This window comes from Carcharodon carcharias, chromosome 11, assembly GCF_017639515.1.
Source record: "Carcharodon carcharias isolate sCarCar2 chromosome 11, sCarCar2.pri, whole genome shotgun sequence".
NCBI classification, from domain to species: domain Eukaryota; kingdom Metazoa; phylum Chordata; class Chondrichthyes; order Lamniformes; family Lamnidae; genus Carcharodon; species Carcharodon carcharias.
Window position 1 is genome coordinate 22716127 of NC_054477.1, and position 129718 is coordinate 22845844.

At 43.3% G+C, this 129718-nt stretch overlaps 1 protein-coding gene and 1 non-coding gene across 3 annotated transcripts; both read right to left on the minus strand.

Moving 5' to 3' along the window:
* Positions 1-53496: 53496 nt before the first annotated feature.
* On the minus strand, positions 53497-113798 carry LOC121284428 (SH2 domain-containing protein 1A-like). 2 transcript variants are annotated; one of them, XM_041199886.1, is made up of 4 exons: positions 113511-113798; positions 107024-107084; positions 76611-76752; positions 53497-53763 (listed from the first exon to the last, which is right to left on the minus strand). In XM_041199886.1, the coding sequence occupies exons 1-4, from the start codon at positions 113642-113644 to the stop codon at positions 53720-53722; spliced, it is 381 nt and encodes a 126-aa protein (XP_041055820.1). In that variant the 5' UTR covers positions 113645-113798; the 3' UTR covers positions 53497-53719. The 2 variants fall into 2 exon arrangements, with proteins under 2 accessions (XP_041055820.1, XP_041055819.1); XM_041199885.1 differs by having other exon boundaries at positions 76602-76752.
* A 15201-nt stretch (positions 113799-128999) lies between these two features.
* On the minus strand, positions 129000-129112 carry LOC121284535. The gene has a single exon (XR_005944502.1). It is a non-coding gene; the product is annotated as a U5 spliceosomal RNA (small nuclear RNA).
* Between the last annotated feature and the right edge of the window lie 606 nt (positions 129113-129718).

Genomic DNA, 129718 nt, shown 5'->3' on the forward strand with positions numbered 1-129718 from the left:
GGTCCTTTAATGTACATCAGATCCCATTGCAATTTAGGTGTTTACACCTGCAATGCCAAGCCCCAACCTTTTGCACTGGATGCAATGTGGCCAACCCTTAGAGGGATCACCGGATCACTCACAAAAGACCGAGAAAGCAATTTATGGTGAATTCCTGGGATGGGGGCAGGAGGCTGAGGGGTTTCTTACCTATCTGGACAACCAGTTCCCAGGCACAAAGAAGAGGAGAAACAGGAGGAGGCACATGCCACCAATTTTCAACCCCCTTTACATGGGTCTGGAATTTCAGGGGTTTGATTTGAGGGCAGGGTGGGCAGCTACGAACAGATGCCAATGTCAAGCATGTTACTAAGGGTGGAGGTGGAATTCCTGGCTCTCCTGCCTTGTATTGCTCTCCAGTCACCTGACAGGAGCCCATATGAACACATAAATTAAGGGGATGGTAGCTTAGTGGGAATATTACTGGGCTATTAATTCAATGGCCTAAGCTAATGCTCCAGGGACACAAGTGAGTTCAAACCCCGCTAAGACAGCTGGGGAAATTTAAATTCAATTAATTAATGAAAATGGAATAAAATGTTAGTCTTATTAATAATGATCATAAAACCACTAGATTGCCACAAAAACCCATCTGATCTATGCAGGGGAGGAAATCTGCCATCTTTACCTGGTCTGGCCTACACATGACTCCAGATCCACACCAGACAACGTGATTGCCTCTTAACTGCTCCCTGAAATGGCCTAGTAAACCACTTACTTTCAAGGGCAATCAGGGACGGGCAATAAATGCTGGCCTTGCCAATGAGGCTCACATCCCAAGAAAGAATAAAAGAAGCCCTAAAAGAAATGAACTTCTGGCCCAGCCCTGCCCAGATCCTCCATTCTAACTGCGGCCTTGGCACCACTTGACAGCGTCCATTAGGTGGTAAGTTCCTTTTTTCATAAGGTTAATTGTGGTTTTTTTTGGACGACAGCTAGAACCTCCTGCCCCAGCAGACATGCTAACTTTACAGACCTCTCAGACCCCTAAGGCATGGGGTGGGCCTGTCCTGGGAGCATTATAATACCCTGAATATAGAGTACTTTATATATTAGGTCAAGATCCATTGTGCAATCAAAATTGGAAAGGATTGAAAGGAAGACAAATTAAATCAGGAAATAGTGATTGAAGAATGCCTGACTTTAGAAATTTGAGATTTGAAAAGATGGTAGAAGGAAGGAGAAACTGAATGGGGAAAGAGTACCCACCATTGTGAAACTCTGAAAAACAGCATTTCATTAGGAAACCACAATGGGTTACAGTTGTAAACACAAGTGCTATCTGAACATGGAAGATGAACCACTTGGAAGAACAAGGGGAGCTCTGATTATCTGCGAGTTAAATATGGAAATTAAGAACTCAGTGTCTGGGCTTTTGGCAATCAGTACTAGCTGTAAGCTTAAATCTTATTGAAATTAATAATTACTGAAATCATAGCAATTCTGTTAAATAAAAGATTCCCCTATAGGGATAGCTATATGGCAATCCAGTGATCAGATTTATCCACGGTCACTTGTCTGAAATATTAGACTAGTTGTAAGTTTAATGAATGCAGAAGCTTGCCCTTCAGACACTCGGAAGGGAACAACTCATCATGTCTGGGTTTTCAATTGATTCTATGGCAAGGAAGGCGATCCAAAGCTGACAACTACTCCCAAAATACTAATTAGCTGCGGCCTCATTCAAATTAAAGATCCGCTGCCTGCCCTCAAGTTATAGACATAGTTTTTTTTCCCAAAAAAAAAGCATTGATGAGTGGGTCACTGAACAGGTTGGACGGCAGACTGTATGTAATGTTCCTGATGGCACATTGGAACTATTTCTTAAAAAAAACTCTTTATTTCCCAAAAGGAAGCATGATTTGGAACTGGCGACAAGTCAATACTTAAATAGGCATTTGAAAGATAGGAACACGAGCAAAGCTGGGCCTCATTATGGACAAACTTTCTTTCCAGTCCCATTAGATGCATCACTATCATCAGTTGAGGATCTCAAGCCCAATAAGATGAAAGCTTGATGATTAAGTAATTACTTCCCCATTACTTTGTAGTACTAAGATGTGATTGCACCAGTAAAATCTTTTTTTTGCATCTTCAGAAAAAATTCTAAATAATTCCCTTTTTTGGTTGTTCCCTGCTCCAGTTTTCTCCCCTTATTCCCTGATGACACTGATCATAATATCATAGGAAACAGGAGCAGGAGGAAGCCTATCGGCCCATCGAGCTGCCCCACCGTTCAAAAAGATCAGTGCTGATCTGACTGTGGCCTTAGCTTCATTTTCCTGCCTGTCCCCCACAACCCTTAATTCCCTTGTCTGATAGGTACCATGGTGTACTTCCACAGGTGCCGATGCCCTCCTGTGAATGACCCAAATGGATATTCTCTATGTGTGAACCAAGACAATGAATATCAGCTGACTGTTTTGACCACAAAGGCCATTACAGTCCAATTAGTGCCTCACCTCACACCCACATGCACACATTTGCCAAAGATGGCTTCTCCCTAATGAGCGGGACCTGACAACCACTAATTTTTCCTCTCCTTGGTGCAGGCAGGCTGAAACCCTATTCTTGCCTGGACTGTTGTATCCCAGCCAAGGCCCAGTTGATAGTACTCTCACCTCTTATGCCTTAAAGTTCTGTGATCATGTCCCACTCCAGGGTTTGAGCATGAAAATCTAAGCCTGAGCCCCCAATGCAGTACTGTGAGAGTACGGGGCTGCTTATTCCATTACTTAATGGCTTTTACGAGAAAGGAACAAGAATCTTTGTACTGAGAAAGTACTGCGCTGTCAGAGCTGGTGTATTTTGGATGAGATGTTAAACTGAGGGCCCACCCACCGCAATGTGAGAGATCCAATGGTGCTATTTTGAAGAAGAGCCAGGGAATTATCCCTGGTGGCCCAGCCAATATTTAGCCCTCAGTCAACGTCACAAAAAGACAGATAACCTGGACATTATTACATTGCTGTTTTTGGGAGTTTGCAGTGCACAAAATTCACTGCCCCATTTCCTACATTACAATAGTGACTTCATTTCCAAAAGCACCTTGTCAAGAGCAATTAGGAAAGGGCAAAAAATGCTGACCTTGCCAGAGATGTCCACAGCCCATGATGGTCATGAAAAGCGCTACATAAATGAAAATTTTCTTTTTTCTTTTGGACTGAAATCCAACACAGGCCGAGAATCCTACCTCGGGCCTTCCTGGGTAGTAGCACTCTGCACAACAATGGCTAATGCATTGACTCATGAAGCCATTGTGTGCACAGACTAATGCGCATTCAAAAGAAAGCTTCTTTATTTATGCAACAATAACAAACTTGACAACCAAAGGCACACGCCAGTGCAGATCTAACAAAAGTGCAGGACAAAATGATGTGAATATTCCAGTGGCTAATACAACAACAACTTGCATTTATGTTGAACCCTCACATAGAACAGTGTCTCAGTGTGCATTATGAGAGAAGGTGTCCAACAGGGCATTTAGTCCATTACTTAGATAGGTCCTAAGTAGTTTTTACAAAAAGGAGCAAAAGACTTGCACTTATATAATGCCTTTTATGATCTCAGAAAGTCCCAAAGTGTTTTACAGTCAATGAGGTACCTCTGAAATGTAGACAAAATTATGATGTAGGAAATTAGGCAGCCAATCTGCACACAGCAAGCTCCCGCAAACAGGAAATGTGACAATGACTAGATAATCATCTTTTATGTGTTGGTTAAAGGAAAATATTGACCAGAACACATGGAATGACTCCCCTATTCTTCTTCAAAAACAGTTTTGTGGGATCTTTTACATCTGTCTGAGAAGGCCTGTATTTAACCAGGCATCCAAGGCTCCAAAAGTGCAGCACTCCCTCAGTACTGCACTGGGTTGCCAATGTGGATTACATGCTCTAGACGCTAGGTTGAAACTTGAACTCACACCTTCTGACTCAGAGGTGAGAGAGTTACCACTCAACTATGGCTGACACCTGAGAGCTTTTGTCTTTATTCATTCATAGGATGTGGGCATCGCTGGCTAGGCCAGGATTTATTGCTTATCCCTAACTGCTCTTGAGAAGGTGGTGGTGAGCTGCCTTCTTGAACCGCTGCAGTCCATGTGGTGTAGGTACCCCCACAGTGCTGTTAGGGAGGGAGTTCCAGCCTTTGACACAGAGACAGTGAAGGAACAGCGATATATTTCCAAGTCAGAATGGTAAGTGACTTGGCGGGGATCTTCCAGGTGGTGGTGTTCCCATGCATCTGCTGCCTTTGCCTTTGTAGATGGCAGCAGTTGTGAATTTGAAAGTTGCTTTCTAAGGAACCTTGGCGAGTTCCTACATTGCATCTTGTAAATGTTACACACTGCTACTACAATGTGTCAGTGGTGGAGGGAGTGAATACTTGTGGATAGGTTATCAATCAAGCAGGCTGCTTTGTCCTGGATGGCATTGAGCTTCTTGAGTGTTGTGGGAGCTGCACTCATCCAGGCAAGTGGAGAGTATTCCATCACACTCCTGACTTGTGCCTAGTAGATGGTGGACAGACTTTGGGGAGTTAGGACGTGGGTTACTCGCCGCAGGACTCCTAACCTCTGACCTGCTCTTGTAGCCACAGTACTTATATGGCTAGTCCAGTTCAGTTTCTGGTCAATGGTGCATAGTCAATGGCCAGTCAATGCTATAGAAAGCCAAAGTGGTTTGGGGAAATAGTATGAGAGCAGGAGCATTTCAGTCAACAGTTTGCCCTGTAACGGTGAAGTGAAAGATGTACAATAATTTGGAGCTGGACGACTGGAGGATGCTGGCTATGACATGCAGCTGAAGAAAAAACTCTAAGGTAAACAGTAACAAGATCACCGAGGCATTTGAAAACAAGAATAAAAACCATGCAATCAAAGCATCATGTCACAGTTTATTGTATTGAAAATTATACATAATGCAAGTTGTTGTTGATCCATTATGAGATGGGAAACTAGTGGAGGGATAATGGGTATGTGGAATTTTGTGTGACCGAGAATATAGGCTACATAGGATGTAATGAATTGTTGATTATGGAAAACACTACCAAATAGTGTGTCCTAGAATTCAATCATTTCAGTAATGGAAGTCAATGTCAAAAGTACGATTATGCAGATAATGGAAATTTCAGTTTCTCCTCCTCCAACAGCTAAAGAGGAACATGTACAAAGGGCAGCAAATAGCTCTGTACTGAATTACTAGGCATGATAAAGAACATCCCATTGGTTCCATGGCCTCAGGGGACTAACAGGCAAATGTAAAATTTTATATAGGTAACACCAAAATAAAGCAGGTGCCATTCAGATCCAGCAGGGCACCAATTTGTATCTGAATGGGGAATAGGCTACAGAGCAGTCGCACTACTGCAAGTCAAGAGCAGCTACAGGTAAATGGTGGATTAACAAGTGATGCAGCTTGTTGAAAGTGAATCCCTTATGAGCTCCCACTATAGATGAACATGGAACGGCTCCCTATGAGCCAGTGCACGGTGCAAAATTACATCTGGGCATGTGAGGTTTCAGTGCCAAAAAGAAAAGAATTATCTTAAAATTGCAAATGATGTAATCTGAGAACCTACACAATCCTCTTTGAACAAATGATTTTCTAGAGCATCTGGATTAAGACAGGTCCTCAAAGGCATGAGTGCTTAGTATTGCATGAGCAGGGTGCGTCAATGCACTTTTTTTAAAAGGCCAAATCTCAAGAGGGAATAACTGCTGGAAAAAGCAAGTGTTCTCAGAAAATCCATAAAGAGCACTGCATCCAAACAAAAGCATACAATGCATTTGATGTTAATGCTGAATATAGCAGGTTATCTATGCCAGACTATGGATCTGCCTCAGATAGTTCAAGGCACTTAGTCTGTACACGTGAAGGTGTTTTTAATTAGGCATTGTTTCAAATATTGGTGCAGTTTCTTTGAGGATTTTGCTGATCTTCCTGTAGTTATGACAAATTTTCCTGGAAGTTAAATGGTTTTGCAGCAAGTAGTTTTGTGGGCTGCTGCATGACTATACAATTCTAACAGTCCGTGAGAATGATGAGCCATCAACCTCACAATGTAAGTTTACACTCAAAGCCAGCAAAGGTTACTGAATCTGGCCAGTAGAGATTGCTGTTTCTTCAATGAATATAAGGTATAAACACATATCACAATATTAGATTTACTGTCTCACTGTTGTACTACTTTGAGTGTTTAATTAGAGATACTTCCCACAGATTTTAATTCTCAGATTAAAGCATTCACTAATAAAATGCTTGTGAATGTTTTTAAGACTTTGTCAAACAAATGTAAGTCCTATTATTTTCTTCCTTTGTCCTTCAGATTAGACCTGCACTTGTGGTTCGAGCCTAGATATCTTGAGAATCGACACAGAACCTCAGAAAGTTTGTGTTTGTTTGTGTCTAGGTTGGCTATGGAAAAAGACAAGGAACAACCTAGAGTACAAGTACTTAACTGGAGGAGGCCTAATTTCCGTGGGTTCAGAACAGACCTGTCCCAGGTAAATTGGAATGAATAATTGGCAGGCAAAACTTTAACTGAATGATGGGCTGCCTTTAAAGGGAAGGTTGTTGAGGTATAGTCAAGGTACATCCCCATTAGGGGGAAAGGGAGAGGAAAACAAAGCCAGAGTTCTCTGAATAACAAAAGAGATAGAGAGTAAGATGAAGCAGAAGAAAATGATGGGTATGACAGATGTTAGGTTGGTAATACAAGTGAGACCCAAATAGAATGTAGAAAATTCAGTGGGGCAGTGAAAAAGGAAATAAGAGAGGCAAAGGGAGAGTATGAGAGTATAATATAACGGGGAATCCAAAAGTCTTCTATAGGTATATAAATACTAAAAGGGTGGTAAAAGTATGAATTGGGCTGATTGTGAACCAGCATGGAGTCACTAGGACCAGATCAGAGGCATTCAAGATGCTGAGGGAAGTAAGGGTGCAAATTGCAGAGGCACTGGCCTAATCTTTCAGTCCTCCTTAGATACAGGCCTGGTGCCATGGCATAGGAGAATTGTAAATGTTAGATCTTTTTTCAAGAAAGGGGGTAAAAATAAACCCAGCAATGATCGGTCAGTCAGTTTGACCCTCGTTGGTGGGAAGTGATAACCTGCAACAAAATTAATAGTCTTTTGAACAAGGTTGGATTAATTAAGGAAAGCCAGCATGGATTTGTTAAAGGCAAACTGTGCATGTAACTTAGTTGAGTTTTTTGTTGAGGTACAGGGAAGGTTAATGAGGGTAACACAGTTGATGTGATGTCTGTGGACTTCCAAAAATGTTTGATAAAATGCCACATAAGAGGTTTGTCAACAAAGTTAATGCCATAGAATAAAAGGGATGGTAACAGTATTGTTACAAATGCATAATTTTAAGATTAATATACTATAGGATTATAATTTTTGGTTTATGTGATATTATTCTGATTCAGGAGACTATAGCTGGGTATTCCAGCCCCGCCCACCGCTGGGATCTTCCGGTCTCGCGGAAAGCCGATGAACTTTTGGATGGCCCACCCCATCCCCCGTGGCAGGTTCTGCCCTAGCAGGGCCAGAAAATCCTGACCTATGCTTTTAAATGTGGGATAAATGAAAGAAAGCTTAGTCTGAATGGCTTATCAGATAGGTCTGGAGTTCCGGATCAAGGGGAAAAGTTATCATTCTGCTGGCATGTTAGTAAGAGGTATTGACACCAAGGATTTATAGTGGCCTCTCTGAATATCTGTTCAGAAGACAGGCTGTCTGGAGAAGGTTTGAAGTTATGATAGAAAACAGGGGGCTTAAATTCTTCATGTAATTTCCATGGATCAAAGAAAGTTTTGAAGGCACCTGGTAAACAAAGGAAGGTTTTGAATTATCCATATACTTTTCAGATCAAAGCACAGGTTGAAAGTTAAAGATAATTAATTTGCATGTCTTTCTGGGAATAGGCCATGTGTGTCACACTGCCATTGAGATGGGCCAAGGGGGTGTTAAGGAAGTGTTTTTTTTTATTTTGCTACATCTCAGCTGTATTGGGCAGTCTTGGCCTGGACCAGCTTGGAAAATGCAGACTGAGGATCTGCTGGCAGTTAGAACAAGGAGCTGAGGTCCATCAGAATCACTACACAAGGATGCGTATAAGGCCTGTGGTAATTATGGTTTTATTTAGTGTGTAATAGTGTGTAGCTTTAAGAGTAATGCTTGTTAAGGAAGATCACATGATCTTTAGTACCCAATAGGAGAGTAGCGCAGGCTACCTCAGTAGTCAGTGGTTAGAGTAAGTTGTGTAGAGATAGAGTTGAGTAGAAAGCACACGTGTAGTTGTTGCTGACTACCTTTGTCAATAAACTTAAAGTTTCCACTTAAGAAGTGTCTACAGATCAACTCTACCAATAGCATCAACTCGGCCACCATTCACAACAAGGCCCATACTCGGGCTGCGGAAATCCAGCCACGCGCACACATCTCATACTGCCAGTCCTCGACTACAGCAGAGAAAATGCCCACAAAAGGCAAGAAGACTGCAGCCCCCAGGTTTAATGATGTAACACTGGAATGCCATTTGGAGGCCCGCCATGATGTCCTCAACCCCCGCTCTGGCCACATGATAGGCAAAGGCATTACCAATCCAGCATGGCAGGCAGTGGCAACAGTGGCCAATGCCAATGCTGCCCAGAAGAGGTTGGCAGATAGAGGTTGAATGATCTCATCCATGCAGCCAGGGTATGGCAACCATCTCATCATTCTAAACTCACACACTCAAACATTCACTGGCATCTCATTCACTGCCAGCTCAAGGGACATCACCACCCATTCTCACACATATACCCTCACATGTCCATCTGGCCTCATCTCCTCTGGAGACTGCCTCCTCAGCAGACACCATCTTGAAGCCACTTGCACAGATCAACATATGCCCCTGGGATACCTTCCTTCCCCAGTACAGCTCTTGTTCTGCAGCCTCTTCCCTTACCTGAGGCCACATCCCTCCTTTCCCCAAGTAAGCCCTAGCCCAGCAGTCATTGAAAAGCCAACCAAATATGGCTGACACTAGAGCCGTAAACCTCCCCAAAAGCCACCCAAATATGACTGATACTAGAGCCATGAGCCTCCCTAAAAGTGATGTGGTACTATCTGCGAAGCCTGGCGCTGATGACTGTGAGTAAGGTAGGAAGCAAGGTAGGAAACAAACCTTGAAGTCCCGAGCGAAGTGCAGCCCGCCAGGTGCACATCGCTTATGTGCTGTTGTGAAACATGTCAGCGTTCTTTCCCGCCAATGTGGGCGGACAATCCAGCGGGTGGCAGGGTTGGTGGGGGGGTGGTGGGGTGGTGGAAATAAGTCCAGCAGGCTGGCCTTATAATGATATGCTGATGTATTACAATGAGGTTCCCAACGTCCAATGGCGGGAAACGCGGCTTGCCATCGGTGGACTGAGCAGATGATCACTAGCTGGTTTCACGCCGTCGTGAAACCGATCACGCCATATTGTCCGCTCAAGCCCGACATCAGCGGGCGAGGAAAATCACGGCCATGATGTGTGCTTAAATCATTGCAGGTGGTAGGACAGGTGGAGAAAGTGGTTAAAAAGGCATATAGAATCCTAGGCAAAGAGCAAAGAAGTTATGATGAACCTTTAGAACACAGAACTTTGGCCTCAACTGCAGCATTGTGTTCACTTCTGGGCACCACGCTTTAGAATGGATGTGAGGGCTTTAGAGATGGTGCAGAAAAGATTTACGATAATACTTCCACAGATGAGGGACTTCAATTACAAGGATAGATTGGAGAAGCTGGGTTTGTTCTCCTTGGAGAAGATGTTGACAGGAAATTTGATGGAGGTGTTCAAAACCATGAGAGATCTAGACAGAGTAGATGGAGAGAAACCATTCTCTTTGGCGGAAGGATTGAGTGGACTCAGATTTAAGGTGATTGGCAAAAGAAGCAAAGGCGACATGAGAAAAACATGCAGCAAGTTGTTACGATCTGGAATGCACTGCCTGAGAGGGTGGTGGTGGCAGTTTCAATGTGGCTTTCAAAAGGGAACTGGATAAGCACCTGAAATAAAATAATGTTTAGGGTTACGGAGTAAAGGCAGGGTATGGGGCTGGCTGCATTACTCTTGCAGAGAGCTGGCCCAGACTTGACAAACCAAATGACCTCCTTCTATGATTCAAACTGTCATTTTGAGAGGGGACATTCCAATGGCATTTCATCTATTCCAATTAATTTGGGGGAGTGAAGGTCATATAGCTTCAGATGCAAACTACAACTATCCATGTAGCTATGTCTACAGGCAACTAACTAAAGGGTTCTAAAATTTGGTTGCAATTTTTTGTCAAGGCAATTTTCTTGAGATGAAAAAGAATGAGGTAATAGCAAATGCAAAATGCCAAATGAAAACTAACTTCACCGGCTTTGCTTCTCTAAGGAGGCAATGATGCCATGTCCTAGAATCTGAACGCTAGCTAAACTCTGCCACAGGCACAGCACTGCCTATGCTGATGAAGCTGGCCATTACCATAACTTATAATGCCTCATGCTCACTCCTTCTCTGAGGGACATGAACAAATTTAGTCAGCCTGCATCGATCAAGCTGATGATTGAAATTTTTATTCACCAGGGTCGAGTATTTCAGGTACAAGAACAGGTCAAATAGTTTTTAACATTGTATCCCTGCTACGTTCTCCAAAACAAACGTAGACTGCAGGATGCTTTGTGACATTGCCATCCAAGGAGGCAAATAGAGAGCGGGTAAAGAAGGATGGCACCACCTGCAGTCAAAACTAGAGCAAGACAAAGGTAAGGAACCTGAAGAGGTTCCTGCTAAATCAGCTTTACATTAATAAGATCTTCATTTAAGTGCCTTAACCATCTACCATATGTCCTTTCCATTGTGCACAATGTAGGAGCCAACATATCGGCACTAACTCAACTGCCACAGATTTCCTTATGTTTATTTGCTATCACCTCATTCTTTTTCATCTCAAGAATATTGCCTTGACAAAAAATTGCAACCAAATTTTAGAGCCTTTTAGTTAGTTGTGTATGCTTCCCCTGATGGCAGAGTGTGTTTTTGTGATTTACAACATAGCCAGTGCTTTTCTGTGCTTTTCTAGTAGTGCAGATAAGTTGTGTGCTGCTGTGTATTAGTGGGAGACTTTTGGGATTGAGGTGACCCTACATCATTGTGCTTATGAATTGGCCCTGCGATTGGTTGTGCTGCCTTGCCTGTTCCTGCTCACCTTGGGATGCGAGGAGATGGACATTTTTCAAAGCGATACAAAATCTTGCTTAGACCACACCTGGAGGAATGTGAGCAGTTCTGGCACCACACTTTAAGATGAATATATTGGCTTTGGAGGGAGTACAGTGCAGATTTTCTAGAGTGATACCTGGACTCCAAGGGTTACATTGCGAGGAGAGATTATGTAAAGCCCCTGGAATTTAGAAGGTTCAGAGGTCATTTGGCTTAATTTTTCAAAATATTAAGATGAATAGATAAACTAGATAGAGAGAAACTGTTTCCTTTGATTGGGGAGGCTAGGACCAGGGGACATAATCCTGGGTCAAAATCCTGGGTTAAAATCCTGGAACTCCCTCCCTAACAGCACTGCAAGTGTTCCTATACCATATGGGCTGCAGCAGTTCAAGAAGACAGCTCACCACTACCTTCTCAAAAGCAATTAGGGATGGTCACTAAGTGCTGGCCTAGCTAGCGATGCCCAGATCCTATAAATGATTTTAAAATTTTAAAAATTCAAGCCAGGCATTTCAGAAGTGAAATTAGGAAAGACTTCTACATGTAAAGGGAGTAAAATATTTGGAACTCTTTTCCACAAATAGTAATTGATATTAGATTAATTGTTAATTTTGAAACTGGGATTGATCATTTTTGTTAACCAAAGATATTAAGAGATATGGACAAAGGTGGGTATATGGAGTTAGGTGCAGATCATCCCAGGCATTGAATGGAGGAACAGGTTTGGGAGCTAAATAGCATCTCCTTGTGCCTATGTTGCTACCTTCCAGTATATTTTCTTTCATGACTGTCGGGTTGCTTGAAGGGACAATCCCACTGATGGTCATTGCCTCACAATGACCAATGATCTATATGGAAACAGATCACTGAGCAGCAATGAGGGCAATGAAGTCCTCCACAAAGACTTCCTCCATCCAAATCCCCAGCATGTTATAACGAAACAAGGCAGTCTCTTGGAGATTAGAAGTCCTCTATGGTAACAGCGCTGCCAATACGCTCAGAGGCATCACTGGAGACTTGGTTTTAGAGGACCCTTTAGGTGTCATATGCCCCTGATAACCAAATCCTGACAAGCATGGTGCTCATTTCTACTAAGAGGATGATGCCCTGGGAAACCAAAGGTCCCCACCCATCCTTTGTCATACTTCTTCTTAGAGCAGATCCCAACCCACATCCAATAGTAGAGCAGAGTTGCTTATTTCCTGCAACCATATCTCCTTCTCTGCCCAGCAATAATTAATGTTCTCCTTTCTGTTGAGCTGCAATCTTTTTGGAAATCAGCTTTGTATTATTTCCAGCCCCTGTTTATAAGCTCCTATAGGGAAACCCAATCCTGGCTTGAGGCTTGGTGTGCATACATAATCACACAAGATTGTTCCAGCGATATCTGAGCTAGGCCAAAGCTGGTCACTCCTTAACAAAGGCAGTTTCTCTTCCAAAATGATAATTTGCTTTCCACTCCGCACCCACCACCCGCTCCTTGAGTTCTTTCTGTAGTTTACAGCACTCACTCTTTCTATTCAGTTCAAGCATTATGGATGACTTATGCTATCACATCAGCAGAGCACATGTTATCTACAAAAGCAAAATACTACAGATGCTGGAGACCTGAAATACGAACAGAAAATGCAGGAAAAGCTCATTAAGTCAGGCAGTATCTGTGGAGAGGACATTTCAGATCAATGACCTTACATCAGAACTGGAGAAAGATAGAAACGTAAGAATTTTTAAGCCAGTGGAAATGGGGGAGGAGGCAGGAAGAACAATGGAGAAGCTCTGTGATAGGGTGGAGGCCAGAGAAGATTAAATAACAAGATATCATGATGCAACAGCCAAAGTGAGCGGTACTGGATATAGAAAAGAAGCAAAGGTTGTGTCCAAGTGAATTGCTACATAACAAACATCCAAATGCAATAGGAGGAGATAAAGAAGAAGACAAGACCAAGAATGACTCAGCAAAGACTCAGCAAAACCGAAACAAAGAAGAAAACACATAGAACAAGATGGAGGCTGAGGCTATAATCTCAAGTTGTTGAACTCAAGTCCAGAAGGCTGCAGAGTGCCAAGTCGAAAGATAAGGTGCTGTTGCTCGAGCTTACATTGAGCTTTACTGGCACTGAAGCAGGCCAAGGACCAGGAAGGTCAGCATGGCAGCAAGGTAGAAACTTAAAATGACAAGCTCAGGGTCATGCTTGTGGACTGAACAGAGGTGTTCCACAAAGCAGCCACCCAGTCTACGTTTGGTTTCTCCAATGTAGAGGAGACCACATCATGAGCAGCGAATGCTGTATACTAAATTGAATGATATAAAAGTAAGTCACTGTTTCATTTGGAAGGTGTGTTCAGGGCCTTTGAGAGTAAGAAGGAAGGAGGTGAAAGGACAGGTATTCCACCTCCTGGTACAAAAAAGGTGCCATAGGGAAGAGATGTTAGGGGTGACTGAAGAATGGACTAGGGTGTCACGGAGGTAAGGATCCCTACAGAATGCTGGAAGAGGGGGGCAGGGGAAGATATGTTTGGTGTTGCATCACGCTGGGGCTGGTAGAAATGGCGGAGGATGATCTGTTCAGTAAGGAGTCTGGTAGGTTGGGGAGTGAGGACAAGGGGAACCCAATCATGGTTCTGGAAGAGAGGGAAGGGGGGGAGAGCAGGAGTGCGTGGAATGGATTGGACACATTGGAGTGCCCTGTCAACCTCACTGCAAAAGGAATCATCAGTTAAGGAAAACAGAAGACATGTCAGAAGCAGTGTTGTGGAAGATTGTATCATCAGAACAATGGAGTTGCAGAAACTGGGAGAATGGAATGGAGTTCTTAGAGGAAGCAGAGTGTGAGGAAGTGTAGTTGAAGCAGCTGTGGGAGTCCACATTTGTAGTGTTTGTAGTGAGCATTATAGATAGCCTATCTCCAGAAACAGAAACAGAAGATTTGAGGAAGGGAGGTGAAGAGTCAAGAGATGGACCAGGTGAAGATGAGGGAAGAGTGGGAATTGGAAACAAAGTCAATAAAACTTTCCAGTTCATGGCGGGAGCAGGAGGCAGCACCAATACATTCATCAATGTACTCGAAAATGAGATGAGGGAGGGGGCCTGAGTAGGACTGGAATAATGAATGGTCCACATATCCCACAAAAAGGTAAACACAACTGGGACCCATGCGGGTACCCATAGCAACACCCTTTATTTGGAGGAAGTAAATGGAGTTGAAGCAGAAGTTGCTCAGAGTGAGAACAAGCTTAGCCAGGTGGAGGAGCTATCAGCAGTGTTTCTTAACAACAACAGGAGACAGATAACCTGCCATTTAAAGCATAGAAAGTGAACAAGTGAAATAATGTTTCAAGATGGTCCTAACTCTTAACAGATATAACCATTCTTCTTAAATTCTTAAGTTTGCTCTGTATTATTGTGCATTTAATTTGGCATGCACCTGACATGGAATTAAGGCTGGGCTGAGCAAGATTAGATGGGAGAGCTTGCATTTATGGATCGTTAAATTTATATTTTCCAAGGTGTAGGAACATAATGGTAGAAATCTGTCTAACTGTGCCTCTTTCTGAAAGTTGAAGCTGCCTAAGCATATTAGAAGAAAATAGCAAAACTGGAAAGAAATGCAGATTCATATCAACACAGATGTTAAGAGGGTGGAAGCTAAACACAGATGTCTCATGGTTGCTACTTGTGACAAGATTATGCTACTGCAGCAGGTGTTAAAAATGGCTGGTCACTTCACCCACTGAAGTTTGAAAAGTTCAAGCTGGGAGGATAGAGGCTGAGTGGCATGGTCAATCCAACTATTGCCCTTTCACCTTGGCAACATGGATAGAATCCAGCTCTTCTTAAGATAAAAGTCTCACATCTTTAATGGCTGTAAGACACTTTAATGAAATTAGTTGGGTCATCCCAGCAATGTTTTTGTGAGGCTGGATGCCCATAGTCAGCACTAATTTGCCTTAAATTGACCTGGATCTCTTCATCAAAGCCATAACATTACCTAGTTTGGAAAATTGAAGTAACGTTGAAGGGGGCTGTCTTCAGAGGCAAGTGGAGTTGTGAAGGTGGGTTCAGGCAGATGATCAGCCATGATGTTATTGAGCGACACAGCAGGCTCCAAGGGCCTACTCCTGCTGCTATTTCTTATGCCCTTATGAGGTGGTGGTTAAGGCACCTCATTGGGGTGCTAAAGAATATGCTTTATGCTGCTTCTAAATCTGACCTCGGAGTGCTTGATGTTGGCATTGTGTGCGAAAGATAGATACAGCATTCTAGTCCTCAGCACTGACATTCCTTACATTAATGAGCACAAAATGCCCTCCAGCAAAATGGAAAGAATCAAATGCTAAAGACACAAAGATGTGCTATTATAGACTTGTTGGCTTGCAATGGGCGTAGTTAATTTTATTCTAATCGATCACATCAATATTTTCAAACTATAGTAAATTTAATCATTTTGATTAGCCTCTGTTAAACATAATAGACCCATATTTTCTGCTTAAGATAACAGTGAGGCAATCAGTGCTCACTGTTATTAAACAGTAAATCGTACGGCAACTTCCAGCACATGTTCAGTTAAAAACAAAAATCAGAAAGCTGTTTCCCAAGTTGTTCTGCTTTCCGGAAGTGTCTTGCCAAGAGATATGAAACATTTGAAATGACATGAAGTTGCAGTCTTAATGTGATAGATAACCACTAAATTTGCAGAAATGTCTAAAGGCTTCTCCAATCCAGTGCAAGTACTTTTTTTCAATGACTTGATAAGTACTAATTATAGCCAAACAGCCTCTCTGGCCCTGATTTTAACTTTTGCAAGTGTGGAGTCACATTTCTTCAGCTTTTGACATATTGTTGGTGATTTTTGAATTAGATACTCTAACTTAGATTTCCTGATTCGGACTTTGAACGCCGTTTTAATAATTCTTCAATTTGATTGGTTAACAAGACGCTTGTCTCATTTCACAGGTCCAAGAACCCCTGTAGAGAGGGGCTGCACAAAAATGGCTTTCTAATTACAGCAAGTTCCAGTGCAAAATGTCGCAAAACATCAGCTGGCACTGTTTTTGCAGCCCTGACGACAAAATCAGGACCACTATGCGAACCAGGATTAATTGTGCTTAATCAACACTGAGAGTTGCATTCAGGTTTAGCAATCTTAATTCATGGGCAGAATTTTGCCCTTGGCGAGGATGCTCGGCGGGGACGGGGGAGGTCAGGAAGCTGACTGCCGCCGCAGAGGCATGTTTTTAATTCAAGTGTAAAATGTATATTTTATTTTTATTTGCTTTAGGAAACCCCATCCCGCCCATGGATGAAGTTTCCTGAAAAGTGCAAAGGCCACTTGGTGTTTTCGTCTGCCCGCCAGCTGTAAGGTTGGACGGGCAGCGTAAATTTGAATTTAATTACCTTTTTAGTAGGCCTTTTAATTGTCGGGCGGGCGTACTGCCAACTCTGGCGAACAAATGCCTACCGAACAAAATATTGCGGGACTGCGCGGTGATGTCAGGACGCTCACCTGATGTCATCGCGCATCATTTTATGTTCAGTCAGATCGGGCGTGCGCCCACCCGCCAAGCTCAGTATTCTGCCCCATGTTATATTCAATGTTAAGGAACATATACTGCAGTCACTTGTCCTTTTCAGTATAAAGTTGCACTGTTTAATAATCCTGTAAGAGAGGTTGAGTTGAATGAGTCTATACTCTCTGCAATTTAGAAGAATGAGAGGTGATCTCACTGAAACATATGAGGTTCTCAGAAGGCTTGATAGGGCAAATGGAGAGATTCTGTTTCCGCTGGCTAAAGAGTCTAGGGGATATAATCTTAGAATAAGGGGTCGATCATTTAGGACGGAGATGGGGAGGAATTTCTTCCCTCAGACGGTTATGAATCTTTGGAATTCTCTGCTCTCAATGTCATTGAACATATGCAAGACTGAGATAAATAGATTTTTGGACTCAGGGGAAATCAAGGGCAATGGGAATCGGGTGGGAAAGCGGGAAAGTGGAATTGAGGCTAAAGATCAGGCATGATCTCATTGAGTGGCGGAATAGACTGGAGGGCTGTATGGCCCAGTCCTGTTGCTATTTCTTATGTTCTTAAAAGATGAGACCAGGTCAGTTTAAACCAGGACTAAGATATTCCCGCAGCTAATCTATCACCGGCATAGAAATTGGACAGAATTTGCAGTAATCAGAAAATTATTTCCAGTGAATACACAAGAAAACAAGAATCAACCATTCTGAAAAGGTCTTCCCAACACTTGTGCAATTATCTATGCATTTACTTTCTGCTGTTTCTTTGTCTGATATCTTCTTATCTGCATCTTTGCATAGGAAGAATGTGCTGCACTTCTTTCTAATTCTCAGCAGCTCTACACTGGCTACTCCTAAAGCTATAACATAACATCGGACTGCATCAATTCTGAAAGTGGAATTATAACATCTAAAGCGGAGTCCTCATCGAGGCTTACAATATTTTGAAAGTTTTGGAGAGAGTAGATGGTGAAGGATTGTTTGCACTGACTGGTGAACGTGCAACAAGAGAACATTAACTCAGGATAATCGCCAAGAAGAACAAAGGAGGAAGTTGGCAGTATTTTCAACATTGCGACAGAATTAGTAAAAGGTGGGACACTTTGATCACAAATGGCTCATGAGGTGGATAGCACAACATCAGTCAAAGGACAACTGTATAAGTAGATGAAAAGGAAGAATCTGAAAGAATGCGGGATTAGAGTCAAAGGCCTAGAAATTGGATTGCAGCCTATTTAGGGTGTGATCAGGTGTCGCACAGGCTGCACAGGTCTGTTAAGGCAGGACGACAGTAAATTGGTTCATGGAGTACCTGTAAGCTGTGGGTACCAGAGGTAGCTGTGGGACAAGCTTCCAAGCCATTTTGAACTGAACCCCATTTTGAGAGCACACTTCAGATAAACTGCTTCCCCCACTCTGCTTGAAGTTACCCTTCTGGTGATTGACAAAGCACATTTCCTGAAAGTGTCAACCTTCCCATTCTGGTGACAGGCTAATGTTGAAGGTGGAACCTATCTTTCTCTCTCAGCTGCTGACCTCACTGCTGCTTTTTCCAATATTTCTCAGTTTAAATTTCCAATATCCATCATTTTTCCATTTCATTTCTCCTATATGTCAACCACACTGGCATTTAAAGGACCATTGCTACACATGTCTTAGGCGTTCTTGAGTTAAGGAACAACTTTAACAATGCTCCATCGCTGCTTCAATATCATACAACCATTCTTCTCATGAAAATATATAAATTATTCATACGCTTGATTTTTTTTTATGCAAATGTTAAGTAATTGCTTTCATGAACTAAAGACAACCAACCTGATGCCACAACAGGGGGTGGAGGGACAGTTACCTCAAAGGTCTGAATTATATTTAGAATGGACCAATTATTCTGAGGAAATTCCTTTTATGTTATCCTCAATTAAGTTTTCTCTGAAATTCTTCCTCTCTGCTACTTTAAATTGTGTAGTTGTCAGTAATGCGGATCAAAGAAAGGCTGCTGCAATCCGCAAATCATAGATAACAGGATTTTAAATAATAAATTGTCACAGTGAAGATAATCTGAGAGTCTGCAATCAAGATTTATCATCCGGCTTCAGTAACACTATAAAGTTATGTGTCAATGGGGAGAGGAAGATGAAATCTTATAATGCATATTTTAAGGAGTTTACTGGGGCTTTAAAAGCATGCAAAATAAATATGCAAATTAAAATGTTACACTAGGTAGGGTACGCAGTTTAACATCTCCCTCTAAAGTAGAGTTTCTCTCAAATTTTCAGTTGAGATATTGAGTACATTGCACCCAGCTGGCTTGAAATTGTGTGATGCAATATGGGCAAATTATTTTCAATGGACTTTGCCAAGATAAGAGAGTGTGAAATTTCACAGAAATACACATTGCACATTGATTCTGACTACCATATAGTGCGGTCTCAATCCTGAGAGACAGGAATAAATCAGAATGCATCATAACACTTCTACCCTGTATGATAGTTCAACTTCCAACATTATCCAAGAGGCCAAGTGACCACTTCTCACATGAACTGTTTTATTTCATGTGGGTGCATCTGAGAGAAATATTACAGTAGATGTCAGCACTGAGCCTCCGGAGTAACATGTCTTGGAAACAAAGAGGGAAATTTTACCGGATGTCTGGAGTTTAAAAGCGGAGGGAGAACAGATTTAGAGACACTGGGCTGATCTGCCAACATCACCTACCCACCTCCGTTGGTATTTTACCATTTGTCTGGCATCCCAACTGCCCTTTGGCCATTGAGGCACTTAAGCGGCCAGTTAATAGCCACTTAAGGGGCTCCTCCCACCGCTGCTGCTGTTTTGCCCTGGCCACCTGGCGGTGGGTGTGGGGGAGAGATCCTTCTTCTTCAGGCACCCAATACCACATGGAGCTACCCACCCCCCCCCCACCCCCCCACAACCCCCACCCAATAGAAAGGGCCATAGGGCCACCCCTGCTTGAACCCTCCCGCTCCCTGATCAGTGCTGACCTTCACTTCCCCTGCCACCGCAGCTCCACACCCCCCAGCCAACTGAATGCAGTCCCAGCAGTGGCCACCGCTCCCAGGATGGGACAGGACAGGAGAGTTGCTGGCCATCTGATTGACTAGCAGCTTAGTGTTTCTCACGTGTCAGTGCAGACTCGATGGGTCGAAGGGCCTCTTCTGCACTGTGTGATTCTGTGATTCCTGGAGCAGGCTTGTCCATCCTCATTTGTGTGAGGGGTCACATTTCCATTATTTTTTCACTCAGGGGGCCGATTAGCAAATTTAGGAAAGATAAGGTTTGGCATGACATTAAACGTGAATTACAATAAAATATTGAGGTATGAAGAGAAGAAACATTGCTCAGCAAAAATAAAGCAATGTCAGAGCAATAAATTGATCATTTTTAAAAATCAGTAATTAATAAAGATGACAATTAGAGTGTTATTGTGTCAGCTTGTGTGTGCCCAGCTCACTCCCAGTCTCAGGGTGCTCACTCGCTCACCCTCAACCACACCCACTATGTTGATTGTGGGGTGAGGGTGAGCGCAAACCCTGAGGCTGGGAGTGAGCCAGACACACACTCACTCTGTCTCATACAGACACACTCACACTCTGTCTCACACACACACCCATACTCTGTCTCACACTCTCACACACACACACACGCACTCTCACACTCACTCACACACACACACATACACTCTCACTGTCTCACTCACTCTCTCCCCCCACCAGCAATCAATTTCTCCTGCTCAGCAGCTACTCTCTTCCTGTTCAGCAGTCACTCTCTCTCCCCCGACCAGCAGTCACTTTCTCCCACTCCACATTCACTCTCTCCCTGCTCGGCCAACTCTCTCCCTACTCAGTAGTCACTGTCTCTCTCTCTTCGCCCCCCCCCCACCCCGGCTTAAAAACTCCCTCTCTCCCCAGTAGACTCACCACTGCCTGCTCGCCAGTGTACAGGTCTCAGGGTGAAGGAACTTGCTCCTTCAATTAGAGACTGTTTCTCTCTTACTTTTGCTGCTGATAGGCTCACTAGTGAGCCTGTCAACAACAAATTCAGGAGAGAAATGGCCTGTGATTGGAGGAGCAGCACCCCGCAGAATCTTCAACTTCGCTAACCACCATTTTGACCACCAGACTTGGTGGGCCAGATAGAGTGACATGGCAGGACAGATAGTGGCTAGAGGCCACGTGTTGGACAAGCCTGTCTCTTAGAGGCAGAAAATCCTGTCCCTGGGAGGCGGAAACCGTGATCTCAGGCAATTAACTGCCTGAGCCATGCAGAATAGCGTCGCGGCTTCCCAGGACAGTAGAGGTGGGCTCGCCCTTGACTTTCCAGCCAATGGGCAGGGCCACCACCATACATAAAATCCAGCCAGCTGTGTCAGCACTTCAGTGACTCAGAGGAGGTGGCTGCACAGCTGGAGGTTGGAACAATGTGGAAATTTTGAATTTCCTGGCCCATGGCCAAAGCTAGTGTCTTCCACTTATTGAGTCTTGCCATCACAAGAGGAACTTTAAGGGATTGCAATCAGTGCTGTTGATGACACAGTGCCAGCCAATCAGGCTGACTGCATCCCTCTGCCCCACCAAATCCCCTCCGCTCCATTCCCATCAGTGGCACTCTCCCTACCGACACAGTGAAGGCTGCTGGCCATCCATGCAACTGGGCAAGATAAATCGACTTCCCTCCTCCTCAGGCCATCCACCATCCCTAGCCAAATGGTGATCCCAGAGGCAGCTTCTTAATTGGCAACCTTGCAGAAGATTGAACCGGAAAGTACGCTGCTGCAGAGAATATGGTCCTATAAATGATACCGTGAGCCAAAAATGTTGCAAGTCTAGAAAATTCTGCACAAACATTCAGCCCTGTATTGAAAACATTGAGAACTTAAATGGTAAATTGAGAGGGTAATGGAAGGAAACACTGTTTAAAACAAAGTTACTGTAATTAAAAACTGCCAATTATGCATATTGTTGAAAATTGGTAAACTTGCAGCTATGAATTAGCATATCTAATTTAAATAAAGAAAGATAAAGTCCATAACACAGTTTGTCCTCCCATTTTCCACAGACTCATCATAAGGACAAGTTGGATATCTTGTTAAAATCCTGCTCTGTCTCCCCTAGATACTGAATTAAAAGCAGAAAATGCTGGGCACACCGGAAGAATAATGTTTACTGTAGGACCTGTGAGTAAGCCTATGTAAATCCTACATAAGAACAGTCGCTGCACTTCAAAGCAATTCAGACTGGAGTCAATGGGGTTCAGGGGGAAAGCGCTCCACTGGTTGGAGTCAGACCGAGAACAAAGGAAGATGATGGTGGTTGTTGGATGTCAATCATCCTCAGTTCCAGGACAACACTGCAGGAGTTCCTCAGGTTAGATTCCTAGGCCCACCATCTTCAGCTGCTTCATCAATGACCTTCGTTCCATCATAAGGTCAAAAGCGGGGGTGTTCACGGGTGATTGCACAAAGTTCAACACCATTCGTGACTCCTCAGATACTGAAGCAGTCCATGTCCAAGTGCAGCAAGACCTGGACAATATCCTGGCTTGGGCTGACAAGTGGCAAGTAGCATTTGTGCCACACAAGTGTGAGGCAATGACCATCTCCAACAAGAGAGAATCTAACCATCGCCCCTGGACATTCAATGGCATTACCATTGCTGAGTTCCCCATTATCAACATCCTGGGGGTACCATTGACCAGAAACTGAACTGGACTAGCCATATAAATACTGTGGCTACAGGAGCATGTCAGAAGCTAAGAATCCTGTGGCAAGTAACTCACCTGCTGACTCTCCAAAATGTGTACACCATCAACAAGGCAGAAGTCAGGAGTGTGTTGGCATACTCCTCACTTGCCTGAATGAGTGCAGCTCCTACATAACTCAAGGAGCTTGACACCATCCAGGACAAAGCAGGCCACTCGATTGGCACCACATCCACAAACATTCACTCCACCCACCACCAACACACAATGGCAACAGTGTATACTATCTACAAGATGCACTGCCGGAATTCACCAAAGCTGCTTAGACAGCAGCTTCCAAACCCACAACTGCTACCATCCAGAAGGACAAAAGCAGTAGATAGAAGGGAACACCACCACCTGGAAGATCACCTTCGAGCCACTCACCATCCTGACTTGGAAATATATCGACATTCCTTCACTGTCACTGGGTCAAAATCCTGGAACTCCCTCCCATACAGCACTGTGGGTGTACCTGCACCACATGGACTGCAACGGTTTAAGGAAGTAGCTCACCACCACCTTCTCAAGGACAACTAGGTATGGGCAATAAATGCTGGCCTAGCCAGAAATGCCCACATCCCGTAAGCAAATAAAAAAAAAACATAAAGTGCTTTCATGGACAGAAGGCTTTCTCCCACTCATCCTTCAGTGGAAAAGTAATGAAAGTTCCAGGAAAATGGTACAAACAGAATTTACACCATTTTTCAGCAGCTTCCATAGCTCTTCTGCCAAAGTTACAGAAGACTAATGGGAAAATGCTTGCAGGGATCACCCCCATGGCCTTAGGACTTGAGCTAAGCTGGTTAAAAGCAAATACTGAGAAAACATTCTTCACATAAAGGGTTGTGAAAATTTGAAACATACTGACCCGCCAAGATGCAAAGTCAATTGTTCTGTTGAAAAGAGAGATATTTACTTAGGTAGGAAGGGCATTAAGGGGAATGGTGGTAAGGAAGAGAATTTAGGTTTAAAACACAGAATTTCCATGAATTCTAAAAGACTCTTTGGGCCAACTTTTATCTGGTCTTCATATAATATCATTGAATCATAGAATATACAGAACAGAAGAAGGCCATTTGGTCCATCATGTGTGTGCCAGCATTTTTGAAGAGAAATCCAGTTAGTCCCACTTCCCCAGCTTCCTCCATGCCCTGCAATTGTTTCTCCTTCAAGTATTTATCAAATTCCTTTTTGAGGGTAACTGTATCCATTACCCTACTAAGCAGTGCTTCCCAAAATTAACCAGTTGTTCTTAAGTATAATGTTTTTTAATTCATTCATGGAATGTGGGCATCACTGTCTAGGCCAGCATTTATTGCCCATCCCTAATTGCTTGAGAAGGTGGTGGTGAACTGTCTTCTTGAACTGCTGCAATCCATGTGGTGTAGGTAAATCCACTGTGCTGCTAGGGAGGGAGTTCCAGGATTTTGACCTAGCGACAGTGAAGGAACAATGATATATTTCCAAGTCAGGATGGTGAGTGGCTTGGAGGGGGATTTCTAGGTGGTGATGTTCCCATGTATCTGCTGTCCTTGCCCTTCCAAATGGTAGCAGTATTGGGTTTGGAAGGTGCTGTCTAAGACTCTAGGTGAGTTCCTGCAGTGCACCTTGTAGATGGTACACACTGCTGCTACTGTGTATCGGTAGTGGAGGGAGTGAATGTTTGTGCATGGGGTGCCAATCAAGCAGATTGCTTTGTCCTGGATGGTGTCAAGCTTCTCGAGTGTTGTGGGAGCTGCACTCATGCAGGCAAGTGGGGAGTATTCCATCACACTCCTGACTTGAGACTTGTAGATGGTGGACAGGCTTTGGGGAGTGAGGAGATGAGTTACCTGCCACAGGATTACTAGCCTCTGACCTGCTCTTCTAACCACAGTATTTATATATTATTTATAACTGCTTTTAAAAGCATTTATCTTTATTTCAAAATACTAGTGGTCAAGAAGAAAATAGAAAATCTGTACGGACAAGGTCTGAACTTCTCCCTCCTTCCCTACAACCTCCTTCGCCCATCTCACTCCCAATACCTTTCTCTGCTTAGGCACCAGGGAGCAATGAAACCTATTTCAAATATAAATGCAATTTGACCAAAATTCAAAGTTTGAACCTAATGCTAAGTAACAGATGTGAATTTGTGGGTTATGGATTGGATTACAGGTTTTAAGAAACCCAAAATCCAGTCAAGGTCCCTCAATGATGTTTCTATTTGGCTGTAGAATATCCCATTGAATGGCTGACGTGAGAATGAAGTAAGTGAATCCTAGCTGTTAGCTTGCAGTGCATTTCCTCACATTGGCCCCAGAAACTATTTTATTGGCAAGGTAAGTTTACCTCAGAGCATATAACTCTTAACATGAGATGTTGTGAAGATGCTAGGGACACAACGTCCGAATACCAAGTCACGTTCACTATAAATAAACCAGCACAGAAAACTTAACAAGTTGCATTGGAAACTCCATCGGATAAGAATTGTTCTGGTAGCTGTGTGCAGTGACGCCATTAGTGTGCGACAATTTTGTCTGTTCATAATTTCTAAGTACATTGGAAAAGAAGAGCCTTTTTATATTTCTTAGAAGTACTAAATAACATCTTAAGCAAAGCATTTATGATCTGAGAGTAATGAAAGGAGCTCTTACCCAAGTGCAGCAGGCACTGTAAATACCTTGACTGGTGCTTCAAGGGTTAAGCTCCGCCAGCTCTCCTACTACTGCCTGAAGTGCCTTGTCCTTCCCCAGTGCCGCATGTGGTCTAATGGCATAAGTAAGTCTACAGGGACTATCCTGAGCCACTAATGAAGCCTTGGCTTCAAAATTATATTTAAAAGGGATATTATAATTGAGGGAAGAAGAAATTTTCACCCCATCAATCTGCTCAGACAATATTTTACTTTTGGACCATGGCTCTTGTAGCAATGGTCTCTGTAAACAAAATTGTGCGTGGGAAAAGACAAACAAATTAATATTTTTTATGGTGCACTTACAGAGTGATAGGGATTTGCCAATGAAGTGTTTTAGAGTGCTGTCCCTTTCCCTCTGGGAACTGAGTTCAAAATAAGTCTCCTTTTGCTCTGACAGCTGTTAGGGGCCCTAAGTGAAATGAATTGAGACAATCGCAAATCATTTCCCTGTGGACCTGAGTTCACAGTACAAAACTGCCCTCAAATTTGTTGCAATTGGCTTCTCTTCGGCATTCTCAGGACATAAGAGTAAACAGCCATACTGTGAAAACGTGAGAGGTGCCACAGGTGCAGCAGGAGCTGCTCTTCTGAGGCTAGGCACATTGTTCAGTGCAACTCAGGACTAGCTGAGTGTAGCAACTGAGATATGCTGAGAGCTCAGTTTAAAAAAGAATTGTTCCATCCATTAAGGGTGATACATCTCACTGCAGTGGTTGCAAAGGAGCCAAAAATCAGCTGTAAGCGGGGCAGTGGAGTGCCATGATAACATGCCAAGACTTGATCTTTATGCTGACTGCCCAGAGACCATTGTTCAGCAAAGATCTGGCGGAAGGAACCTTAGGGATGGATGACAGGGGTGGGAGGTGGGCAGATATACTTGCCATCGTGGGAGTGCAAGAGAGGTTCACCAAACTAATCCCTGGGAAGGCAGGATTGTCTTATGAGGAGAGATTAAGAAAACTGGAACAAAAACAGAAAATGCTGGAAAAACTCAGCAGATCTAATAGCATCTGTGGAGAGAAAAACAGAGTTAACATTCCGAGCCCGTATGACTCTTCTTTGGGCTAAAGAGAAGGAGTTAAAGGGCTAAAGAGAAGAGAAAACTGGGCCTGTGTTCTCTAGAGTTTCGAGCAATGAGAGGTGATATCACTGAAACTTACAAAATTCTTTCATGGTGTGACAAAGTGGATGTGAATAAGTTGTTTCCCCTGGCTGGTGAGTCTAGAACTAGGGGACACAGTCTCAGAATAAGGGGCCAAGTCGTTTAAAACTGAGATGAGGAGGAATTTCTTCACTCAGAGGTTAACCATAGAACCATAGAAAAGTTACAGCACAGAAGGAGGCCATTCAGCCCATCTTGTCCATTCCAGCCTGAGGACACCCAGGTGCCCTTTCTAATCCCACCTTCCTGCACCCAGCCCATAGCCCTGCAGCTTACAGCACTTTAGGTGCAGATCCAGGTACTTTTTAAAAGAGTTTAAAGTTTCTGCCTCTACCACCAACTTGGGCAGCAAATTCCGGCCCCCCATTACCCTCTGCATAAAAAAGTTCTTCCTCATGTCCCCACTACACCTTCTGCCACTTATCTTGAATCTATGTCCCCTGCTTCTAGAATTCTCCATCAAGGGAAACAATTTTATCCTGTCCACTCTATCTATTCCCCTCATAATTTTGTACACCTCAATCAAGTGAACCTTTGGAATTCTCTACCCCAGAGAGCTGCGGAAGCTCAATCACTGAGTATGTTCAAGACAGAAATTGATAGATTTCTGGATACTAATGATATCAAAGGATGTGGAGATAGTGCAGGAAATTGACATTGAGGTAAATGATCTAATTTAATGGTGGAGCAAGCTTGTCTGGCCCAATGGCCTATGCCTGTTCCTACGTAAATGGGGGTAGAGGCATTTCCAAGCTGGTTGTTTCTCTAAGCTCAACTGGTAGAAGAATAGTACTCCCAAATCAATGACGCATGTTAGTTGATGTCAGGCCAGGAGTTGGACCCCACCTGGTAGTCAGGCCCAAAGGGTCACTAAGAGGAGCAAAGGAGCATTAACTTTGAGAGAGAGGTTCACTGGCACCCTGGGGGCAACATTCAATCACCACTTCAGCTTCCCTGCTCAGTTGGGTACTCAAGATGCAGACATAATGGTGTAGGCACCTGCCATTGAACTGCCAAGTCCTGTGAGCTAAGTGGCAGAGGCTCCCAGTTGACACTTTCCTGGGCTTATGCCAGAATGTCAGATCTGTGAATTTTTGGCCCCTTAATTGGATTTATTTTTCATAGTCATTGATTCAGGGTGTCATTATGGCACAGAAGGTGACCATTTGACCCATTGAGTCCATGATGGCTCTCTGTAGAGCAATCCAGTCAGTCCTATTCCCCTGCTCTATCCCCATATCCTGCAAGTTCATTTCTCTCAAATGCCCATTCAAATTCCTTTTCCAAGTAATCAATTAAAAATAGGTATATACAAGTTTATTAATTCCATAAAATTTCTATTTTGTGTTAAAATGGATTGAAATTATACGTATAATATATGTAGAACAAATGCATTCTTTTATTCCCCTTTTTTAAGTAACGTTTTAAATTGGGTCTGTTTTTTGTGTTAATCAGTTTAATACTTCTGTTAAATGAATGAACAGATACAAATGCCTTTATATCATATTCATTACTAATCATCTAGTGCACAATTTGAACATATGAAGTTCTAAAGCCTCCATCTGTCTATTAATTGTGTGTTTGCAAATGTAAAAAGTAATGGCCCACACTCTGTTAAACACGCCACAATATCTTGTCAATAGTTTATTGAGATTAAAAGATTACAGTATGTACTAGCTCCCTATCAAAAACAGCTGATTTACGTTAAAGACTTACTGGGCTCAATGTTAACTATATGATACTTTAATGCTGGTCTTAACCCATTTACTTGAAGCAGGATGATACCTCCATTAAGATACTAGAAGGAGGAATGTAGCCTGAACATAGTCAGCCTTTGTCAGTTTGCTTCAGTGCATAATACTCTCACCTCTGAGGTGGATGATTATAGGCTAAAGCCCCATTCTAGGACTTGAGCAATTTAGTGTATTACTGAGGGGCTGCTATATTGCGAACCTGCAGACAGAGTATTAAAATTAAGCCCTGTCCACCTGGTCAAGTGAATGCAAAAGATCCTGCAGCATGATTGAAACAAGAGCTGGAGATTCTGCTGGTGCTCCAGTCAGCATTTATGCCTTTACCAGTTGCAACAAATATGGATTATCTGGTCATTTCTCTCATTGTTGTTTGTGTGTTCTTACTGTGTATACATTCAGTGCTACATTCATCTGCCTAAGAACACGATCACACTTCAAAAATAATTCTTCATCTGAATCACTTTGGGCATATCCTGAAGTTGTGAAAGGCACTATGTCAGTTCAAATTCCTTCCTGCCTTCCTTCCTCCTTTTAGTATCATCAACATTCTAATAACTTACAATCAACATGTAAGAGAAAAGGACACAATAAGGAGATTATGCATCAGGCGTTTCTACCATCTCCACCACGACTTGTTTTCAGTAGTTCGCTGATTTTTCAGGATTGCCCTAAGTCCCTACTTGCAGAGTCCTGCATGCCTAGGTGTTCCGTCTTTGCTTCCAGTCCTGCCACATGTCAATGTCAAGGTTCTTGTCCTTTTCACAACCCACAAGTGTCTTTCCTAATATTACATGAATTACTTTCTTCAATCTGTCCTCTGTCACTGGACTACTGCTCATCTGTGACCACCTAAGGCCGGTCCATTTAGCAGTCATTTGGAATTCTTTCTCAAAATCACTTAGGAACAGGGATAGACCATTTAGCCCCTCGCTACAATTTTAACCTAGCCATAACTGCCCCTTCCATGAATATTTAAAAATAAGAGGTCACCCATTTAAGACAGAGATGAGGAGAATTTTTTTTTTCTCTGAGAGGTTCGTGAGTCTTTGGAACTCTGTTCCTCAAAAGGCAGTGGGAGCAGAGCCTGTAAATATTTTTAAGGCAGAGGTGGCTAGATTCTTGATAAGCAAGGTGAAAGGTTATCGGGGATAGGCAGGAATGTGAAGGTGAGGTTACAATCAGATCAGCCATGATCTTATTGAATGGCAGAGCAGGTTCGAAGGGCCGATTGGCCTATTCCTGCTCTTAATTCGAATGTTTGTAAGTTCAACAGACCCTTCTACATTAACCTATTAAATATGCCTTCAGCCCCTGTTTCCTTTGATCTTTCCCAAGTCCAGCCAGAAATCCTCCTTTTCCCTCTCTAAAATATTCCAACACATGAGGAGTGGTTTATAAATGCAAGTTGTTATTTTTCTAGACAATTTTTTTTGAAATGATCCCTAACTTAAACATCTATTCTTCCACACATTGTCAAAATTGATGAAATCCAGTAATTATACTGCAGGAAGCACCCACTAAATCATTGAAGCCATAATCTTAGCAACTTTATACCTGCGAGAGAGTGTTTATCTAATGAGGAGGAAAACTTTGACACGGGATACAACCACTGGAAGATTCCACTATAACAGATGACATTAGTCACTTTGCAGTTATTAGTGAGCAAGCAGGGTTAACTATGTGTTAATTACACTTGACTGTTGGGCATGGAAAGGCATGATGTTTGAAGTTTCATGCAACATTATTTGCCATGTCAGTAGTAGCAGAGAACTCAGAACATTCCTCGTTCTGAAGCTTGGGATCCAGAGGATAAGGAATGAATCATGCAGCAAATGTTGTAATATCTGTGTGATCCAGGTCCTGAGTGGTTAGGTCAGTAGGTTTGGTGGAGGTGGGGTGGGTGGAAGAGTATAAGCGAAAACTTCAAATTGCATTTTGCATTCTTGACTTGAATAACTTATGAATCATTCGCTGCAAAGAAAATCTTTAAACCGTAATTCACATGCACACAAGAATAATACAACTGTTCTGATTGTGGCTAAAGCATTTCAGGCCTTAAGTGTGCTCATATAACAAAGGAATAGTGTTAAAATGCAGATAGCATCTCCATCTAGTGGTCATTGGTGTCTAGCTGGTAATAAATGTGTTTGTACACTTTACATTGCTGTTTGCTTTGTTACAAGATATACCCAATTGCCTTGTATTGAATGGCAGACTGTGAGAGGAAGTGTCATTATCTTTCTAAGCAGTTCATAGTTTTGAGTTTCATGCTTCGTTTTATTTTAAAACAATACAAGTGCATTTGGGCTTGGTATGTAAGACAATTACAGACATACGAAATAGGAGCAAAAGTAGGCCATTCGGCCCCTCGAGCCTGCTCCACCATTCAGTAAGATCATGGCTGGTCTGTTTGTGTTTTGAATTCCCCATTCCCATCTACACCCAATAAATTTTGATTCCCTTGCCTAAAAGAATCTAAAAGTATTCAATGACCCTGCCTCCACTGCCTTCTGAGGCAGAGAGTTTCAAAGTTGCACACCCCTCTAAGAGAAAAACATTCTCCTTACCTCTGTCCTAAAAATGCAATCCCTAATTTTAAAACAGTGCCCCCTAATGCTGGACTCACCCACAAGAGGAAATATCCTTTCCACATCCACCTTGTCAAGGCCGTTCAAGATGTTGTACACTCCACTCAAGTTATCCCTCATTCTTCTAAACTCCAGTGGAAACAAGCCCAGTTCGTCCAACCTTTCCTCATAAGACAACCCACTCATTCCAGGTATCAATCTAGTAAACCTCCCCTGAAGCGCTTCCTATACATTTACCTTCTTCCTAAATAAGGAGACCAAAACTGCACATGGCATTTGAGATACGGCTTCACGAATGCCCTGTATAACTGAAGCATAACATCTTACTTTTATGTTCAATTCCTCTCGTAATAAAGGACAGCATTCCATTAGCCTTCTTGATTATGTGGTGTACCGCCATACTGATTTTCTGTGACTCATGCACCAGAACACCTAGATCCCTCTGCACCTCTGAATTCTGCAGTCATTTTTTGTTTAAGTAATATTCTGCATTTTTTATTCTTCCTGCCAAAGTGAACAACTTCACATTTTCCCACATTATATTCCATCTGCCAGATTTATGGCCACTCACTCAACCAATCTATATCTGTCTCCAAACTCCTTATGCCTTCCTCACAACATACTTTGCTACCTATCTTTGTGTGGTCTGGAAATGTAGCTACCATGTCTTCGCTCCCCTCATTTAATATAAATTGTAAAAAGCTAAGGCCTAGCACAGACCCCTGTGGGACCCCACTAAACATATCTTCCCAATCAGACAAAGAAACACTTATGCATACTCTCTGCTTTCTGCCAGCCAGCCAATCCTCTATCCATGCTAATATGTTACCCCATACACTATGAGCTTTATTTTCCACAAGAACCTTTGATGTGGCACTTAATCAAACCTTTTGGAAAACCCAGTACAGTACATCTACAGGCTCCACTTTATCCATAGCAAATGTTACTCCTTCAAAGATCTCTAATAAATTGATTAAACGTGACTTCTCTTTCACAAAACCATGTTGACTCTTCCCGATTATCTTGAGTTTTCATAAGTGCCCAGCTATAGCCTTTTTAATGATTGATTCTAACACCTTCCCCATGATAGACATCAAGCTAATTGACCTATAGTTTCTTGTTTTCTGCCTCACTCCCTTCTTGAATAGAGGGGTTATATTTGCTACTTTCCAGTATGATGGAACTTATTCAGAATCTAGCAAATTTTGGAAAATTAACACCAATGCATCTACTACCTCATTAACCATCTCTTTTAAGACCCTAGGATGAAGTCCATCAGGACCTGGAGATTTGTTAGCCCACAGCTCCATCAACTTGCTCAGTACCACTTCTCTAATGATTGTAACTCCACCAAGTTCCCCTCTACTTTCCACTTCCTGATTTACAGCTATTTCTGGAATGTTTTTTGTATCCTGTATAGTGAAGACAGAAGCAAAGTATTTGTTAATTTCACCTGCCATTTCCTCAATATCTACTATTAACTCCCCATTCTCAGCCTCTAGCAGACCAACAGTCACTCTACTTACTCTTTCCCTTGTTAAGTACCTATAGAAACTCTTGCTATCCGTTTTTATATTTCTAGCTAGCTTCCTCTCATACACTAATTTCTTTTTCCAGATTAACCTTATAGTCATTCTCTGCAGTTCTTTATACTCTGATCAATCATCTGACTTGCCATGTATCTTTGCGCTTTTTCCTTAAGTTTGATGCTTTCCCTAACTTTTTTAGTTAAACATGGATGGTGGTCCTCCCTTTAGAATTTTTCTTTATAGTAGAAATATACTTATTCTGAATATTCTGAAAAATCCCCTTAAATGTCTGCCACTGCTTCTCTATTGGTCTATCCCCTAGCCTAGTATCCCTGTTCACTTCAGCTAGCTCAGTTTTCATGCCTGCACAGTTGCCCTTATATAAGTTTAAAATACTAGTATTAGACCCACTCTTCTCCCTTTCAAACTGACATAAAATTCAATCATATTGTGATCGCTGCTACCTAGTAGTGCCTTTACTCTGAGGTCATTAACTAATCCTGTCACATTACACAATAACAAATCTAATTTAACTTGTTCTCTAGTTGGTTCCAGAACATACTGCTCTAAGAAACTATCTCAAAAGCATTCTATGAACTCCTCACCCAGGCTATTACTGCCAATCTGATTTTCCCAGTTTATACGTGGATTAAAGTCACCCATGATCATTGCCATCCCTTTATCATAATATTTCTTCCTGTATGCTTTGTCCTACATTGTGGTTACTGTTAGAGGGCCTGTACACTGCTCCCATGAGTGACTTCTTTCCCCTGCTATTCCTGATCTCCACCCAAACCAATTCTACATCCTGATTTCCTGAACCAAGGTCATCTCTAACTATTGCACCAATGCCATCCTTGATTAAAAGTGCGACCCCTCCGTCTTTACCTATCTTCTTATTCTTCTTGAATATCATATACCCCTCAATCTTCAGGACCCAATCCTTGTCATCCTGCAGCCACATCTCTGTAAGGGCTATCAGATCATATTTGTTTCCTTCAATGCACGCTATCAATTTGTTTACTTTGTTATGAATGCAATGCTTATTCAGATAAAGAGCCTTTAGCTTTGTCTTTATGGGAAGAATTTTCCCATCGGCAAGCGGGAGCGGGGCCCACTCGCTGACTTGTAAAATAAGGCACGGTGACGTCGGCTGCGTGCCCGACAAACTGTCAAAGGCCTATTGAGGCCATTAACAAAGTAATTAAAGTTGTTAAGAAAGCTGCCTGTCCAACCTTAAGGTTGGCGAGCAGGCGAAGAGCCCAGGTGGCCTTTGCATTTTTCATGAGACCTCATCAATGGGCAGGATGAGGTTTCATGAAGGATTTATTAATTAAATAAAAAATTTTGGAAAAATTATTGGCATGTCCCAGCTCATGTGACAGTTTCATACAAGGGGTCATGCCCTTAAAAATTTTTTCACCTTTATTAAATTTTCCAGAATTTAAACTAATCTCCCTGAGGCACCTCCATGCCTCAGGTAGATTTCTGTGCTCTTTCACACACCCCAACTCAGGGAATCCCCCCCCCCCACCCGCACAGGGAGCGCACAGTGCTTCCGGGCATGTGTTATGCTGGGCGGGCTTTAATTGGCCTGCCCATGTAAAATGGTGGTGTGCACCCAATCGGGGTGAAAATTCAGCCCTATGTTATCTTTGTAACAGCTAGTCTTGATTGTTGGTGCTTTCTTACGTGCTTCTCTCTGTCCCTAGTTTACCTTTCCTAGTTACCTAGATGGACCACGACAACTGGACCCTCCCCTTCCCAATGCAAGTCCCTCTCCAGCCCTGAGCAGATATCCCGAACCCTGCATCAGGCAGGCAACACAGTCATCTGGACTCTCGCTCTTCGCTGCAGAGAACAGTGTCAATCAACCTCACTATACTGTCCCCTGCTACCTCTACATTCCTCTTTGCTCCCCCCACTTGAATCACTTCCTGTAATATGGTGCCATGGTCAGTTCGCTCATCCACCTTACAGCCCCTGCTCTTACCCAAATAAGCTGAGAGAACCTCAAACCTATTCAACAATCGCAGAGGGTCACACTCCTGCACTCCTGCCCTCAGAGTCCCATTACCTGCCTCGCTCACAGTCACACCCTTCTGTCCCTGACCACTGACCAAATCAAAAGACCCTATCCTAAGTGGTGTGACTGCCTCCTGATATAAAGCATCCAGGTAACTTTCCCCCTCCCTGATGTGTCACAGATTCTCCAGCTCAACCTCCAGCTCAATGACTCTGAGTCAAAGTTCCTTGTGCCACAAACACATACTGCAGACATGTTTGACCTGGGTCATAATGGTATCCAGGAACTCCCACATGCTGCAGCTGTGACACATCACCTGTCCTGCCATCCTTAATTAGTTATCTAATTATATTATTTAGCTATTTATTTTTCCTTTTTATATATTTTATTAACTTTATCGCTAATTTGTTTACTATTTTAACCCTTAGTATTAGAAAAGACCTTAACCACTTACCAGGTACTCACCAAACAGCTAGCTCCTTTCCCTGTAGTAGAGTAAGAACCAATTCCTACAGGGTGAGAAAGGTAGAAAAAGCAAAAGGAAACAAACTATCCCAGTCATCATTTAAGCTACCAAGTGTTTGCAAGTAAGACTGCAGCACTGAAATGGTTTTCTCTTTTTTATCACGTTGACAGTCCCAGTTACTCTGTACACATATTTTCATTATGTAATGTCAAATGCACCCTTGAAAGGCTTATTGACAAGTTATAATAGCCCTGAAATTCTATGGAAGTATGAGCCTAACAAACTTGTGGTATGCGGATGACACGGCACTACTTGCAGAACCAGAAGAGGCCCTACATAATACCATCGATCAAATAAAATCTAGAAGTTTAGAACATGGATTCAGAACGAACATCCAAAAGACAAAAACAATGGTAGCTAGAAGGAATACATTAGAAGAATCTAGATTGAAGTGGATGGCGTCACACCGGAGCAAATAGATAAGCTTGTCTATTTAGGACAAATGATAACAGAAGATGGTAGATGTGATGCCAAAGTTAGAAGGATACAGATAGCCAAAAGTAATTTCATGAAGATGAAGGATGTGTGATCAACAAGAAAACTCAATTTTGTAACAAGGGAAAAGCTCATTAAATTCTACATTCTACCCACTTTCCCAAATGCCACAGAAACTTGGACAATAAGTCAAGATCTGTGGAAGAAAATAGACGTCTTTGAAATATGGATGGTACGATGGATGCTTAAAATTCTCTGTACAGACTATAAGACAAATGAAGAGGTGCTTGAAATTGGAAGAGCAAAAATAACTCTAAAAAGTGACATCCAGAAAAGAAAATGCCAGTATTTCGGCCATTTGTTCAGAGCTAAAAAGCTACAGAGATCTCTTCTAGAAGGCAAGGTGGAGGGCAGTGGAAAAAGGGGTCAACCTTGGCATGGTTGGACATCACAGAATGGCTGCAGACGAGCTACAGAGGATGTGTGAGGGTGGCGCAAGACAGACGAGCATGACATTGCAGGACAGCAGATCCCCTGGTGGGAGTAGCTACAAGCAGCAGGAGCAGCAGAAACTCTTTGAAGTCCGTATCCCTTATGGAAGGACAGCAAAGAGGAATCACCTCTCGCTCAAGCCCCCATTTGTAGACTGTCACGAGTGAGATGCCAGCACCAAAAGGAGTACATCAGCTTCATTCTTCCCTTTAAGACCGAGTGGTCCACAGGCCATTCTAGCAGAAAATGTAAAGAACCAGAAAGGAATGTAAACTTTATGGAGTCTTTGACATCACAAGGAATTATTTCACCTCCAGGTAAAGTGATCTATATCTTCTTGGATTACCCAAGTCTGGGTAAGATTTAGGACTTTTCTGATGGTCAGCTCTCAGCCTTTCAAAGGCGGAAGAGGAAGAGTTTCTGGAGTAGTATAGGGGCTCCCCCAATATAGCATCTTGTCATTGGGAAGGACAAATGGGAGATCCACATACAGCCAAGTTGACTAGAATTTAAAGAGTTCCAAGAAGTGGGTGAAATCCTGGCATAGCTGGGTTGCACCTATAATCTGGGCTACAGGAATTTCACTTTCTGCCCTCTCCAGACCCAGGAATTGTGAGGCCTTAGATCTTTAGGGACCTTATTTGTACGACATTGGTGACACCAGCTGATGATTTATTCTGGTGTTACTAGAACACAGTTTGGGGATTTTAGTACAGCAGTTTTTTCCTGACATTCCTGGCACCCCTCCAAAAATTCTGTGTGGCATTAGCCAGGAGCCATCATGGCAACAATTTATCCTGATGAATGGAATTACTAAGTGTATCTAAAAAAAAAATTAGAAACAGACTGTGCATGTCTTCCAAAATGCTTCATTTTGTCTTGAACTTCACACTCGCAAATGTGATTGCTGTCTTCAAGAGGGAGTTGGACTAGTTCTTGACCGAGGCAGAGGCCACATCATGTAGAGGGTAAGCAGCTTCACAAGTTTCACATGACTCATCCTGAACTAGATTCAAACAAATGAAGGGGATTCAAAGAAGAAATTTCTGGAGCTTTTTTTTCTTTTATTGGCCTTGGGTTTTTCTCTGGCTTTTTGCCTCGTCCAGGAGATTACTGTAGGGAGGAGGATTTAAAGTGTCTAGTCATGATGCTCTAGTCATCATGAATGTGAAGCAGGATTGATGGACCAGCTGGCCTTTTCCTGCCCATCACCCTGATATGTTCATTTGTGAGGTGCTGCTGTGAGGATGGAGTGACAATTCCATTGTAGGGGGAGATTGACACCTTCACAGACCATGGTATGGATGTCTCAATAAAGCAACACATAGTGTTCATTCTGGACAAGGAACAGCAGGTGGGAGTGGCTGAAGAACAAAAAAGACTTTGTAGTTCTGCATTGTGCCTATTATCCCTGGGTTCTGCCAATGAGCTGCACCAAGTAAGAAGGAAAATGGTCAGTATAAAATCCTGCAGGAAGGACAGTGAAGGACCCACTCAAAGGTGCATAGAAGCATTCAAATACATGCCAGTTAATGAGGAAAAGAGGAACCTGAACGAAAGCATAGGGCTGCAGATTTGGGGTGCTACCAGGGTGGGTAGGGTAGATCTTGGATTAGGGAACCTGTTTCCATCAGGTCTGCACGTGATTTGATAAATGGCAAGGTCCCTCAAGCAGGTTTACATGGACTTCTGTGGAGTCTGGAAGGGTCTCCAGTCATGGTTTCATACCTAGTTTGGGGACATAGTCAGTCATGAGGGACCTTCTATAGAAAAGGGAGATAAATTGTTACAAATCTCGTGCCTGCTTTCTATATTCTCTCAGATCCAATGGACCTGGTCACTCCCATATATGGTCCAGAAGTCTTACATTCAGGAGTGCACCCAATATTTCATCGTATTTCAATATTTCATCCAGATATAACCCAAAGGTTAACAATATGATATGGATAGAGATCTTTCCTATGTGCTTTCAATCTTTAGTGCAAGATTACCCAAAAATAGTCTTTGATACTAGACAGCAGCCCAAAAGTCAGTAGTCTCCTTCCTTAAGAAAGGATATAATTCATTAGAAGCAATTCAGAGAAGGCTCACTCAGCTGATTCCTGGGATAAAAGAGTTATGTTATGAGCAAAGTTTGAACAGGGTGGGACTGTATCCATTGGAATTTAAAAGGATGAGAGGTGATCTTATTGAAACATAAAAGTTCCTGAGGGGATTTGTGCCATCTAAAATGGAACAGGTGAGGGAAGTTCTTGGTCAAAACTTTGAAAATAACTGATAAGATTTGTTTATTTTTTCCATCATAACATAGAGGAAGCTGCACTGATATCCCCCTGATCCTGATCACTTTGATGCCTAATGATCGCACTTAATGCCTATAATATCTAATGATCACTTACGAACACAAATGATGGCTTCCACAAATTTAACAAGCTGTGATGGCTTTTGTTGAGTGCTTCAATGATCTATGATCAATACTCATTCTGATACACCATTTGATGTCAGATTGAGTACAGATTGCTTTGAGCTATATCGAACACTGAATCAATGTCAGATCTTTCAGGTAGGGGAGGGTTGATGCTGTGAGGATGTTTCCCCTTGAGGGGGAAACTATAACCAGGGGGCACAATTTAAGACTGAATTGAGGAGATTTTTTTTTCTCTCAGGGGGCCATAAGTCTGTGAAATTCTTTCCCCCGGAGAGGCCATGAAGAAACATTTGAGCCAGCAAATTAAAATGGTTAAACCACAGAATTGTTGTGAAGCAGAAGGAGACCATTCAGCCCATCGTGTCTGCACCAGCTCTCCAACTGAGCGTTATGGCATGGTGCCATTCTCCTGCTTTTTCCCCGTAGCCTTGCACCTTGTTTCTATTCAAATAATCATCTAATGCTCTCCTGAATGTCTCAACTGAACCTGCCTCCACCACACTTTCAGCCAGTGCATTCCATACTCGAACCACTCGCTGTGTGAAAAAGTTTTTTCCCACATCATATTTGCTTCTTTCGCAAATCACTTTAAATCTGCGCCCTCACGTTCTCGATCCTTTTATGAGCAGGAACAGTTTCTCCCTATCTACTCTATCCAACCCCCTCATGATTTTGAACATCTCTATCAAATCTCCTCTTAGCCTTCTCCTCTCCAAGGAGAACAGTCCCAACCTCTCCAATCTATCTTTATAACTGGAGTTTCTCATCCCTGGTACCATTCTTGTAAATCTCTCCAATGTGTTCACATCCTTCCTATAGTGTGGCACCCAGAACTGTACACAATACTCCAGCTGAGGTCTAACTAGCTTCTTATATAAGCTCAGCATAACCTCCTTGCTCTTGTACTCTATACCCCTATTAATAAAGCCCAGGATATTGTATGGAGGCAATCTGGATCAGGGAGATAGTGCAGACCTGGGAGCTCAAGATTGATGGATGAATGGGTGTGAGTTAGGATACTGGCAGCAGAGTCTGGCATGGGTTTAATGAATGAAGGGTGCAAGATGAGATGTCAGCCAGAAGAGGGGAAAAAAAACTGCTCCATTGAAAATGATTAGCCCTGCATATAGTAGTGATAAAGTGTTCCACAATGAAACAACCTATTCTTTTGTTTGAATTGGAACTTTCAAATTAGAGAAATCCTATTGGATCTTATGCTGCTGGCTCTTCTCCCCTGCTTTTCTCCCCAGAAACATTACAGCCTGGATTTTCACAATGACAGAGAGCCTCTCATTGCAAAAGTGCTGAATGAGGCCAAAATCTGGAAGTCCTGTCCCCAAACATTGCACCTAACATTTTCGCGGGGCCGGGAATGGGGGCAGGTCAAGATTTCATGGAGGCAACTGCCCATATAAAACAACAGCTGCCTTCAGTCATGTCTGATTTTCATTAGCCAGGCGTGAGAAACACAGCCTCTGCAGATTTAGACCTGGTAGTAGCAAGTCTAAACTTTGCAGAGTCCTTTGGAGAAGTGGGATACTTTTTTGGAGAGATAAGGTACCCCTTTGGATATGGTCCCAGGACACCTTAGAGAGGCTCAGGTGTCCTTTGGCAGTGGTAAGGTGCCCTTTGGGATTGCTAAAAGTGCACATGAAGGTGTGTGAAAAGTGCATAAGCTCATTGGAACAGTCAAGAGACCTGTCAAAAGGAACTGTCAAAAGCAACTGTCAAAAGTTACTCTGAAAAGTAACTGTCAAGCTGTCAAGGCATTTAAAGCCCCAGCCCTTTAAGCCTTTAAAAAAAACCTGTGAAGTGTTTTTAAAAAATCATTGCTTGCTATTTCATCCTCTCTGTTGACATAAGCTTGAGTGTTACCATTAATGGATTAGTTCTGCATGACTGACATTGCAACCTTCCATTATCATGGTGGGGTGCTTGCAATTTCAGAGTTTGATTGACAGCTACAAGTGACCATAAACTCTTTGAGGTAGGACTACGAAGTCCATGGTTTGTTTTTATAAGGGATTAAGCAATTGACTGAAATGTTTGTTTCTTTAGGAAATGTGTATTGAAGGAATGTGAATGTAGTGAATGGGTTCCTATAATGAGAGTGTTTTATTTAAATAAAGTAAATAGGCAGTTATTTTATCTCAGTATGGGTCCTGAGGTCGGCCCATGGTGAATACTGGATCAGTTGGCATGGACAGTGGAAGGTTAAAGGGTGATGGGTGGGGGGGGGTGGTGGGTTGGCTTGAGTTGGCACTAAGTTGGCATTGGGGCTATAAAGAGCATGAGGTTGTGAGTAGAGTGGCTTAGGTTGGCATAGAGGATATGAGGGTCCAAGAGGGTGTGGGTAGAGGGCCATAGGTTATCATGGAGGGTATGAGGGAGCCATGGGGAACTGGCATGGGTATAAGATGGCATGGGTTGGCATAGATAGAGCAAGACGAGTGTGTGGGTGGGTGAGGTGGTGTGAGGCATGAGGGCTGAGGAGCTGTTTTATGTTTTATCATTTTTTTTTTAAAACTCCCACACAGTGCCAGTGTGCCATGAAGGCCTTCCACTCAGCCCCCGGCACACCCAGCCTCCTCCACATTTGTTCTGGGTGGCCTGCCGTGACTCCCATTTTCACCCATCACCCTCCCTGTAACACCAACAGCGCTCCCCCCCACCCCCACCCACCCCCCGCACCCCCACCCTGTTCCTCCAACCAGACAGAAAATCCAACATCCTGGGGCACTCTCACCCAAGTTTACAGAACTGGGAATTGTTCCGGCTCTAAGTTCCCAATCCAGGAGCGAAAATTCCGGCCTAAGTCAATACGTGTAACTTGCCAGCATCTCAGCATCTGCTGACAAAAGTCAGCTTGGACCGTGGCTCATCTCCCACTCAAAGCTGCTCTTTTGTGAGTCCATCTGCTAATGCAAATGATCCCAACTGCTTCACACTGAACTGTCATGAAAGCCAAAGTTCCAACCTGTAGATTGTACAGTGGCCAAAATCCTTTCCTTTAACAGCAAGTTTCTGAGATGAGAAGCACTCAAGATGGGGGGGAAGGGAATGGTGGGGGTGGTGGTGGGTAATGAATATCAGTAAAAGAAAAAGGATCAAATGGGTGTAAATGAAGAGAGCCATAGACGGTGAAGAGGAGAGAGAAGTAGATGGCAAAGAAGACATGGGGAAATGAGAAAAATGGAAAGAAAGATAGTGAAGAAGTGGCAGAATATAATAAATGGAGAGAGAAAAAATGGACGGCAATCAAGGAGTCAGCAGAGGGACAAAAAAAAGGGACAGAAGCTGGAAGTGTTACTTTTGGGGGATGGGGGAGAAGCTGGGGCAGCACTGTGGGCTGGAAGAAGTGAGTAGGAGTACGGAGAAAGAGAAAGAGTGTACCAACAGTGACTGAAACTGGGGTGGATTGGGGTTGAGAGGAAAAGTAAAAGCTTGAATTAGGCGGAAGAAATTTATTATCTTGAACTGGGCTGTGGCAAAAGATTAGTGGGCGTAGAATAGTGCCAGCTTAAGATGAGTTGGAGGGCGAGAAAAGTGCCAAGAAATTGAGGAGTGGAGGTCAGAAAAGTACCAGATTGATCTGTAAAGAGAGAGGGAGAAGAGTGCTAGCATAAACAATAGAAGGGGAAATCTCTGTGGAAGAGTACGGAGTTGACGGTACAATGTACAACCCGGGAATTACTAACATCATTAATTGAGAAACTTTTATAGACAATAATCTGAGACAAAATTCTTTAGCATTTGGAAAAAATATGGGTTAATGAATGAAAGTTAGCATGAGTGTGGTTGATGCTGTGTATATGGACTTTCAAAAGGCATTTGATAAAGGAGCACATAATAAAGAGGGCACAGGAAGAGAGATACATGGGCTGCATACATAAATCTTTGAAGGTAACAGGACAAGTTGAGAAGGCTGTCATAACTGATGGGGAGCTGTCGGTCCAAATCATTTATTGCAAAATCCCATGTGCCACTCAGTTTATATAAAGTGAGGAATCTTAGCTCAAGTTCTAGTGAACACTTTTCATTTCAAGGGGTATTAAATATCAACATCAGGCACTGTCAGGTCAGATATAATGGGTTGAATTTTAACACCCAAATGGATGGGTCAGGGTCAGGTCGAGGGTAAAATTTTAAAAATCTGAAACCCAATCCCAATCTGTCCACTTCCAGCTTTAAAGGAGGTGAAACAGGGATTGATGAACTAGCCTGATCCACTAATTTAAATATTCTAATGAGGCTGACAGCCTCCAATACAACTCACTTTGCGGGTTTAACCCTGGCCGTCTGGGTTTTCCAGGCCTTGGAGAGCCCAGCAGCTGAAGGGAGGTGAGGACAGGTTTAAGGAAAAGGTGAGTACCTTTACAGCACTACTTGTTGGCCAGGAGGAGCATGAGTGCTCCATCACCCCCCGCAACAGACCCCACCCCATACAAAGATCTTTGGCATTGGGGATCCGCTACCCCTGGGATCAGACTGCACCCATCAGTATTCGGGCCAATATCTTTGAATGTGTAACTCTTTCGAGTACAAACCCATTTCCATCTGTTTCAGATGAAGTTACATTGTTTCATAGTTTGCCATTGTGAGATTTGAACTCTTGATCTTGGGGTTACAAACCCAGTACCATAACCACTTGGCTATTTAGGCCAAGCTTGAATGTGTAAGAGTACAGCAGTCTCCACCCTACTTCAATGCCGCAAAAGAGCAGCACCTGTCATAAAATAGCTTCCCACTTCCCAGCCTAATTACGCCAATTAAAGTGCTGTATGTCCATGAACATGTGGAACTAAGGTAAGATTGCCTAAACATTTCGCAGAAACCAGGAGAGGCTGTTAACAGTCAAGGCTGGAATTGAACCCTGATTACTAAGGCTAGTATCTAATCCACTATATCGCTGAGTCCACAAGAACCTCCACATTTTCGTAAACAATTTTTGCGTTCAGAAGCAAACAAAACAACATTAATCTGAATCAGTTTGTGGATTTTCCTCCCCACTTTTTTGTTAATGTCCTTCTTGATGCCTGATTAAATTATACAAAAAAAAATAAGCAGAGTGGGTCAGGAAGAGACAGAGAGTAAGGAAAGTAAGAGGACATTAGCCACCAAAGTGGTGTCAGGGAAATTTAGAAAAAAATCAAAGCGAAAGGCGTTATATCTGAATGCACAAAGCATTCGCAATGAATTAGCTGAATTAATAGCACAGATCGAAATTAACAGGTTTGTGAGCACTGAGGAGGGCGTTGAGAGGCTTCAAGGTGACTTAGACAGGTTGAGTGAGTGGGCAAATATATGGCAGATGCAGTATAACGTGGATAAGTGTGAAGTTATCCACGTCGGTAGGAAAAACAAAATAGCAGAGTATTATTTAAATGGTGAAAGATTGGGAAATGTTGATGCACAAACAGACCTAGGTGTCCTTGTAAACCAATCACTGAATGCAAGCATGCAGATGCAGCAAATAATTAAGGCGACAAATGGTTGCCCTTCATTGCGATTGGACTTGAGAACAAGAGAAAGGATGTCTTCCTGCAGCTGGACAGAACCTTGGTGAGACCACATCTGGAGTATTGTGTGCAGTTTTAGCCTCCTTACCTAAGAAAGGATATACTTGCCATAGAGTGGGTGCAGTGAAGGTTCACCAGACTGATCCCTGGGATGGCAGGATTGTCATATGAGGAGAGATGGGGCTGATTAGGCCTATATTCACTGGAGTTCAGAAGAATGAAAGGGGATCTCATTGAAATGTATAAAATTCTGACAGGGCTGAACAGACTGGATGCAGAGAATATGTTTCCTATGGCTGGGGGGCCTAGAACAAGGGGTCGCAGTCTCAGGGTACAGAGCAGGCCATTTAGGACTGAGATGAGGAGAAACTTCTCCTCTCAGAGGTTGGTGAACCTATGAAATTCTCCACTACAGAAGGCTGTGGAGGCCAAGTCACTGAATATACTTAAGAAGGAAATAGATAGATTCTGGACTCTAAAGGCATCAAGGGGTATGGGGAGAGTGCAAGAGTACGGCATTGAGATAGAGGATCAGCCATGATCATATTGAATGGTGGAGCAGGCTCGAAGCAATGAGTGATCTACTCCTGCTCCTATTTCATATATTTCTATGTTCTAATTACTAGTATGGAGACATGGTTGCAAAATGACCAAGGTTGGTAACTAACTATTCCAGGATACTTCACTTTTAGAGTTAGGCAGAATGGAAAATGAGGAGGGGAAACCCTGATTGATAAAGGATGGGATAAAGACAAGAAAGGGAAAGGACCTTAACTCAGAAAAGCAAGAAGCAGAATCAGTTTGGATGGGGCTAAGGAAAAGCAAAGGGCAGAAAGCATTGGTGGACGTTGTTTATAGGACACCTAATATGTATTGTGATGACAGGCAGAGTATAAATCAGGAAATTAGAGGCACATGTGACAAGAGGGATACAGTAGACATGGGGGACTTTAATCAAATGGACTGGGCAAACCAAATTGTCAGTAAAAGTCTGGAGGGTGAGTTCATGGAATGTATACAAGATTGTTTTCTAGATCAGCATGTCGAGTAACCATCTAAAGAAGAAGCTGCAATGGAACTGAATAAGACTCTGTTTAACAGGCAGTCAGCCTAATATCAAGAGTTTTATATCACCGTACAAGACAAATTACTAGCTCTATATGTTTCAATGCTCAAAGTCTAAACCAAATGTAAATGGGACCAAGTTAAAACCAACTTGAATTCACATTTGTAGTTATTAGAAACGATCGTTTGTGTAGCATGGGCACAAAAGTTGTTGTCTTCACCTGTTGCTAGAAGATAACATTCCCTCTCATGTACAGGGTATACATCGAGATAAATGTGTCAATTTGTAGGGATATGATAGAATTCTGACATATCTGAGTAATTTGCATAGTTAGCCTGTGTTGTAGCAAGAACTCTAGCCTGTAGAGCACATATGTGTTGTCATTTTTAGTGAGTAATCTGGATTCCCAAACTTTTGAAAACTTTGGCATAATTTAGTAAACCTTTGAAAACTATTATAAACTTTTAAAAATATAAAACAAAAGGGAAAGTGTATTGGACTTTTTTTGAAAAGATGACCTAACTGAAGCAGTATTTTTGAAAATCACTTATTTACTTGCTTGCAGGAAAGAAGATGCATTGCAAAAGGCAGATAAGAGGAACTAATATCATACAGACAAGTGTAGGGTGCCTAGGAAAACTCACATCTTGATGTAGAAGGATGCCGCAGAGGCTGTGACCGCTAACAGCACCATTCTACAGACCATAGAGCAATGCCGCAAGAAATTGAATGACCTAAAGCAATCTGCCAAGGTTTGTAGAGTTCTAGGAGTTTTTTCATTTAAATTGCTATTCAAGATTTAAAAGGTTATGAAGCAAAGATGTTATCTGTGGGTGCATAAGGTGTTCAGAGTTAGATGACATCAGGTAGTCATAAAATTGAGTTGCTTTTGAAAACAGGGCTCATCGTTAGTGCTTGTAAAGGTCTCTTATCTGCTTCGGACAAGATGGATGTGTGAAATTGTTTCCAAACCACCAAACAAGTGTTACCTTAACCAACAAAGAAACACCAAGTTATATTTATATTAGCCGTCTTTTTACAGTAAAATGACTCATAATACCACAGAGTGCTCACAGAGCAGGATTTTTTGAAGAATCTTAATGAGTGTGAAAGGAGAGTCAGGCAGTGCTGTGTTAATTATTGGAAGCTATATTTATAAATTACTGAGATAAAAGCAAAAAACTGGATGCTGGAAATCCAAAACAAAAACAAAAATACCTGGAGAACTCAGCAGGTGTGACAGCATCTGTGGAGAGGAACACAGTTAACGTTTTGAGTCCAAATGACTCTTCTAAGAGTCATATGGACTCAAAACGTTAACTGTGCTCTTCTCCGCAGATGCTGTCAGACCTGCTGAGTTTTTCCAGGTATTTTTGTTTTTGTTTTATAAATTAATGTTTGTGTTCTGCTTGAGTCTGTTGAGGAAACATCCTGTCAACAACTACATTGTCAAGACCATTCAGGGTCTTTTATATTCAATCAAGTCACCCCTCACTCTTCTAAACTGCAGTGGAAACAAGTCCAGCCCGTCTAACCTTTCCTCATAAGACAACCCACTCATTCTAGGTATCAGTCTAGTAAAGCTCCTGTGAACCACCTCCAATGCATTTATATCCTTCCTTAAATAAGGAGGCCAAAACTGCACATGGTATTCGAGGTGCGGTCTCACCAACGCCCTGTATAACTGAAGTATAACATCCTTACTTGTATATTCAATCGCTCTTATAATAAAGGATAACATTCCATTAGCCTTACTTACTGTACCTCCATACTAACTTTTTGTGTCTCATGTACAAGAACATCTAGATCCCTCTGCACCTCAGAATTATGCAGCTATTCTCCAGTTAATTAATATTCTGCTTTTTTGTTCTTCCTGCCAACATGAACAACTTCACATTTTCCCACATTACACTCCATTTGCCAGATTTTTGCCCACTCACTCAACGTATCTATATCTATCTGCAACCTCCTCATGTCCTCTTCACAAAGTACTTTCCTACCTATCTTTATGTCATCTTCAAACTTAGCTACCATGTCTTCACTCCTCTCATCTAAGTCATTGATGTAAATCGTAAAAAGTTGAGGCCCCAGTACAGACCCCTGTGGGACTCCACTCGTCACATCCTGCCAATCCGAAAAAGAGCTACTTATGCATACTCTCTGCTTTCTGCCAGCCAGCCAATCTTCTATCCATGCTAATATGTTACCCCCTACACCATGCACCTTTATTTTCCTTAATAACCTTTGATATGGCACCTTATCAAATGCTTTCTGGAAACCAGATCAGATAATTGCTCGGTGTTTATTGTGCAAACTCGGAAAAAACATTTTTGGACCCAAAATGTGATTAGTCTACCTCACATTACCTTGCAAAATCAAGATATCTCAAAAATTTGAGCAGCTTAAGCAAACTATTTCACACTGCTACTATGCAATTTTTTTTATTCATTCACGGGATGTAAGCAACACTGGCTGAGCCAGCATTTATTGCCTATCCCTAGTTGCCCTTGAGAAGGTGGTGCTGAGCTGCCTTCTTGAGCCATTGCTGTCCATGTGGTGTAGGTACACCCACAGTGCTGTTAGTGAGGAAGTTCCAGGATTTTGACCCAGCAACAGTGAAAGAACGGCAATGTATTTCCAAGTGAGGATGGTGAGTGGAGTGGAGGGGAACTTCCAGGTAGTGGTGTTCCCATGTATCTGCTGCCCTTGTCCTTCTAGATGGTAGCAGTCGTGGGTTTGGAAGGTGTAGTCTAAGGAGCCTTGGTGAATTCCTGCAGTGCATCTTGTAGATGGTACACACTGCTGCTACTGTGCATTGGTGGTGGAGGGAGTGAATGTTTGTGGATGTGGTGTCAATCAAGCGGACTGCTTTATCCTGGATGGTGTCAAGCTTCTGGAGTGTTGTGGGAGCTGCACTCATCCAGGCAAGTGGGGAGTATTCCATCACACTCCTGACTTAGGCCTTGTAGATAGTGGATAGGGCTTGGGGAGTCAGGAGGTGAGTTACTCGCAGCAGGATTCCTAGCCTCTGACCCACTCTTGTAGCCACAATATTTATATGGTTAGCCCAATTCAGTTTCTGGTCAATGGTAACCCCTAGGATGTTGATAGTGGGGGATCCAGTGATGGTAATGCCATTGAGCATCAGGGGGCGATGGTTGGATTCTCTCTTGTTGGAGATGGTCATTACCTGACACTTGTTACTTCCACTTGTCAGCCCAAGCCTGGAAATTGTCCAGGTCTTGCTGTATTTGGACATAGACTGCTTCAGTATCTGAGGAGTTGTGAATGGTGCTGAACATTATGCAATCATCAGCGAACATCTCCACTTCTGACCTTATGTTGGAAGGAAAGTCAAACCGTATTCAGCCAGCCTGCGCTTGCAAAACCCAAAATAAAACATCTACTGTTATATGTGATTCTGTGATTGGGCAGCACTTGCTGAACAATCCTGAATGCACTAACAGCTACACTGACAACTGATTTAAGATAATCAAGTTCGTAACGTTGTGGCCATTGGCCCATTTGCAAGTTTGTGAGGTACACAGCGAAGAATGATCTGATCAGGATAGCCATTGTTCCACAAAGATCTTCTGCCTACCACACAGTTCAACAATGTCATGGATGAATTCCATTGCCGATGCAATGCCAGGTACATAGGCCATACATTCCAGTGATTGGCTGATCGAATCAAACAGCATATTCCTTCAGCTGTTTACAATAGGCAAAGTTCACACTGTACTGAACTAGCCTGTGATTTCCAAACCCAAAACAAAACATCTATTCTTAGGTGTGATTCCACTATTGGACAGCACTTACTGAACAATCCCGAGTGCACTAATAACTACACTAACAACTAATTTAAGATAATCAGTACAGCTCATAATGTGGCTCATTTACACATGCTAGAAGCGACATGCATTGATACACAGGGGCCCATTCTCTGCAAACAAAACGGACTCACCAACGTTCTTTAGACAGCACCTTCCAAACACAAGACTACTGCGATCTAGAAGGACAAGGGAGGCATACATATGGGAACAACACCACATGGAAGTCCCCCTCCATCCTGACTTGGGAATATATCATCGTTCCTTCACTGTCGCTGGGTTAAATTCTTGGAACTCCCTCCCTAACAGCACTGTGGGAGTACCTACACTACATGGACTGCAGTGGTTCAAGAAGGCAGCTCACCACCACCTTCTCAAAGGCAATTAGGTATGAGCAATAAATGCTTGTCTAGCCTAGGTCATCCCATTAAAGAATTTTTAAAAAATATGTTAAAAGCCTTGAGCCTTTCTTGAATTACTCAGGAGCTTGGGGAGCCTGTAGTTCCCCATTGCTTTCTCCATTACAATTCCTCGGCCAGAGTCAACCTGCAAACCAATCAGCACCCTTTTCTCCTGTATTATAAATTATGTGATCATTTGTAATTTTGCATTCTTCCATTTGTCCTGATGAGTGCAAAATGAAGAACTAAAACAATATGTCAGCAATATCCAAGTTCTGTGCTACCAAGCAACTGTTTATTTTTTATTTTTCTAGGGATGTGGGCATCATTGGCAAGGCCAGCATTCGTTGACCACCCCTAATTGCCCTTGGCTTACTAGGCCATTTTCAGAGTCAACCACATAACTGTGGGTCAGGAGTCACATGTAGGCCAGACCATGTAAGGTCAGCAGATTTCCATCCCATAAGGGATGAACCAGATGGATTTTTACAACAACTGATGATAGTTTCATGATTACCATTACCTAGATGAGCTTTCAATTCCAGACTTCTTTTTTTAATTGCAATTAAATTTCACCAGCTGATATAGTGGGATTTGAACCCATGCCCCCAAAGCATTAGCCTGGGCCTCTGGATTACTAGTCCAATGACATTACCCCCACACCAGTGTTTCCACCACACACTGTTTATACATTAGCCTGTAATCGGTTTAAAATATTTAAAGTAATTTTATTAATGTGAATCATTTTTACATGACAACTTTTTAAAAAGAAAAAAAGCTAATTAGCACAAGTGGTACTAAAAGTCTTTCACTATGCACTGAAGTTTATATTGTTCAACAATGACAACCTCAAAAGTCTTGCACTGCGCCTTTGTTGCTAAAAATCACTCGTTTCACTTTCTGTTCTTTTGTCCAATCTCTTGGGAGGAGGGAGAGGAATTTTGTCACTCTCAAAGCCCAGAGGCATCAGCCACCAGCTGCTCCCTCGCCGCCCTGGAAGCTGTGACCAAGTCTTCCTCAGGTGGTCCAGCAGGCATGGCTGCAGCGACATCTGTATTGGGATCCTCCATTTCCAGCACAACTTTCTGCGGGATGGACAGTCAGTCCTTCCAGCAAGGAAAAGTTGTGCAATGGTGCTTCCTGATCAGGAATGTACCTGACTCCTTGTTGATCCCTATGAAGGGCTGTCATCTAACAGGAACCATTCAAAATGGTGCCCAGAGCGGAAAAGGCAAGTTTCTCGCAAGCTTAATCTTAAAGGTGAAAAAGACAATCTCAGTTATTTTGAAGTCATCTAACAATGCCATATGAATGTAAGCAGAATTTTAGAGCATCAGATTTTTTTTAAAAACTCAATTCGATCTTGCTGAACAGTCTTTTACATTGAAACATAAAGTAAGTCTGACAAATGTGAATAAAAAGTCACATAGGTTTAAAAATCTTTTACAAGCAACTTCCATCTTGTTAGACTTTTATATTGAAATATCAAAGCCAGGTAAGTGTTATTAAAAAGCTATTTACGTGTAAAGATCATTTAAAAGTCACTTCAATCTTGCAAAAAAGTCAGATAAATAAAATACACTTAACAAGTCTGAAAAGCCATTCAACAATGTTATACAAAAAATTAACAAATAAAATTCATTTAAGATGCATGTCTGCACTTAACTATGAAAATTCCTATTTGCTGCTAGCTGTGCCTTCCTGGACAGAATTCACCCTCCTGAGCAGGCTCTGTGCATTAAACTAACAGCTCAAAGCAAAACAATGTAAAACTTAGCATTAGTTTTGGGCAATTAGCCCAAATTGACAAACCATTGGTCCCCGCCACTCCTAAAGCAGGATGGCAGGACTATCAGCAGAGGCTGCTCTGGAGTGCATTCTTGCATACCATGGTTTTCTTTGCAACTATGCACATCCCATATTTTAAGGGATTGTCCCTTGTTCTGACTGTTTGCCCCGTGTCCCTTAAGGGAGTCCTTTTGTCCTGTATTTCTAGGACAGCCTGAAAGACTGAGTCTGAGAGTCTCAGTTGAATGATTTCAGTGGGACTGCAAATCGGAGAGCCAGCTAGCAGACAGGTGATAATGACTTCACAAGATAAGTTGTAAATTTTGAGTGCCTTTAACAACACCCACCCCCTCCACCCGCCATCCCCGCTCAATCGGTCACCAACACCTCCCTCTTCACAGTCCCGCAGACAAAGCATCTCTATTTTATTTCACAAGAGTCGGTCATCCTGATGGAAGCATCATGGATGATTTGGTCGTTCACAATGATGAACAAGACAACTTTCCAAACTATTATCGTGATGTGGTACGTCAGACTTCCTGAGCCGATAGGTTGAATTTTAACTCCTGAAAATGGAGGGGCTTGGTTTGTGTCAGAGGTTAAAATGCAAAACATTTGAAACAGGAACCCAAATTGTCTTGGATGCACCTAGTTTAGTTTTACTGGATGTGAGAGGAGGGGCAAGAAACCAATCTGTTCACGGGAAGTGAGTTGGTCATTTAAATATTATCATGAGGCTGCCCCCTTCATTTTGACATTCCCATTTTCAATCACAGGCAGCCAGGTTTCCAGGGCTTCGGGAAAACCGACAACTTAAAGAAGGCAAGAGGTGCTGAATCAATGAGCTAAATGCCTTCACAGCACTGCTTGTGGGTCAGGAGGACATGTTTCCTCCAGGCTCGACAAGCTACACAGTCAACAGTCACACTAATGCAATTGGTCCCATCCCACTCCTCTTGACCATGAACTCCTTCACCCAACCACTATACTTTTCTACCGACCATCATCAATCCACCCCCAGCACCATTTCCTAACCCGACCCACTACCGGATCCCCCACCCACCAACTGCTCTTCACCCGACAACCAGCGGGCTCCCCCTGCCTGGCGATAAGGACTACCCAGTCCAAAATGAAACCCTCCCTCTAGGACCCTCCGCCGCCACAATCTAAGCACTTGCACACCCCAAACACTGTATTCCAAACCACTTCCCAGACTACCTGCAATCAGGACTGCCTCATGATCTGCCTCACCCATCTGTTCTTGTAGGTTTCAGCCTTGTGAAGTAGGCACGTCACCTGTCAAGTAGGTTGTCTCTGGAGAGAATCCCCATTTAAAGGAACCCTGCAGCTAAATCCTTCCCAATCTTACAACAGTCACTAGAGGCTAGGAATTGTGCGATGAGTAACTCATCTCCTGACTCCCCAAACCCTGTCTACCATCTACAAGGCACAAGTCAAGAGCGCGATGGAATACTCCCCACTTGCCTAGATGAATGCAGCTCCCACAACACTCAAGCAGCTCGATACCATCCAGGACAAAGCAGCCTGCTTGATTGGCACCACATCCACAAACATTCACTCCTTCCCTATCAGCACTGTGGACTGCAACAGTTCAAGAAGGAAGCTCACCACCACCTTCTCAAGGGCAACTGGGGATGGGCAATAAATGCTGGCCTATCCAGCGAAGCCCACATCCCATGAATGAATTTTAAAAAACCCTACCTCAATTCATCCTCCCAGGCCACTTCAGGCTTATGCAAGGCAATAAAAGTTTAGCTCTTTATTCAAACTTACAAAGATACCAATTCCTAATTCAGAGTCTCAAACTTCTGGGGGTACAAAGTGCAATCTGAAATCATTTTAAGAATAAAACATGAGGAATTATCTAGCCAGGGCCTGCCTGACCTCTTATAATAACTGGAGAGCTCTTTAAAGGAACAGGCACAGGCACAATGGGCTCCTTCTGTGCTCTACATTCTATGATTACATTAAGCATGATGAGATTACGTAAGACTATTTCAAAATTGGAAAATTAAATTCTACAGCTTGGAAAGAGCAAGGTATCCAAAATATTGTTCTCATGCTCACATTCCTGTCCTTGGCCTGCTGCAATGTTCCAGTGAAGCCCAACAGAAACTGGAGGAACAGCACCCCATCTTCCGATTAAACATTTTACAGCCTTCAGAACTCAACATTGAGCTCAGCAAAATCAGACCGTGAACTCTCTCCTCCATTTTGATTTTTCTCACTCCCACCTATCCCCCCACCCAACTCCGTCAACCCCAAGTGCCAGTATGTATCTTGTTCTCATGTTTTGCTTTCAGAAAACGCTGACCCTTGTTCTGCTATTAAGGCATTCTGCTATCTTGCTTTCAGGCCTTTATGTCATAATTAACACTCGCTTTAGTCTTAAATACTATCATTACCACTCCCTTTGCCTTGTGTCCATGACATCTTTGTCATTTAATCTCTCTTGATCTCTAGCCTATCCCTGACCTTCTGTTTTGCTCCACCTGCTCCAACCCCGCCTCCCCCCCACTCCCCCCACCCCCCCACTCCCCCACACCACCGCCCCCCCCCCACCCACCCACACCCCCACCACCCGCCCCCCACTTCACTTTGCAATAGCACAAAACCCACCACATTTCTACCTCTCTTCAAGTCTCATTAAGAGTCATATTGGACTTGAAAAGTTAACTCTGTTTCTCTCTCCATAGATGCTGCTAGATCTGCTGAGTTTTTCCAGCAATTTCTGATTTTATTCCAAAACATTAAATCGGCCAATTAGGCACAAAGTAGATTTTCACATTTTCTTTCTAAAAAAGTAAACTAATTCACAAAAGAAACATTTAAGCAGAAAAATGCATTTCATTCCAAGATAATCCTTTCATGATCCAGTGGCTGGAGTCTCTTCTGTTGTACTCTTGCTCCAGTCATACATCAAGAATTTCGAAGTACTCTTTCTCATCCTGTAAATCTACAGAAAAAGAAATGATTAGAATCGTATAATAGAATGATTTAAAGAATTAAGTATAAATGTTTTTTGATAGAGTAGGTAGGGAGAATGTACTTCCACTGGCAGGTAGATTGGTAGCCAGAGGGCACAGATTTAAGATATTTAATTGACAAAATAATCAGAGGCAAGATGAGATTTTTTTTGTGCAGAGGGTTGTTAAGATCTGGGCTGCACTGCCTGAAAGGCTTGTGGAAAAAGATTCAATAATAATTTTCAAAGGGGAATTGAATAAATATGTGAAAAGGAAATGTTTGCAGGGCTATGGGGAAAGAGCAAAGGTAAAACTAACTGGCAAGCTCCTTTAAAGAGCAAGCACAAGCATGATGGGTCAAATGGCCTTTTTTCTATGCTGTAAGATTCTACAATTTGATGGAACATCACAACTCATTGAAGATCTGGAGGGGTCTTCTCTTTTCACTACTTCTTTTGAAAATTGTAACCCATTCATTTAAATATGTTGCTTGAAATAGTGAACAGCTATGTTTACGATAAAAGCAAAATACTGCGGATGCTGGAAATCTGAAATTAAAACAAAAATAGCTGGAAAAGCTCAGCAGGTCTGACAGTATCTGTGCAGAGGAATACAGAGTTAACGTTTTGAGTCCGAGTGACTCTTCATCAGAAGAGTTTATGGTGTTTACAATACCACAATGATCTGTAGAGGGAGTGTGGTTGCTAAGACAAGTTGGGAAAGCCTTAAAGGAGCATTGAGGTGTATGTGTCACATAATAATCAGTTGGGCAAAATATTTTAGTCTCATTGCTTCCATAACATCCTCATTTTATTTTATTTCAGACTGTATGCTGGGCAATGGACAGAATGCAAATAGAAATCGGACAGGTTCTCTTAAGGGTGAGCAATTCCCTCCATCAGTTTAGCACCCATGTGGTGAAGGTGAAATTATCCTCAATGTCTTTGCCTGGAAATGTATCTCCTGTGCACAGTATATTTAAATATGGAGTTAATGTGTTACTTTCAGAATGGAAATTGTTAGGCCGTGCACTATGGTATGGGGAAACTCACATGCATGATGGGATCCCATTGGAAGTCTATTTGTGTGCACAAGGCTCAACCTTGTGAAGTGTCTTTTCTAATAGTTGTTTTGTTTTGGTAGTACAGAACTTGAGTACTGCTGAAAGAAAAGAGACATACTGTCGAAGCATTTCATCGTGCACTCATCAGGACAGTTTGCGAAGTAAAGCGAACAACAATTTTTACTGCATGAGAAGAGAGTGCTGATTGGTTGGCAAGTGTTCTTTCAAACTACAGTTTTTCTTCAGCAGTGCCTTGTCCTGCCACCTTTTAAAGATGCCTTTACTGGTGCAACAAAGGACTTCACAAGCACCCCCCCAAACCTCCGCCATCTCAAAGGACAAGGGCAGCAGCTGCATGGGAACACCGCCATGTCCAAGCTTTCCTCCAAGTCACACACCAACCTGGTTTGAACACATGTCACTGTTCCTTCTTAAATGTTCAGGACCCAACAGCACTATGGGAGAGTCTGGACTGCAGGGGTTCAAGAAGGCAGCTCACCACCGCCTTCTCAAGGGCAACTGGGCATGCTCAATAAATGCCGGCCTTATAATGATTTTTTTTAAACGTTGGCCAATTTTCCTGTTTCTCCTCTTGTCTAGCCTGCTGTGCATTTTCTGTTTCACTGCCAAAAAAATGAATTGTTATCCCTTCCTGAGGAGGTAAATGGTAGAAAACACAAAGGGAAAAATAGAGGGTGGGGGGAGGTTAGGAGGAGGAATAATCACACAGATCACTGCTTTCTCAGCTGCTGGGAGTTCTCATATTGATGTAATTCATAATAACAAATGAAAATCAATATAATAGAAAAATATTGACAAATTAAGTTGATCTGACTGACACTGACTGGTGTGGAGTGTAGGCATCCTAACAGATATAAATGAAATGTAATCAAATTGACTCTCTGGATGAAAACATGAAATTTGTAAGTTACCTGCCAATTATAAAAAACAAGGCAAGCAAAAAAGCAAAGTGTCTTGATATATGAACTTAAATCAAAGCTTAATTCAATTTATTTTATTTATTTTTTGAAGACCAGTGTTTGAATGTTAGTGTAATAAAGAGAGCAGTGTTTGTGCTAAATGAATCAGTTAAGTTGATAAGAAAAATTGTTTTGAGAATGGATTGAAGGATTTTTCTGGAAAAGCCCAGATCAATCAGTCTGTATCTGTTTGGCATGGGCTCCAATGCATTCTGATTTTCTTGTGTTCTGAAAGGATGGAGCTCCACACATTAGCTTATTCGCGCATGGAACTTAAATGCAATACGAACTAGTAAAATCCCCACATCCAGACTGAATAAAGCTGTGATATGAAATCAGCAGGATTTCACCAGGATTGCATTGCTATAATTGACATAGCTAATTGAACTTTTCAAGGTGTCTTGCCTCAATTGTTGAGCCCGCCTTTCCAGGTTACGAAGCTACCAGTTTGAGCCTCATGCCATCAGATGGTGCATTTTGAAGACCCTTCAACATGCAGGGAGCTCACCTGGTGGCCTGGCCAACAATCAATGCTACCCAAAATAGAATAATTGGCCATTCATTTAACTTCTGACTGTGGAACTTAGTCCCATAAAGAACAGTCACTGCACTCTGAAAAATAATTCTGACCTATCAAAACTTCAAATTTTAAGAAAAAAGAGGTTATGACTAAGACAAATTGCTCGATAGGGCAAATGTTTCTAATGCAAATGAGGCCCAAGGAAAATATTGAGAAATCCAGCAGAAGATGGGATGTCAAGTGGATTTTTAGATGGAGAGAATAATAAAGTTGAGGAATAAGTCATCAGGGAAAGAATTTGAAGTTTGAGGCCATAAATGAGTTCAAGAGTCAACTGCATGGGGGGAGAAAAGATTGAGAGAGATGAGAGATGGAACACAAGCAGATGGGGAAACATGAGTTATCCAAAACTCTGCTGCCCATGTCTCAACTCGCACCAGCCCCATTCACTTACCACCACTCTGCCCACTGACTGACATTGGGTCCAGGTCAAGCACTGTTTGATTTTAAAATTCAGATCCTTGTTTTCATATCACTCCATAACCACACTCTTCTCTCTCACTGTGATCTCCTCCAGCCCTCCGAGATATCTGCGCTCTTCTTGAACATCTGGCCTCTTGAACATGCCCAATTGTAATTGCTCCATCATCGGTGGCTGTGCCTTTGGTTCCCTAGGCCCTAGCTCTGGAATGCCCTCCTTATAGCTTCCACCTCTCTACCTCGCTTTCCTTCTTCAAGACATTCTTTAAAGCCCACCTCTTTGAGCAGGTTTTTGCTCATCTGACCCAATACCTCCTCATGTGACTCAGGGTCATATTTTGTTTTTAATAATGCTCTGTGAAGTCCCTTCGACATTTATTACATTAAAGGTGCAATATATATCTATAAATTGTTGCTATTATTGTAATAAAAGAAAGATGAACATGTTAAGCCTAAATATTCTTTTGCTATTCCTAAGTATTTTGTTATCTGACAACTCAAGTTTGCTCTTTCCACGGACATGAGCACAAATAAAACTAACTCAGCCCCTCCAATGTAACCTTTAGCCATCACCTCAGGTGAAACCTATTTCAACAACCAAGCGCAATACTGTATATTGTTTACCCATGTCTTTCTTTTCAAAGATTTATCAACATGATACTGGAACCAAGAAGTTATAGCTGTGAGGATAGACTGAATTGGCTGAAGCTCTCAGAATAGAGAACAGTCAGGGGCTCTTTTCTCTGGAAAAGAGAATTCTGAGGGGTGACCTGATAAAGGTCTTTAAGATTGTGAAGTGGTTTGATAGGGCAGCTGTAGAGGTGTGGGACAGTCCAAAACTAGAGGTCATAAATATAAGTTTGTGACTAATAAGTTCAATAATAGGACCAACTTCTTTACCCAGAGATCAGTTAAAACGTGGAACTTGCTACCACATGGAGAAGTTCAGACATATAACATAGATGGATTTAAGGGAAGTTAGGTGAGTACATGAAAGATACAGGAATAGGATTAGATAAAGCAGGCTTTTGTGGAGCATAAACACCGACATAGACCAGTTGACCTGTTACTGTGCTGTAAGTGCAATTTTACCACTGCTAACACAATTTGTAGCAAAATTCCTTTTTTTTTAAAGTTTATTCGTTCATAGGATGTGATGGCCAGCATTTATTGCCGATACCTAATTTCCCTTGAGAAGATGATGGTGAGCCACATTCTTGAACCCTGAAGTCCATTTGTTGTAGGTATATATGTTAGAAAGGAAGTTCCAGGATTTTGATCCAGCAACAGTGAAGGAATGGCAATATAATTCCAAGTCAGGATGCTATGTGGCTTGGAGAAAAACTTACAGGTGGTGGCATTCCCATGCATCTGCTGCCCTTGTCTTTCTTGGTGGTAGATGTCACGGGCTTGGAAGGTGTTGCAAAACACTGCCTCTTTGTGGGAGTTAAACATTTGTCATTTAGAAAGAAACAAATGGAAAAAAACAAAAAGACGATCTTGTGCCAAGCACATTAAATTACAATACAACCTGAGCTGCAAATTATCATGCTGGATATCAAACTGCTTTCTGTGAGGAGCAAGAATTAAAAGAAAACTAACAAAGACGGTCTATCATAATATTAAATTAATTTGCTTCTAAAGGATGCTCACAGGAATTTATTGATCTACTGCCATCTTTTTATCAGACCAGTGGAAGAGATATGAAGAAATGGGGACTTCTGAAAATTGAAAGAAACCAGATTTTCATTGCCCTACTAAACGAACATGGAGATAGAGAGTTAATAGTCAACCATTGCACTTCAGAAAGGCTGTGTGCAGTGAGGTATGAGTTTGAAGGAAGTTTACAAATCTAACAAGTTGATGATTTTGTTATGATCCTTGGCCAGATCCTGGGACATGGGGGGAGATCTGGCTAGGGTCACTACCATTTTGTTTAAAGTAGATAAAGACACTTGGTTTTGGAATAGAGCCACAAGAGTCATTGGGTTTTGAACAAACAGTAACAAACATTACTATACAAGTTCAGAAAGATAAAACATTTTACAGTATGTATTTTATACTCTAACATTCAGGATAAGTACGGGGTCCATGTGAATTAACAGACAAACTGTGGTCAGGCACACCGCACCACAGAGCAAATGACCGATGCAACCAAAACAGATTTCATAGATTTCTCAACGTTAGTCCCACTTTGAGTCAACCAATCTCACCGAAACTTCATCTTTCTCACAAGGATTTCCAATCTCTACCTTTGAAGATCCTGCCTTGGAATTCTCTCCAAAAGTCACTCCCCCTCAGATGGCTTTAACAATGGCCCAACTCACAGGGTTTCAATCTTGCCTTCTGAGGTTCTTTCTCCCTGGATACCCAAGTACACTCAAACTCTATTTTACAAGCACACTTTCAGATTTATGGCCATGCTAAGCAGAATGCCACTACTCTAAAGGGGTACCTTTGCCCCAACGACCCTCTTTACTTAGAGTCTGCTCCCCATAGCTCTTTCTTTAGCTTAACTGGGACCTGTTTCTGTCCCTTTGGTCTTTGTGACACTTGCTGGCTGGCAGACTGCCTCAAACTGACTGCTTCAAGAAAGATGTTCACTGACCTATGAACTGATCTGGGGACCTTTCGAAATACTCCCAGAGCATCCCACCCTTGTCACTAGGCAGGAACCAATGTAACAAACGTTGGAACATCCTGTACCATAAATCACAAAAGGCTAGTATGCAGGTACAGCAAGTATTTAGGAAAGCTAATAGAATGTTATCATTTATTGCAAGGGGAATTGAATTTAAAGGTAGGGAGGTAATGCTTCATACATAATTTAAAAGCAAAATACTGCGAATGCTGGAAATCTGAAACAAAAACAGAAAATGCAGGAAAAACTCAGCAGGTCTAGCAGCATCTGTGGAGCGAGAAATAGAGTTAGCGTTTCAAGTCCGTATAACCCCTCTTCAGAGCAGGTTATGCTTCAGTTGTACAAGTCACTAGTGAGAGCACATTTGGACTAGTGTGTACAGTATTGGTCACCTTATTTAAGGATATAAATGCATTGGAAGCAGTTCAGAAAAGGTTTACCAGACTAATATCTGGAATGGGAGTGTTGCCTTTTGAGGAAAGGTTGGACAGACTAGACTTGTATCTGCTGGCACTTAGAAGTCAAAGAGGCAAGTTGATTGAAACATCTAAGATCCTGAGGGGTCTTGACAGGGTAGATGTGGACAGGATGTTTCCTCTTGTGGGAGAGTCTAGAACTAGGGGTCCCTGTTTAAAAATAAGGGGTCACCCATTTAAAACAGATATGAGGCAAATTTTTTTCACTTGGAGGGTCATGATTCTTTGGAACTCTCTTCCTGAAAAGGTGGTGGAATCAGATTCTTTCAATATTTTTAAGGCAGAGGTGGATATATTCTTGGTAAGCAAGGGGGTGATAGGTTATCGGGGTAAGAGAGTTCAGGTTGCTATCAGATCAGCCATGATCTTATCAAATGGCGGAAGAGGCTCGAGGGGCTGAATGGCCTACTCCTGCTCCTTGTTTGTATGTTCGTAAGTCCAGAGACTTCTAATTTAGCACCCAGGGACACAAAGATCAATGATTTCATGATAATTTATATATTCAGATCATAAAAGCTTTGCAGATGCCCACAGATGATGACAAATGAACTAATAAAGGATCCAAGAACAGTGGTGCATAAAACATGCAAGGATACTACAGTCAAAGGTCCATGCTAAAAAACATACTGTAGCAGTAGCAAATGCAGTAGGACCACTGTCGCTGAATCAAAATCCTGGAACTCCCTTCCTAACAACACTGTGGGACACGGACTGCAGCGGTTCAAGCAGGCGGCTCACCACCAACTTCTCATTGGGCAAGTAGGGATAAACAATAATTGCTCGCCCAGCCAGTGACGCCCACGCCCCTTGAAAGAATAAAGAAAATAAGTCATCCTAACAGCTTCAGCAAGGAAAGTGGTAGCCCCCAGTGGCATAATGGCACCCTTTGAGGCAAACTAGAAGCCTATGGGAGGGTATCACCAGCCCCAGGGAAGGGTAGCATGTCCCTCAAGTCCCTTTGTTTTTGAGGAGGTTTTTTTTGCATATTGTTGTGTTTAATCATTGTGGCCTCTCTTGGTGATTCACCAACCCTAGGAATATTATTCATCTGAGAATATTCGTGTTTGCAGTGAATTCTACTTGTTAACGATCTTTAAATTAAAAGAATATTTCAATGCACACGAATGAATACGAGCTGGGTTTAAAGGCTGTAGTCAAGGTTACCATTTGAATTTGCAACTTTTGCACTTTCATTTCTGATCACAAAGGAACTAAACACTTTGTATTTGTGGGTGGCCCAATTTCCAAATCATTTTTTTTGAGAGATCATACATGGCAGGTTTGTTGTTGCTATGTTCTCCATTTCTGCATGCTTTCGCAATCAGAACAGCCTATGATTCACTATTAAAATAAAACCTATTTCTAACAATCACTCTTTGAAGGTGTGAATGTGGTGCGCGATTGGCATAAATGTGCTTTCTGTAGTTTTCTGTGGAGATCTGCAACTTCCAAATCACACACCATCCTGCCTTGGACATGACTGCTCATTCCTTCATCATCACTGGGTCAAAAATCCCAGAACTCCCAGCCTAACAGTAATGTGGAGGTGCCTTCACCACACAGAGTGCAGCAGCTCCTTCTCAAGGGCAACTCCATTTGGGCAATAAATGATGGCTTCGCTAGTGGTATTCATATTGAAAGAATGAATTAAAAAGAACCCTCCCTGCTCTTACAATAGTGCCATGGGATGTTTTACAGGCTGTATAAGCTGGCAGGCAGGACCTTTATTTAACCTCTCATCTGAAAGATGGCACCTCTAACAGTGCAGCAGTACAGAAGTGTATTAAAGTGAAATGTCACCTTGTAGATTATGTACTCAATTTCTGCAATTGAGCTTTAACCCACAACTTTCTGATTCAGTAGCGAGAGTCATACATCCAGCATACTAATGATGCTTTCAGCAAGTTCCTTAAACCTTGTGATATTTGGACAGTTTCCATTCATCAGCATTTTTACCTATAAGAAAACAGTAAAGGGAAGTGTCTTCTTAACACACAGAAGGAGGAAAAGAATCAGCTTTGTATTTTTCAACTACTGTTTTTATAAATTTTCCCCAATTTAATTTTAATCAAGCCAATCTTTGTCTACTTTTCCAGATCAGACTATAATTAAATGGTTATGTAATAGGGAGCAGCTGAATAAATCTTACCAACTTCTCAGATACTTTATTCCTTCTAAGAGTTCTGTAAAACTGACAAAATACATAAAACGTCATTCTCAATACCAACATCCATTCTACCCAGAGTTTGTAACAGCATCTAACTGTACCTTGATGCTTTGGAGACACCCTGGTCATATTATTTAATGCTTGGAGTCGATCTAGATGTAAACATGCACCAGAACTAGGTTAATGACACCCACCATGATGTTATCAACCATATATGTAGGGCCTTATGGAACTGCTGCAAATCCAGTTATCACCTTGAGGAACGAACTAACAGTGGTGGGCAAGGTTATGGCCACACTCCATCTGTTTTGTCCTCACTGCTCTACCATTTGATGCAGCTGTCTGCTCCCATGCTCTGAAACTCCATCCCCAAGCCCCTTCACCTTACTACGTACATTTCCCCCCACATTCAAATTTGTCCTTTAAACCTGCATTGGGTCACCCTCGCTACTTCTATTACTGACACCAATCGGTGAAGCACCTTGGGGCAAAACGAATAATGACACTGAAGACTTTTTCAGCTTTCATCAACTCTTGATTTTGCCCATCACTTCCATATTTGCACTGATGAGTGGTCTTAAACTTCAGATCTTTTTCTGCTTACCAGCTTCTTCCATCCGCACTGGCACCACATTGTGTATGGTGTGTTTGAAAATGAAAAGTTTTTCACTGCTGGCATCATGTTGTGTTTTTCCTTTCCTTGAGCTTACTTAGTAGATAAACACCAAGGCAATAACCACACATAAGGGACTGGTTAACACAAAAATATGTATGTTTATTTATTAAGGATTTGAGTAGTTGGTAGTAATATTGCACAGCTAGAGAATTTATACATACCTCTGAGTTGGGAGCTTACCCAAAACAAACTTGAGACTAAAGCTGAATCACATGATACATTGCATCATTTCCTCCTCTAGTGATGCATGCAGAAAACATAATCATACCCACTTAAAGGTGTACCACAGCACATATTAAGGCTTTTTCAACAGCACCTCCCCCAAAGCCACCACCTGAACACCTAGAAGTTTAAGGGCAGCTGATGCATGGGAACATCATCACCAGCAAGTTCCTCACCAAATGACACACCATCTTGACTTGGACACATCGTCACTGGGGTCAAAATCCTGGAACTCACTGTCTAGCAGCACCTTGCAAGTACCTTCACCATATGACCTGCAGAGATTCAAGAAGAAATCTCAGCACCATTTTCCAAGGACAACTAGGGATGGTCAATAAATGCTGTTCTTCCTAGCGATGCCCACAATCCTAGAATGATTATTTAATATGCATATATAAATGCAAAATTAATGCTATGAAGGCTCCCACATGAAGATTCATCACTTCTGCATTCCTGGATTGTACCCCACCACGAGCAAGCACCATCACAACAGGCAGTGAAGAAGAAATTGAGAAGATAAATAATGTAGAGCCATGGAATAGCAGTAGCAAGGGACAACTGATGGGTTTGAAAAAAATAGAAAAGAATCGGCCATAATTTTTAAAAAGAGAAATTCAAACTCTCAGTTATTGTCTGAAAGAACTATGCAAATAGATTTCACATTTTAAACAAAAACATTACTGTACAAGAATTAGACAAAACAAGCAGTAATAAATTAACACTATATTTTGTAGTTGCTTTGGTTTTAATCCTGTTCTACTTTTTATTTCCACCCAAGATTTCCCTACACTTTGAAATCTTGAGAGTTCATTTGCTTCTTCTGGAATCAAAGCAAGGTACGCCACAGCTCTCTGGAATTCATTTTGGTTCGCCTTCGTGTTCCAGTTATTCTCCAAGGCAAGCGATCTCTTGGGGCCCTTCCACTAGCTTTCAGTTAAGCGACTCTCCAATTCTTCTTCACTACCTCACAACTATAGACTTCTCAGATCAACATTGGGCCTCAGTGAACTCTTGCTGAGTGGTTCCACATCAGAAAACTCCCTTGGTTTCTAATAGCCCTCTTCTACTGTACCTACAGCTGTTTTACAGCCATTTGCAGGTCCTATCTCTGCTTTCTCCAAGCTGCAAAGTTGACTGCCTGTTTCTGATAGGAAACAGATAAACCCAAAACAAAAGAGTACTTCCCACACAATCTATTTCCATATCAATGTGGGTATACTTGGGATGTTCCAAACAGAAAAGTGAACTAATTATCTTTTACCTTCAAAACAACCCTTTGATTCTGTGATCCACATGAACCATTTATTTCTCTAATGGGACGACTATAGGCATCCTGCCTCTACCAAGAGCTCAGAGATGGGTCATCCATTGTTTAGGGTTTTACCATTCCAACTCTGATCTTACTAAATAAACATGGCCATCCTTTGAACTGTAATGACCTGAGGCCTATTTGATTTGATTTACTTTAAGTTTGTTTACCAGCTCTTCAACCAAGTGTTCCAATTTATCTGCACTTTAAAATTCCTCAAAACCAAAAGCTACCTCAAAAATATTAATACAAACCACGAGACCAGGAGATTGTAACACAGGTCCCCCCAGCAAAATTACCCACCACACATGAATAAAGTGAACAGGACTTTTTAAATCACTCACTAACATATACTGCAATCTAACATTGTAACCCCCATGCCACCTTTATGCTTATGGTCACTATGATGTGGTGCGACTCCAATATTTTTAACTGAGGTGGAGGCAAGCTGACGACTGCAATGCCTCATTGCCTGGGATAACCTTGATGGCCGTCCTCTGGTTGCCCGAGGCCTGGAGGGCCCCAGCATGCAAGTGCAACCTCTTCGGCTATAGCTACTGGGTCCCTGGCAGAAGGGTTGAGGAGCAGCTGCTCATCCTCAAAGCACCCCGAGAGAAAGCCCCTTAGTGGCTGGCTGGTGCTCCTCCTCCCCATCAGTGTGGAATGGCATCCCCCTGATGACCAGAGGAGAAGGGGCACCTGCAGGGAGGTCCAAGCACCTCATGCCCCCTCACCTGGCCAACCCCATATAGAGCCCAAGGCCAGAACGGGGGTAAGCAGGTTTGATCACATATCTCGTAGCCACTGACTGGACTGCTGAGCCTAGTTCTCCATGGCAGTTGCCAACCTCACCCACCTGAGACATGGCAGAACACATGGACTGGATGCACTCCTCTACTCTCTGCACAAAGCTGCGCATAGCCTCTGGCAGCTCTGCCAGATTTTCCCCTACTTCCCTCTGTGTCTTCAGTAGGTTTCTTCTGGCTGCTGCCAGAGGCCTATCTTCAGCCTGGGGCTCAGCATGGACCTGGCCTCCAGCAGTCCTCTGTCAGGGCTCTCGGCTGTAACAGCCTTCATCAGCTGCTCTAGTGCATCTGTGATGTTTTCACCAGATTGTGACCCCCAACTCCAACCCTGGGTCAGTGGCAGAGAGGAAGTGTAAGATGATGCTACTGGGGTGCCTATCAGCTGCTATCAAACCAATGCTGCTCTAGGCACTGAGTTCATATCTGGGTGCCACTTAAAAATGGTGCCTGGACCTCCAACACCATCAACTGATAGCGGGTTCATCAACTATCTGCCCACCCTTCCATATAATTGGTGAGCCCTGTGCCTAAGCATATTTTATTGGCTGGCATCACATATTGGCCGGCCAGACATTCCTGCTGCGAGTGGGAGTTCCATCCACTTCCAGGTCCACTGTCACAGCCTGCACCAGGAGACTAAATTCCTCATCATATAAATATCTCATCTTAAGTTGTCCCTCTCCCTCGCTGATGCAGTACAGCCAAGATACATTTTAGAGATAACATAAAAGTGGCTTTAAGCTGCCTTCAACCGTGGGCCTTGGTTCACTGACCTAAGGCTCCTTGATGTCAAGAGATAAAATCATTCCTGTTGATAATTTTACTGAAAGAATTGTATTTGGGCTGAATTTTTTTTTGAGTGACAGAGGTGGAAATGTCTTTCATTCCTGAATACTAGCATCTTTCACATCAAAACATGCAATATTTTACCAAGCATTTAATTTATTTACTTTTGGGAATTACATGAATGTAAGTGCTAAAGCAAATGGCAGACAGGAAATCCTTCATCACCTCATCAAAGTGTTTTTTTCTAAAGTTGCAGTGAAGCATCCTCATTACCATCAGGCAGTAATTAGATGAAAGGTAATTTTGTGTTCTTTTACTGTGGCAGTATAATTTCACAATAATGAAACTCTGAATCATTTCTTAGGCCTGCAGTGCAACTATTTACCCTCCAGTGTTGCAGGTGTGGCTTACATCAGTGCCTTTTGGCCTCTGAAAGGTCTTTGAAAGTCACTTTGTGATTTATGCTTTGTGAAGGCTTTTATTCTTGCCATGCCAATGTCATGCTTGGTCGTGACACATCACAGACCGGGCACAAAAAGGAATGCTACAGATCCTGCTATGATCAGGTGCATCTGTGCCAGGCCACAATTAAAATTCAACAGACAACTACCATCTCAATCACAAATCTGTTTGAAATACAGGCAATGCTGGAAAAGCAGCATCACAAAATGAAAAGGCAGATTAATGCCTTGGATGTAGGTGGTCACAACTGGTTTCCACCAAAAATATTTGCAAGCATTTGCTATTCTTGTTTCTCATTTCCAGCTTTTCTCGTTCTTCCCTATGGAAAGGAAGGAAAAATTAGAGGATAGAGTCACACAGACCTTAGCTTGTGGCAGCTGTTGAGAGAGGGACATAGTTTGGGATTGGCTGGCAGGCCTGTATCATGCTCGCAATTTACAGCAAAAAGTGCACCAGGCTGCTAAGAGTTAGATGTTAGATGTTTACAGCACGGAAGGAGGCCATTCGGCCCATCGTGTCCACTTCCAGGTCTGGTGTCACGACCTACAGGACCAGCCTAGGATGTTTCGGTAGCTAATGTTCCCTACTTTTATTGAAGGGAGGGGGGGGAAAACGAAGTGGGGGGTTGACCCTGGGGGAGTTGGTGGGGGGGGGGGGCCGTGAGGGAATGGCAGGGGAAGTGCCTGGCCCTTGTCTATTGCTTCCTTTCACTGCTGTATAACATACATCAGGACCTTGCTGACTGGGGAAAATCGATGGTATATACCCATTTCCCAGTAAATAACCTTGGACCCAAGACACCATACACCAGAAAACCCCTACTTTGCTTACTGTATCCAAAGAGTCACCCATAGCACAGATCAATTTCCACAGTTCCATATTTACAATTTTGATAAGTTTATAATCTCACAATGAGTCAAAAATTCAGAATGACTCATTTGAAAGAAAAACAAAGCATATGATCATAATTTAGAGTGTTTCATTCTAATTGGAGTGAAACTATAGTGGGGAGTATTTTCAGTGTAAATTATTACCAGTTTCTTAAAATGTTGTTTGTTATTTCAATCAGCTATGAGAGAAAAAGCCAGGGTTTTTTTTTCCCACTTGCAGTGCAGAATGCCCAAGATTCACTAGACAATGGGGAGAGCATGCATCATAGAATCCATGGTATGGTTGCATGGAAGGATGACATTCAGCCCATCGAGTCTGTGCTGGCTCCTTACAAGAGTAATCCAGCTGTTCCAGCTACCCTGCCCTTTCACTGCAGCCCTGCAATATTTTTCCATCAACTAGATATCTAATTCCCCTTTGAACCTTATGCAGCTACACTTTAAAGATTAAGAGGGTGAAATGGGTCTTGAATGTTAAAGCATATTGGGTGACGGCAAAACTGTAGCTCTTTCTACAGTCTCCCAAAACAGACTGTCAATTTGCTGTTGTCCAATTTTCATTACTATACAAGGCCAATTTCACCCTCTTAGGTTTTAGAAATAATTACACGATCTCCTCATGGCCGCGTGGGTAATTGTTCCAACTTTGGGGTACAGAGCCATATAGACTAGAAGAACCCTCCCAGCTCCCATTGTTGAGGTATCTGATTTCACCAAGAGAAGATGCTACCTTTGGTCTCCTGGTGTAGGGAGGGGAGAGCAGAAAAATCAATCAATTATCCCATTCTTGACCATTGTCAAGTGGTGACGATTGGAAAGTATATCGTGAACATTAAGGGAGGCCAGAATCAATCCCAGGCCACTTGCAATTGGAGAAGATATTAACCTTGGATGCTCAAATCAAGGATCTGGACACTTGGGCAGGATATTAGTGAGCTGAAACACCTGCACCACCATAATCTAGCAAATAGTTGTTGATTTGGTTGAAGATGAGGAAAACATCTAATGGGGCCAAGAGATAGATACATGGAGTTGCCTATGAGGCCAAGAGATGATCATTGATTTAAATGGATTATCTTCCATCCCATTTACCGAGCTGTCACAGCACACCAAAGCCATGAGCATCACTTGACGTATCTGCAATTTTACCAAAAACCTTTTCTCCTATTATTTGTTTGCCCAGTTTAAAACTGTGAGAGCTTAAATACACCATCAACATATAAGTTGAAAACAACTTCAATTGCAGAACCATAAGCAGGCCAATATATAAATACTCTTGACATAGAGATTGCATGCTCACCTACAGGTAATCGAAAATACGGAAATTAAAAGATCAAAAAAGGAGAAAAAGACCCAAAAAGCCAACAATGAACACAAACTTCATGTTATCAGGTAATAATAGATGGTGTGATAAGCTTGACATTTGAGTGTGCTGATAGTTCAATGGGGGGGGGGGGGGGGGATAACAAAGCTCTGTTGTTCATAATTTATTTTCCTTCCTATGCTGAAGGCACTGACCCTTTCCAGAATTTGATTCTGTGGGCACCATGGCCCAGGAGATCAGGGTGGACGAGATGCTAAACACCAGGGCCCGGGCGCTATAAGGCGAAGAGGGAGGGGGAGCCCTGCCTCAAATGCTCCTTTACCATATAGAAAGTCGATGCTGTGCATCGTCCGTCAATGGTTTCAAAGTGAACTCTGCCAGTGAGAAGTGGGCGCGAGAGAGGGGGGGGGGGAGCTGTACTTGATTGACGTGAGGTTTCGGCTTTCCATTGGTCCACAGCTCTGTCCATCAAGCCAACGCCCGCACAGGGAATTGGTTGGGCTGGCGCGAGCGGGGACAGACATGCGCGCGGCGAGCGGAGGTGTTAAAGCGCTGGATGCACCGGAGAGGTGAGATGTTTTAGCGCAAGTCTGTAAACCTGGTTAGTTCCTTTGGACTTTAGCTGCTTCGTGCGCACCAAGAATCCAAGCGTGCGGATTCTGGAATTTATAAAAGGGATCGTATTTGATTCACTATTTCCCTCTCAAATTCGTCACCTATTTAGACCGATAAAAGGCAACTTGTTACATTCGTACAGCCCATTCCAAGAAATTTCAATTACATTTTTGAGGCGATAGGGGTTTTATTTTATATCAATTGGACAACACTGTACAGTGCATTTTAAGTGATTCTGAACACCCAACTTTCTTAGTAACCGTTGTTGACTGTGATCGTCTGGACTTTAATTCGAAACCTGCAACTTTGAAAGCACTGGAACAGTTCCCAAAAAGTAAATAAGAACACTTTTTTTTTAAAGGGAGGCGAATAACTAGATCCTCGGGTGATTGCTGCTGTTCTTTTGTACTTGGGGATGGTTTGTCCTACGGGACCGTTTTATAGAACCCAAGCAGTGGAGCCCAGGCCATTGCTGAGTGAATATAAGTGCACTGCATTTCCCTTCGAATCTGCGGTATAGTCAGTCAGAACATTCATAAATGTATAATTTATCCAATGTGGTATCAATTAGGCACTTTGCGTTGGAAAGCTCAGCTCAGGGTTGAATGGGACACAGATGGCAATTTAGTTCAGCTGGAGACGGTGAATAGGGAGCGAGAGAGAATGGAGCTATTTTAACATGCCTGACTGGAGGATATTACAGCTCATTTAAGACTGGATCTCTGTTGAGGAGGCTGACAATATAGAAGCAGTGGAGGTGTAGTGAGATTTGGTAGAGCTGGGTGAGCTCAATCAACATACGTGTGGCAGCTAGCATAAACAGGAGTGGGAAGAGAAGCCATTTTTGGAGAATCTCTGGCTAGGACCAAACAGTTAAGACTTGGACCAAATGAGGGGAATCTCACTGAGCTGGATGGCAGCAAAAAGGAATTAGAGAAAGGATGGAATGGTAGGACCAGGTCAAAAGCTGCAGGAGGATCAAGGCTAGATAATGCACCACATTCACAGAGACAGAGGAAGTCATTGCGACTTGGCTGGGTGCTGTTTCAATGCTGTGACAGTGATAGAATCCGGATTGCAAAGATTCAAAAACAGACTTGCAGGAAGGTTGGACACTTGAGGCTACAACATGTTCAGAGGAAAGGAATGTTGGTGATGGAATGGTTGTTTGCGAGGACAAAGGGACTGAGAGTTGTTTTCTTTAGGAGAGGAGCTTTGAATGTGGAAGGGACAGTACTTGAGGATAGCGAATTAAACAAACCACTTCAGCTAGCATGGGAGCAGGGACCAAGAAAGGAAGCTAGGTAGTCGGCAGTTTAGTGAGAGTGAACAGAGTGCAAAAGTCAGGACGTTATTCCAAATCTCTATAAAACACCAGTTCACCCCACCTGGAGCACTGTATTCAATTCTGGGCACTACGCTTCAGGAAGGATGTGAAGATTTTGGAGAAGCGATAGTGGGGATTTACTAGAATGGTTCCAGGGATGAGGGATTACAGCTACAGAAGCTGGGATGGCTCTCTTTAGAGAAGAAAAGGCTAAGAGGAGATTCGATAAATATATTCAAAATCATAAGGATTTAGAATGAGAAACTAAAGACAAGCTGTGTCCAATGGCTGAAGGGTCAAGAACCAGAACACGCAAATTAAAGGTGATTCAAAAGATCAGAGGCTTCACAAGAAAAAGCTCCCCTTTTGCACTGAGAGATTGGAATGCTATGCCTGACAAGGTGATGAAAACAGGTTCAAAAAAAGCTTTCAAAAGGGAATTGGATAAGTATTTGGAAGGAGAAAGGGTTTACAGGGATATGTGGAAAGAATGAGAATAACTGGATTCCCATTTCAAAAAGAGAAAATGCTGGAAAATCTCAGCAGGTCTGGCAGCATCTGTGGAGAGAGAAACAGAGTTAACATTTCGAGTCCGTATGACTCTTCTTCAGACCTGAGTTTTTCCAGCATTTTTTGTTTTTATTTCAGATGTTCAGCATCCACAGTATTTTGCTTTTAGTTTGCTCTTTGAAAGAGCCTGCCCAGCTTCGATGGGTCAAATGGCCTCCTCCTGTGTACTATTCCATCCACTTTTTAAGATTCCATGGTCCATGGCTCTCTTTGTGTGGGAGGATGGTTCTTGACTCCAAATTACAAAGGTTAAATCTTACAAATGACAGATGGATTCCCCCACTATCAACATCCCGGGGGTTACCATTGACCAGAAACTGAACTGGACCAGCTATATAAATACTGTGGCTGCAAAAGCAGGTCAGAAGCTGGGAATTCTGTGGTGAGTGACTTAGCCCGTGACTCCCCAAAGCCTGTCCACCCTCTACAAGGCACAAATCATAAGTGTGGTGGAATACTCTTCACTTGCCTGGATGAGTGCAGCTCCAACAACACTCAAGAAGCTTGACACCATCCAGGACAAACAGCCTGCTAGACTGCCACCCCATCCACCATTATAAACATTCACTCCCTCCACCACCAACACAAAGTGGCAGCAGTGTGTACCATCTACAAGATGCACTGCAGTAAACCATGAGACCTCCTTTAACGGCACCTTCCAAATCCACAACGTCTACCATTTAGAAGAACAAGGTCAGCAGATGCATAGAAACACCACCACCTGCAAGTTCACCTCCCAGTCACTCACCATCCTGACTTGGAACTATATTGCCGTTCTTTCACTGTCACTGGGTCAACATCCTGGAACTCCCGAACAGCAGGAGTGTACCTATCCTATATGGACTGCTGCAATTCAAGAAGGCAGCTCACCACCATCTTCTCAAGGGCAATTAGGGATGGGCAACAAATGCTGGCCTAGCCAGCGACACCCACATCCCATGAAAGAATAAACAAAAAAAATTCACTGCTTTGTGTTAGAGGATATAAAATGAAAGATTTAGCTGTTCAAACGATTTCCGGAAGGGCTTTTGGACAGTTCATGAAAATGAATATGGTGTAGTGTGTTTTAATGAGCTGATTGTTCAATCATTGCCGTATATATTATATATAGATGTATAGTTTAACATAGCATATTCAATTTTAATAAAATTGGTCTTGCATGCAAAGAAATTGAAATTTCAGAACAAACAGACTTGGCAAACTTATTTAAATTCAATAATTTAAAATTGTTACATAATGTGATCTGTGGGCCCGGAAAAAGAAGCAGCTGAGCCCATGATTTCTCTCCCTGGCCCTGTTGGGTGCCTACCGGCCTCCAAAACCTCAGTCAAGTGCACATCCCACATATGAGAGCTCTCAGAATGAGCATTTAATAGGTATTCAAATGTGGATCATAGCCTTCAACAAACACCCACCTATGCACTCCTGCGTAAGACACCATTGCGACAGCAATGGCCTTTAGCTTTTCTGAATCTTTTACTTCTCCATGTCAAGTTGTTATTTGCAAAAATCATTTTTCATGAAGACAGTACCCCTTTAATTGAGGGATGGCCTTTGAATATTAGGCAATAGCAATATCTTGGGAGCAAGTACATTATATAGAATTCACGGCATAGAAATAGACCATTAAGCCCAACTATGCAAGTATTTATCTTCCACATAAACCTCCTCTCTACTTCACCTAACCTTATCAGCATACCCTTCTGTTTCTTTCACTCGCATGTATTTTACCTATTCGCCTGAACTACACCTTAGATAACTCTACTGCCTTTTAAGAACATAAGAGCAAAAGAAGTAGGAATAGCAGGAGGCCATTTGGCCCCTCAAGCCTGCTCCACCATTCAACAAGATCATGGCTGATCTGCTTTGGGCTTAACTCCACTTTCCTGCCAGCATCTGCTCCATAATCCTCTACTCCCTTGTCCATCAAAAGTCTGTCTAACTCAGCCATGGTTATACTCAATGACCCAGCCTTCACTGTTCTCTGGGGAAGAGATTTCCGAACACTAACAACTGAGTGAGACAAGAAATTCCTCCTCATCTCCATCTTAAATGGGAGACCCTTATTTTGAAACTGTGTCCCCTAGTTCTAGATTCTCCCATGAGGGAAAATATCCTCTCAGCATCTACCCTGTCAAACCCCCCTCAGAATCTTATATGTTTCACTAAGATCACCTCTCATTCTTCTAAACTCCAATGAGTATAGGTTCAACTTGCTCAACCTTTCCTCATAAGACAAACTCCTCACCCCAGAAAATAGCCTCTGAACTGCTTCCAATGCAAGTATGGCTTTCCTTAACTAAGGGAACCAAAACTACACACAATATTCTTGTGTGGTCTCACCAATGCCTTGTACAGTTATAACAGGACTTCCTTACTTTTATACTCCATTTCCCTTGAAATAACAGCCAACATTCTGTTGACCTTCCCAATTATTTGCTGTACCTACATGCTGACTTTTTGAGATTCATGTACAAGGTCACCCAGATCCCTCTGTACTGCAGTAAAGGAGCAGAGAGCCACATTCTTTTCACAGTTTAAGATGCATGGATACCACAGCTGCCAGTTTAATGCCAGTAACTGGTTACAAAACGCAACTGTCAAACCTCTGTTAAACTACACACAGACCTCAGTTTAATGGACCCTGAGGTGTACTGTGACAGAGCTCTGTGCATGTCTATTTTCACCAAGTTCCCCTTCTCCTCAGTTTTGATGTTACGAAGAACATGAGTGGAGGATTAGGCCATTCAGCCCTTCAAGCATGCTTCACCATTCAATGAGATCATGGTTGATCTTCTACTTCAACACCATTTTCCTGCACTATGCCCATATCCCTTGATGTTTATAAGAAGAGACATTGTTCTTTTGCAACATTAGAAAGATTCTGTGCCATGATGTGAAAAGTTCCCAGAGGTCCAGGGAATCCTTAAAATAAGGATTCTAAACAGACCAGAGTTGCATTTCAGTATTGCGAGTTGGCCTTTTGGAGAGGTCTCACACCAATATACTATCCAACCAGGTTTTTTTTATTGGGTCATGGGATGTGAGCGTTGCTGGCCATGACAGCATTTGTTGCCCATCCCTAATAGCTCTTCAGGAGTTGGAGCCGCCTCCTTGAATCACTGGGGATCTAACAGCCGAGGTACCCTGCTACGTTTGCAGTGATGCATACCCATGAGCTGTTTCAAATCAAAGTATAACTGCACCCTTAGGTGCAAGGGGAGCTTCAGCAGGCTGAGTCCCACAAATTATTTTAGCCATACACCAGGTGGGAAGGGTTAAAATAGCTCCTGAAGTTTGCCTTTTATAAGCAATGCTTGTACTGCCCCTATGTGACCACAACCACCCAATCACCAACTTGAATCCTGATTCCCAGCTGCACCCAGCATGTACTAACAACAATTCACTTCATCTTAACAATTTATTTGTACCTAACCAAGGTTCTTGACAAATTTAAACAAAGTTAATAGTGGCACCGCTGTGTTAAGAATGAGCTGGAGATGGAGCAGCACTTATGTTTTTGATTTACGCAACTGCAGCCAGTAGAGGATAATTACATAACACAAAGAGAAGTTATATCTACTGGTAAAGATTTAACATGCTTAAATTCTTTTCTCTAGAGAGAGTGGAGAGGTGACTTGAAAAGTCTTTAAGATTCGGAAGGGTATCAAATCTGCTTCCACCACTGCTGCAGGCAGTGCATTCCAGATCAGAAGAACTCACTGTGTCATAAAACTTTTCCTCATTTCCAACCTAGATTCTTTGTCAATTAACTTAAATCTCTGGTTACTGACCCTCCTGCCAGTGGGAACAGTTTCTCCCTAGCAACTGTATCAAAACACCTCATAATTTTGAACATTGCTATTAAATTTCCCCTTAATCTTCTCTGCTTCAAGAATAATGATACCAACTTCCCCCGTCTCCCTACATGACTGAAGTCCCTCATCCCAGGTACCATTTTGGTAAATCTCTTCTGCACCCTCTCTAAGGCCTTGACATCTTTCCTGAAATGTGCTGCCCAGAATTGGACATAACACTCTAGCTGAAGGCTAACCAGTGATTTATGAGCATTCATCATAACTTCCTTGATTTTGAGCAATACGCCTTTATTTATAAAGCCCAGGATCTTGTATCCTTTCTTTACAACTTGTCCTGCCATCTTCAAAGATTTGCACATGTGAATCCCCAGGTCTCTCTGTTCCTGCACCCACTTTTGCCCTTACAGTGGTCAAAAGTCACAGAAAGAGACTGCACAATTATATTAATGAGCACGTTGTAAAGGCAGTGAGTGTGTTCCAACTGATCCATCATGAGCATAACAGCCTCATTTGTGTCCTAAAGGCTTATATCAAATAAAAGAAAATTGCAATATGCCATTACACAGTCTGACATTCTTTTATGGCCATTAGTTTTTTTTGCTCCCTTTTGAACATTTTATTCTTGTGCTCATTAAAGTGTAAAATATCAGTGATCAGAATGAAGTTCTTTTCCATTTCAGCGTCGAACTCCAGATAGACTCAGGGCATAAACGCGGGTGTAGCTAGACTCATCACCATTAAGATTTAAAAAGTGTAGGAGAGACAAGGAGATAAATCAAGGATTCCAGGTCAATGGCAAAAAGCTTAGGTTTTAAAAGTCTGAATACTTTGGAGAATGATAAGTACTGCAAGTCATTGGGTGCATAACTGCCTCTCCGCAGTTCCAGCAACTATACCAACAAAGCCCCAATATGGCATAATAAACTGCATCCAAATCCATTCCCCTTCATGGTTTAGAATTTCTAGGCATGTGACAGAAGGGCTTCTGCTGGTCCATGTGCAACATCCAGGATGAAACTGTGAGGTGAATTTGCGGTGAAAAGGAGAAGCGATTGCAGGGAAGGAGTGTTCCTGCCTCCAGTAATCTCAGGAGGTGGAATCAACCTCAGAGTGGGCACAAATCTTTGCCTTTAAGCCTCTTGCATGGTGACTTGGACTAAGCAGCTGCCTATACACATGCCTTGAACTTGGAAATCTAGAACATCAAAGTGGCTGGCGCACTGCAAACTATCTTGATTAGGCCCTTCCATCAAACTAAGGGTGGATGTTCATCTGATGAGGAAGCTAAGATTGAGTAGCAGCTGCTGGAAAACATTGTCCTGAAGCTGAGAACCTGTGCTCAAACATCCAGGGTTTGACACTAACTATTCTTGGGCTGCAGAGAGGCAATCGGATGCCCCTGAACCTCTTAATCGAAATTTAAGATGTTAAGTGGAACAGGTAGAGAGAAAAAAATTCCATTAGTTGAGGAATCATAGGGAGGATAGAGTTAGGGAGCATAGTCTAAAAATTCAGGTCATTAATATCTTGACCCTTTCTATGCAAAAACAAACGAGTTTCAGAAATATGACAGCATCAAATAAATGTTAGTTTTTCCACGACCTTCTTAAACCTGAAAGCCATTGGTTCATCAAAACAAATAATATACCTACCTCTAGATAATAGAATAAATTATATTGACACATACACATTTTACCTTTCTCACCTTCATTCTGATTTCGGGTTTTGTATGTTCTATATTCCACTGGATGCAGTAATGGTGCAACGGTACCTTGGCCTGGTTCCTCATAAGTTAAAATAAGTTTTTCTATGCTGCTGAAAAACCGAGGTAGAACTCCTTTCGATGTCTGTTATGTGAAAGAATAAAATTAAAGTAGGTTATCGAGTCTGTTTTTTTTTAATTATTCATTCATGGGATGTGCGTGTTGCTGGCAACCCCGGCTTTCATTGTCTCAGACTTTTACAGCACAGAAGGAGACCATTCAGCCCATCGTGTCCATGCTGGTCAACAAAGATCTGACTGCACTAATCCCATTTTCCAGCGTTTGGCCCATAGCCCTGAAGGCTATGGCAACACAAGTGACTGTCTAAATACTTCCTAAATGTTTTGAGTGTTTCTGATTGAACCACCCTTTCAGGCAGTGAGTTCCTGACTCCCACCACCCTCTGGGTGAAATAATTTCTCAACTCCCCTCTTAGCCTTCTACCTCTTACCTCTACTAATGGAAAAAGTGCCTTCCTATCCACTCTATCTATGCCCCTCAATATCTTATACACCTCTATCAGGTCCCTTCTCAACCTTCACTACTCCAAGGAAAACTACCCCAGCCTATCCAATCATTCCTCGTAGCTCAGACCCTCCAGCCGAGGCAGCATCCTGGTAAATCTCCTCTGCACCCTCTAGTGCCTATCAATTCCTAATTGCCTTTGAGAAGATGGTGGTGAGCTACCTTCTTGAACCGCAGGGAGTTCCTGAATTTTGACCCAGCAACAGTGAAGGAACGCCGATATACTTCCAAGTCAGGATGGTGAGTGGCTTGGAGGGGAACTTCCAGGTGGTGGTGTTCCCATGTGTCTGCTGCCCTTGTCCTTCTAGATAATAGTGGTCAAGGATTTGGAAGGTGCTGTTTAAGGAGCTATGGTAAGTTCCCGCAGTGCATCTTGTAGATGGTACATACTGCTGCCATTGTGTATTGGTGGTGGAGGGAGTGAATATTTGTGGATGTGGTGCCAATCAAGCAGGCTGTGTTGTCCTGGATGATGTCAAGCTCCTTGAGTGTTGTTGGTGCGGCACTCGCCCAGGCAAGTGGAGTCCATCGCACTCCTGACTTGTGCCTTGTAGATGGTGGACAAGCTTTGGGGAGTCAGGAGGTCAGTTACTCGTCACAGGATTCCCAGCCTCTGACCTGCTCTTGTAGCTATAGTATTTATATGACTAGTCTAGTTCAGTTTCTTATCAATGGTAACCTCCAGTTGATAGTGGGGGTTTAGCAATGGTAAAGCCATTTAATGTCAAGGGGCGATGGCTAAGTTCTCTCTTGTTGGAGATGGCCGTTGCCTGGCACTTGTGGGGCATGAATGTTACTTGCCACTTGTCAGACCAAGCCTGCATATTTTCCAGACCTTGCTGCATTTGGACATGGACTGCTTCAGTATCTGAGAAGTTGCGAATGGTCCTGATCTTTGTGCATTCATCAGCAAACATCCTCGCTTCTGACCTTATGATGGAAGGAAGGTCATTGATGAAGCAGCTGAAGATGGTTGGGCCTAGGACACTACCATAAGGAACTCCTGCAGTGATGTCCTGGAGTTGAAATGATTGACCTCCAACAACCACAACCATCTTCCTTTGTGCTAAGTATGACTCCAACCAGTGGAGAGTTTTCTCCTTGATTCCGATTGATTCCAGTTTTGTTAGGGATACTGCAGTATAAGCCAGTCAGAATCGTAAGCTCACCAGGTTGGCTGTTAATTAAACAGAGCCCAGCAGCTCTCAAACTGCTCCGTAGACCCAGCAACAGTGAAGGAACAGTGATATATTTCCAAGTCAGAATGGTGAGTGGCTTGGAGGGTAATTTCCAGGTGGTGGTGTTCCCATGTCCTTCTGCCCTTGTCCTTCTAGATAGTAGTGGTCAAGGATTTGGAAGGTGCTGTTTAAGGAGTCATGGTAAGTCTATGACTTCCACCACCTAAAAAGGCAAGAGGCAGTAGGTGCATGGGAACATCATAGCATCCATGTTCCCTTCCAAGTCACACACCATCCCAACTTAGACACATGTCACTGTTCCTTCATGATCTGAGTCAAAATCCTGAAACACTCTATCTAACAGCACTGTGGAAGTATCTTCAGTACTGCAGTGGTTCAAGATGACGCACCACAAGCTTCTCAAGCATAACTAATGTTGGGCCAAAAATGCCAGACTTGCTGGTGACATTCATAACCAAAAATTCTTTATTCAATGTCAATAAATCTGAGAATCCCATGTATGTAATATTAATTGTACAGTTAAAAATGAGTAATGCTCAGTATATTGTGATGTTTAAAAGACTGTGCTCTAAATTGTATTGGGTAACTTGCCAATGCCTTCCAGTCAGAAAGTGACATAAATGCATTGTGCCAGAACACAATCTGCCATTTACTTTCAGATGTTATTCCAGCCACTTTAATGACTTACTCCCTTTCAATTCAAAACAAGAAAACTATTGCAAAGATTTTTACTGGGACTGTATTGTTGAAAAGGAATTGTGGAACCAGCTGCTCTAGATGTCATCATTTATGTCTGCTTCTCTGAACCTGACCTTCCGTGCACTTAGAAGCCTTCGAGATTCCTGCATTCCTCCAATTCGTACCTCTTACACGTCCCCGAATTTCATTTCTCCACCATTGTTTTTTATTTATTCACTCATGAGATGTGAGCATCGCTGGCAAGGCCAGCATTTGTTGCCCATTCTGAATTTCCCTTTGAAAGCAGGTAAGAGTCATTGCTGTGGGTCTGGAGTCACATGTAGGCCAGCCCAGTAAGGACAGCAGATTTCCTTCCCCGAAGGGCATTAGTGAACCAGATGGGCTTTTACATCAGGTGGTGGCGTAGCGGTATTGTCACTGGGCCAGTATTCCACAGGCCTTAGGGTAATCCCCTGGGCACCACGGTTCAAATCCTACCGCAGCAGACGGTGAAATTTGAATGCAATAAAAATCTGGAACTAAAAGTCTGCTGATGACCACCGGAACCATTGCTGATGGTTGTAAACAGCCCTGTCATTCACTTATGCTCTTTAGGGGAGGAAATCTGCTGTCTTTACCTGGTCAGGCCTACATGTGACTCCAGGCTAATAGCAATGTGGTTGACTCGTAAATGCCCTCTAAACAAGGGCAATTAGGGATGGGCATCACATGAATGAAACCAGCTTTCAATTCCAGATTTTGCTTTTAATTAAATGAATTTAAATTCCATTAGCTACTGCTGTTCCCTGGATTACTCGTCCCAGTGACAGTACCACGTAACCACTGTCTCTCCAGGTTGCATGCCTTCAAGTGCTTATGCCCTAAACTCTGGAATTACCTCCCTCAACCTCCACTCTCTCTTCTCCTTAAAACATACCACATTGACCAAGCTTTTGGGCATTTATCCTAATGTCACCTTATGTGGCCCAGTGTCTAAGTTTTTCTTTTTGATAATGCTCCTGTGAAGCATCTTGTGATGTTCCAGGCATTCCAGGCATTATTTCCAGGTGGGTAACTATTTATCAAATACTAGCAATTCCCATGCACTACTGCCCCTATGTTTGGGATCTTGTCTCTAAAAAACAGTTAAATGGATATCCAAGGGTTGTTAGGGAACAGACTGTGGAATTGGCTGCTTTAAAGGACACAGATGGGGTGGAATTTAGTGGGGGCCCTCGGGAATGAGTTATAAGATGATGGCACCAGAGGATTGGAAGAGGAGACGAGGAAGAAGGGGGTGTAAGAGTGTCCTTCACCTTCTCAATGCCCCAAAATGTTATCAGTCCCAGAGAACGACCCTCCCACCCAGAGGCCAATTAAAGCCCTTAAGTCACCAATTTAGGGCCACTTATGGGCCCTCTGCCACATGAGGAGACCACCCAGTGAAATATGGCAACCTCCCTCTGGACTTGTGATGGAAGGGGCCCTCCTGATCAGGCACTCTGTGGCCCACAATGGGGCCTCAGTGGCAAAGGTCACGCCTGCAGAAATGCCTCTCCCTCATGCTCAGGCCCATCCCCCATCACAAACCCCCACATTCCCCCACCCACCCCACTCGCTGAGGCCTGCCTGACTGGCCCCAGCAACCCCTACCCCACTTCCCCAGGTCCTAGGGCAGCATCCATGCTGCTTCTCCAGGCTGGACACAGTTCCAGCAGTGACCACCGCACTCAGTGGCGCTGCTGAGATTGAAGAGCTGGTGGCCCTCCATTTGGTTTTCTGGCCCATCATCAGAGCCACCACTGCCAGACAAAACTCTGCCAATAAATACATCAAACCTGCAATATTTCAATCCTTTGTTGGCCCGTTCTCTCCACAAGAAATTCTGAACCTTCCCAGGTTTTATTCTTCCCTAAGCTGGCAGTTGTTGTAGGGTGCTGGATACCACTCATTGGTCTTAGCGAAATCTTAATTAATCTTAAATAGATTAACTGTGTGTATTTAGTAACTATAAAAACTATGTACATGTACACAGTGAAGGCTGCTCGGTGGGCACTGCGGGGACTGGGGTGTTTTATTGACCCCTTTAATCACATTTTGGTTTAAAGTTGTAAGTTTCCTTTAAACTTTGTTCTTGGTTTACAGCTGACCTAAATTAGGGGCTGTGCCTGATTTATCCCTAATTTTGTTAATTTAGTTTAATTGTTTTAACTCGAAAGAGTTACACAGTGAAGGCTGCTCGGTGGGCACCGCGGGGACTGGGGTGTTTTATTGACCCCCTTAATCACATTTTGGTTTAAAGTTTGTAAGTTTCCTTTAAACTTTGTCCTCAGTTTTACAACTGACCTGAATTAGGGGCTGTGATTGCTTTATCGCTTATTTTGTTAATTTAGTTTAATTGTTTAACTCCAAAAGAGTTACACAGTGAAGGCTTCAAACTAGGAGCTGTCTCCATGCTTGCTCATACATATGGCTCAGTTCAACACTAGATTGACCCCTAGGTACAAGTCACGTTATTTTTTCCTTTATTCATTCACAGGATGTGGGCTTCACTGGCTGGGCCAGCAGTTACTTCCCATCCCTAGTTTCCCTTGAGGTGGTGATGGTGAGTTTCCTTCTTGAATCACTGCAGTCCATGTGTTGTAGGTACACCCACAGTGCTGTTAGGAAGGGAGTTCCAGGATTTTGACCCAGCGACAGCGAAGGAATGGCAATATATTTCTAAGTCAGGATGGTGAGTGGCTTGGAGGGGAACTTCCAGATAGCGGTGTTCCCAAGGTCCTCAATTCCGACCTCATGATTAGAAGGAAGGTCATTGATGAAGCAACTGAAGATGGTTGGGCCGAGGACACTACCTCGCGGAACTCCTGCAGTGATATCCTGGAGCTGAGATGACTGACCTCCAACAGCCACAACTATCTTTCTTTGTGCTAGGTATGACTCCAACCAGTGGAGAGTTTTCCCCCTGATTCCCATTGACTCCAGGTTTGCTGGGGCTCCTTGATGCCACACTTGGTCAAATGCGGCCTTGATGTCAGGGGCAGTCACTCTCTTACATCGCTGTATGAACAGTACTGTACTCAGTCCCACATATACCCTTATACTACCACAGTCACCTTTAATCTTCTTTTCTGTTTAAATGTTAGTTTTACACAACGTACTGCTCTTGCCAATAGTGTGTTCCCTTTACTCAGTTGTGTGCCACTACCACTGTGCTAAATAGGATAGATTTCAGACAGATCTAGCAACTCAAGACTGGGCAACCATGAGGCACTGTGGGCAAACAGCAGCAGCAGAATTGTACTCAACTACAATCTGTAACATCATGGCCTGGCATATTCCCGACTCTACCATTACCATCAAGCCAGGGATCAACCCTGGTTCAATGAAGGGTGCAGGAGGGCATGTCAGGAACAGCACCAGGCGCATCTAAAATTGAGCTATCAACCTTAATGGTGAAGCTGCAACACAGGACTACTGACATGTCAAAAAGCACAAGCAGCTAGTGATAGACAGAGCTAAGTGGTTCCACAGCCAACAGATCAAATCTAAGCTCTGCAACCCTGCCACATCCAGTCGTGAAAGATGGCAGACAATTAAACAGCTCACTGGAGGAGGAGGCTCCAAAAATATCCCCATCTTCAATGATAGGGGAGTCCAGCACATTAGTGTAAGAGATAAGGCTGAAGCATTTGCAAGAATCTTCAGCCAGAAGTGCCGAGTGGACGATCCATCTTGGCCTCCTCTGGAAGTCCCCAGCATCAAAGCCAATTTGGTCATTCCATTTGATATCAAGAAATGGCTGAAGGCACTGGATACTGCAAAGGCTATGGGCCCTGACAATATTCCGACAATAGTACTGAAGACTTCTGCTCCAGAACTTGCCACGCCCCTAGCCAAGCTGTTCCAGTACAGCTATAACATTAGCATCTAGCCAGCATAGAAAAATTGCCCAGTAATGTCCTGTACACAAACAGCAGGAAAAATCCAACACAGGCAATTACCGCCCCATCAGCCTACTCCTGATCATCAGTAAAGTAATGGAAGGAGTCATTAACAGTGCTATCAAGCCATTCTTGCTTACTGATAACCTGCTAACTAATGATCAGTTTCGGTTCTCCAAGGGCCACTCGCCTCCTGACCTCCTGACATTCTTGGTTCAAATATGGACAAAAGAGCTGAACTCCAGAGGTGAGGTGAGTGTGATTGCCCTTGACATCAAGGCAGAATTTGACCGAGTGTGGCATCACAGAGCCCTGACAAAACTGCAGTCAATGGGAATCAGGATAAAACTCTTCACTGGTTGATGTCATACCTAACACAAAGGAACATGGTTGTGGTTATTGGAGGTCAATCATCTCAGTTCCAGGACAACACTGCAAGAGTTCCTCAGGATAGTATCCTAGGCCCACCATCTTCAGCTGCTTCATCAATGACCTTCCTTCCATCATAAGGTCAGAAGTGGAGATGTTTGCTGATAATTACACAATGTTCGACACCATTCATGACTCCTCAGATACGGAAGCAGCCAATGCCCAAATGCAGCAAAATCTGGACAATATCCAGGCTTGGGTTGACACATGGCAAGTAACATTCGCGCCACACAAGTTCCAGGCAATGACCATTTCCAACAAGAGAGAATCTAGCAATCACCCCTTGACATTCACTGGCATTACCATTGCTAAATCCCCGTGTACCAACATCCTGGAGGTTACCATTGACCAGAAAGTGAACTGGACTAGCCACATAAATACTGTGGGTACAAGCGCAGGACAGGGGCTAGGAATTCTACGGTGAATACTTCACCTCCTGACTCCCCAAATCTGTCCAACATCTGCAAGGCACAAGTCAGGAGCGTGACAGAATATTCTCCACTTGCCTGATCTAGTACAATTCCAACAACACTCAAGAAGCTCGACACCATCCAGGACAAAGCAACCCACTTGACTGGCACCCCATTCACAAACATTCACTCCCTCCACCACTGGCACACAGTGGTAGCAGTGTGTACCATCTACAAATTGCACTGCAGGAACTCACCAAGGCTCCTTAGACATCACCTTCCAAACCCACAACCACTACCTTCTAGAAGGACAAAGGCAGCAGACATATGGGAACATCACCACCTGGAAGTTCCCCTCCAAGCCACTCACCATCCTGACTTGGAAATATATCACCGTTCCTTCACTGTCACTGGGTGAAAATCCTGGAGCTCCCTCCCCAACAGTACTGTTGGTGTACCTACATGACATGGACTGCAGCGGTTCAAGAAGGCAGCTCACCACCATCTTCTCAAGGGCAATTAGGGATGGGCAATACATGCTGACCTAGCCAGTGATGCCCACATCCCGTGAATGAATAAAAGAAATGTTAAATCAGCCCCTGATGTTATGTGAGTGAGCCAATCTCAGAAATTTGAACACCCTTCAACTGGAGTCTGCCTAACCCACACCAATACAGACCTGTAGCGGAAATCCATTCCTTTTTTAGAGAAAATAATAAGTCTCAATCCTGCATGAAGACTGTCTAAAAATCTGAACTGTAGATATAGTTCCTTAGCAATGACTTTATATTGATTCATTGTCTAATTGCTTATGACATTTTCTGCTTCCCTTTTGATGGTCCCAGAAGAACTGGTGAACCGTTTCAAGTTTCCCAGGAACAAAGATAATCAAAGGAAATAAAGTTGCTAAAGTGTCAGCCTTGGTTCTGTTGTAACACTGAGTCAGGGGATTCTGGACTTAAGTCTCACTCCTGAGACTTGAGCATATAATCTAGGCTGACACTCCCATGTAGTGCTGGGAGAGTGCGGCACTACTGAAGGTGCCATTTTTCAAATGAGATGTTAAACCAAGACCCCTTAATGCTCTTTCAGGTGAACGCAGAATATTCCATGGCACTACTTGAAGAAGAGCAGCAATGTTCTCCCAGAGTCCTGGCCACCATTTAACCCTTTGCCAACACCTAAAAACAGATGATCTAGCTATTTATCTTATTGCTGTGTATAAATTGGCTGCCAAATTTTGTGCATTACAACAATGACCACATTTCAAAAGTACTCTTTTGACTATAAAGTGCTTTGGGAGAACCTGAGTGAAAAGCAATATGTAAACACGTGCATTTCATTTTCCTTCCTACATATGCAAAGAATGTGCAGAAAGAATCTGCAGTAACCATTTCATAAATGCTGAATACCGATTCAACAGGCTTGATTTTGTTGGGGCAACAGTAGCCCTGTTGACAGCCCAGAAGGCAGGGGACATCCACTATCTCGACCATTTAGGAATTCTATGGTAATCTAGAGGCAAATGAGCTGCTCCCTTTAAGATCCCACCTCCACAGCTGCTGGCCAATTGAAGGGAAAGCAGCCCTTAGTCTCAGCAGTACCACTGGGAGCAGTGGTCAGGAAAAGCAGCATATATACCCTCTCAGGATAAGGTAAAGGAGGTGGGGAGATCAGGATCATCAGGACCAATCAGACAGGCTCTAGTGAAGAGGTCGGGGGGGGTGGTGGTGGTGGCTGTTGGTAAGGACAAGGGGCTGTTGCTGCAGGCAGGGGTCCCAGAGGGAAATGCCAGGGTTCACCAGCTGGTCTCCCCCACATATTGCTAGCAGCAGCAGAAAGAGGACTTAATTTATTTCAATTTCATTCATTTCAATTGCCCTTGAGAATGGAGTGAGAGCATTCAACCACATTGCTGTGGGTTTGGAGTCACACGTAGGCCAGACCACGTAAGGATGACAGATTTACTTCCCTAAAGGACATTAGTGAACCAGATGGGTTTTTGCAACAATCAACAATGGTTTCATAGTCATTAGACTTTTAATTCCAGATTCTTTATTGAATTCAAATTTCACCATCTGCTGTAGTGGGATTCGAACCCGGATTTCCGGGGCATTACCCTGGGTCTCTGGATTACTAGTCTAGTGACAATACCGCTACGCCACTGCCTCCCCCTTAAGTGAGGCAATTAGTCACTGGCTGGGAGGGCCATCTGTCCTCTACCTTCCCCAGCACTGGCAGAACGCCAAGATAGCTGGAAGGCACCACTCTCCCTGCCCTCTCTCCTGATTTTTTGGTTCCCCATGCCTCCCAGCCCACTCTATTGAGCCACATAAAATTCAGCCCAGATTGTCACCTCCTTCACTCTGAATGGGCCATTCAGCAAGTATAAGAAGCTATTGTTCCATTAGTTCTTAGCTGAAGAACATCTAGCACTAAGGAAACCGAAAATGAAATGTTTTTGCATGGCAAGGATGTCCAAACTATTTAATTGAATACAAAAAGCTTGCTGCAGCAGGTTGTGTTTTTGGGCAAAATCCTGACGGAGATTAAATTTAAAGTGGCTGTCAGCTCCCTGGACATAAATACCAAAATGCAGAAACTTAATTATGAATACAATCAAGACTAAAATTCCGTGTTGTTCACAGTGCCCAATAACACTGAGAAGACTTAGATTCTTAGTTAGCCAATTTTTTGTGTGGTCTCTTATTGGAAATAGTCACACCATCTGCACTGCCCATCCTCGCCGCTGCCACCAAAACAAGATCCCCAGAGACTCTCAGCTAATTAGCCTTATGCACAACATCTCGTTACTGAGCCAGATAAACCAGGCGCTAGGGTCCCTATAGGCTCTGGACAGAATTAACTGGACTCAGCTGGGTTAATGGGAAGAGGGTTATAATTGTAGAAGAAACACTTGCATTGGTATAGTGCCCTTTACAAGCTTTGAAGGGCCAATGAAGTACTTTTGACTTGTGGTGGCTGTTGCAATGAAGGAAATGCAGCAGCAATTTGCACACAGCAAACTCATTCAAACAGCAATGTGATAATGACCAGATCATGTTTTTTGTGATATTGACTGAAGGATAAATATTAGTCAGGGCATCAGGGAGAACTCCCCTGTTCTTCTTGGAAATAGTGCCATGGAATCGTTAGCATTCACCTTAGAAAGTAGTGGGGACTTCAATTTAACGTCTCATCAAAAAGACGGCTCCTCCAACAATGCAGCACTCGCTCAGTACTGCACTGAAGTGTCGGCCTAGGTTTTTAAGCTCAAGTCTCTGGAGCAGGACTTGAACCTGCAAACTCAGAGGACAGGGTGCTACCAACTGAACCACAGCTAACACATCACCTTGTCCCTGCTTGGAGAGTGTGCTCATGTACAAGTCAGGTGTAGATAGGATCAGGTTGTTAGAATCATAGAAAGATGCATCACAAAAGAACACCATTCGACCTATCGTCCTGGTGCTATGAAAGAACTATCCACTTACTCCCTCCCTTCTACTCTTTCCCCATATTCCCACAAATTTTTCAACTTCCAATACTTCTCTAATCCCCTTTTGAAAGTTATTCTTGGAACTGCTTCCACTAACCTCTCGGGCAGTGCATTCCAGATCGTAACAACAAAAATGCTTTTCCTAATGATGCCCCAGGTTCTTTGGCCAACAACCTTAAAGTTCTTCCACATTTGGAATAGTTACAAAGGGGGTGGAGTGCGGGATTACTGATACCAATGGAACTAAATTGCTGCTGAGAGGATTCTCTTTTTAATGCTAATGCAAAAGCCAGGTGCCAGACTCAGTTTTCTGTACAGAACATAAAGCACTTGAATTACATGCCTTAAAAATTAAACTCAACTGATAAAACAAAAACATAACAAAGCTAATGAGCACCAAGAAGGATAAGAACAAAATGCCCCCAGCATATGGCTTCCCTGACCTTGGCTGGCAGTAAGGGTTAAGGATGAATGTCTGCAGTGGCATAAATAGGGACAAAACATTAGGTGGGGCCGGCACCACATCATATGCATGAAAGTAGCCCCGTGACATTAATAAATCTTTGCAAGTGACCCATTACTCACCATGTCACACCTGGGGTATAAACCTGCATTACTATTTGAGAAAACATCAGCTTTTTCTCATGCATGGTAATGAAAGCTGTCATCTGTTTCATAGTACAAGTGCATAGCTGATGGAAAACAGGTGCAATTCTGTTATTATGTGCCTTAAAAGAGTGATAGCTGAGCCATCTGGGTCAAAGACTCTTGATGTTCTGAAGCAGCTGCTCAGAATGTGCGCTCTGTCTGGAGGAATGGTGAACGCCCCACCCCCACCCCCTTTCACTGGCATGCAGATCATTCAATGTCAACTCCCGCTCACAAAGGCAAGATCTCTGGCCGTCTTTTAATTCATACCACAACTGTAAGAACAGCCATTGGAAAGTGAGGGCTATTGCTGTGTGCAAGTATCTCTAATACTCATGATTATTAGATAAAGATGACCAAATGAAAATCCTGAGCCCGCACTTGCCAAGAGCCAGACTAGGGGAGTTATTTTCCTCAAAGCAGTATGGTGGGGGGAGGGTGGAGGAGCACTCTGCCACTGCAAAATGCCAACGGGCCCTCCAAATCGCCACTAATTGGAGCCATCATGATGTAAGTTGGCTGCCAGCCTCCATTCAGCAACCCGGCCCACCTCTGGGCAACTTCCCAATGACGGGAATGCGTCAGAGAGCCATTGTGACCTGACTCCCCACTATTTCATCCCCCCGCCCCCGCCCCATTACCAAGCCCACTGCAGGGAGGATCTCCTGAACAGGAATGACAGGGGTTGGGTGAGGGAAAGTCTATGTTGGGGCGTGGGGGTGGGGGGGGGGGGTTTAATTTCCCTTTTTGAGTCAGGAGAAAAACTCCCAAATCCCACAAGGGAAACGAAGTTAAAAATTATACCAGTATGGGCCTATTCCAACCCAGTTTGTCCCCCATACGGATGGGAGTCACTGTGTCCTTCCATTCTGCCTAGTGGAAATTGCAGTCAGGTCCTGATGAGATCATCATGACCCAATCTGCATATGTGAAGATGTTGGAAAACTTTAAAATTATTTGTGGCCACAGCTGTCAGGTCCTCACAGGATACCCTGTGGCCTCAGCTGTAGACTTGTGACAGATGCAGCTCTGGGCTGGGGGCAGGAAGAACGGTGGGGAAATGAGTAACGCAAGGCTTTGCTGGCTTTCCAGCATGCCTTTGTGATGCTGTGTCTAGGGGCCTGCTGAGCTTTGCCCTTAAGGTTGGGCCCATCCACTGCTGATAAGCTCCGAGTAGCCACTCCAAGCGGCCAGTTAATTGCCACTAGGTGGCTATCCGCTATCAACAGGCAGGTAGCCACCTCCATTGCTCACCAGCCTCCAGCAAGGTTTCCCAGTGGCCGAACATGTCGGACGGTTGACCCAACGTGCCATGTTCAAAATGTTCTCCCAACCCACCACCAAAGTCACCAGCCCACAGCTGGTAAGATTCTGTCCTCAATCCTCTGCTCTCCACACTATGGTTTCTGCTAGGCAAGTCGGGTAAAAACTACCTACTAGCATTTCCTTACTTAGACAGTGGACTCTTGCACTCTAGTCCGGCACATGAAGAATGGCAACTTGGATCAGATCAGGCCTTGCTGTACTCAAGCTCAAGCCATCATATAATAGTCACAATAGAACTGAATTTTACCCGCAAAGGGTTAAAAAAGCAGGAAGTTATTCTAATCTTATATAAAGCACTAGTTCATCTTCAGATTGAGTATCGTGTCCAATTCTGGACATCACACTTCCGGAAGGATGTGAAGACTTGGGAAAGGGTACAGAAGTGATTTACTAAAATGGTTCCAGGGATGCGAGATTATAGTTACATGGATAGACTGGGGAAACTAATGTTGTTCTCCCTCGAGCGTAGAATGCTGAGAGAATATTTGATACAGATGTTTAAAATTATGAAGGGATTTGATAGAGTAAATAAATAGAAACTATTGCTAATGTCTGAGGAAACAGATTTAAGGTGACTGGTGAAAGAACCAGGGGCAGGGGAACCAGAGGAAAAACCATTTTACATGACGAGTGGTTATGATTTGAAATGCACTGCATGATAGGGTGGTGGATACATGTTCAAAGGGAATTGGTTAAATACTTGAAGGAGAAAATGTTGCAGGGATATGGAAAAATAGAGGGGAAGTGGGATGAAATGGATTGCTCTTTCAAAGAATTGGCACAGATTCTCCTCCTGTGCCATCCTATTCAATGAGTCTGTGATTTTTCTAAGTGTATTAATATCTAATTTTCAGCAAGAGGCAAGTTACTCACTGTAGAATCTCCAAATTCTGGCCTGTTCTTGTAGCCACAGAATTTATGTGGCGGATCCCGTTAAGTTTTTAGTTAATTAGAGTTCATTAAAACCCCAGGATGTTGATAATGGGGGATTTAGCAATGTTAATGTTTGAACATCAGATGGTTAGATTCTTTGTTGTTGAAGATGCTCATTGTCTGGCACTTGTGTGGTGCAAATGTTACCTTCCACTTTTCAGCCTAAGCCTGAATGTTGTTCAGATCTTGCTGCATGCGAGCACAGACTGCTTCTCTAACTCACACAGTTACTCAACTGCCTCAAACCAGCCAAGAGTTAAAATGGGGACTATGGGCATCCTTTTTAATGAGGCACATTTAAAATGACACACATGTTATCCAAATGAACAGAGACAACCTCCTTCTCCAAACCCTACCCTATCTTCAATTCACAGAAGTGATCTTGTGACCTTGGTGCAGTTCCTACTGCTCTCCCTAGCTGCATCTTCTACCTGACGTTGCAGCTTTGAGATCAGATTCAATGCTGCCAAGAAGAAGGGGGCAGTACCAATACTGAGCAGCAAGGTGGCAATAGCACTTTAAGGATTTGCAAAAACTCAGAAAAAGTAACAGCTTCAGACAGATTTTTGCTATGTAAACTTATCAGGGGGTATATAGGGCAAAGGTGGGTGAATGAAATCACAAGCTACAGGAACAGGAGTAGGCCATTTAGCCTTCAAGCCTGTTCCAACATTCAATGTGATCAAGGCTGATCTGCGACCAAACTCCACATACCAACCTATGCCCCACATCCCTCAATACCTTTGATTCATAAAAATCTATTCATATCAATTAAAAATGTATATCAATTATTAATATCAATTAAAATTCATACTGGATCTAGTACGAATTGCTGTTTGCAGAAGAGAGTTCCAAACCTCTACCACCCTTTGTGGTAGAAGCGTTTCCTAAATTCATTCCCGAAACATCTGGCTCTACATTTTAGACCATGTCTCTGAGTCCAGATCACCCAACCAGCAGAAACACTTCCTCCCAATCCCTCCCTACCTGTCCCTCTTCATATCTTGTAAGGGACGATAAAGTGGTTCAGGTACAGTACACTGTGACTTGTTCTTCAAGTACTGGACATGCCTTTAGTTGAATACAATGCAAGCTCAGCAAAGTGCTGCCTCAGGGAGATCAGCTCCAATTTAAAACTTTTATTGAATATGTTTAAAAACTTTCCCTGCCATGTCCCCTCATGTGACACTGTCACATGAGTTGGGACGTGTCTATAAGTTTTATTGAAACCTTTCTTAAAGATTTAAATACCCTCATGAAACCTCATCCCACCCGTGGATGAGGTTTCATGCTTTTTCCGAAGCCCGCCAGGGCTCCTAACCTGCCCGCCAACCTTAAGGTTGGACGGTCAGGTCCATTAACGACTTTAATTACTTTTTCAATGGCCTCAATAGGCCTTTGATGGGTTGGTGGGCACGCAGCTGACTCAGCTGCGCCCCCGCCGACCTGAAAATGGAAATGTCGCGGGGTGACGTCGGGAGTTCCACCCGCTCGCCAACCGGAAGATCCCTAGAATTTTGCTCAAAAGTCTGTATCAAATGCCTTTTGAAAATCCATATACACCACATCAACTGCATTTCCTTTATCAACCTTCTCTGTTACCTCTTCAAAAAAGAACTGTGTGAATGTGCGGAGTAAGAAGTGGCGAGCACTCCCTTTTCCGGGTTTTGAATGTGTAAATTAAACCAACCTTCTTTCTAACTGAACTTTGTTGTGGATTATTTGTAAAACTGGATCACAAAATCCAAGTGATTGGGAAAACACGCCTATTCTTTTAAAAATACTAATTCAAAACACGTTCTGCTTATGGACAGGGGCTAAGAAGAAACCAGTGCAGTTTGACTGTCTCTCTCCTGTCCGTAACACATGGAACACCACCGCCTGCAAACACCCCTCCAGGCCATGCACCATCCTGACTTGGAATTATGTCGCTGTTCATTCACTGTCGCTGGTTCAAACTCCTGGAACTCCCTCCCTAACAGCACTGTGGGTGTACCTACAACAAAAGAACTGCAGCGGTTCAAGAAGACAGCTCACCACCATCTTCTTCAGGGCAATTAAGGATGGGCAATAAATGCTGGCCTAGCCAGCGACGCCCACATCCCAGGAACGAATAAAAAAAAAAAAATTCCTTATCCCCAATGGTAACCAAGTAAAAGTCCAAACTAATCATTCATCATCACAGCTTCACTATTTTTCTCTAGCCTATTATCATTCATATAACAAATCCCCTAGTCTCAGTAGCACATGAACCATGCTGTCCTATTCAGCACAACAAAACCAGGAAATGCTGGAAAAACTCATCAGGTCTAACAGCATCTGTAGAGAGAGAAACAGAGTTAACGTTTCAAGTCCATATGACTCTTCTTCAGAAGTCATGTGGTCTCGAAACATTACCTGTTTCTCAATATCAACTGCTTTTGCTGGAATTATGCTTCTACTTCAACATGGGGGAAAAAAGTTTCCCCTAACTTCTAATCTTTCTTGAAAGTAGCTAATGTTAATCTTGCCCCTTCTAGTTATGTGTGCATTAGTTCCCAGTCCAGCAACACATCAGTTCTAAAGTTCTCATCCTTGTTTTCAACTCGATCCTAATTTCATCTTATCCCTATATCTGTAAACTTCTCCAGCGTACAACACTCCGAGATCCCTGCACTCCTCCAATTCTGGCCTCTTTAGTGTGGGGAGTGAATGGGGGGGCGCGGTGCAGGGGTGGTCCTTACTGCTGCTGAACATGTGTGCAGCCGCGCATGACTATGTTGACTGCAGTGTTGAGCTCCAAAATGGCAGTACGGGCTTCAAATCAGTATTATGTGTTGATTGACATTATGATCTGCCTACTCCACATACTCCTGGTGGACACTCTCTGTTACCTCCCCCCACACTAATATCACTTCCAGTATAACTTTTACCAAATGTGTGAGAGTGCCCTCGACACCATTTTGGACCTCCAAGGCCTCTCAAAGCACCCAAAACACTGGCGCTAAACATCCAAATTTTGCAGTGATTGGGTCTAAGTACAAACAATTTGTTCTTGGCTGAAATAGAGCCTGACTTCCCCTGAATACCATAAAAGAGGCGCAGAGTGAAAGTGTAATCACTATCCGTCCACATTTAGAAACCTTTTCCAAGAAAAATGTTATACCTGTTGTCGCATTGTGGCAAGTTGAATTTGGGAAGGCATAAAATATTTTTTTTGGGATATCTACTTGCAATTTGGGAGGCGTGGTCTTGAGAACAGTTGTGATTCAGAAGGGAACAGAATCCTGAAGAGCTGAGCACTGGGCGAATTAGTTAGACTATATAATATAAACAGGAGGGGATTTCTTTGAAATAAGATGATTTCTTTGAAGAACTGAATTTGTTTTGGAGTCCTGTTGAGCAACACAATGGAAAGAATTTAACATGATGCCATTTGGAATGCTTTGACCTTGAAATGAAGCTGTGAGGGACATCAATAACACTTAACACATATGTTTCTGTTCACAGCTTAACAGAATCCTTAACCTAAAACAAAAACAAAAATACCTGGAAAAACTCAGCAGGTCTGGCAGCAGACTTCAACAGAACTGTTCTGTTGAAGGGTCATTCGGACTCGAACCGTTAACTGTGCTCCTCTCCGCAGATGCTGCCAGACCTGCTGAGTTTTTCCAGGTATTTTTGTTTTTGTTTTGGATTTCCAGCATCTGCAGTTTTTTGCTTTTATGCTAGACTCCTTAACCTGTTGTTTAAAGGCCCTTTCAGCTTTAATAGAATAGGTTTTTGTTTGTTAAAAGTTGATCACAGCTGAAGGGGAGTTAGGGTTGTACAGATATTAATTGAAACAATATGTATTACTGAAGCATTTCTTCAATCTACAAAGTGCAAGGTTATTATTAAAACTTTTGTAAATTTATTTTTCAAAAAATACAACAGAAATGCAAATCTGATCAAGAAATTAATGTGTGATTGTATCTGTTTCTCAGTAGAAACAAGCTTTTACATTTCTGATGCTTAGTATTTTTGATATGAATCAGTGTGGCTTTATGAGGTTTCACTGCACTGGGTTCTCTGCAATCGATCTGTGGCAATTAAGTATTTAATGGCTTTCACCAAATCATGCAAATGTCATGAGGCTATGCCTCTTTAAGTTTGAAAATTTGGTTTTGAAACTTTCAACTGACTAGAAATTTTGCAATTTAAAATGAGACGGAACAAACTACTTAAAATGCAAGGCCACCTTCGAGGTGAAGGTGAAAAAACACAAACCTTCAGACCCATCAAACCTCATCACTGTCTAAGGAAGAGACATTAAAATGAAAAGTACTGGATATTAAAACAATGGCTGCCACAGATAGAGCCACTAAAAACCCCTTAGAAATACACAATGGGTGAAGTGTAACAGATCAGCCTGCAGCCACTGCAGGGAGATTGCAAGTAACACAGGGAGGATCAAGAAAGTTTTCAGCAGAGGAAACAAGCTGAAAAACTGCACTCTCTCACTTTTTGGAAAAGGTGTGAGGCACCAGTTCAAGAAGTCAACTATCAGAAAATTACCAGCAAACCGAAATCTTGAAGATTGTAGCATCTTCTACATCTGACTGTATCCAAGGAACCAGCTGACCTAAATTGGCCACAACATTCAAAGTCTACATCTCAAGGAAAATCAAAGGACATTTAACTGTATATTCTCTCAACTTTTTTTAATGGACTTTAACTCCCCTCATTTCTGATCACTGTGCGTGTGTGATGTCATGTTTTTATTAAACCTCCTTTGATTGGCTCAATGCATAAGTAGTTAAATGCATTCTGCTTTGAAAAAGGCATATCCTCGTGAAAAGGAAACAAAAACCTTTGTTATGACCAACTGAAGAGGTTGAATAGAGAGGAGCCAGCTCACTCCTTCTCCCCTGGTCACAACACAAACCAAAGGTTAAATATTACAATACGACAGTAAATCATTGTATTAATCCAATAGGGAGTAGTCAAGGTAATTTTAATTTATTTTTATTTCTAGAAATCGATGCAAGTTATGTGTATGTAACGTGAAGTTATGCTAATGGGGGTTGAGAGATAGAAGACAAAGAGAGTACAGTCTTTCGGCTTGCTTCCTCTGCTGAAAGCTTTCTTGACGCTCCCTGTGTCACTTGCAATCTCCCTGCAGTGAGCGCAGGGAGACGGAAGTGAGTGCTTTTGATACTTAACATGTTATAAAGGGGGAAAAACTCAATAGCCGAAAACGGATGCGGAGATTATGATGTGGTATTAGCCCTGTGCTCAATCCTTCTGAAGCACAGCAAGCTTGTGCTGCCTGCTGATTCGTCTGATTCTGCGCGCAGGCAGCACTGTTGAGTGGCTGCACACCTCAGCCGGGGCCCAAGTTTCTGTGAGGCTAGAACCACTTGAGGTTAACCTGAACCACCTAATGCCGACCTGCACTTCTTAGAGGGGAGGTGCTTTCTGCAGCAGGTGCTGGACAGCTGAGAAAGGCGTCGCAATAGGAAGAAGAGTGAATAATGGAGCGAGAGGGGAGACAACATGCCCAAGGTTCTCAAATAAAGCACTGGGCACCTTGGAGGAAGTGAATAGGAGGAGAGATGTGATTTATCCACAGGGCTCACGAGGCCCTCCAGACAATTATGCGAAGGCAGCAAGACCAAGTAGTATGGTAGTCAATGCCAGAGATTCAGCCATAAGAACCTGGATGCAGGGGGGTAAAAAATTCGATGATCTTATGCGAGTGGTCAAGGTCAGAGAATGTGTCTCCGAATCTTATATTCCACCAACTGCGCCATTAGACTCACACATTGCTCAATTCACCACATCCACCCACCTACCAACATCATCATCGATCCATCATGACTCAGACCCAACATTCTTAGTTTTGTCCCATGCTTACACAAGTAGCACTGCTGCAAGCCTCATGCCCACATCTCTCAGCTTGCACACACTGTCAGCCATTCAACCATGACAGCCACATCACCCAAATGCACCACACTCACTAAAGCACTTCCCTCTCTGCTGCAGCACAAGGGACACACAACTGAAGGCAGCAGGTGCTAACTAGCTGGGACAAGTGCAGTTGCATGTCCTTAACCCCATTTAGGAGAATGGTGCTAGCCAATATTGAAGCCGCTGTTGCTGAGGCTGTGGCCAGAGTCAGGGCTGAAACAATAGAAGGTGACAGCATTTTCACACCTAATCCTCCTCTCCATTCCACTTCCCCCTCATCCCACAATCTCTTCTGATTTACAAGTTGCAGGTGGTGTACTTTCCACCAGATTACAATCCTACCCTTGTGCCCTTCTCTTTTCTTATACCCAAGAACTGCCACCTGGCCACACAGGTGGAAGAGAAAGAGGTGGAAGAAGAGGAATACTATGATGAAGAAGCAACACCATCACTTGCTCTCACACTCGAAGCTACCAGGTCAGATACTGGCACTGCACATAATTTAGAGTATAACTTAGAAGCGAGACACTGGGTACAAGTGACCTGGCCACAGCACCAAGGTAGCAGAGATGTCTGTTCCCAAGAGGGTAAGGTTGAACATGGGTTCTGCTGCAGAGGACTCAGATGAAGACTTTGATGTGTGGCATCCATAAGAAGTGTGCCCACTGAAATGCTTGGTGCACTGGCAGGCCTGCCAGAAAGCCACATGCAATGTTAAGGAACATGGAGAAGGTTGGCGGTGACTTTGTACAGGGCTTGGAGCCTGTCTTTTCCAGTAGGGGAGTGGTTGGCAATTCCATTAGCACAACCCAGGCATGATATAGTGTTCAGTGGTCAATGTCTCAGTTTCCATTGCAGCACAAGCAGAAACCACCCAATGTCTGGCTGCTGTAACGAAAGCTCAGCCTTCTGCAATACAAGGACAGCTTGCTGCCACACAAGTTCAGACTGCTGCCATCATGGCTGCAGATATCAACTTTCCTATGGGCTTGCAGGATGTCACATCTGTCCAGCAACCTGTACTCCAACTGATTACTAGGATTGCTTGGGCACCAATCCTGGGGAATGGCAGTGGCTCCATGGACACACTTGGTGTCCTCTTTCAGGATGACAGCATTCCTGCTCCCATCACTGCCACTCTGCCAGTTGCTGTTGCTGGTCATCCAGCCAGCCCAGGCTAATACTGCACATGTCATGATGGTGCAGCCCAAAGCCAGGGCGTCCAAGCCCAGTGCTGTTCAAAGATAGCCTGCAGGGTCAAGTGAAAGTCAGCAGTCTTCCACCTATCCTGCTGCAACCATTTGGGTAGCACCTCAGAGGAGCACTGGGACAGGCAAAGGCACACAGAAGACAAACACCAAGGGAATGCACAAGCCTGATTATTTGATGTTTATCTGCAATAAGACATGATTTGATTCATAAATTTAGTATGGAATGTTTATTTTGTAATTGCTTTTATTTTTGCATTTGGCCTTGAGGATTGTAATGGCCACTAACAGAGGGAAGGTAAAGTATGGGACTGTTGGTGAATGGGGAATTGGGGTTGTCTTTACTGGTATTACATTGGGGTGAACCATTCACAGGTAGCCTGGCCAGAAAGGGGCATCAGTTTTGCCACCTCCCCTTTTCCTCCTCTTCTTCTTGCCCCTCCTCCTGCTCCACAGCATATCGCTGCATAGCTGGTGTAAGGGCAGTGCCCTTATGACGTTAAGGTTGTGCAACTTGCAGCAGATCTCCATGAATCTTGGCACCTGCTCTTCAGAGTACTGCAGGGCACCCCCAGGCAGCAGAATGGTTGCTTCAGGACTCCCAACAGTCTGTTCAATCGCATTTTGTTTGGTAGCATGGCTTTTTTGTTTGCACACTGCCTACACGTGCATGGGTGACGCACAAGATTCGTCAGCAAATAGTCCTTGCCATCCAGTAGCCAGCCTCTGTCACGGCTTGCCATATCTGCTCAAATGCAGATGGCACCATGGACTGCCGCAGAATGAAAGTATCATGATTGATTCCAGGATACCAGGCACCAACTTGCATAATGCTATGCGTGTGGCCACACACCAGCTACACGTTGAGGCGGTGGAATCTCTTTTAATTGCAGTACATCTCAGAGTCGACATGCACCAGCAGCAACATGACAATACATGCTGTCAGTGACACCCTGCAGCATGGAGAAGCCTGCAATCCTTGCAAAGTCATGTGCTTGCTCTGCCTGCTTCTCTCTGGCAAGAGAAAATGGAATGTATTCTGCTGTCTTGGAATTATAGAGCCTAAGTGCAAGAAGGGACAGCAAGCTTTTGCAAATATTGTCTGTTCCAGCCTGGAAGGATATTGATGCATAAACATTATGGCCACGGTAACCTTCATAGCCACGGGCAATGCCATCTGCACCCTACTTCTTACCCAAGGCAACTCAGTGATCTAAACAGTACATCAACTCTCTATTTTTAATAAAGAATGCAGGATAGCAACAAAAGAGCTCTGGGCCTTTGAAAAAAGTTGAATTTGACTCAGTCCCTGTTGTTGATTTAAGTTGTTCGAAAATTAATCATGAACATTAGGAGGGTTGACAGGCCAGGGATTGGTACATTATACTTAACTGGACTGCTACCTGTGTGAACCAATAATCCGTTGGCTACTGTCAACTTTGTCATATCATGCTCTGAATCCCAACTGTTAGTTTTCTGGTACCTGTGAACTATGGCATCTATAACACAAAACTACAACTTAGCTGCATTCACATTTCTTGAGACTGCTACCAAACTCTTTTTTTTTTAAAAGGTTGTTTTCCCTTGTGTTTCAAGATCCATTCAGGGAATATTTTATTGTTCATCTATGAATCCTGTCGTAGCCATTTAAAAGCAGATGAAGAGCAAATTGTTGCAGAATCAAGTGGTTTCCTTGTGCTGGTCACCAAACCCAATGGAAAACAGGATGGAGATAAAGCAGGCATGGGATAATAATCTGAACTATGATATTTTATTTGCTTTTGATAAAAAAAATGTAAAGACTTAATAACAAATACCTCCAAAGAAGAGACAGAACTAGAAATTATTTTGGAAATAATGCTTCTGGTAGCACTGGTAATTTAAATCTTAATTATTTCCAAGTCAAAACTCAAACTCAAAGTTATTCTATTGATTGGACCCTATTTGAATATTTCAAAAGACAGTCTGACTTCATGAGAGGTTGACTGTGGTTTTCATATGACCAGGCACAAATTATTCCCCCACTGAAATCATTTACTAAATAAAAAGGTCTGATCTGTTGTGACAATCATGGGTGGAGGAGGTGTCTGTTATCAGCAGCACCTTACTGTTTTTAGCTCCTAAATTTGAGCTATGCTTAATCATCCCTATCTCTTAAAGGTCACCATCAACTCATTAATTCAAACAGGCAGGACCTGCAGTTAGTTCAAGGCTCACTGTTGAAGAAAACGTCTATAGTTTGGTGGTTGCTTGTAAATTCCAGCTCCTGTCCCTAAAGGGAAGAATTTCTGACATCAGAAGGATGTTAAATGTTGAGTACAGTTGCCCTGCTGCCCCCTCCCCCACCCCATGACCCCCGACCCTGGTGAGTGCAGTTGGGTGTCCATGCAAAAAACAAAACCCCAAGAAGAGACATCTGCCGCAATTGTAGAAACAGTATAAGCTTTCCACAACCACCAATGTCAACTTGTTGGGGCAACCCTTCCCCCAAAAGTCTAAGCTTTCAAAAAGCAGGAACTTGTAAATTAAGCAAAAGGGGACATAAGAGTAAAATTGATGTTAAATACAGTCTACCAGTACTGCTAGAATTTTATATACACTAGCTGATCGCCCATGGCGATGCTCTGAGGTAATTCAAAGTTCAGTTCTGATATTTAGCCGCTAAGATGGCGCTGTTTGTAAATTGGCCTGTCCCTTTAAGGCCACTCCTCTTTTGTGAAGCAAACTTATGTATCCATGTCAGAAGAAGCCAGCAAGAAATGCCTGTCTTTCTCTGTTTAAAACATGCTTTGTATCTGTAACAAGCCTGTCATTCCGAAGTTTGGATTTGGAGTATTATATACCTGCGAGATTCAAGTCTTTTTCATTGGTGGATGTGGAAAGTGTTCATGTGCGCTGTTTTCAAATTTTACCACAAGAGGACTGATAGGGACTGGAGTATATTATAGGAATACAGGAACAGGAATTTAGCCCCTCAAGTATTTTCCATCATTCAAAGAGATCATGACTAATCTGGGACCTAACTCCATATTTAACCTTTATATTTAAAATATTTAACCTTTGTCCCATTTCCCTTAATGCCTTCGGTTAACAATATCCTGCTTCAGTTTTGGTGTCCATGCATGAAATTCCAAGTTTTTTTTCTGATGAACAGACTAACTGACTATTTATTTCATGGGTGTCTGTGGCATCTTGCTGTGCCATGTTGGCTGCGACCTTGGCCTGCATAACAACAATTACACTTAAAAAGTACTAGTAACGACAAAACTGCTTTGGAAGGTGCAGGGGAGGTAAAATGATCTACAAAGTGCTTTCTTCCTGTTAATATCAGTCAACTTCAGAGTCTAGTATAAACATCCTGCAACAGGTTACTTGTGGCCAACTTTTGTTTTAACAGTAAACTAATGTTAAAATCCCCCCACCCACCCCCAAGTGCAGTCTGGTGTCTGTACACAAAACAAAGCCCCAAGAAAGAGACATCTTCCGTGATAATGGAGACAGTAAAAGCTGACAATGGCTTGGACCTGAATATTCAAGGTTACATGACATTTCAGAAGGACAGGAAGGTAGGGAAAGGTATGGGGATAGCTTAAAACAAAAACAGAATTACCTGGAAAAACTCAGCAGGTCTGGCAGCATCGGCGGAGAAGAAAAGAGTTGACGTTTTGAGTCCTCATGACCCTTCGACAGAACTTGAGTTCGAGTCCAAGAAAGAGTTGAAATGTAAGCTGGTTTAAGGTGTGTGTGTGGGGGGCGGAGAGATAGAGAGAGAGAGAGAGGTGGGGGGGGGTGTGGTTGTAGGGACAAACAAGCAGTGATAGAAGCAGATCATCAAAAGATGTCAACGACAATAGTACAATAGAACACATAGGTGTTAAAGTTGGTGATATTATCTAAACGAATGTGCTAATTAAGAACATTCGTTTAGATAATATCACCAACTTTAACTTTAACACCTATGTGTTCTATTGTACTATTGTCGTTGACATCTTTTGATGATCTGCTTCTATCACTGCTTGTTTGTCCCTACAACCACACCTCCCCCCCCTCTCTCTCTCTATCTCTCCGCCCCCCACGCACACACCTTAAACCAGCTTATATTTCAACTCTTTCTTGGACTCGAACTCAAGTTCTGTCGAAGGGTCATGAGGACTCGAAACGTCAACTCTTTTCTTCTTCGCCGATGCTGCCAGACCTGCTGAGTTTTTCCAGGTAATTCTGTTTTTGTTTTGGATTTCCAGCATCCGCAGTTTTTTTGTTTTTATGGGGATAGCTTGGTTGATTCAGGATGACATTAGTACATTAGAGAAGGGTGACCTTAGTTCTAAATATCAAGATGTAGAATCAGTTTGGATCGAGGTAAGAAATAGTAAAGGTAGGAAGTCACTTGTGGGAGTAGTTTGTGGGCTCCCTAACAGTAACCACACTGTAGGACAGGATATACAGCAATAAATAATAGGAGTTTGTGACAAAGGTATAATGATAATCATGGGTGATTTTAATCTACATATAGATTGGATGAATCAGCTTGGCAAGGGTAGCCTGGAAGGTGAGTTCATAGAGTGTTTTCAGGATTGTTTCTTAGAGCAGCACGTTCTGTAGCCAACCAGAGAGCAGGCTATTCTAGATCTGGGAATGTGGAACATGAAGGATTAATTAATGACCTCATAAATAAAGGTGCCCCTAGGTAGCAGGATTATAACATGTCTGAATTTTAACATTCAATTTGAGGGAGAGAGAGTGGGTCTAAAATTATTGTTTTAAACTTAAATAAAGGCAATTATCAGGGTATGAAGACAGAGCCGGCTAAAGTGAACTGGGAATAGGTCAGTAGAGATGCAGTGGCTGACATTTAAGGAGGTATTTCATAACACTGAGCAAAGATACATTTCAGTAAGAAAGAAAGACTTTAGGAGAAGGACACACCAGCCATGGCTAACTGAGGAAATTAAATAGTATCAAATTGAAAGAAAAAGCATACAATCCAGTAAAGGTTAGGGGCAGGTCAGAGGAATGGACAGAATATAAAAAACAGCAAAGAATGACTAAAAGAATAATACGGAGGGAGAAATTAGAGCGCGAGAGAAAGCTAGCTAGAAATATAAAAATAGATAGCAAGAGTTTCTACAGGTATTTAAAAAAGAAAAGAGTATCTCAAGCGAACGCTGGTCTAGAGTGAGTTGGGGGAATTAATAATGGAAAATAAGGAAATGGTGGATGAATTGAACAGATATTTTGCATACCTTCTTGTAGGAGGGTACATAAAACATCCCAGAAATAATTGCAAGTCAACAGGTGAAAGTGAGCGAGGAACTTTAAACAGTTACAATCACCAGGGAAAACTATTAGAACTAAAAGCTGACAAATCCCCAGCTTCTGAAAGACTTCATCCCAGGGTCTTAAAAGAAGTGAGATAGTAGATACATTGGTTTGGATTTTCCAAAATTCCCTAAATTCTGGAAAGGTGCTATTAGATCAGAAAACAGTGAATGTATTTTGTATTTTCTATTCAAGAAAGGAGGGAGACATAAAGCGGGAAACTAGAGGCCAGTTAAGGGGGAAAATGCTAGAATCTATTACTAAGGAGGTTATAACTGGACAAGTTAGAAAATGCATCAGGTAGAACCAACATGGTTTTGAGAAAGGAAAAACCATGTTTGACTGATTTATTAGAGTTCTTTGAGGAAGTAACAAGCAACGTGGATAAAGGGGGACCTGCATGTGGTGTACTTAGATTTCCAGGTGTTTGACAAGGTGCCACATCAAAGGTTACCACACAAAATAAGAGATCATGGTGTAGGGAGTAACATATTAGCATGGATAGAAGATTGGTTAGCTAACAGGAAACAGACCATTGGCATAAATCGGTTATATTCAGACTGGCAAGTTGTGATGAGTGGAGTGCCACAGGGATCCGTGCTCGGGCTTCAACTATTTGCAAACTATAACCATGATTTGGATGAAAGGACTGAAATTATAGTTGCTAAATTTGCTAATGACACAAAGATAGGTCGGAAATTAAGGTGTGAAAAGAAAATAAGGCATCTGCAAAGATCATAGATGGGTTAAGAGAGTGGGCAAAAATTTGCCAGATGGAGTATAATGTGGGAAAATGTGAACATGTCCGCTTTGGCAGGAAGAATTGAAAGGCAGCATATTATTTAAATGAAGAGAAATTGCAGATAATGAGTGTATGCATTAAATACTAATTGTATTATAATTGTATTGAAGCACCTCAAGAGTGCAGCATGATGTATGTTGATAACTCCAATACCATTGTCTGATTGTCTGTAATGACCATATTGAAATGATTGTAACATTCATTGATTGTATGGATATACCTCGTGATCTATGTGTAAAAGTTGAAGCTGATTGTACATTTTGTGATGGCGATTTTGTAATGTTCTTCCAGATATTCTATGAATAAAGTATATTTTTAATTTAAAAAAACTCTGAGGTACAGAGGGATTTGTGTGTCCTGGTACATGAATCATGATAAATTAACGTGCAGTACAGCAAGTGATTAGGAAGGCAAATGGAATATTGTTGTTTATTGCAAGGGGAATGAAATATAAAGGTAGGGATGTTTTGTTAGTTGTACAGGGCGTTGGCGAGACCACATGTACAGTACAGTGTGCAGTTTTGGTCTCCTTATTTAAGAAAGGACATAATTGCATTAGAAGCAGTTCAGAGATGGTTCACTTATACAAAAACAGAATTACCTGGAAAGACTCAGCAGGTCTGGCAGCATCGGCGGAGAAGAAAAGAGTTGACGTTTTGAGTCCTCATGACCCTTCAACAGAACTGGTTGAATCCAAGGAGAAGGAGAGGGATGAAATATAAGCTGGTTTAAGGTTGGGGATGGGGGGGTGGGGGGAGAAGTGGAGGGGGGTGGTGTGGTTGTAGGGACAAGCAAGCAGTGATAGGAGCAGATCATCAAAAGATGTCACGGACAAAAGAACACAGAGGTGTTGAAGTTGGTGATATTATCTAAACGAATGTGCTAATTAAGAATGGATTATATTCTTATACCTGGGATGAAGGTGTTTCTCCTAAGGAAATGTTGGACAATTTGGGCTGCATCCATTAGAGTTCAGAAAAATGAGAAGTGATCTTATTGAAACAAAGATCATCAGGGGGCTTGACAAAGTGGATGCTGAAAGGATGTTCCCCCTTGTGGGAGACACCAGAACTCAGGGACACAATTTAAGAATAAAATCTACTGGAATTTAAGACAGAGGTGAGGAAATACTTTTCTCTCAGAGGGCCATGAGCCTGTGGAACTCTCTTCCCAAAGAGTGGGAGATACAGCGTCAATGAATGTTTTTAAGGCAGACATAGATAGATTCTTGATTAACAAGGGAGTCATAGGGTTTCAAGGATAGTCGGGTAAGTGTTGAGGCCACCATTCAGATCAGCCTTGGTTTTATTGAATGGAGGAGCAGACTTGAGGAGCTAAATGGCCTATTCCTGTTCCTAATTCATATGTTCATATGTTTTTCACAACCAGCAACATTTACCTTGTTGGGACAACCATTCTCTCAAAAGTCTAAGCTTGCAAAAAGCAATCATTTGTAAATTAAGCAAAAAGGGGACATAGAGTCAAACTGATGTTAAATACAGTCTACCAGTACTAATGAGTACTTGTTCGGTGTCATTATATATAGATCATGGGCTGTGCAGATTATGTTATGTGGAGTACCACAAGCCCATGATGCAAACAATAACTGAGCATTAAAGTGAATGCTTGGTGTCTTTGTTCAATCGACTGTAACATTGCACCAAATTGGAGCATCTTTAAACTCTGAACCAAATGTCAGGATCAATTAATCCCACTGGTAACTTCAAGATTTGAATAGCTTGCATTGCTCTAGACCAACCTTTACCCCTTTTTTGTAAGGTGTTTTCATTTTTGCCCCTTTAAAAAAAACATTTTTTTGAAAAAAAGGGAGGCAGAGAGAAAACGGAATTATAGACCAGTCAGCCTGTTGGTAGTGGGAAAAATTCTAGAGTCCATTATAAAAGATTTAATAGGTGAGCACGTGGAAAACAGTGGCAGAATCGGACAGAGTCAGCATGGATTTATGAAAGAGAAATCATGCTTGACAAATTTACTGGAATTTTTTGAGGATGTAACTAGTAGAGTTGATGAGGGGGAGCCAGTGGATGTGGTTTATTTGGACTTTCAGAAGGCTTTCGACAAAGTCCCACATAAGAGATTGGTGTGTAAAATTAAAGCGCACAGGATTGGAGTTATGTATTGAGATGGATAGAAAACTGGTTGGCAGACAGGAAACAAAGAGTAAGAATAAATGGGTCCTTTTCTGAATGGCAGGCAGTGACTAGTGGGGTACCGCAGGTATCGGTGCTGGGACCCCAGTTATTCACAATATATATTAATGATTTAGATGAGGGAACTAAATGTAATATCTCCAAATTTGCTGATGACGCAGAGCTTTGGACAAGCTGAGTGAGTGGGCAAATGCATGGCAGATGCAGTATAATGTGGATAAATGTGAGGTTATCCATTTTGGTAGCAAAAACAGGAAGGCAGATTATTATCTGAATGGCTATAAATTGAGAGAGGGGAATGTGCAACGAGAACTGGGTGTCCTTGTACACCAGTCGCTGAAGGTAAGCATGCAGGTGCAGCAGGCGGTAAAGAAAGCAAATGGTACATTGGCCTTCATAGCCAGAGGATTCAAGTACAGGAGCAGGGATGTCTTGCTGCAATTATACAGGGCCTTAGTAAGACCACACCTGGAATATTGTGTGCAGTTTTGGTCTTATCTGAGGAAGGTTGTTCTTGCTATAGAGGGAGTGCAGCAAAGGTTTACCAGACTGATTCCTGGGATGGCGGGACTGACATGAGGAGAGATTGAGTCGATTAGGATTATATTCGCTGGAGTTCAGGAGAATGAGGGGGGATCTCATAGAAACCTATAAAATTCTAACAGGACTAGGCAGGGTAGATCCAGGAAGGATGTTCCTGATGGTGGGGGAGTCAAGAACCAGGGGTCACAGTCTGAGGATATGGGGTAGACCATTTAGGACTGAGATGAGGAGAAATTTCTTCACCCAGAGAGTGGTGAGCCTGTGGAATTCACTACCACAGTAAATAGTTGAGACCAAAATATTGTATGCTTTCAAGGAGGAGTTAGATATAGCTCTTGGGGCGAAAGGGATCAAAGGGTATGGGAAGAAAGTGGGAGCAGGCTATTGAGTTGGATGATCAGCCATGATCATAATGAATGGCAGAGCAGGCTCGAAGGGCCAAATGGCCTACTTCTGCTCCTAGTTTCTATGTTCCTAATGTTGTGTTCCTCTTTTGAAATTTGTTACTTCTTGTCACTATAATGTGCGTGGGCTATTGGGTTGGTTGAGGTTTTTAAGAGATTTAGAGTATTATTAGTTTTATAAGTCATAGTTTCCTGGCATTCCCCATTCACCTTAGGAGCTCACAAGCTGCCCACTCTCTCCATCCATTATTTAATTCCAAGGTACCTGCCTTTCTGGGTAAATATCTCCCTATTTTACCACAGGTCGGGCCAGTAGAATGGACAACCTCCCTCAGATCTGGGTGTAAGTGTCATGCCAATAGTTTAATTAAACGGGCTGTATTCCTTACCTTAACTGACCAATTTCCGGAAGTTTCAAAAATCCGGTAAGTATGAACAAATGTTTGATTCCTGGAGATATAAAAAAAATACATTTTTGAATAACCAACCAGTAACAATTTAAAAACCAATACCCACTCAAAATAGAGAATGGGACACGATGTGTCTTAAAACCTTGGCCATATAGTCAAGATTTATTGGCCCAAAACTTCCAATCAGGGTCAGAAACCTCCGTGTCCAACGTTGATTATACAGAAAACTACCCACTTACCTGGATACATTGAAAAGGCTCTGACTTCCAATGCATGATGTAGAAGAACTCCCCAAGCGCAGGAATCCTCAGAGAGTAGCAAAAAGAATCAGCGCAGAAATCATAGTCCCTTTTAATGGTGCTAGCTGCTGTATTCAGTTAAGTGTTTAAAGATCGCCAAGCTTCTCAGTGTGTTAGTGAATGAGTGAATGGATGACTGAATGGGTGAATGTGTAAGTAGGCAGATGGGTGAAGTAAGTGGGTAAGTGGTTAGGATGGCAGCTGGGTAGGGTGGTAGGTGGGTAGGATGATAGGTGATTGGAATGGAAGCTGGGTAGGGTGGCAGCTGGGTAGGGTTGGTGAGTAGGATAGTTGGGTCAGATCGGGAGGGGTTGTCAGGTCAGGGGCTAGTCAGTTTGGGTCGAGGATAGATGGGGGATCGAGGGAGGAAATCAGGGTGGGGGGAGATTGGTGTGATTGACTGGGAGACTGTCAACTGTATTAGTCAGGAATTAGACTAGGATTTTTCTGTTTCATATTTCCTGGCTAACTATTCAGGTAAGTGGAAATGTCCAAAGTCTCTGACGCAGAGTCCAAGACTTTTCTGGAGGGTCCAGTGGAAGCAGGGGAATTGCACACAAGCAGTTCAAACTTCCTGAGCAATCCCCACAGAGTCAGTGTGTAGGGCCTCCCAATGCTGATCTAGAGGGTACGTCCGGTCTCTGACAATCCAGAGACTGGAAGATCTGAGCCAATTTCAAACTGAAATCACTGTCAGTCTCTTTCAGCTGTCCATGTGGACCTATTGTGCATTTTACACCATTCTCATCATGAATGTGTGAGAGTGTTTCGTATTTCCAGCATTTTTGCTCCGGCAAGCTATTAGTAGGAAATTCTTCTTTTGGCTGGCACGCTCTCAATTTCTCAAGTAGCAGCTATGTTGAACTGAAGTTGAAATTGCTTTGCACCAGTTCCTGTGTGAAGACTGCAAGAGCAATAGCTCTCCTTATCTGAAAAAGTGCAAATGGATGTGGTTTACACCTCGCTCTGTCCTTGTTTTGCCTTTGTCTCCATTTTCATTTCTAAACAACTTGCTCTTTACTCAGTTCCGCAGATGCACAGAGTAGCACTGAGGACCAAACAATGAAACGCTGCCCACAACTCTGAGCGTGCACATCCAACCGAACCACATAAAACACCAATTTTGAAACGGCAAGCGGAATTGGTGAGCGAGTTGTGGAAAAGGGTAAACTGACGAGGGGCGACTAAAGGTAAACCACGGTTCAGCAATCAGCCCTTTGACATTCATCTTCAAATGGTGCTGCAAACAAATGTTCAAAAAGTCGTGTTAATACAGATAAAACATTCAAACCATTGGACTGATTCTGTCTGAGGTGGAAATAGCCCAAGCTGATTTATGAATGGGCAGTATAAACCTCAAACTAAATCACAGGGCAGTGGCACATTCCTGTTAACTATTGTCCTAACTATTTTTTTTACAAAAAGGACATCATGCTGTCCAATAATAATTTAAAATAATAGATTTGCTCTTTTGGTTAATCTCACGCCTGTACAACATACTCAGAATAGCTAGACCAGTCAAATAGGTGAGGCAAAGAATCTCTGGGTCCTTTTTTTAAAAAATTAGTTCATGGGATATGGATGTCCCTGGCACGTCCAGCATTTGTTGCCCATGAGGCCAGTTAAGAGTCAACCACATTGCTGTGGTTTTGGAGTCACGTGTAGGCCAGTCCAGGTAACGATGGCAGATTTCCTTCCCTTAAGGACATGAGTGAACCAGATGGGTTTTTACAACAATCGAACAGAGTCACCATTACTGAGACTCGCTTTCAGTTGTAGGTTGCTTTTCTTTTTAATGAATTGATTTTAAAATTAATTACTGTGATTGAATGTTGACATTCCACCAGTTGCCATGACACAATTTGAACCCGTGTCCCCAGATAATTAACCTGGGCCTCTGTTCATCGTGGTCATGACCTCTGTGCCACCTGGGTATATTTACTCATGAGCTGGGCACCCAGAAGGCATTACATCTGGGGGGGGGGGGGGGGTTGTATCCGCTGTCTGCAATCAACATTAGTGAGGCCACAGCTGGAGTCCTGTGTGCAGTTCTGGTCACCACATTATAGGAATGATGTGATTGCACTGGAGGGGGTGCAGAGGAGATTCACCAGGATGTTGCCTGGGATGAAACATTTAAGTTATGAAGAGAGGTTGGATAGACTTGGGTTGTTTTCATTGGAGCAGAGAAGACTGAGGGGCGACCTGATCGAGGTGTACAAGATTATGAGGGGCATGGACAGGGTGGATAGGGAGCAGCTGTTCCCCTTAGTTGAAGGGTCAGTCACAAGGGGGCATAAGTTCAAGGTGAGGGGCAGGAGGTTTAGGGGGGATGTGAGGAAAAACCTTTTTACCCAGAGGGTGGTGATGGTCTGGAATGCGCTGCCTGGGAGGGTGGTGGAGGTGGGTTGCCTCACATCCTTTAAAAAGTACCTGGATGAGCACTTGGCACGTCATAACATTCAAGGCTATGGGCCAAGTGCAGGTAAATGGGATTAGGTAGGTAGGTCAGGTGTTTCTCACGTGTCGGTGCAGACTTTATGGGCCGAAGGGCATCTTCTGCACTGTGTGATTCTGTGAAGTGTAACTATTTCGTTAATAAAAGAGGAGCAATGTGGTTGACTCTTTAAAACGCCCTCGGAACAAGGGCAATTAGGGATGGGCAATAAATGCTGGCCTGGCCAGCGATTCCCCACACCCGGCAAATGAACGTTCAAAACGCCCCCACCTCAATCAATTCCCCCGTCTCACTCAACCCCTTGAATGAAGAGAACGGGAGCTTTGTTGAGCAATGCGCAGACCACGAGCCAAGGTGGGTTAAACATGCTGAATGCGTTATCGTGGATAATGCTGACAACTCGCTCACCAATTCCGCTTGGCTGTTTCAAAGCTGGGTGTTTTCATGTTGATTTCGGTTGGACGTGCACGCTCAAGAGTTATGGGCAGAGGTTTCATGACGGCTCTGCGTTTTGTGTCTTAAACTCCCGTTTAACAGGAAGATCCTGAACGGGACGGGTGTGTGTGTGTGTGTGTGTATAAAAAAAAAGCACTTCATGGGTCGAGATCAAAAGGCGCCTCAAATAGCACCTCAGTTTGGTGCAAGGTTCTATAAATATCAAAGGGTAAAATTTTCCACTGAAACTAAGTAATGATTTTTTTTAGACAAATCTGCGGGGTTTTACTCCGAACGTGTTCCCCTCGGCCTGGCTGGGAGAAGGCAGGGAGCTCCAGAGACCAGGCATTTATTTTTTTTTAAATATCATTCAGCATCCAAGGCAAGTGGAGCCGTCCGTGCATTTCGAACCTTGAGGGAGACTGGCTGTAAATGAGCCGGGGCTGTTTCAATGCGGCTATTCAATATTCCAACCCCTGGTCGAAGGAATGTGGTGGGAGGGGAGAGGGGGTGATTCCAGACCCCGATGAGGAAGGCACATTTCCTCGCCCGGGAGTGATTTGAACAAAAACAGAATTACCTGGAAAAACTCAGCAGGTCTGGCAGCATCGGCGGAGAAGAAAAGAGTTGACGTTTCGAGTCCTCATGACCCTCTAATTCTGTTTTTGTTTTGGATTTCCAGCATCCGCAGTTTTTTTGTTTTTATCTCTGTGATTTGAACACTTGTGTAAAATCTCCTTACAAACAAAAGGAAAGCAGCAACAGGCTGGAAAGAGCCTCCCCCAAACGGGCACCTGCCGCTCCTCCTCTTCCCAGCTCCCCAGTCACCCACGGGGCCCCTGCCCTCTACATGCTTCCGAAGTTATGAAAATAATATTAATAATGAATCATCTTCTCGCGGGGGTGGGTGGGTGGGTGCAAAACTGAACTGTCTGCTTTCAAAAGGTCAGCCCCGCGGTGTGGATTAATGAAACTGGGAAGGGGCAGGAGAGCAGGAGAGGGGGCAAAAGGTCCGCTCGCCGCGCTCAGACCCCTTTTCATTGAAGTAACTTGCTGCGGATTTCAAGGCGGTTTACACTACCGTAGACACGGTTTTTAAAAAAAAACACAAATAAGTCCAAGCAACCGAGTGAATTCCTTAAGGTTCACAAGTTGAACATAGAAAGGTCGAGACTTGTTTCAAAGTTTCTTTCTTTTTTTAAAAAAAAACCTTCTCGAATGAAGGATTCGTGTCTATTTCACACCAAAGTTTACAAAACAGATGAGGATTGGATCAGATCCCATGACGAATTTCACTGGGCAAAATGATCAGTTTGCTGTGAAGAATTTGGCGGATTTCCTCGCAGCTCCACTGTGTTTATATATATATATATATATATATATATAAACATGTGTGTGTGTGTGTGTGTGTTTGGGTAATTTCCTTTTTACGCTTCAGTTTCAACCTCGGTCTGAAAGCATTGCTGTTTTCATTTGCTGGGAGATATTTGGAATTGTGTTTTGACGGTCCCGGAAAGATCGCCCGCCGTGGGGGGCGGGCTGTGAGAGAGTGCAGCTTTCTCATTTCCATGTTTATCAAATCCTCCCTGGACCTTCTATCCCCGGTGGCCATTGAGGGTCCCAAAGGCGGGGAAGCAGAATATTGTTACTTTTTGCTAACGCAATTTCCCTGCTTGCCTTCAGCGACCTCGTGGTCCAATTTCCACCCTCTTCCCTGGAGGCGCGATATATTGTAGCACATTATTATATCACTGGAAATACTGTATGCGAGGACAACTTGACTCGCATCGGAATACTCGAGCGGTTTTTTTTTTTCTCTTTGAAGGCATGATCGATGCAGGGCTAAATGTTTTGACTCGTGTACACCCAAAAGGGGCCGATTTAAATGGTTATTGGAGGGGTTGTGCGGAGGGGCTCTATTTTGAACCTGCTTCTGCCCTGGGGAAAGCGTGGAATCGATTTCGACCAACAACAAAAAATAAACACATTCGCACACAATCCACGCGGTTTAACTGTACTTTAAAATAGATTTTGTTTTTAAAAAGTCTATTTCGTTATTCCCCCCCCCCCCCCCCGAAACTGGAGGCTGGCTCCACCTTGTCACATTTGTGTTTTTTACATTTTGTTTTACCAACTTTCCCTCGAGGGGGGTTTGTAAACTAATGTGAAATTAATAATGAGAAAGGAAATCAAAATTGGGCAGGACGGAAGAAAGATTCCGGGTGTATTTTTTTTAAACCAGAGAAACATAATTTGACAAATCCGGTAACGGTTCAATGGACACTCTCCCTGCCGAAGACTTAGAAAAATATACGCTATTTAAGTGTTTAAGAGTCCATCCAAACCTCTACCTCAAACCTGGAGTAATTGTGTAACTTCCGAATAACCCATTGATCACAAATGATATCCATATATTTTGATTTATCGAGGTAGATGCAGGAAGCAGTTTACAAAGGTACTTTTGACACAGTCAACACTACTGATTTTTGCATTACATTAGACAAAGACGCTCAGAAAGAAATAATCAAATTGTTTCGTCTGGAGTAGGCGGGCTGCACTTGAACTTTTATAGTCGAGCACCTAAAATTAGCTGCTGCGAGTTTGGACAATGAAACTGATCCCTTAATGCTGATTCTTGTTCGCCGCCGTGTATTTAATAGGTTAATAGACTTGATACATACAAGGGGATTAACTTAATGAGGTTGGGAGCGAGTGACATGGCACGCCTTAGTCAATAACACTTTGGAAATTGATTGTGCTGAGCACACCTCGACCAGGTTCATTCAGCCTATCCACATATCTCAGATCCGTAACTGTTTGCAAACAAGTAGATTCCAAGGGCAGCTCATCCATGCAATGTGGTAGGACTGATCTCAGATGACCACTACTCAAAGAAGCGCCAGTACAATAAACAGAGTATCGAAACAGTTTCTTGCATTACTGCACTGACCAGGCTTCATTGGCTCCAAAGCGCTTGGGGTCGATCTAGGGGGTTGGGAAAGGCGCTATATAAATGCAATGTTTTTCTTCCAAGCGGGCTAGTTATGTTTCACTGCCTCGTTTCCTAATCTGTTCGATACTTCGTTCTCGTACATGGGAGTCAAAACTCAATGCAAAACGACCGAGTTAACGCCACCCCAGTCCCTTTGAACCTCCCGGCTCGCTTGTGTCAACGTAGTTGAATTTGGAGAGACAATTAATATTTATGCCTATTCTTGAACTCGCCCCCTCGCCTCCTTTAACGACCAACTTGCTACTCAATTTTCGTACTTACAGCACACACAGACAATAGGTCCCAGGTATGGTTTCGCTGTCTCGGATCAAATAGCTGCCGTCTTTGCCTGACAACGCCAACAAACACTCGGTCTCTGCCTGGCTGATGCTCCCGTGATAGAACGATAACCTCATGGTTTCTATGAAGTGCCTCTGAGCGTCAGGGGTGCTTTCCTTCCCTCTCACCCCCTTGCTTCACTGCATGCAGAAAGTAGTTGGGGAGGATGACAGAATTGAATCTTCTGGCGTTTGTTGTGTTTGCTAACCCGCCTGAGTGATAACAAGACCATGTACAGCCACTTCCCTATTCTGTGTCTGAGGCTATATAACTTTTTTTTAAATCTTCTCACAATCAATTTGAAACATCCGGCTGCTCTAGACGATTCGACAGGAAACACATCGATGTCGATAAATTTGCACCTGGTTTTAATGCACATGTTCCAAATTGGTTGTTACACCTACTGCTCTGCCGCCTAACTTTAAAAAAAACCCCAAAAGTGTTTGGGGTTCTGAAACTGTCCCGTTGAGGTCGCCGAGCTGGGATAATGGAATTCAATGATGAAGTCATAGAATCAGCGAATGGACATAGCACCATTCGGTCCATCCTGCCTGTGCTAGAATTAGCCACGCTCCCCTGCTCCACCTCCTCAAGTCTGACAATATTATTAAAATGTGATTAAAATAGTTTGGCCGTTTTGTCTGTAGTGAGTTATTATGCGTAGGGAGCCCCCCACCCCGACCGGTTTCAGCTTCAGTTTATTGTAACTCTTTCGAGTACAAACCCGTTTCCATCTGTTCCTATTCAGATGAAGTTACATTGTTTCATAGTTTTACCATTGTGAGATTTGAACTCTTGATCTTGGGGTTACAAACCCAGTACCATAACCACTTGGTTATTTAGGCCAAGCTCCTGTTTCAGCTTCAGCGTGCCTCGGCCAGAAGTGAACGGCAAATGCCTGGAAAACAATGCCAGAGTCCCACCCTTTCTGTGTTTGCGGCATCTCTCTCCTGAAGGATTCACCCGCTGGAGGGGTGATGAGCTGAGAGCGAGCCAGTGTGGGCAGCAATAGAGTGGGAGGACCTCTAGTGGCACAAACCGGATTTTTCTTTTAAAAAAAAACACATCAACTGAACCGCAATTCCTGTACAAAGTGTGCCGGCTGCAACTGGTTAATCCAGCTGAAGGTTCTTTTAAAAGGTCATTGAGCACACAAGCCTTAAAATTGGCCCGCCAGTGTGAAATCGCCTTCCACCAAGCCTGCCCGACGGGGCAAAATGCTGCCCCATGGGACTGGCAGAAATTTCTCCCCTGTTCAGTTTCTCAGAGGCTTGCACACCAAGGTTTGCTGACCGGGAGAGCACAAGGGCAGTGTTTGGATTGCACAATATATGGGCTGAAATTCTTGCTAGAAGCTGCCACGGGCAGAGTTTCAATTTCACAAGGCAATCAGGTGACAAGATGACTACACAGTTTGGCACCAAAACAAAAACAGCAAATTTGAGTCTGTTTTCATGGGTCACATACAGGGTGGATGCACTGCCCTGCATCTTAACAGCACAGTCTGTGATAACCCAGAGTTGAAGGTCTGGACAGGGAAGGGGAATGGTTTCAGCGGATGAAAGGGCAGATTGTGCCATTTAGAAGCTTGTGCAGAGACTATTTGTCCAATTGATCCTTTCATTGGACTGACACCCAACAGATCGGCGTCCAAGGGGGTTGTGTATGAGGCACACTGAGGAAGGACTCTCAAAAGCATCTTGTAGGCTCCAATGAAAGATCTCCTACCAGAAGCTTTCCCTGATGCAGATCTGGTACAGAGTGGCCACATGGTGTGGGCTAGCTTGCAAGATGCCCTGGGATGAAATCCATCCCAGAATACATGTAATCTTAGGGCAGGTGAGTGCTTTAGAGTCAGACAGGCAGACATCACATCTTGACAGAGCATGTAGCACATGTTGCCAGTTGTGAAGAAGTTCTTCAGGATTGTTACCACCATAGGAAAGGACTACAAGCTTGACAACTATGCTCCTCTCTAGGACAATTTCTCAAGGACAATTTCATTTGCAGGCATGCCCATGGCAGATCACATGTATACACCACCACCCTTGTAGGGTGTGACCACTCCACACTACCTCATTAAAGATCACACTAATGGAATCTGATAAAAGGCATTGGTCAGATCTGTTGCAAAGATGTGTTTCCGCTGAACAATCTTGCGTAAAGTTGAGTCGATACCTGGCATGAGCGAAGGTTGCGGCTTACTGCAGCACCCAAAATCGGCGAACGCTGTGACAAGTCCAAAACCCCATTTGACTTTTTCACAATAAATGATGGATTACGGTACTCCACAATGACCCCCCACAGCTTTAGGTCGAGCAAAGACTCCAAGGCCTTCAAGGTCATCAAATGTTTGTTGCAATTCAACCAATTTATGTCTGGCATACTGGGGAAGGTGACCCTTGTGTTGTAGGGGATGGACAGGCCCCACGTTGACATTCATCTTGAAGGATCCAGCCTTGCCATTGTAACCTGGAAATCCTGGATCAAAGATGTCATCATACTCCTGAAGGAGTGTGTGGAATAGAGAATGTGAGTGCTAAGGCAGTGTGTGATCCGGGTCCACAAGAACAGACTCAAAACAGCTGATGGTGTCACGCTTGCATTGCTTGGGGAGTCATGTCACCCTAAGAAGGCTGAGAACCTTGGTTGCTGGTAGTTAAGGTTCACAGGAGAGATGCACAAATGATGTTAGCAATGTTGGTCAAAATATATGGTGGAGGCCAAATGTTGGGTGGCTTGGTACACTTTATCCTCAAGAAAGAGAGTTTGGGTCAACTGAAATTGTCGTGAGGTCTGCAAGATCATTCTGTAGGATCATCTCAATGAAACCCCCTGTCCTGATTGTCATTGACCATGAGGGAGCACGAAGTACATGGGCTCATCTCACCCTGCATGTGCTGGAGGAAGCATGAGATCCATAAACATAGGTGGTGGAGTCAACTACTAGCACGAAGCATTTGGCTAGTTGAATTGACACATCATTAGTTTCTATGAAAGCAGTGTCTGCAAGTATCTCAACATCTAGATTCTCCATGACAGGCTTTCGAAGGCAAGCTTGTGATGACCCCCGAACAGAGAGAAGAGTGTTTCACCAACAACATGTAATGGTGATGAAACACCATCCTGGTACGCATATTGGGATGTATTCTTGACTGGGACACTGAGTCTCATAGATGTGGAAGCACGGATCATGTTGCCAGTGGCTCCACAGTCAATAGTTACCCGAATAGCAAGGTGCTCAAAGAAGGTGTCTAAGCAGGGTGACGGATAAATCCGTACATGGAGTGCAGCTGATTCCAACAAAACATCAGCAGGCTCCCCATTCCCTTCATTTAAACAACACTGTCTGCAATGACATCATCGTCAGCCAGGATAACATTTATCTTACACACTTTAGCCTTCAATGGCACTCTTGATCTAATAGAAAATCATACTTGGAGAGGGAATGTTTATCTGATCAACCTAATTGCTTACATAATGGGCATGATACTTGTTCTGTGCATGAAGGAAGGGAGTTATGAGGTCTCTTCATCTCTCTCTCTCTCTGTCTGGTCTGGCTATCTCATGTTAGGCGAGGACCAAAGTGTCAGGCAATTCTGGAAGGAGGAGATGGCAGTGCAAAGAGCCTTGGCATCAGTAGATGCATGAATCTCATCTAACAGAGAATCCAAGGCTTGGGAGATCTCTTGGTGGATGCCAGGGTGTATGATATGAGCTCAGTCCCATACCTCTGCTTCACTAGATGTGGTAGGCTGGGATGAATAAGTTGTAGCCAACATAGGACCACTATGTCTTCCAGTGAGGGTGACATCTCTTCATTCTCATCAAGAGGTAGACCATAATGACTGAGCCCACCTTTCAGCCACAGCTTATCCTCAAAGAAGGCCATCAGATATTGATACAAATCCTCAAATCTGTCCTCTGACTGCATTCTGATATCAGCCAGGTCTAAAAGGTGGCCTGGAATCCATAATGCAGGCAGACAGTCTGCCATATCAAAGCAAATAATGTTGATCCTCTAACTCTTGTTGCATGACATAAGGCAATAATTCACTATCTGCCCTAGCATCAGATACAATAAGCTTACCTTTTGTTGAACAGTGAGTCTGGAAAAGTTTTATCACTTTCTGTGTTCCTGAATCCACGGTGAGGATTATTCATGATTCCCTTCTCCCAGGTGAAACTGTTAACGAAGAAGGGGGCAAAGTTAGAATCAAGTGTAGATTAGGTTCCGACACCAATGATCTAATGAACCAACTTTCTCAATCTTCCCTAAGTACCATTGTTTCATTGTCTGGTATGTGGCTACCACGGTGTCCGCTGTTACTGGACCATAATACTATAGACTAAGTAGAGGTCAATATTCGTGTATATGGGCTGCATAAACTCAGCACTTTCCTTTGATGAGAGGCAAGAAAACATTCCATCACTGCTGCCACACCAATTGGCTGTATTTACCATCAGGTTGATACAAATACTGGGTCACAATATCAACAGTATTTAGGCGAAAATGTCGAGGTTTCATGCAACCTCAAAAATCGAACTGTACAATACAAAATGGCCCTGCCCCAATGAGAACAGGTTGTCAGCCTCAAAAGGACAATAACAGATAATTGCGCTGTAATTACTGTAATAGACGGAGGCGGAATTTAACATGGCTATTTGAGCCCTTGAGCTCGAAACCTCTTTGTAAAAGTAGCTTATGGACAGGATTTTGAGGTCGTCAGGCGGGCTTGATGGGTGGACCTGGGAGGGCCCGGGAAATGGCTCACCACCCGCGGCCGGGCCCCCGACCGCAATTTCACGCTGGCTGACCAATTAACAGCTAGCCAGTGTGAAAAGCGTGCTGAAAGGCTCAGCGCTGCTGGGATGGGGGGGGCGGGCGGGAGGAGGGCGCGTGCTTAAGGGCATGGTGGGGGGTTGGGGAGGGGGTGGCGCGCAATCAAAACTCCCTGATGGCAGAGAGCTGCCTCAGGGAGCTGAAGAATTTAAAATCACGAAATGAAGCTTTGAAAATGCAGAAAAAAATTTCCATACAGCAGACTCACTCACATGAAAATATAAATTATAAAAACTCTGTCCAAAAATGTTTATTTTGTTTTAAATTAATATTGGAAACCTCATTCTGCCCTTGGATGAGGTTTCCTGAAAAATGCAAAGGCCGCCTGGACGATTCATGCACCCGCCAACTGTAATGTTGGACTGGCAGCAACAAATTGCAGCTAATTAATACATTAGTGGCCTTAATAGCCTCTGAATTGTTGGCGGGCGCGCTGCCAACTCTCTGCACGCGCCCACCGACCGAAACACCATGCAAGTGCGCAATGACATCAGGACACTCACCCGATGTCATCGTGCGCAATTTCACGCTCGAGCGTGTCAGGCGCCCGCCTGCCCGCACAGTGAGCAAAAAACCCTGCCCTAAGAAGCAAAGGCTGGCTTTTCTGTAATGGTACTGAATTCCAAAATGAGCCTAGTAGGGGAACTTTCAGGCTTAAACTCTTTCTAATATTAAACATCAATGGCAACACATTACAAGTGCCAACACTAATTAATGAATTAATGCTACAGCTGCTATATTAGCAGAGAAAAGATGAAGAATATAACATACAAGGATATAGAGTGCTATGAAAGGAACTCGTTTAGCTTTCTAAAGATAATTCTATAGTTTAGGTCTCCAGGCGCAGAGTTTTAGCGATGAGAACCTGCATCAGCAATTTAGGCTTAGTGCTCAACATACCCAATTCGTGGCTGCCGCAATCGTCTAAAGTGGGACAAACCCATGGAACTCATCACAAAATATCTGGGATTTCTGAGAAGCTAAGAGAGTAGATCATTGTCAACACAGCAATCTACATAACTAAAACAAAAACAAAAATACCTGGAAAAACTCAGCAGGTCTGGCAGCATCTGCAGAGAGGAACACAGTTAACACTTTGAATCCGAATGACCATTCAACAGAACTAAGTAAAAATAGAAGAGAGGTGAAATATAAGCTGGTTTAAGGGGGGTTGAGACAAGTAGAGCTGGATAGAGGGCCAGTGATAGGTGGAGATAACCAAAAAGATGTCACAGACAAAAGGACAAAGAGGTGTTGAAGGTGGTGATATTATCTGAGGAATGTGCTAATTAAGGGTAGAAAGCAGGACGAGCAAGCTACATATAGACCTAGTGGGGGTGGGGTGGGGTGAAGGAATCAAAAATGTCTAAAAGGTAGAGATAAAACAATGGATGGAAATACATTTTAAAATAATGGAAGTAGGTGGGAAAAGAAAAATCTATATAAATTATTGAAAATAAAAGGGGGGGATTGGAAAGGGAGTGGGGATGGAGGAGACAGTTCATGATCTAAAATTGTTGAACTCAATATTCAGTCCGGAAGGCTGTAAAGTGCCTAGTTGGAAGATGAGGTGCTGTTCCTCCAGTTTGTGTTGAGCTTCACTGGAACAATGCAGCAAGCCAAGGACGGACATGTGGGCATGAGAGCAGGGTGGGGTGTTGAAATGGTAAGCGACAGGGAGATCTGGGTAACGCTTGCGGATAGACCGAACGTGTTCTGCAAAGCGGTCACCCAGTCTGCGTTTGGTCTCTCCAATGTAGAGGAAACCGCATTGGGAGCAACGAATGCAGTAGACTAAATTGAGGGAAGTGCAAGTGAAATGCTGCTTCACTTGAAAGGAGTGTTTGGGCCCTTGGACAGTGAGGAGAGGGAAAGTAAAGGGGCAGGTGTTGCACTTTCTGCGGTTGCATGGGAAGGTGCCGTGGGAGGGTGTTGAGGTGTAGGGGGTGATGGAGGAGTGGACCAGGGTGTCCTGGCGGGAACGATCCCTGCGGAATGCCGCCGGGGGTGGATGAAGGGAAGATGTGTTTGGTGGTGGCATCATGCTGGAGTAGGCGGAAATGACGGAGGATGATCCTTTGAATGCGGAGGCTGGTGGGGTGAAAAGTGAAGACAAGCGGGACCCTATCATGTTTCTGGGAGGGAGAAGAAGGTGTGAGGGCGGATGCGCGGGAGATGGCCGGACACGGTTAAGGGCCCTGTCAACCACCATGGGTGGAAAACCTCGGGTATGTGGAACATTTCATGTTCCAGTCCTACTCCGGCCCCCTCCCATAACACTTTCTCCGGTACATCGATGATTACTTCGGTGCTGCTTCCTGCTCTCGTCTGGACCTGGAAAAATTTATTAATTTTGCTTCCAATTTCCACCCCTCCATCATTTTCACATAGTCCATCTCTGACACTTCCCTTCCCTTCCTTGACCTCTCTGCCTCAATTTCTGGTGATAGACTGTCCACCAATATCCATTACAAGCCTACCCAACTCCCACAGCTACCTCGACCACAGCTCCTCACACCCTGCTTCCTGTAAGGACTCCATCCCATTCTCTCAGTTCCTTCACCTCCGTCACATCTGTTCTGATGATGCCACTTTCAAAAACAGTTACTCTGACATGTCCTCCTTCTTCCTGAACAGAGGTTTTCCACCCATGATGATTGACAGGTCCCTCAACCGTGTCCGGCCCATCTCTCGCGCATCCGCCCTCACAACTGCTTCTCCCTCCCAGAAACATGATAGGGTCCCCCTTGTCCTCACTTTTCACCCCACCAGCCACTGCATTCAAAGGATCATCCTCCGCCATTTCCGCCTACTCCAGCATGATGCCACCACCAAACACATCTTCCCTTCAGCCTCCCCCCAGCGGCATTCCGTAGGGATCGTTCCCGCCAGGACACCCTGGTCCACTCCTCCATCACCCCGCACACCTCAACCCCCTCCCACAGCACCTTCCCATGCAACCGAAGAAGGTGCAACACCTGCCCCTTTACTTCCCCTCTCCTCACCTTCCAAGGGCCCAAACACTCCTTTCAAGTGAAGCAGCATTTCACTTGCACTTCCCTCAGTTTAGTCTACTGCATTTGTTGCTCCCAATGCGGTTTCCTCTACATTGGAGAGACCAAACGCAGACTGGGTGACCATTTTGCAGAACACCTTCAGTCTATCTGCAAGCATTACTCAGACCTCCCTGTCGCTGGCCATTTCAGCACTCCACCCTGCTCTCATGCCCACATGACCTTGGCTTGCTGCATTGTTCCAGTGAAGCTCAACGCAAACTGGAGGAACAGCACCTCATCTTCCGACAAGGCACTTTACAGCCTTCCGGGCTGAATGTTGAGTTCAACAATTTTAGATCATGAACTCTCTCTCCTCCATCCCCACCCCCTTTCCAATCACTCCCTTTTATTTGCAATAATTTATATAGATTTTTCTTTTCCCACCTACTTCCATTATTTTAAAATGTATTTCCATCCATTGTTTTATCTCTATCTTTTAGCCTTTTTCGATTCCTTCACCCCACCCCACCCCCACTAAGGCTATGTGTACCTTGCTTGTCCTGCTTTCTACCCTTAATTAGCACATTCCTCAGATAATATCACCACCTTCAACACCTCTTTGTCCTTTTGTCTGTGACATCTTTTTGGTTATCTCCACCTATCACTGGTCCTCTATCCAGCTCTACTTGTCTCAACCCCCCTTAAACCAGCTTATATTTCACCTCTCTTCTTTTTTTACTTAGTTCTGTTGAAGGGTCATTCGGACTCAAAATGTTAACTGTGTTCCTCTCTGCAGATGCTGCCAAACCTGCTGAGTTTTTCCAGGTATTTTTGTTTTTGTTTTGGGTTTCCAGCATCCGCAGTTTTTTGCTTTAATCCACCTAACTACTCTGGTTGGACATTTTTACTGCAAAATTAGCAAACTCTGTGCCAGAGTTTCCATTCAGGATAAGAGAGGCAATCCATGAAGTGTTCAGTCGAATTATATTATGCTTGTATCCGCTGGAGTTTAGAAGAGTAAGAGGAAACTTGATTGAAACATTGATTGATCCTGAGGGGACTTGATAGGGTGAATGTGGAGAGGATGTTTCCTCTCATGGGAGAATCTAGGACTAGGGGTCACTGTTTAAAAATAAGGCGTCACTCATTTAAAACGGAGATGAGGCGAATTTCTTTCTCTCAGAGAGTCGTGAGTCTTTGGAACTCTATTCCTGAAAAGGCAGTGAAAGCAGAGTCTTTGAAAATGTTTAAGGCAGAGGTGGATAGATCCTTGGTAAGCAAGAGGGTGATAGGTTATCGGGGGTAGGTGGGATGCAGATTTCAGGTAACTATCAGATCAGCCATGATCTTATTAAATGACAGAGCAGGCACGAGGGGCTGAGTGACCTTCTCCTGCTCCGTGTTCATATGTTTGATATATTGATATAGTCAAAAATTGGTGCAATTGGAGCTGTTGTCCATTAAAATTTTAAAGCAGTTTTTAAAGAGTGATTATACTTGTAAGACATTTAATGCTTGTCAAAAGCTTACTTTATAGGAGAAGATATACTTCTGTTTGCAAATGCAGATTTTGCCAGAGCATTTTGCACTAACCTTTCAGTGAGATATAGGATTGTGGCCTCTTCAGTGTTGAGGTGGACCCCTCCAGTTGTGTAGCCATGGACAAAGCTTCTAATTTCTGGTTGGCAAGTAGCCTCCACATGGTCTTTTGCAGGCAGAGAAAAACCCCACATACGGTGATACCTGCCTGTCCACAGATAGAGGGAGCAATACTGAAATAAGCAACAACAGCAAAAATGGGCAGCTCTTTAACATTCAAGTTCCAGGTTGCAATAGAAAAAGGATTACATCCAATAAAAGTGAGATGTGAGACCATCGGTGAATGAGATCTAAATAATGGAATCAGTGCTTTATTGTCCAGATAGATGCACTCCACGGAAACAAAAATAGTTGAATGGGCCATAATGTATCTGTACTTTGTGGCTGCGTAAGGATTTCTAATGAGAGAGAAGGGGTGATGGTCATCAACATGGCTGCAAAGCATAGCCCAGGTATTCCAAGAATTCAGTCAAATAGTGCAGATGCAATAATGAAAATATCAAAGCTGTATTTCTCTGGTCTGAAACCACCTGCAAATTTACATGGAATGGTACATTTTTGTATAGATATACACTTACGGGTTGACATATCGTGTTCTGATAGCTACATAGATTCCACCAGTAATGCTCTGGACTCCTGGGAAGCATCTATGATGATAAAAGTTCTGTGCATTCTCCAGTTGGTGTCTCCCTTCCCTAGAAAAATGAAGAAGGTGCTTGCCTTGGCAAATATGGCATCAGACTGCACTTTGCGCAGGAATGAACTCCAGAAAGACTTGGTTGAGTGATAGCTTCCATTGTGCCCTTGGGTGGGGTGGGGGTGGGGGTAGTTGGTGGGGCATGGAGTGTTGGGGAAGGAGGTTAGAATTTAACATTTAATTAAACCAGTAAATATTGCTAGAAGAGCTTTGAGAGACATCCCAAAGCACGTTAGATGCCTTGAAATATTAGACACAAAAATGAAATAGGCATTTGAGATCAAGCACACAATTTTTCCAACTTGCCTCTGTCACCATTCAGGCTCTGGACTGCTCATGTAGCCTCACTAAGCATGGCTCATTGTCCTTGCTATAGGATTGTGGCAATACATATTTCAAATATTCAGAAGTTATTTTAGCTCCGTTCCTATGGGAGCACCTTGAACCTGAGTTCCAACAATGATTTACATTTTCCGATGTCTGAAATTAAATCTTCCAACATGCCCATATACATGATGACATTATTTGGCTGAAATAGGCAAGTGGGTTTCAAAACTTCCGTCAAGGGTTAAATTACAAGGATATTTACATAAACTATCATTTTATTCCCTAGAATTTAGAAGGTTGAGGGTGATTTGATCAGAGTTTTCAAGATATTAAGGGAACAGAGAAGGTAGATGGAGAGTAAGAGTAATGTAATATAAGTGTCGAGCACCTAATAGGGTTAAGGTGGGACTGAGTACAGTACCGCCCACAATAATGTAAGAGAGCACATGACCCACACCCAAGGTCAGTCTAGTGTTGGACAGAGCCTTCTGAACAGCAGGCATGGAGACAATAACTAGCTTGTAACCTTTACTGTGTATTTGTAAATAGTTCTAAGAATCAATAAGGATTTACAGTTAACCTACATATGACTACCAAGACGTTGTCAGACCTACCGAACTGTAGCCAGCACCCTACAACAAACAGTAGAAGCAACTGAATAGAGAAATATTTGAGCTACTTACTTCTGTTCTTTATAATGAGTGTAAAGGGAGCAATGCACAGGTACTTAACAAGACACTAAAATGAAAGCAAAATATTGTGCATGCTGAAAATCTGAAATAGAAACAGAAAATGTTGGAAAAACTCAGCAGGTCTGGCAGTATCTGTGGAGAGAGAAACAGAGTTAGCGTTTCAAATCCATATGACTCTTCTTCATCCCTGTTTCTCTCTCCACAGAGGCTGCCAGACCTGCTGAGTTTTTCCAGCATTTTGTTTTGATTATTCAGCAAGATGGTTGATAATATAAAAAAAAGGAGCCTGGATTTACCGTTGACTTGCAGAGTAGATACAGCTAATATTTATACAATGATGTTTCCATTACATTTATATATTTCCATTGGGATGCTCTGACTCATGTGCCATAACCTCAGCAGAAGAGGCACAGGGGCACTGCATAAACGTTTATGTCATTTTTCTGTGGTGGATGTGGAGGGTAGAAAGATCTTCCCTGCGTGCTATGTGTAACAAAATCATAAACCTGGTAGTAAAAAATATCAGATGTAACACAAAGAAAGAGAGAAATTCTGCTAGTTGGGGAGCCTAGGACTGGAGGCATAGTCTAAAAATTAGAGCCAGACCTTTCCGGAGTAAAGTAAGGAAACGCTTCTACATGCAAAGGGTGGTAGGAGCTTTGAACTCTTTTCCATTAGTAGCAATTGGTGCTCGATCCATTGTTATTTTAAAATCCTGAGATTGAGAGATTTTTATTAACCGAAGTTAATCAGGAATACAACTAATAGGCAGGTGGATGGAGTGAGGTCACAGATCATCAGCCATGGCTCTCCACTGAGTGTTAGAATGGGCTCAAGGACGTAGTGAATCAACAAATAAAATAAAATAACAACAGAAGAGAGACTAGCAAACATATTTCATAATGTGAAATTGTGACTGCCTGAAAGCCATGTGGTATACAAATAAACTGTACGGCATAGCAACTCAAAACAGCAGAGCATTCCACCTCGAGGTATATTGCCTGTAATGGATGACTACAATTATGCTTCTTATTTCCAGTGATGGAATTGTATTTTCGCAGAGACAATCAGAACTGCAACATTGTTCTGGTGGAAGAGGCTGCACAAAGAGTAAACAGCATTTTAGGAAACATAGGAACAAGGAACTTGTTTTGACCTTGATCAGGCAAAGGGTCGCTCCTGGCAAATTAACTTGCCCTTTCTCTTCTATATACCGACTGGCCCGCTGTGTGCTTCCAATATTTCCTTTTGTTTATCTTAGTGCTGGTATTTAGAGATTTTCTTTTTAACTTGAATAGTGAGAACCTATTTTTTATTTCAATTAGCTGTGAAAGACTTTGGGATGTCCTGAGAATGCAGATGAAGCTATGTAAATACATATTATTTCTACTTTCTAAGTATGCCAATGATTAAGCATTGTAAAAAGAACTCTGTTGCTTTGTGTTACATCTGATTTTTTTACTACTGGGTTCATGATTTTGTTACATATAACATGCAGAGGCGATATCTCCTCCCTCCACAACCACCATAGAAAAGTGGTTTAAAAATTTATCCTGTTTATACAGTGCTGCTGAGCCTCTTCTGCCAAATTGATGTTTACTGAGAGTTAAAAATTGGCCAGGATACAATGGAGTATTCCCATGCTCTCCTTCAAAACAGGGCCATGGGATCTTTTATATCCAGCTGAAAGGAAAGATGGGGCCCTTGGTTTAATGTTTTATTCAGAAGTATAGCACTCCCCTGACTTTGTGCTCATGTCTCTGGAGTTGACCTTGGACCCACAACCTTTTGACTCAGGAGACAAGAGTGTTACCAACTCAGCCCAGCTGATACCTGTCAGAGGAAAAGCCTATATAGGAAATTTGTCTTGCAGTTAGTACTAAAAAGAAATTGATTTTGTGGATCAGGTTAGTGATTATGTTTCAAAGTTGTGTATTTTTAATTATTTGTTCAGTTACACAAGAACTGCATGTACTGACCTGAGTGAAGAATGATGAATAAAGACAGTGTAAAGAAATTATTTGATCGACATCTTCTATTGGCTAATTGATTTTGATTGCTAATTCTTCACTAATGGTTTTCCTATCTGCTTCAAAGGCAGATTCCTTGTATATTGAGTGCTATTTCAGACAATTAGCAGAATGCAGTTAATTGCTAAAAAACAGAAAATGTTGGAAATACTCAGCAGGTCTGGCAGTATCTGAAACATCGGCTGGGATTTTCCAGTCCCACCCGTGGCAGGACCTGAAACAGGAGGGATGGAAGGTTTGGCAAAAAAGCAAAGGTCGGGACTAGAAAATCCCAGACATTGAGTGGAATTTTCCCAAATTTGCCCTAAGTGCGGTAGCGGGTGGGTAAAACACCCGCCGGCCGCGATGGCGGGTTTTCACACCGCATCACCCCAAAACCACCTCGTTATTTATGCACTCCCGGGAAACACATCATTTCTAATGGCGGGCGGGCCCTCATTCACCTGCCCGCCATCGCCCCATCGCTGCATCAGACCGGGCGACATGTTTAAAGTCAAGCCGCAAGTACAAGTACACATCTCAGTGCTTCCAGACCACCACTGCTGCACAGAAGACGTGGGCCTGAAACTGAAGACGACTGCAGCCCCCTGGTTTAATGACAGGTCTTGAGTGACTTTTGGATTCCAGGGAGGCCTACCAGGTTGTCCTGTATCCCCGCTCTGGCCGCAGGATGGGCAGCAATGTGACCAATGCGGCTTGGAAAGTGATAGCAGTGGTGGTCAGCACCAACACCCTTCAGAAGCGGACAGCCACCCAGTGCTGCAAGAGGATGAATGATCTCTTCCGTTCCGCCAGGGTAAGTCACTCTTTTCATCACTCTCAACTCACACACTCAAACCCAGCACACATTCACAAGGCCCTCACTCACTGCCAGTTCAAGGAACATCACCATTCATTCTCACACTCACCATCATTGTCTTCATCCTGCCCATAGCATCACTCAACATCCACACAGGCCAGGTATACTTGTCATCTGGCCTGGCAAATGTCCTGCTTACACTTTCTCCATCTCTATCTATGCAGCACAAACTGGCACACAAGATCGCAGACTGGTGGTAGAATGCCCAAAATCAAGGTCCTCATGGACTTTGAAAACAGAGCCATCCAGCTGGCCAGTGGGGATCTGGACCGGTCCTGTGCTGACGGTGAGGTCAGCGCTGCTCTACCAAGTGAGGATCCAGCAGTGCAACATCCATCAGGCGACCATACCATGAGTGATGTGTTCTCTTTCACTGGCCACTGCCATGCACTAATTATCTCCCCTTGCTTTCACAGGCACATGTGCCAAACAGCCAACAGAGTCCATGACTCAGAGTCTCCAATCAAGTCCTGAAGAAACCTCTGAAGAGGAATCTGGAGGCACCCTCCCTGAAGTCCCATCACAGCGCTCACCCACACCCTCCACCAGCGCAAAGACACACACCTTGGTGGGACCTAGCTTTAGAGTAGCCTCGGAATCACAATCTGGTGAGCACATCGCACTGTCTGATCCACTGCAGGCAGCATCAGGGTCTTCCCAGGCGTCCAGCACTTGGAGGACTGCTGAGGCCAGAACGTTGCTGATTCCAAGTCAGGCGACGAGCCTCTGGACTCGGTCATGTCACAGTTGCGGGAGCTGCAAGGGCAAGCTCGGGAACATCAGGAAGGGATGTCCGCTGCACTCCTCAGATTGCATGACATGGTGGAGGAGTCCGTCTGCCTTGAGGCTGAGGCGACAGCACCAGCATGCCAATGCCCTGAGGTCAACCCTGGTAGGATGGTGGACGCCATGGAGATCTGGGTCCAGGACTTCACTCCTGCACTGCTGTGTGGGCTCAATTCCATCGCTGATGCCAAAGTTGTCCTCCAACAATGTGTACGTGAGAGGGATGCCGGGCAGCTCAATCTCACTCCAGCTACCCTTTCTCCTCAAGGAGTCAGCCTGGGGTCCCTGGGCACCCATAGGGTGGAGGATCCGCAGGTGCACACTCCGGGCCCATCCATCCAGGTGACTCAGAGAGTGTTCAGTCCATCCGACTCCCCTCTTCCTGTGACCTCAGCAGCTCCAACTCCACAAACCAAGGAGGGAGCCACTGCCACACAGCAGGACCCTGAAAGCAGGCTGGGGCCCTCCAAGTCTTGGCCCTCCAGAGGACGCCCGCTAAAGTCAACACAGACACAATCAGCAGACTTCCTCCACCTCCACTGTGGATGTCCGGGGAGCAACAGGACGTAGTGGCAGGGGTTAGGGAAGTTAAGGAGAATTTTTTTCCCACCAGAGCAGGGCAACAAAAAATTAATTCAAACTCCGAATGCGCCTCTTCACGGAAATCTTTAGTAAAAGGCAAAAGGTTTATACAATCTGAAGGGAAACCAGAGAATTAATTCTTGGAGTCAACCAAATAAACTAAATTAACAAAATCAGGGACAAAATTAGGGAGACTACGAAACCAAAGACAAAAAAAACTTACAGGAAATTTACAAATATCAAACCAAAATGTGATTAAGGGGATTGATAAAGCACCCCAGACCCTGCGGTGCTCCCTGAGCACAGAGGGCCTCGATGGTGCCAGCAGATACCGCGTGCTCCCTCTCCAGGGACACCCGACTGCGAACGTAGCCATGGAAGAGGGGCAGACAGTCGGGTTGGACGACCCCCTCGATTGCTCATTGCCTGGACCTGTTAATAGCTAACTCAGCCACGCTCAGGAGCAGGTTCACAAGGAGGTCCTCCTCTCTCCCGGCCCCTCTCCGCACTGGATGAAAACCAGAGAATTGGTTGCACAGCCTGGGCACAGATGTTAATCACTTGTACATACTCTTCTCTATTGTCAATAAACTCCCAAGAATGTCCCCCTGCCTATGGCTCCTTGTTCTGATGAGCAGTGTTCTTGTCACTCAGATGTGAAATCTTTCTGCACAAGATAAAAGGCAGGTGTCTCAGTCCAGGGCCTCTTCCCTGTGCTCTGTGCCGCATTCAGACCAAAC

What these genes read in the sequence shown, in the direction of transcription:
- LOC121284428 (XM_041199885.1), bottom strand. Translation starts at nt 113,644, where the DNA reads ATGAGGTTATCGTTCTATCACGGGAGCATCAGCCAGGCAGAGACCGAG. An exon ending in ACCTATTGTCTGTGTGTGCT is followed by an intron (nt 107,085 to 113,510) that starts GTAAGTACGAAA and finishes TTATATCTCCAG; the next exon opens with GAATCAAACATTTGTTCATA. An exon ending in CCGGAAATTGGTCAGTTAAG is followed by an intron (nt 76,753 to 107,023) that starts GTAAGGAATACA and finishes TTCACATAACAG; the next exon opens with ACATCGAAAGGAGTTCTACC.